General features: G+C 48.7%; 1 protein-coding gene and 1 long non-coding RNA gene across 5 annotated transcripts; both read left to right on the forward strand.

The window, feature by feature from the left end:
* The first annotated feature begins 23679 nt into the window (after nucleotides 1–23679).
* EN1 (engrailed homeobox 1) lies at nucleotides 23680–107018 on the forward strand. Of its 4 annotated transcripts, XR_008505634.2 has the most exons (5): nucleotides 23680–25117; nucleotides 28228–28873; nucleotides 52266–52482; nucleotides 105250–105309; nucleotides 106277–107018. XR_008505634.2 is itself a non-coding variant. In XM_045868994.3 (2 exons), exons 1-2 carry the CDS (start codon nucleotides 24271–24273, stop codon nucleotides 28542–28544), a joined length of 1164 nt encoding a protein of 387 aa, XP_045724950.1. In that variant the 5' UTR covers nucleotides 23680–24270; the 3' UTR covers nucleotides 28545–29322. The 4 variants fall into 4 exon arrangements, 1 of the variants encoding a protein (XP_045724950.1); XR_010410115.1 differs by lacking the exon at nucleotides 105250–105309; XR_008505636.2 differs by lacking the exons at nucleotides 105250–105309; nucleotides 106277–107018 and adding an exon at nucleotides 65966–68195.
* Nucleotides 107019–108531: 1513 nt separating this feature from the next.
* Nucleotides 108532–117756, forward strand: LOC135363867 (uncharacterized). The gene is made up of 3 exons (XR_010410116.1): nucleotides 108532–112538; nucleotides 112885–113035; nucleotides 113926–117756. It is a non-coding gene; the product is annotated as an uncharacterized LOC135363867 (long non-coding RNA).
* Nucleotides 117757–143209: the final 25453 nt, after the last annotated feature.

Raw genomic sequence — 143209 nt, forward strand, 5'->3', positions numbered from 1 at the left:
TGGATCATTCTGTAAATAAAAAGAATTGAACTATGCACATATGTAATAACACAGATGAGCCTCAAAATAATTATGCTGAGTGAAAGAAATGAGACACAAAAGACAATAGAACGTCTGGTTCCATTTATAGGAAATTCTAGACAAGGCAAAATTAGAGTGACAGAAATCAGATGGGTGGTTGCCAGGGCTGAGAATGGGAAAGTGATTGCAGAGGGACATGGGGAACTTTTGGGAAGTGAAGGAACTGTTGTTTTATATCTTGATGTTAGTGGTGGGTACACAACCATGGACATTTGTCAAAACTCATCATGTTGTACAGTTAAAATTTGTGGGTTTGACTGCATGTAAATTGGACCTCAATAACGCTAATTTTAAAAAGAAAGAAAAAAAGAACATTCAATGCCTATTGTAATGCAGAAATTTGACTTCTGGTTTCATACCAACCTTAGGGTGCACACAGATGCACTAAAAGGCCTGCCCAATGATGTTCATAGCTGTCTTATTTGTAATAGCCCCAAACTGGAAACACCCAAAACGTCCACCAGTGGTAAAATGATTTGTGGTATATGATACAATGTGTTCTTACACAGCTGTTGGAATAAGCAAACTACAGCCACATGTAATATCCCAGACGACTCTCACAGAAGTAATGTTGTGCTAAAGAAGCCATATGCAAAAAAAAAACCAAAACCAAAACAAACCCCACACGTGATATAATTCAATTTACAGAATGAGGCCAAACGTATCTGTGGTGACTAAAGTCAGAATAGTGGCCGCCTCTGTAGGGGAATGTGACTTTGAGGAGCATGAAGGAGTCCTCTGGGGGTGGGAAATGTTGAATGATGAGCAGTGGGTGGGGGTTGCACAGGTGTATACAGATGAAAATGTTTAGGAAGCTGGACACTCCAGATTCATAAACTTACTGAATTTAAGTTATACTTCAATAAAAAAAAATGTAAAGACATACCTTAAAAATATTAAATGCCAGTTCATTCCAATTCTTTGCTTTTAGACTTGGCAGACATACAGACCAGCTAGGCTGTGGTTCTTAACTGTTGTCAATGAAAACATGGAAATTGGTAGTATATACAATGAACATGCTGAGCCTCCTTATAAGTGAAGACTTGTCTGAGAATTATCTTGATGGTTTGGAAGATTACTGTACGTGCAATCACTGTGTTTGCATTGAATGTGCTAATCAGAAGTATTTCTTATCTGTTTATCAGATCAGATTTCCCAACCACTGCTTCAAGGGGCCCTGGAGCCTTGTGAAGACCTGATTGTTGGCTCCCTGAGAACCTGTTAAGAAGAGCTGTGAGCAAATATCTGAGCAGCAGGAGGCATGGTGTGAACTTCAGAGACCCCCTCTGCTGCTGTCCTGTCACTCTGATGGATCTGCAAGCTTGCTGTAGTCAGGAGCCCTCTTTACGGTCTTTCTGTCCATTAAAGTCTTCTTCTTTTTTTTTTTTTTTAAGATTTTATTTTTAAGTAAACTCTACTTCCAACGTGGGGCTTGAACTCACAACCGTGATATGAAGAGTTGCAATCTCTACCAACTGAGTTATCCAGGTGCCCCTGTCCATGAAAATCTTTATCACAAGTGGGTGGGTTGTGAGTCCAGAGCTCATGAGCTAATCACAGTATCACTGGATGGACACCAGGTACTGGGCCAGGAATGTTACATGCATTATCTAATTTAACCCCCACAGTGACATTGTCTGGGAGAAGTAATAAGTATTCTTCCTTAGAAATGAGACAACGGTGCCTCAGAAAAGTTAAGTGACTTGCCCAAGTTTGCAGAGCTAGAAGTGGAAGAGCTGGGACTCAGACTCAAGGCTTCTGACATATATGGGTTTGACTCATCTAAATCCTAAACCAATCCCTCTCCTCAACGTTATTCCCTTGGTGCACAGCCCCAGCTCCTCCTATGCTCACATGTTTGTTTGGGTGGCTAGTCAGTGAGTCTTGAGACCTTCTCCTCAGGCCCATGCCTGACACCCTGGCATCAAGGGCAATCAAAGCACCTGTCTACAAGGGATAAATGTCCAGGAGAAAGGCCTCCCCAAAACAGATTAATGGTGCAGTCTAGCTGTTTAGAGCAAGGACTTCTGGGTAAAAATGGCTCTGGGTCACAATGGTGGCTCTTCCATGGAAGTAGCTGTTTGACCTGGGGAAAGTCACCTAACCCCTTTGAACTTCATTTGTTTCCTCTTCTGTAAAACAAAGATATTAGGAGACATATCATATGTTCGTAGATAGGAAAACTCAGTAATTTGAACATGCCAATTTTTCCTAAGCCAATCTATGCATTCAGTGCAGTGCCAATAAGTTCTCAGGAGGACTGCTTTTCATAAAACTTGACAATATGATGTTAAAGAATACTTGGAAGTCCAAAGGATTAAAAATAGTCAAGACATTCCTGAAGGCAGAATAGGTTGGGAGTAATTTGATACCAAGACTTATCATAATATTATAGATTACATGACAAATAAACAAATGAGACACATCACTAGACTCACCCCTGAATGGAACGGTAACACGAGATGCGGACATCGTAGACAGCAGAGGCCAGGCACTGGGGTCGGGACTCCTGGTTATCCAAAGAGAAAACAATAAAATTGAATCTTTTCCTCCTTCATATATTCTAGACTTTGTGTAACTTCCAGATGTACTGAGCACTTACAGGTGAAAGGCACAACTTCAAAACTTTTCAAAGAAAATACAGGAAGTATCTTTCTGCCTGAGTGCAAGAGAACTTCTTCACCAAGACCAAAGAAAAGCGCTGACTACCAAAAGGAAAGAGTAAGAAACCAGACTACATTGCAGTGAAGAACTCTCTTTGTCAAAGACACCAAAAATGAAGTGAAAAGACAAGCCATAAACTGGGAGAAGATGTCTGGAACATCTGTAACTGGTAAAAGATTAGTATCCAGGCTATATAAAAAGCTCTTGCTAATACATTAAAAAAAAAAAAAAGACAACACAACAGAAAATGAGCAAAAGGCATGAATAGGCATTTCTCAGAAGGGAGACCACAATAAACAAGTGCATTAGAATTATGGAAACACTAAATAAGAATACAGGGAGGTGCCACCTTAGAAAATATGCTAAACTCTGGACAAGATATCAATGAATAGGAACGTTTATGTTAATTTGTTTCTGATGGGTGTTTGTTTGATGCAGTCTCTTAGAAAAACAGTTGAGCCTTTGGATATGTGTGATGTAGCATTCTGTTTCTAAGTATATATGCTAGAGCTGGGTCAGCAAACTGTGGCTTACGGGCCATTTTGGCTCTGTTTTGTTTTTGCTAAATCAAATCTCGTTGTTGGAACCCCACCAACTCACCTGTTTACATCTCACCTGTGGCTGTTCTTATTCTAAGACAACAGAGCTGAGGAGCCGCAACAGAGACCATAAGGCCCACAAAGCCTAAATATTTCCTAAATGGCCTTTTATAAAGTTTGCCAACCCTGATCTAGAGACATTTTTAAAGCCTTATTTTGTTTTGGTCTATCACTTTTTTTTAAGCCACATTTTTAATAGGCTTTATTTCTTAGAATGGTTTTAAATTTACAGGGAAATTTTAAAAAAACAACAACAGTGCGGAGCGTTCCCACATGCCCCCTCACCTAGTTTCTGCTATTATTAACATCTGACATTAGCCTGGTACATTTGTTACATAGTCATATATTGTTACAAACTACAGTCCCTGGTTTATTCACGTTTTCTTAGCTTTTATCCATTGTCTTCTTCTGTTTCAGGATCTCATTTGGGATGCCACACCACATTCGCTTGTCATAGCTCCTTCAGCTCCTCTGGGCTATAGCAGTTTCTCAGACTTTCCTTGTTTTTGATGACCTTGACAGTTCTAAGGAGTACCAATCAAATATTTTGTAGGATGTCCCTCAGGAGGAATTTATTTGATGTATTTCTCATGACTGGACTGGGTTTATGGGCTTTAGGGAAGAAGACCAGAGAGGTAAAGGGCCATTTTCGTCATTTTATCAAGGGTACATACTAACGTGATTTACCTCTGCTGATACTGACCTTGATCACCTAGCTGAGGGAGTGTTTTTCAGGCTTTGCCACTGTCAAGTGATTCTTCCCCTTACCCCCCACCCCTGTGAGCTGCACTCTTTGGAAGGAGGTCACTGAACAGAGCCTACACTTACAGGGTGAGGATGTATGATTTTATTCCTTGAGGGTGAAATATGGATAGAAATTATTTGGAATTTTTCTGCAAGGGAGATTTGCCTCATTTCTCCTATTTATGTATTTATTCAATCATTTGTATCAGTGTGGACTCATCAGTATTTATTTTGTACTTTGGGTTCAGGATCCAATACTACCTTATTTTGTGACTTAAATTGTTCCAGATTTACCACTGGGGGTTCTTTCCATTGGCTCCTGGATCTCTTTGACAGACCTCTATCAATGCAGGTGTGTTAAATTCTTTGAGCACTTCATTACTTTCTAGCACCAAAAGACTCCAGGCTCATCTTGTATATGTCTTGCCGGGTTCCAGAATCAGTCATTTCTCCAAGGAGTCCTGGTTCCTTAATAGGACAATGGTATTAGGACCCTAGATGGGGGTGCCAGTGTGCTCATTGTTATTGGGGGTATCACTGCTTCTGGGCTTTCTCAGCTGGTGGAACAGGAAACATGCCTGTGTGTACTAACCCATATATAGACACATCCCTATATGTATTTCTATATATCACCATCTGAATTTATATTTTTTTTAAAGATTTTTATTTATTTATTTGAGAAAAAGAGAATGAGAGACAGAGAGCATGAGAGGGAGGAGGGTCAGAGGGAGAAGCAGATTCCCTGCCGAGCAGGGAGCCCGATGCGGGACTCGATCCCGGGACTCCAGGATCATGACCTGAGCCGAAGGCAGTCGCTTAACCAACTGAGCCACCCAGGCGCCCCACCATCTGAATTTATATTAAGCTAAACATGAGATCATACCAGTGTCTCCAAGTCTGACCCATTATCACTTGGATCATTCTGGCTTCCTCCCCTTGATTATCTGTAAATTCCCACTCCAACAATGAGACACCAGTCTCCCACCCACTGCCATCCATTTATTCCATTGTTCGATTCCAGCATACGTGTTTAGCACTATCAGAATAATTATTACGTGAAACAACTTTACTAACCAGAGTATGGTGCTTTCGTGCACTTCCCTTTGCCCTTAGTCTTAACTTATTTCCAAAGTTGCTTGAGTTGGCACCTTTCCTCCATCCCCTACTGGGGGGTTGTTCATTCATTTGCAAAACACTTAAATTCTCTCCTCACCATCAGCTTCCTTCACAGGATCCTCTGTCCTTCTAAATGTTTTTTTGTTGTTGTTGTTTGTTTGTTTGTTTATGGGGGGAAGGGGCAGAGGGAGAGGAAGAGAGAGAGAATCTTAAGCAGGCTCCCTGCCTAGCAGGGAGCCCAACACGGGGCTCGATCTCACTACCCTAACTAAGATCATGACCCAAGCTGAAATCAAGAATCAGACACTTAACCCATTGAGCCACCCAGGCGCCTCCATCCTTCTAAACACAACATATATTAAGGTTCATTCTTTGTGCTGTGAAGTTCTGTGGATTTGATAGATGCATAATGTGTATCCATCACGGGATCCCACTTTGAGGCGGTGAAACTCATTAGTAATAGTTCTGCCACTTACGCAAAAATAGTTTCACCACTCTAAAAAATACCCTCTCCACTTCACCTCTGCCCTCCCCGATCTTTTTATGGTCTTCTTGAGACATTGTTACATATGTATAGGAGAGACATGAATGAGAATGCTCTCAGAAAAAACTAGAAGCAACCCAAATGTCCACTGACAGGAGGATGGGTAAGTAAGTTGAAGTATACTCCAATAATGAAGTCTCATACAACTGTGACCATGACACTAATCCTGTTACAGGTAACAGGGGTGAATCTTGGACAAGTAGTAGAACGTGAACAAACAAGTCCCACAGGACCTCAAATGCAAGCAAAATGAAACAATATACAATAACCAGTTTTTAAGAAAACAAACGAAAAACAGAATTTGGGATAATAATTACTGGGGGCAGAAGCAGAGGAACGAGATGGGGGAGGGGGACAAAGGCATAGAAGAAAGTCAGCAGTGATGCCTAGTTCTCAGGGGTAGTTCATAGCTATTCATCATAGTAGTATGATTTTAAATTTGCACATTTGCGTACACGCATATAGTATATTATTATAATATTAATAAACATTTTTAAACTGACATGATAATACCTAATTCATGGCATGCTGTGAGGATTCAAAGAGAGAGTATCTGTGAACTCATTTCCACAAATGGTAACAGTTGTGCTTAATGATGAGCATTCTCACCTCCTCAGAAATCACTGTCAGTCATGTCAGCTCCCTGTTTGGGTCACCCCCCTGACCTTGAGTTAGGCCCAAGCCTGCACCTTTCTTGTAGGTCCCCAGCAGTGAGGCACTCAGTGCCTTTCCCCTGATATCTCAAAATCCATCCTGAGACTCACGGATTTGGGGAGCCAGAAGCGAGTTTAGAGGTCTTCTGCTACCACCTTTTATTTTGCACTTGAGGGAAAAGGGGACTGAGAGGTTGAATGGCCTTCCTAAGACTATTCGAATCTTTTGTGAAGTAGCCAGCCGTGGATGTCCACCTTCCAGCTGCGCATCCCTCTGTTAAGAAGGCAACCCCCCAGTGAGTTAGTACTTCAGACCCAATATTGCAGATGTGGCCAAGCTGAAAGGAGGTGGAGAGTAAAAAGAGGACAGATTAAGGGGGAAAGATATCCATCTCCAAGTTTAGGATTTCTGATTTATTGGCTCATTCCGTGTGGGTCACTACAGAAGAGGACTGGGGACTTGCACGTAGGCTGTGGCTGGTGTAGTACCCACATGTGGCCACATGATGTCGCCAGAAGCCAGTATTTATAGACAAGCCACTAGGGCTCCCACCCGCGCCTGCCCTTCAGTTCCTATCAGCAGAAAGGATTTTGCTGAGGCTCTGAGCCGCCTCCATTCACTTTGCTAACAAAAGAAACTAACAAGCAAGTCCTCAAAATAGTTTCAGAAGGGAAAGGATTACCTAGACCAGTACTGTCTGATAGAAATAAAATGCAAGCCCTATATGCCAGTTGAGTGTATCATTTTAAATGTTTTAATAGCCACATTAAAAGAAAATAAAAAGAAATAAATGATATGAATTGTAATAATATTTTATTTAGCCCAATATTCAAAATAGTACTATGTCAACATATAATCAATATTTTAGAAGTTAATGGGATACTTTTTATTCTTTTTGTCATGCTAAGTCTTTGAGACCTGGTGTGTGTCTTACTTCAACAGCACATCTCAGGTCAGACCAGCCATATTTCCAGAGCTCAGTGGTACTACTGGGCAGAGCCGAGAAAAGTCACGTGCGCCAGCTCTGAGAAGCACTTTACATATAATGAAGGGATGTTGGGACCAAGGAGAATTCATCCCAAGTGCGAGGATGATTTATCAGCTAGCACTGAGACAGCCTGGACTCGCCCAGAATTTTTGCCACCTGCTGGATAATGCCTGAAATTCCATCATGTGCTCCCTTTAAGCTTTATATCCTTTAAACCCTAAATGTGACACACTCTTCTCCTTTTTCACTCACAGGCCAGAGACCTGGGATATAAGTTTACAGAAGGATGTGGGCCACACGATCCTCCCTCCATGGGAAAGACTAAAAGAACAGAGGAAAAGTTTCTCTGGCCCACCAGAGATTTGTCATAACAAAGAGAGTTCAAAGCCTTGTAACCCTCTCCCACCTCTCCACCCGCATTAGCCGCCCTGACTCCACACTGAGAATGTTCAGGGGACAGCTGAATTTGCCAGGCTTCCCATCAAACTAGCTTCCCTGGGAGACGTGCAGGAGGAAGGCTAGCCTGCTTTCTCTCCAAGCCCTGGTCTTGCGCCACCCTGGACCCTCACACCGGGCCAGGGCATCTCATCTAGACATGCTGGGGCAGTGCCCACCGGACAGAATGTCTTCAGGAGCTGTTGCCCCACCCCCACTCCCACCCCAGGCCCTGCAGTCTTGGGGAGCATTTCAGTTTGGTGGGTCAGACTTTTGACCCACTCTACTCTGTGGACTCCTGTCCATAGGAGGCGGAAGGTAAACCCAAACTCCCAGGCTATTGTGGGACCTGCTAACATGCTATTATCTGGAGAAAATGCTGAACATTTCAAATCTCAGAGCCAAACAGCCTACAGTGTGGAAACATCTGAATTTCTGGAGGGACTGGTTTTCAATACCTGGCACTGTGTTGACAGCCCATGAGGAGGTGGGGGAGAAGGGCTTGCCACCTCAGAAGAGAAGCCCCATTTCCTGAATGGCCTGCTCAGGGCAGAGTGTTTTTAAAGTTAACCAAAATTATTAACTAAAATGCATGGGGACCCACAGCTCACAGCAAGCACAGCACCCAGCATAGAATTCCAGATGTCAAATAAAGACTGGGAGTCGTGTGTGTGTGTGTGTGTGTGTGTGTGTGTGTTGAAAAGCACCAATAAAGCTGGCCAAGCTACATGCTCTGGGTAGCCTTGTCTCTCGCTACAGAGCCCCATCCTCTCCTTGCTTCTTCCCGGTAATCTAGAGCCAGGGCCCCCCTCAGTCTCCTGGGCTCCACCCCACACTCCCCTACCACCAACCAAGGGGAGCCCAAATGCCAAAAAGTGTAACACACATGTTTGCTATGAAATTCCTGGAGGACGGAATGTTTTCGGTGAACAACATCTTCATAAAAACACACAGGCTGACTCCACAGCTGTTGTAAAAACTTATCTGCAATATCGAGTGTGTCTCCCGTAGTGATTCATCTGATTTGGAAACAGATTCTTCATGAGGCAGCAGGAGTCTCGGGTGGGGCTGAGCATACCAACAACAACAAAACAAACTTGTTAAAAAGTTACAAAAGTGATGGTATGCTTCTTAACTCTGCCCTTCCCCCCAAAGGTTCTCAGACGCCAAAGATCCCACTCCTGTGCAGGGATTACTGGGGGTGCCACCTCAACCCGGAAAATAAGCCAGGGGCTAGGGAAGGAACCCTGCTGTTCATGTCCCACGGTCTTGGACAGTAACTGTACCATCTCGCCTAGAAAGTGCCCGAATGCCTTGGAGGTTGCCTGAGAACCTGGGGGTGTCAGTGGGAGAATCCTATTTTTGAATTGCAGGAACTGTCCATTCCTAAGGTCACATTTGGGAACCGAGAGGGATTTTGCATGCAAAGTTTCCTCCTCATCCAAAGAAGCGGCCGGCAGTCTGCAGGGCAGACGGAGCACTGGCCTGAGGTCAGTCGGCCTGCCCTGAACTGCGTGCCCCACGCGTCACCATTTCTCGGCTAGAATATGTGTGAGGAGGCTGGGCCGGGGCCACCCAGCTTCTCGTTACAAAGAAGAAATAAAAAAGGGAAGTCTGGATTTGGACAGGAAAGAGCGAAATGCAAACTACAAAATTTCTTTTGACTGTGCATTTGTGTTTGTGTGTGTGTGTGTGTTTCTATAGGATACGTTCAAAGGGTTACTTTTAAAGGTAAGGTGTTTTTGAGTTACTGAAGCCTAACTTAAAACAAAGCATTTTGTTTTTAAATGTAGACAAGATGGGGCGCCTGGGTGGCTCAGTCAGTTAAGCGTCTGACTCGATTTTGGCTCAGGTCCTGATCTCAGGGGCATGAGATCGAGCCCCGTGTTAGGTTCACATGCTGGGCGTGGAGCCTGCTTAAGGTTCTCTCTCTCCCACTCTCTCTGCCCCTGCGCCCCTCTCTAAAAAAATGTAGACAAGAATTTGCTTCTTTTGAATAATAAATTTAAAAAGTCAGCCATACACTTCCCAAATGGCCAGGGGTATGTCATCACATAGCAGTAAAAGCTGAACCTCACACTAAATTGAGGAAGACCAAAAAAAGGCAGCTAGCGGAACCCAAATTTGTAACTACTCTCCCAGTCACGAAGAAATGAAATTAGGGCAAGTTCAAGGGTGGGGAGTGTCATTAAAGTAGCTAGGTGATTGTACAAGACCCCTAAAAGACCCAGTGATTTCTGGGGTGGAAATTCCCCAAAGCCTCCATCGTGACTCACTATAATTCGCTGCCTTCAAAGCCCGCGCTGGTGTTGGCAGACATCAGGGCCCTAGAGCTCCAGGCCAGTGGTAGTGGTATCTGGAAGCTTCCATTGGGAGAAAATGGGGTGAGGGTTGGGTGGTGGCAAAATTGCCTTATAAGGAAACTGTAAATCCTGGGAAGGCCTGGTGTTTCATCAAACTAGAAAAATGTTGAAGGGAAGATTCAAGAGCTCCGTGCCCCTCCCACCCAGAGTTCAGAGAAAGAGGAGAGTGAGCGATGCATGTCCCTAAGAGAACATTCTTCTCTTTCAATCTACCTAAAGGCTCCGCAGCGATGTCTTCACCAAGCTCTGGAAAACAGAAGGTGCCCAGCTCACAAAGGTCAGACCTTGACATGAATGCACGGTGGAGCCTGTCAGAGCCTCCTGGGAGTGGCCACTCCCCAGGAATCTCAAATTCCCCACTTTACAGGCGATGATGGGGGCTCCCCTGTCAGAGAGTGCAGTAACTTAAGGACTCCCGCAGCCAAGTTAACCCTGGTTTGCCTCCTAGGTGATAGGGGCGAGACCTGGAGCTCCCATCTTCCACCTGGCCATTCTGAGCTGGGCTCCACCACAGAAAGAATGGGCGTTCCCTGGGATTCTCCTAGACATGCACATTTGGGCTTAGAGCTGGTCTGTCTGGGATGTGCTTCCTGGCACATAATTACCACCATCAAGATTATTATTAGCATTAGGCATTTACATGACACTTAATATTTTCAAAGCATTGTACTGCCATTTAATTAGTTTTTCCTTGCAACATTCCTGTCGAGTCCACACTTGATAGCTGGGAGACTGACAGGGGGAAGAGAGAAACGCTAAAGGTTGATGAAGAAGAGGGGATGCTGCACAGTCGCTTGGCTTTTATTCTCTCTGGTGACCCAGCCAAGATAACCACCCCCTGCTCCCTGCAAATTCTGTACCCCCAGTCCCCAGGGCCCCACTAACAAGGTACCTGGAACCTCCAGGAGTGTGGTGGGGATGGAATCTCTTGTATTTTGACTCAAGGTCCGGACACCTTTCAAAAAAAAAAACCAAAAAAACACCTGTGTCAAGTTCAAGTTCACTCTTATTCAAAACTGCTGACACCCTTAAGTCTCATTCCAAACCTCTCCATTAAAGTAACTATAAAATCCCAAGGTGGTGAGTCCCAAACCTAAGGCAGCTCTGATAGGAAGCCTTTTAGTATTTGACAAATCCTAATTCTAATTCAGTCTGTGAAAACAGAGGAGTGGTGCAGGCTAGCAAAGTCTGCATCTTGTCAGCATGGAGGCTTCTTTCCTGGCCATGAGAGCCCCAAGGCTTATTGTCTACTTCTGAGAAAATAAGACTTTTTTTTGGTACAAGGCCTCTGGTTCTGCTCCCCTGGTTAAAGGTGAAAGCTCAGGGGAGGTGAAAGTGGGGTAGATGCAGCCAAGGCCAAGTGAGGAAAGAGGACTGAAATCTGGCGGTTAGCTGTGGTTCCCACCACCCTAGGGGTAACGCTAGCCCCTCTCTGCACACCTGTGCTTTCTTAAACCAAGCTAGGCACCTCCATTCTCTAGCCCGGAAGGTCCTTCCACCAGGCTGGGGGGGGGGGGTGCTGCTGCTGGCTTCTGGGGGGCCAGTGATGTTTCCAGAAGTTAGCCAGCCGGTGACCTGGGGTCAAGATTGGGGTGGAGAGATTTATGTCTCCTGGGAATGCTGGACCTAGGTCCCCTCCTTCCTTCCCTATCCCCACTCCCATCCTGGTCAAAGGTGCTCCACACGACTTAGTGTCGACCCATGGATGGACTGCCAGGACCTGGGAGTAAAGCGATCTGGAGGGGTGACCGCCCCAGCATGGTTGGGGAGCCCTGGGTTCTCGAGGTTTTGCCACAGGCCTCAACTGTCCCTGGGGTCCCTCTCTTATCCTTGCCAAGACAGTGGAAGCGCTAGTCTGGGGAAGCTCAGAGACTTGTCGTCTTTGTGGGACCAGAGTTCCATGCACATCCCAATCAGGTCCTCGCCTGCTGCCCAGGAGCAAGTCCGAAAAAGTCTGGGCTTTGGCGACCCCCTAGTAGACACCTAGACCAGCCACTGAGCCTGGAAGCCGGCTCCTGGAGGCAGGAGCTGGGGCCTGCGGGCCTGCCCAGACCAGCATTTCTGTCCCCGTCGCCTGGTGCAGACAACCAAGGCCGAGTCGATGCTGGGCGCTTTCTGCGCTCCCTGTGCTTGGGAGCACATAGAAAGAACACAGACAATACCAGCCAGGAGAGGCTGAGGCCTCCGCACTGCTCTCGGCCCGGGGCCCTTCACTGCGACGGAAGCCGAAGGTCGTCTCCCCGCAGTGGGCCAAGGCTTTGGGATTCCAGTTCTCGGTCCAGGACTGGGGCCGGCGTGCAAGGCATGGGCTGGGGGCTCACCGGACGGACCCCGCAGCCAAACTCGCGGGGCTGGTGAGAACACGGCTGACTTCAGGGCTTGGGATCCCTGAGGCCTTGCGTCTGTGCGAGGGAAATTAGAATCCTCGTCCTCCTTGGGGCCTGGGGGCAACTTCGAGAAGTCCCTGAGCCGACTGGTCCCCACCTCTCCTCTAGAGCTGGGGACAGATTGGGTTCTCCAGTTCCGGCTTGCTAGGGACATGCCCTTGAGGATTCAGGGAAGGGATCTTTCTTGGGATAGTCATAAACTATAGTTTATGACTATCTGTGCCTCAGTTTCCTCCTTTGTAAGCTGGAGACGGTGATATTACCTACCCCAATAGATTACAGTAAAGATTGAATGAGCTAACCCAGATGGAGAGCTGAGAGCCATGCCCAGAGCAAGCACCCGATAAATACTGGTTATCTACTCTATCTTCTTTCCCTTGCCTTTTGGAGGAAGGGCCCGCTTGCGCTCGCTTGCTCTCTCCCTCCCTCTTCTCTCTCTCTATCCCTAACTTTCCCCTCTCCCTCCCTTTCCCCATCTCTCTCCCCTAGTCTCTTTCTCTCTTCTCTACCACTCTCCCCTTTGTAGACCCGCAAGGTCTGAGTGAAATGTGAGAAATGTTTAAAATAAATCCGATCGTTTTCCTATGTGAGTCCCCCCACTGAAGTTGGTCGGAGAAGCACAAATTGTAGCTGGCATTAGTGGGCTCCAGCCCCGGCCACTTTGCAATTGGCTCTGGAAGGTTCCCACCTCTTGGTCAGCTCCTGGGAACGCATTCGCCCCCGGGGGTCTTGACCCTGATTCCTGAAGTCACGGTTCCAGTGGCCCGCCTGGGAGAGTCACAACGACTGTCAGGATAGATACAGAGTCCCTGCTGTTTCCCTGTCCGGCCGGCGACCCTCAGCCCACAGTTTCCACGCCGGGCTCGCCACAGACCCCAGTGTGCCGACTGTGCTAGGCCCAGGCCTGCAGCTCCCGATTTCCCAGGCCGACCTGGTTTCGTGGGGAGGCGGTTGACGGCAGGACCGCTACACGGACGCCAGAAGGCATGAAGTTCGGAATTCCAAGAGTCAAGGCTGAGGGGCTGGGAAAGCGCCATCACAAGCTGTGTGAGTCCTGCGGCGCCAGGAACCAGAATCGCCAAACCCCTGGCCACCGGTGGGACTGGAACTCCAGAGAGCCGGTGAAAAATCCTGAACCACACAGACCATCGGGACGTCAGGGAAAGCCACCAACTAAGCCTTCAGGCCTCGGTTTGCATTCAGAATGCCGGTCACAGGACAAATGATCAGACCTCCCGACCTCGATTTTTCCATCTCTAAATAGGAACACTAACCCCAAGCCTGCATCCCGCTTGTGCGCGGGTTGTCAAGACGCTGAAATTCACCAACGTCCGAGGAGGAGCCGGCACTCCCAGAACGATTCCTGGACTCACAGACGGAAAGACCAGAAACGTCCTCTCCATTCGGAAAGCAAAGGGTCCAGGGTTCAAAGTGGCAGCTCCTCTGATTGTCGCCAGGGGAGTTTCTTATTCCCAGGGGAAGGGATGCGGGACCTCCGCTCAGCTGCGGAGCTGCTTCGGGAGCCGAAGACTAGGTTAGCGGACCCGTCTGCTGCTCCGTCAGGCGCGGACCGGTTGGGGCTGCCCAAAACGCCTAACTCGGCCCGGCTGCCCCACGCTTGGGGGCCAGGCCTTGCGGAAAGGACCGAGCGCACGAAACCCGCGCTTTCCTCCAGCTGCGCAAACATGCAACTCCAAGCGGAAGTTATGCGCGATCTCCCGGTAACTCAAGCAAAAGATTGCCGCCTGCCCCCCTCCGGTTTCCGCGCTTTATTAATTTCATGGAGAGTTCAAGGGGAAGTGTTTTGAGGTTTGAGCGATTGGTCTTGACTCTTGCTTTTTCGGCTCTCTGGACACTGTCCGTGAGGGAGCCTCTGATTAGGGGCCAGTCCAGTCCCGGGGGTGGAGGTGGACTCAGGGTGTCCGTGGCCTCAGCTTTGTTTCTGGCCTCGGTTCTTCTTCGGTCCTCTCTTTAACACTGACCCAAATCTGGGGCCTTGGTCTTCTCGCCTAAGCCTTCCACATTAGCATCCATTATGTTCTCACTGGCCCCATGACACGGGTCCTCCTTACAGATCCACCTCATGGGTCCTCCCCAGCGTGTTCACACTGCAAAGTGAACAAAGTTTTCTTGTTTTGTTGATTCTTTTTTTAAAAAGATTTTAATAAATGGGCACTTACCAAGATAATTCCGGCCAAGAAACATCCTCACCCCCATCCAATGAAATCCTTGGACAACGGAGAAAACAGTGATATAATCAAAGCAACTATACATTAAATACGTATAAGAGATTAGGCTATAAATCGCATATAAAGGTCCAGGATCTATTTAAAGCTAGAAATAGAAAGAAGATAAGACACAGATATCTACATTTACGGCTGAGATTCAATGCTAGATTCAAGGTCAGAGTAGAGAGGGGATCAATCTAATCTAATTCCCTCAGATTAGAAGAAACAGGCTCAGAGAGAACCAGGGGCCTGCTCAAGGTCACATGGCAGACAGAGGGGGCGAAGGAACCCAGTCCCTGACTCTCAACGCAGCGCCCATTCCACTGTGTCTCAGGCATTTTCTGCTTTCCGAATCACAGAGCAAAGAGCCCCTCGTGGGTTTTTTTCTCTCTAGCTTTGACTCTTTTGAGGCGAGGAGATCCCAAGAAAGATCCCTTCCCGGAATCCCGTTGTCTTTCCTCGGTCCGGCTTTGGCTGACTTCAGGAAGGAGGCCAAATTTCTCCCCCTCCGATCCAGGGACTTCAATCACAAACCTCTCCCTTGAGCACCATACGGGTGCAGTTATCCAAAATCACCGACAGGTGGCGCGTTCCTCACAGGAAAACCGGCCGGGAATTCGCCAGCGCCTCTTCGACCTTGCTCCTAGCCCTAACCGCTGGCCTAGGGTCCCTCCCCCGAGAAAGGGGACAGCAAGGGGTGTAGCGAGGGGAGCTCAGGCTGGGTGCTGAATGGTTTGAAAAGAAAATCCCTATAAACCCTATTCTAGCCTTGCGGCTCAGAGAGGCCTCACGCCCTAAGGAGTGAATGAGCATTGGGTGCGGAGGGCGGGGCTCTGCCCGCTCGGCCAGAGAAAACACGAGGACCCACTAGGGTCACCCCTAGGGGGCGTTATATTCCCTAAACAAACTCGTGCATGCACCCGCTCATTCATGCACACTCAGCTGCCGCCTTTCTCAGCCACATCCCCAACTCCTATCCTTCACCTAATTTTTTCTTTTATATTTGGAGGGTGGGGGGAGAATAAGGGGAAGAGGGCGCTTTTTCAATTGCGACGATAATTGTCTGCGAGATGGGTTTCTTAATCTGCTCATCCATTCTTCTCCTCTAATATTTAGCTTTGCCGCTTTGATCACCAGAGGATCACATACTTGACTCCTTTGCATAACAATTTTGGGACGGGCATCCTTGGCGCGGGAGGGGAAGGACGTGCATGGAATGGCTTTGGGATCGGTTTTCTACCACCACGCCCCATTCCCCCCTCCCCCGCAGGAAGTGAGGCCAGCCGACCCCCCCATCCCTAACAGTACCATTCAAGCCTGGAAAGTTCTGAAGGTAAGCGGGGGCGAAGAGGAAGTTGCTAACCCCGTGGCGGGGAGACCCTAACGTCCTGGAGTGAGACCCTACCAAAGGAGGGACTGTGTCTTCCCCTCGAGTCCCACTGCATTCCCAACCCCAAGAGATACCGCCTTAGGTCCCCATCACCCCCCCACCACCACCACCACACACACATATTGGGGAGAGAGTGAACCCAGAGGTGAATGGAACAGGTTGGCAGCCAGGGAAAGGAGACCACTATCCCTCATCTCATCCCTGTGCTCTCACCTGGGATTTAGACCACAGGACAAAACTCAAACTCCCATGGCTTGAAACTGGGATTGGCGAGCTCTGGGACAAGTGATGGCCTCTGAGGGGACTCTGACCTAGTCCGTTCCCTTCTCTGGGTTCAGTTGCAGCATCTGTGGAGTGGGTTTTGGGTCTAGGTGCTCCCTGAGGTCCCTTTGATCTTGACTTTGCCACGTGGTGCCCACCTCCCCCCAGTCAGGGTTTAGGGCTTCCAAGCTGCAGAGGTGGGTCTTGGAGGGGAAGAGAAAACCAGTAGCTGTTTTAATCTACGTTTAAACAACGTATGCCTCCTCTGCCTTTGCATAGTTCCAATACAGGGAAGCTTCGGGGAGGCGGGGACGGTCTAGGGTAGGGGGGGAGGGTAGGGTAGGGATGGGAGGTGAGCAGTTGGTTGGGGGTCAGAGCCCTCTGATCCTTGCGACTTAACACGCAGCACTTCCAAACCTTCTGTAAAGGGAGTTGCTCTCTCATTCTCAGCTCGCACAAAAACGCACATACGGAGACTCTATACGCATGGACACCCACAGGCGCGTACACCGGTGCAGAGCCCATGCACACACAGCACTTGCACACGCGAACATAGCGCAAGCACACGAGGATTAACGGGACACAGAAAATGCACACAATCCTTCCATGCACACCCGGACACACAGGCACACGCACTCACCTGGAGCCTTGCACACACACAGTCACGTACAAACACGCACGCGCGCGGCGCACACTCGCCCCTCTCCCCTGTTTCTGCAGGAGCAAGCGGACAGGGAAGGTGGCCCGGGAAGGCCTCGGCATTGCAGTGACCCCTCCCCTCCCACCTCATCCGCAGGCGATCCAGTCTAGGAAAGAAGGTGGGGTGGGGTGGGGTGGGGTGGCGTGGGGGTGGGGGTCTTGTCCCTTTCCCTCTCCACTTGGGGCTCTTGAGACTTCCCTTCACCACCCGCTCCCTTTCCTGGCTAAACTTTTCCCCTTCCTCACCTCCCCGCCAGCCTCCCGCAGCGCCGACCTCGGCTGGAGCCCGGAGCATAACCCGCATCCTTTCCGGGATGAGGGTCGGGAGGCTGCGTCCCCAAGGACGAAAGCGGGGAGCGGCCTGGCTCTCGCTCTGGGGTCCGCGTGGAGGGAGACGGGAAGGCGCGGGCCAGGAGCCAGAGCAGCGAGAGCTGGGTGCGCGGACTTTTGCTTCTTTTTCCCGCGTCAGTGGGAGAAGATTCCAGGGACACCTCTCACCCCTATGGGAGTCAAGGGAAGGAGAAGGACAGTTTACTCTGGGGCAAGCAGAAAGAACGCGGTTTTCGGAGCTGCAGGGGTATTCCTATGCAAAGGACTTGGATGCTGTGGTTTTTCTTCTTTTCTCGAGTTTTTTTGTTTTTTGTCCCCAACTTTAAAGTTGGGTCCGGACCTCCCGGGGAGCATGGACTGAGCCGAGGGGGCAGCAGAACCCAGAAGCCGCGCTGGCCCCTCCTCACTCGCTCCCACACTGGTACCCACTGGCGTGCACACGGCCAGTCGGTGTGGACTCCGACCCGCGCCGAGCAGGATCGAGGTGGGAGCCGCCACTTGGACAGGTGGGGACTGGGGTGGGCCAGGGGCCCCCTCGGCCTGAGGGTGCCTGGGCTTAAGGGAACCTCCTAGGGAGGGGGAGGGGTGAAAGGACGAAAAGCAAAATAAAGGAGAGAAGAAAATTCTAGCTTAGACGCTGAATTTACTCTGGGTTTTATTATTTTTGTGGGGGAGGAAAAACCATTAGCGTTTCAGTTTTGGCATTTGGGTGGAATTCGGTGTAAGGAGAAAAGCAGGATGTCTGATTAAAGTGAAGAAAAAAATATAGTGAGTGTGTGTGGTTGCCTTGCTTTTAGGAGCCATGAGCTCTAAAATCTTTGGCTCCAGGGGCCTGGCTAGCTGTGTGGTACATCTCCAGAGTGGTTTAGGGATACAGAGGAGAAGGGGAAGACCTTCCCCCGTAGTCGGAGCCTCGGGGTCCTGCATTTCGCTCTCCAACGCCCCTGCGCAGCCCTAACGCGGCTCGTCAACCCGCCAGCCGCAACCAGTCGGGTGTTTGCGCGCTGGCGTCCAGAACGCCCGGCGCTGGCCCCGCTAGGCAGTCCGCAGGGCTCAATAAGGAAACCAGGGCCCGGGGAGCCCTTTCCGAATCCTGACTACCAGGTGCAGTTTACGAAACCACTGAAATGTTTCCCCCATTTCCCACAGTCAAGTGAAGAAAGGGCTCAATTTTCTCAGCTTGAGAGGGGGAAAAAAAAAAATCCCCAAACAAAAAACCAAACCATTTCTAGAACAAAAAACGTCCGTGCCCTGAACTGCTCCCTCGGATAAAAGGGAGAAAACCCTGTGGGAAGGCAGAATGGTGGGGACATAAATCCAAATATTGAAATTTCCAAAGGGGACAACCTCCAACAGCGCGTACCTTTCTTTCTTTCCTTCCTTCCTTCTTTCTTTTTCTTCCTTCCTTCTTTCCTTCCTTTCTTTCTTTCTTTTTCTTCCTTTCTCATTCATTCTTTCTTTCTTTTTCTTTCTTTTCTTTCTTTCCATTCTTTGTTTCTTTCCTTCCTTTCTTTCTTTCCTTCCTTTCTTTTCTTTTCTTTCTTTCTTTCTTTTTCTTTCTTTCAAATTTCTAGGAACCTGGACATTTACTGGTGTATTTCATGCCCACTGGGGGAAAAAAAAAAAGAAATTCCCCCCCATCCACCCCCCCCCAGTCTTCTGGGTCATCTACAAACAAAGCTGCCGCCCCAATTTCGAGAGTCAACGGAGCATTCTATTTTCCATGGTTTGCCTCCCACGCATCCCCCCACCCATTTCAGTTTTTGCCCTTCCGCCGCCTCCCCCAGTCCCACTCCAAGCTTCGGGCAGAATTGCTTAGGATCCCTAACCAATACCCAAGGAATCCCCCTGCACCCACCCACCCCCCACATTATTATCGCCTCCAAATGAAGACCAAAACCAAGAGCGCTAATTGAATTAGTCTATTGAAAGGACTGTCAGGTACAATGACGTGGCTCGAGGCCCCACATTTCCCAAGGTCTATAGGCTTTGGGGACCTGCAATGTATAGTCTGACCTTCTGGCTCATAATAATACCGCGGCACTTGTAGCAGAAATCTCCTCGCATTCACTCCCAACAAAACCGCTGGTCACCCAGTCCCCGTAGGAAGGCTGCACGCTATTGTGTTGCGACAACTCATTCATGTCCCGCGCCACAAGGCCCCACCGCCATCTGATCTACACTCGAAATGCGATTACCACCGTGTGCATGCAACACGCTCGCACTCTCGGCCCATCGTGCACACGCCTGGCCAGGCTGCAAGGGTTTCCTTCACAATTCTCCTCACACCCATCCTCAAAAGAGAGGGGGAAAGAGGCAGGACCATGACATTTGTCTCTGTCTAAACGAGATCCAAAATTCTGCAGGGATGCAGGCTGGCGGGAGATCTCTTTTTTTGGAACAGCATGCACCCAAGCCCACACAAACACATTTCTCCAGGCCCAACTGGCTGGTGAGGCAGAATCGGGTGTATACTCTGAAGTGTACATACACGAGCCTCCTGCCATGCACACAAATACACAGACACACAATCAGGGCTTTTATAGACTCTCTTTGTGGTTCTCGCATTCACAAGCAAATAGACAAAAATACAGGGTTTGGCCCCTACAGCCATGGGCCACTCTGCAAATTGATAAGTGGTTTTTGCAAGAATGGGAAGAGGAGAAACAAAGGTATAATTTCTCAGCCTTCACCTTGAAAAGCACTCATCAGTCTTCTGCTATATGACCCTCAGACTTCTCTAGCACCCCCCAAACACACAAACATACTTCCTGTCTGTTTGGCCAGGTGCCTTTTGCTCCACAGAAGTTCCTGTTAGCCACAGAGAATGCAGAAAATGGAGGAAGTAGTCTGGGACTGGGAGAGAGGCAGTAGGGTTGGGGTCTCTCTCTATCCTGCTTCCCCCACCCCCCACACCACCACCAGTGAAAGCCTCTTTGGGCCCCCTCCTTCCCTCAAGTGGGGAAACAAACCATAGGGGCTCCCCTCTTCAGCATTTAAAACAAAACATCTTTCTCCTTATTCTCCACTTGAACGTGGGCTGGGTATGGAAACGAGCTTGGGGCCGATCTATTACACAGATGTGGCTAGGTCAGTGGCCTTCTGTGGAGCCTCTTGCCCTGGGGAAACTGCACAACTCAGAACTTCAAGGCAATGGAAAGGGGCACTGGGTGCCTCCAAACTTCCATACCTTTAGCCCAGAAGCAGAGGGCGTTTGGAGAAAGGGACTCCATTCTCTTCCTTGTAGATTTCCCCACCTGCTTCCTGTCAATCTACCTGCTGGCCATCCCCACCTGGATATCTATCAAGTTGGAAGAAATTCCTTAATTCTCGAAGGCAGAAAAGAGTACCCCAAACGCACAGCCACACAAATGTATTCAGACGTGCACACCCATGGCTCCATCCACACACAACCCCTTTACCCACATACAACTCACCCTGACGGTACTTTCTCACCCACACGCCCAGTCCTGAGCCCTCTCCGAGTCCTCTGGACCCCCTCACACACCCATCTCGGCCAACATTTGCTCACTCTCAGCACACACACACCTCACTGCCTGGCTTGCTTGGACACCAACCCGCTAGCATAGTATGTTCATTTTCAGGACGGAGAAGAGGGCGTGGGCCCGGGTGGGGGCCGTGGAGAGCTGACGGTGCTGGGTGCGGAGCATGGGGGGCGCAGGCCCGGCCTGGGGGAGGTGGGGGGGGACCAGGCAGCTCGCCGGAGCGCCGCCTAATCCAGCCTGAGCTCGTGGGCCGCGGGTGCATTTATCATCCCATTACTGTAACAAATCCGGGCTCCACTACATGAAAGGTAAAATGAATTACCGACGTTAAGCCGTCAATAAAGTCATTTCTGTAAATGGTGTCTCCAAAGGGCCGCCGCATTATTCAGCTGGCTTTATCAGCTGGCTGGAAATTACGTGGAAGAGCCGGGCCGCGCGGCGCGCGGGGCCGCTCACTTTGATTAAGCGTCTTGCCAGCGCGATGTGACAGAGCTTTTGACCAGGGTTTTATTCACAGGCCTGTGATGAACGCCAAGCTGATCAGGCGGAATGAAGAGTAATTAAAACCTATAAATTATCTTCCGCAGCCCTTCTCGAGGCGTCTCCTGCAGGCGAGATAAGGCGTCGAGACCCTATTTACGGCGCTGAAAGGGACGGCGGCGCACAAAAGCTACGCGGCTAAATAGGATATTGATAGTGTCCTAATTAGAATTTAATTAAGTACCCACGCTCGCTTGCGGGATAAAGATTTCAATTTTGCGAACTTAAATATAAATAAAATCCCACCCCCATTTCGGGGAGAAAAGGTGGGGGCACCGGGAGATTTCGGGGACCCCTTGGGTGTAGAACTGAAGAGGACCCGGTAGACTCCAAGGTGGGGTTAGAGGAGCAGCTTGGGAGGGTTGAGGACATCACGGCTGGCCTGCTTAGCGCAGCGCTCCCGAAAATGGTTCGGGCAGCCCCCAGGCCGCGGGGCAGGTCTAACCGGGATCTGTGAGAGCCCCGGGTATAAGAAGCCCCTCGGCTGACCCGAAGATGCAGCGGGCAATCCGAACTCTCGCTCTCCACCAGTCCCTCGGAGAAACTTCGGCTCCTGCGGTGGTTCGGCCTTTTGCGGTTTTCGTTTTATTTTCCTCCTAACCCTCTGTGACTTTTCGGGGCATGGGGGATTATTCTGTATTGTCCTGTAAGGCAATATCCCCAGAGACCCTTTCTCCGCCGTCCCAGTTGAGGATGGCGGACAGGGAGAACAGGTTCTCTGGAGCTCCAAGCTAACATCCCTAAGAAGGCCTAAGTTGCCCAAGCCTTCCTAGCCACTCTCCCGCACCGCAGGCTTCAGGACAGTCTGAGCCTGGCCTTCCAAAACAGCCGGGCAGACAAACCCTGCTGGTGTCCAGCGCCTCCCCTCCCCTCACGCCATCCTTGGCGACGGGAAAACTTTTAGGGTACCTCGACCAGGAAACAGCGAAAAAGAGCCCAGCGGAATGGAGACGGGTCTCCGCGAGCGTGGAATTGGCATGAGCCTCCGCGCTCCCCCCAAAGCTTGGGAAGAAAATGCGGGGTTAGAGCCAGAGGCCTCCAGGGAGTCGGGAGCAATTCCAGAGAGATCTGGGCAACCGGGGTAAACTCGTCCACATCGTCAGCTGGCTAGGACTAACACTTAGGGTGCAGTACTTTCATTTGTTTGATTTCACTTCCCAGGAAAATCTAACCGGAGGTTGCCCTGAACCCAAAAGCCGTGCCTCGCGCACATCGGCACTCAGACTTGCTTAGCCCGTGGGCCCGCCCAGGACAACTCCACGATGCCGGGATGGCTTCGACTCCAGCGGCCAGGGAAAGAACAGGCGCCTGGCGCGACCCGCGCTCGGGCTCTCTCGCGCCCTCTGGGCTTGGCTTCATGGCGTCAGGACAGCTCCCGGGGGTTGTCGAAGGTCCGGACAGGGTAGGACAGGAGTACGGATACTCCGGAAAGGACACGCAATGCAGCTGGCCGGCATGCACTGCAAAACCTACAGACAGACGCTAGCTAGGCGCAGCTGGCCTCCGGAGTTTGCTATTTATGAAAAAATAAACTGCTTCTCTGAAAGTAACCAACTCTTGGTCTTTTTCACATCTCTGACCCTCTTCGTCTCACCGCTCTCCCTACACACACACACAGACACAGACACAGACACACACATACTGATATTTCACCCTTCATAACAAAAAGAGAGAAAATAAAAGCCTGAGTTTCTTAGGCATAGGGATGTAAAAGAGCCGAGGCCCCCCTGCTTCCTGACCCTGTGCCCGGCGCGCACGCACCCATAATCCTGCATTTCTCCAACAAGTTGTTTATGGAGTTGCTTCTCTATTTGCCTACACCCCGAAATCCACCCCTCCCTGGTCTCCTTTGCCCCTTTCTCGGTCCCGGCTTGAAAGAGGGGGAGGGGCTCGGCGCGGGTGGGGGAGGGCGGGCCGGACGCGCGGGGCCCTAGCCGCGGCGCCCCCTCTCCGCCAGCGGCCGCCGCCCCCGGATTATTTATCTGCAAAGTCCCGCGCGCGCCCATTGGGCCGAGGCCCGGGTGTCAGCGCGAGTCCTGGCTCGCCATTGGCCCCGCACACGTGCGGCCTGACTCACGTGCTTCCGGTTTGAAGGCAAAAAGTGTGCCTGGGTGATTTTTTTTTAAGCGAGAGAGTTTGTGCAAAGATCCGAGCTGTCAGAGATTTGAAAAAAAAAAAAAAAAAAAGGCAGCCCCGGCGCTGGCGGAGACGCGCTCTCCCTGCAAAAAAAGCAAAGGCGATTAAAGGCGCTGCCAGCCTCGCGCTCTGGGCACAGCTTAGCGTGACACTCGGGGAAGTCAAACCCCTCACTACTGCCTAGGAAGATGGCTAGACTTTAAAGACTATTTTTTTCCCTTTAAGAAAAAAAATTCCTTGGAGCTTTTTTTCTTTTCTTTTTCTTTTTGTTTTCTTTTTTTTGGCCGTGGCTTACTCCCCATTTAAAACAAATCATTGAATCTGGTTGCAGAAAGAAAAAAAAGAAATAGCCAAGTGTCTCCATATCTGGATGTCTACAAATTAGAGAGAGGGAGAGACAGCGAGATCTATCTGCTCGATAAGAGCGAGCGATCCCGGCCAGACGCCTGGGTTTTTTTTTTCCTGCACCCGCCCCGTGCCTTCGCTGGGGCTTCGCCGGCCTCCTTCCTCCGCGCACCCCTACGGGCCGCTGGCAAAGTGGGGTGGGGAGCGAAGCGGGGGGGGCGGGGGCCGGCGCGGCGGCCGGGGCGGCGGGGCGGCCGAGCATGGAAGAACAGCAGCCGGAACCTAAAAGTCAGCGCGACTCGGGCCTCGGCGCGGCGGCGGTGGCGGCGGCCCCGGGCAGCCTGAGCCTGAGCCTGAGCCCCGGCGCCAGCGGCAGCAGCGGCAGCGATGGAGACAGCGTGCCCGTGTCCCCGCAGCCCGCGCCCCCCTCGCCGCCCGCGGCGCCCTGCCTGCCGCCCCTGGCCCACCACCCGCACCTCCCCCCGCACCCCCCGCCCCCGCCGCCGCCGCCGCCGCAGCATCTCGCGGCGCCTGCTCACCAGCCGCAGCCCGCGGCCCAGCTGCACCGCACCACCAACTTTTTCATCGACAACATCCTGAGGCCGGACTTCGGCTGCAAAAAGGAGCAGCCGCCGCCGCAGCTCCTGGTGGCAGCGGCGGCCGGAGGAGGCGCAGGAGGAGGCCGGGTCGAGCGTGACAGAGGCCAGACCGGCGCAGGTAGAGACCCTGTCCATCCGCTGGGCACGCGGGCGCCGGGCGCCGCCTCGCTCCTATGCGCCCCGGACGTGAACTGTGGCCCACCCGACGGCTCTCCGCCAGCCGCCGGCGGCGGTGCGGGTGCGTCTAAAGCCGGGAACCCGGCGGCCGCGGCGGCCGTGGCGGCGGCGGCAGCGGCAGCGGCCAAGCCTTCGGACAGCGGCGGCGGCAGTGGAGGCGGCGTGGGGAGCCCTAGTGCGCAGGGTGCCAAGTACCCGGAGCATGGCAACCCCGCCATCCTGCTTATGGGCTCAGCCAACGGCGGGCCCGTGGTCAAAACTGACTCGCAGCAGCCCCTCGTATGGCCCGCCTGGGTGTACTGCACGCGCTACTCGGATCGCCCGTCCTCCGGTGAGTACCCAACCCCGGGCTGCGCCATGTCTTTCGGGCCCGTGGACGCCCCCAGAACTCTCAGCCGCCGCCGTGCTGGGGAGAGCAGACCCGGCCTTGGGTGCTCTCTTCTCTCACGCCTGCTTCCTCCTGACCCCCGTCTCAGTCACAGCCGGGTGTGCCCCCAGTCCTGCGCTCCTGGCCTCTGTGGCCACCACTCGAGAGGCTATACAGCTCCTGGCTCGGGAAGCTCGAGTCTCGATCCTTCCTTCGGTGTTGAACTCCGAGCCCCTCGGGCCTTCTTTGTGTTTTACCTTTATTATTCTTAGAAAAAACACAATCAGCCATTGATTTTTCTTCCAGGGAGAGAGGTGTTTAGAGCAGGCGGGAAGGTGGGCCTAGCGGTCTGGGTCTGAAATCCCTCTAGCCAGGTCCTGCGGAGGCCGAAATGGAGCCAGGCTCTGATCAGAGAAATAATCGTCACCTTGTGTTCTTACAAACACAAACACCGTCTCGACATTTTCTGAGGCGAGTTCATTTACAGTGAGATAGATTGGAGGACACACGGAAAGAAGAAAAAAGCCTTTGATAGCCCTGCCTCTTCCCCAGGCCGGGTAAGCTAGGGAGTCTGACCCGGGTGGGTAGAATCCAGGGAAAGATAGTTGCCAAAACGGTCGGTGCCGAGAGAGCCCTGGCTCCTGGTTCTCTAGAGCTCACAGACAGTGGGAGTGGAGAGGAGACCGGTCAGGCTCGGGCCAGATCGCGGGGGCACGGGGCATGATTGGCAGCCTCCTCGGCAGCTTCTCCGTGGCGCGGCGCGCACACCCTCTGGCCCTGCCCTTTCTCCTTCTTTCACTCCTTTCTTCCCTGTATCTGCCAGTTAGCAGATTTCTGCCAGCTGTAAGTTGTTTTTCTCGACTTCCTTCGGCCCTTTTCTCGCGTGTTCCTCGCGCTTGGAAACCCCGAGGCCGAGAGACCTGCGCTGGGACAGTCCTAGGCCCCAGGAGAGGAGGCTGGGGCCTGCCCGCCTCCCGGGTCGGCAGCGCCAGAGAGGCCCGTGGGCGCAGCGAGGAGGACGGCAGGGGTTCTGGCCTACAATTGGTGTTTCGGGCACCCGGGTCCGGTAGAGGCCGGGCACAGCGTAGCCATGCGCCGCTCTACTCCGGCTGGTGTCCAGCCTCCCCACGGTTGCCGGCCGGGCGCGGATCGATGCGCGCTATCAGCCCCCGCCATCTCGAGCCCCGTTATTGACACGTCGGGCTCCCTGAACCTCCGAAAAGCTGCTTTGATTGACTCGCCTGATGGATAGAGTGATTGAGCTGTCAGGCTGGGCGGCTCAGGCTGGCCAGGAGGCTACGATTTTATTACAAGTATCCGTGCCTCTGCACACACATACACAACAACACTCTCACAACATCCCGGACGCACAACGCACAGCGAGGCCTTTCCGGAGATGTGCACATTTCCTGGACCATCTCTTCCCGCTCAGCTAATTATTAATCTAAACCAAGGCCGTCCTTCCTCCCCACCCCACCTCTCAGTTCTCTCCGCACGGCGCTTAGGAGTGGGCCTTGCCTTTGTTCTTGGCCGCTTTCCCTCTTCTGTGCCAGGGGAGTAAGGGGACGGGCTCCTCCCGTCCCCTGCATGGGCAGTTCAGGGAGACGAACCTCAGCCCAGACCTGAGTCGCTGCAGTCAGCCAGGCCTGGACTCTTCTGTCACAGGACAGCTGGTGACCCCAGGCGCTGGCCTGTCCGCGGAGCCAAGCAGCCCAGCTTGCCCCTCTTGCTAGGTTTGGAGATGCTGGTGAAGACCCTTCTTTCCAGACAGTTTCTGATATTAAAAGGCCGGACAGGGACTTAACATGGCTCAGGAAGCTCCCATAACCACGACAGGGCCCACCAAGTAAATGCCGGAAAACTTGGGTCTAAGGCTGAGGAACAGCTTTAAAGGCTGTCTCCTCTTTCCCCCTCCTCTCTCCAGGGCTGGGCTCCACAGCAGCTCTCTTCCCACACTAGGTTTTGGGAGAATCTTCACATTCTTGGGGAGATTTGCTGGGGCCTCTTCCCATATCCGTCTTAGGGGCAAAGCACCGATTTCTGTCCACATTGTCCCTCCGTCTCTCTCCCTCTGCCCGTATTTTGCTCATGAATGGGGGGAGGACCGATGGAGTCTCCTTGCAAATGTCATCGATGGGCAAGGGAAGCATATCTGGCCTGTTTTTGTTATACAGGACTTTTCAATCCTGAAACTGCAGCTTATGTGTTCGAAAGAGAGAGAAGGGAGACCTTGCCTGTACAGCTAGGTGGAGGAATGGGGAGGGTCCTCTCTTTCTTACTGGCACCATCCAAGGGGCAAAGCAGAGAACCCTGGAGACCAGGGTCATGTGGGTAAGGTGTGCAACTGGGTGAAAGCCTTGTTCCGCCTTCAGAGAAGGAGGTGGTTAATGTCTCCCTGGGACCCTAAAAAGGGCTTCCTTTAGGCCAAAGAGAAAGGAGGAGCCCAGAGAACATACACCAAAGACTTTGGATCTAGGCAAGCCCCTCACAGTCCCCTCCCTATCCCCCTGTTTTCTGGGGTCAATAGCTACAAGCAGAGGGGATCTTATCATCGTAAGTGCTGGGCGTAGGTGCGCTTCTTGAGGAGGAAGGGAGGATTAGTTTGCAGGCTGGCCATTCCCTCAGGGCAGCCCTGCCCGGTGTCTTCACTGGCCCCGGCTTGAGCCTCTTTTTATTCCAGGGCTGTGAAGACAGCAGGCCCCTGACCTCCAACTCTGGGATCCACCGGATGGGTCTCCAAATATCTCTCCATCTTGGATTAGGGGATTTAAGCGTGGCACGCTGCTCTCTGGTTCCGCGAATTGGGGTGTGGGATGCACGGACAAGCTCGGCCGGTTTTCCTCCGCGGCCCTTCTGGCCCCCCAGAGAACTTGGCGACCCCAGCAGCCAGGCGATTGATCTCGGGGCTAGTTGGCGGGAGGGAGCCAGGGGCGCAGCAGGGCCTCGGCTATCGCCCCGGAAGCGCGGGGCGCCATCCCCGCTCGGCTCTGCAATTCTCACGGCTTCCTCTGCCCTCTCCCCCCTCCCCTCTGCCCTCCGTCCCCACCCCCACCCGGCCCTCTCCGCCGCTGCAGGTCCGCGCACCAGGAAGCTGAAGAAGAAGAAGAACGAGAAGGAGGACAAGCGGCCGCGGACGGCGTTCACGGCCGAGCAGCTGCAGAGACTCAAGGCGGAGTTCCAGGCGAACCGCTACATCACCGAACAGCGGCGGCAGACCCTGGCCCAGGAGCTCAGCCTCAACGAGTCCCAGATCAAGATCTGGTTCCAGAACAAACGCGCCAAGATCAAGAAAGCCACGGGCATCAAGAACGGCCTGGCGCTGCACCTCATGGCGCAGGGACTGTACAACCACTCCACCACCACGGTCCAGGACAAAGACGAGAGCGAGTAGCCGCCCGCCGGCTGGGGCCGCGCGGTCCGGCCGCCGCGCCCGCGCCACCTCCTGGCATCGCCGCCGCCGCCGCCCGGCCGGCCCCACACCGGGAGAGAAAGAATCCGCGCACAGGAGGGAGGGAGCAACAGGGAAGAGAGAGAGAGAGAGATTCTCAGAATGGAGAGTCACGTTTGAACGAAACATTTTTAAAAAGGGAGAAAGACTCGGACAGGTGCTATCGAAAAATAAGATCTATTCTCTATTCACAGTATAAGGGGCGAAACTGCGAACTCCTTAAAGCTCTATCTAGCCAAACCGCTTACGACCTTGTATATATTTAATTTCAGGTAAGGAAAAGAAATATGTGTAGCGATCTCTATTTGCTGGACTTTTTATTAATCTCCTTTATTATTATTGTTATAATTATTATAATTATTATAATTATTTTATCCCCCACCTCCGCCTCGCTGCCCCCGGCCCAGTTTCGTTTTCATTGCCTTTTTTCTTTTGAATGTTGTTGCTTCTCCGGTGCCTCCCGCCCCGCATCGCTGGCCCTCGTTTCTCTGGGACTTTTCTTTGTGTGCGTGAGAGTGTGTTTCCTCGCGTGTCTGCCCTTCGCCTCTTCCCCGCCTCCCCAGCCCCTTCTGTCGGTCTGTCCTGCTCCCCTTTCGTTTTCCGGAGACTTGTTGAGAAATACGACCCCACAGACTGCGAGACTGAACCGCCGCTACAAGCCAAAGATTTTATTATGTTCAGAAACCTGTAGTCTGAAATAAAGTGTACACTGTGCTCACGAGCCGTTGGCGGCCCTCCTCCTTGCGGGCTCGGGAAGGGCGTGGGCGCAGGGCACGCGAGGGCCCCGCGCGCATCGCGCACACACCGGGCGGCGAGCCCCGGGCGGCCCGGCCCGGCCTTGCGATCATCGCACGACGAGTACCGGCGGCAAGACGAGCGCGCCGCGGTAGAGGCGGCCCAGGGCCGGGTAGGTCCCGGTCTGGAGGGTCCGGAGGCCCACTCCTGGTCTCTGATGGCGTCCAAAGGAGCCCAAAGACAAAACAAAACAAAAAACAACAAACCCGAGCCCTGACTTCGGAAACACTGCCAGGGCGTCTGGCTGCTCCCTGTGCTGGCCCAGGCCCAGCCTGGCTTTGCCCTCCTCCTGCTCACCCTGCCCCGCTCCTTGCTTCGGCCTGCACCTTTCCCTTTTCTGTCCTTCCTCCCCTTACAACCCCATGCGGGTTTTGCTTGAGGTTTTCCCCTCCAGAAGCGCAAGGCCTTCCCAAGGCCGGCAGAGGTGAGGGGCTGCCTCCAGGTCTGAGCTGCCCACGAGGGCGAGGGGCTCTTGGGCCGGGCTTCTGGGCCTGGTCTCTAGGCCGCCGGGACTTCACCGCTCTTAGTTCGGAGAAGTGATTCCGTTCGCGAAGCGGCAGGTCGAGGGCGGCCTCTCTTGGTCAGGCATAGCCCAGGGAGAAGAGGCCTGGATGCTGGGAAGCGATGCTGCTGGGATCATTTTGGGGCCGGAATTCCCACGTGGGCACAGGCCTGCCTCGCCCAGAGCCAAAACCTAAGCGGGAACACTCTCCGAATGCCAACAAAGGTTTGCTTCCTGCTTGAGGGGGGAGGAGGCACAGACACAAGCCTTCTGAACCCTCAGGGCACGTGGTCTTCCCAGAGGGAAATGTCTGCACTCTTGCCCCTGACCCTGGGGCCTTCCCTTCCTGGGCAGGCACTGGGCCCCCTACCTTCAGGGACTAGGAGGAGGAAAGGAAGGTCCCTTTTGTCCAGGATTTGTTTTTTAATGGTAAATCCTCCTTTTCTCCTTTCTTCCTGTCTTCTGAAATATGTGTATGTACCTGTCCGTGTGTGGCTAGATATGTAGGTGTCCTTGCAGACTCATGTGCATATGTGATCACGTGCAAATGTAGGTGCATCTGAGGAGTTACCTGGTTTCGTGTGTCCCTGCATGTCTGAGTATTGTGCTCACTGGGTGTTCATTTCTCTGTAATTAGATGCACACTTGGATGTTTGTGAGCTTGCGGTGTATGTACATGGTCCATTAGTATTTGCACACCAGAATGCCTGCAGGTGTGTTTATGGGGCTGGTGCATGCATGGGAACTCTGTTTCTGTGTTATTCCCTTGAGTTTCTTCCCTGTTGTTTTTGCAGGATTGATTCTGTGAGAAGTGAGAATGGTCATTCTTCCTTTTTCCTTGAGAAACTTCCCGCTGATTTGGGCCTATGTCCTGGGAAGTGACAGGGCTAGTAGGCTCCAAGTCCCTGCTCAAGGGTTTGGGAGCCTGAGGTTCAATGGCCTGGAGCTGGAGAGCGTATTTGATATTGCCATGGGTTCCCAACCTTATTGCAGTAAATCTTTTCCTCCCCTTCACGCCTTCTTGGGCTGTGTAGGCTAACCTCTGCACATAATGGGTGCTTACCCACTCCTTGAGTGAAGAGTTGGAAGCAGAGGCCAGGGGTGGCCCTTCCTTCGGATGGCCCCCGAAAATGGTTTTCTGGTGGTTGGATGTACGTCCTTTGCCTTTCTTGGTGGGGAAGGGGGCTCAGGATCTTCAGGCTCTCCAGGGCTTCAGGTTAGAGGGTCTGAGACTTGGAGCCCAGGGTCCTCTTCCCCTCATCCACAGAGCTCAGAACATCAGGAAGGGTCCTGGCCACCTCCTGATGTGGTGTTGGGGGCGCTATGCTCTACAGAGAACCTGATCCTTTGAGTGCCTGGAAATGGGGCTACCCTTTCTTTGCCTTTCATCACGGTGGCCCTTAGGGTACCTAAGCCCTTCGAGACCACCAGATAGAGAGGCTGGGGCAGGGGCCAAGGCCAGGAGCCATCCTGTTTCTTAAGGCTCCTCTTCACCACTCTCAGGAGGTCAAAGCCAAGAGCTCTTCCCCTCAACCCTGGGGGAGAAGGAGGAGGTGATGACCCCTCCCTAAGATTGTATTAGTAAAGCTTATGGATCTGTTATTATTATGTAATTTGATTTCTTCCCCATATCTCCTTTTATATTCCAACCCCTATGGGCGAAGAGAATTTTCTTCGTTGTTCAGTGGAGAAAACTCAAGCTCAAACGACTTACATATTTGGTCCATGCCTTCTCTGTGGCTGTGTGTCTTTTTCTATGTCATCTCTACTCTTAACAACTGCCTTAACCTCAGGAATCCGGCCCTGGCCCTGACTTTCCTACCTTCCTGCCTTCCTCATCCCCATTTCCCCTTCTTCCTGATTGGGGCTGAGGAGAGAGGAAGAGGACTCTGGTCAGACCTCTTTCTTGTTCCCCCTCCAAAAAAAGAAAGTAATAATAATCATAAACAAGCATTGATTTCTCTGATTTATGGGGCTGGCTTAGGGAGTCGCCTGTGTATTAAAAAGTCTGAGGTTGCATCGAAATAAATAGTTGAGTGTGCTATCCCAACTTCCTCATTTTCTACCTTTAAAAAAAAAAAAAGATCAGATTGAACCATAAACTTAAATCTTCCTCAGCCCAGAAGGAAATACACACTAGCCGAGTCTAAACAGTATTGATCCCTGGCTCTTTCTGAGGGCAAAGGTCTCTGTTTTCTTGCTCAAAATTCTTGTTCCTTCAGTAGGGTCAGGGGTGGGCTGCAGATGGAGGAGGGGATATTGGGATGTGTGGGGCTGCGGTATGTGTGTGTAAGCGTCTATGTTTGTGGGTTGTATGCTGAGGGGCCTTTGTATAGGGGTGGCATTAAGTATATTTGTTCAGGCTTGGGAGGTGAAAGTGTGTGTTTGGGGTGTATGGCTGCCAATAGTTTCGTGTTTGTGAGTATGTGTATGTGTGGCCAATTCTCAGGGCCCCTAGGCTGGGCTGCCCAGGGCACAGAGAGGGAGTGGCCTGCTAGTCTGCTCCTTACCTGGCTCCCACAGCCCCATGACCTATTCGGGATTTCCAGAGATGATCTCACCAGGGAGGTCGCTGTGTCCCGGTTTCCCCCTACCCCAACTCCCCCATCCAGTGCCCTCAGTAAAAGGCCTACTTGCATAGGCAGGGCTGAGCCTTGGCTGACTCCCTAGAGGCCAAAGGCCACAGCCAGGGTTGGAGAGGCTCTGGCCAGACTCCTTACCCTGGATGAAGGTGGTTCTCTAGAGGGGTCATCAGCTCTTCCAATGGTTAGCCTAGATTTTCCTTTTTGTGTTGGAGAAAACCCTATTCCTCTGGTAATAGAAGCTGCCTTCCACTATGCTCAGACATGGGCAGGGGGCGGGGAGGGGCAGGGAGGCCGGGCAGCAGCCCTCCCTTAGCCTTGCCTCACCTCAGGGTGGGTTCCAAATGGAGTAATCCCTCTGGGGGAGGTGGCAGAGTATTGCTCCATCCCTCTGAACACCCCCCACCCCCCCAGACTGCTCTTCTCCCAATTTGAACTCAGGTGAGAGGGCTACTCTCCTGTGGCAACTTGTGGAAGGGGGACTCTGCCAATCCCCATTCCTCCCCCAAATGCTTTAGGCCAGTCTTTTAATGAAGTCCCATTGTTGGGAGGGGGTCCTCAGGGATTCTGGAATAAAAAGGTTTCATTTCACAGGCAGGGGTGGGGGGGTTGGGGGAGGGTTGGGGGGGAAGTCCTGAGAGAGTAAGTACCTCATTTAAAAGCACACAGCAAGGGAGAGGCAGCCCCCCCCCAGCTTTCCTAGGAGTCCAGTGTCCTTGCCGCTGTACCACCGAGTGGGTAGAGTTACTGCACAGCCGGCCACTCCGCACACGTGCACATGCTTCTGCACATCAAAGAGCACACGCATGCATTCATCCATGTGTACACGTGCACACACATGTAGAAAATGTGCACATATACAAAGAAATGTACATGGGCTGATGTGTGGAGGCGTGTTCCCAGCGAGCACAGGGACATTGCCTGTGTAGAAGCTTCTGGCACACACTTATGCACGGTCCAGGAATACACATACTGGTACCCAACACATACCTGCCTGCCTCTTCCATGGAGGCCACCAGGGAGAACTGGGATGGATGTGGGTGGGTTGATTGGGTGGGGGCCAGGAAGACGGGAATCAGGGCAGCCAGGGGAGTGATGGGGTAGCCCTCTCTCTCTCCCAGGAGGCAGCTGGATCCAGGTGACTCTAAGCTCAGACACAAGACACACAGGTACAACACTCTCGGGCCTTACAGCGTACCCTGCACCTTCCCAGGTGCCTCTCTTGGGGGAATAGCAGGCCTCAGGCAGCAGGGGGCAAAGTTTCTAAAAACAGATTTCCCAGAGAGCTTGGTAAATCCTGGGCCATTACAATTTATTCCTTGGATTTGCTTCTCAATGCAGTCTTTCCAGGCTGAGGTGTCACTCTGGACGTGGAACTCTGAAATTCTCCCCACAGATATGAGAGTGGGTTGCTTTGGGGACATTTGCGAAGATTTCAGGCCACGGTGATGGAAGACTCTAGGTATAGGCGAGTCTGTAGAAAAGCAAGGACTTCCTGTGGGTGTGTAGGCACACACATCTTATCCTGAAAAGAGAACTGGTATCAATCACTCCCCATTGGGCTCTTGGTGATAGGAAGGAAGTGGAGTGGTAGAAGGGAGGTGGGGTAGAAAGGAGGTGGGGAGGGGTGGGATGGGAGAAGTGGGTAAGAGAGTTGCATAGAGGAGGTGGTGAGCACAAGCATCCCCCCTCCTCAACTTTGTTGGGGAATGGGGTAGAACTCCCGCAAGCTTTTAGGGACAAACAGCCACCGGCAAATTTCCTCCCTGCCCCCCTGCCACCACGCAAGCGCACTGGAGAGTGTTTGGCAGCTCCAGCAGGGGTCCGCTCATCCTCCCCGAGGCCTGAAGACCGTGCAGCGGGGCCAGAGGAATACAATTACAGCGCAGAGGGGAGGGAGACCCCTGCGGGCAAGACGGAAGGAGTCCCCAGAAGAGAGGCACCCACAAGTATTTAAAATTTGGCCACAACGGCTGCAAGAGTGGGCTAGGGCCCTGACAGAGACCAACCAACTCAGGCAGAAAGACTCCCAGTTCTGCCATCTGATAAAGCCGACACAATGGGAAACCTGACCGATAAAGTTCTGCTGCTGCTTGGCAGGCGGGGCTGGGGAGAAGCCACCATGAATAGCCTCCAGGTCTCCAAGCTGAAGGTAATTAGATGCTGAAGAAAACAAAGCAAGTCCCAGAAACCACCACAGCAGATCTCTCCCTGTCCACTCCCTTCACTTCCATGAGCAGGACTTGTCCATTGGACAGGATGGAGACAGTTCAGAAGAGGACACTTCCAGAAATTTAAAACTAGTAATAACAATCATTATTTATTGCTAGCTCACACTGCTAGCTATTTAGCATAATTTACCTCATTTAACCTCATACATTTCTTTGAGTTGGATAGTATCATCCCCATTTTATAGATAAGAAAATTGAGGCCCAGGGTCTTCTTGCCAAGGTCACACCAAACCACATTAAAACTTATACCGTAATCATGCATCGTTAAACTACCAGACTGATTGGCCCTGGCACCTCGCAGTATCAAGTCTCCACCATACGGACACTTGGCACATGGCAGGGAGAGGCACAGGCTTGGGTTCAGGGCTAGTGTCGGTCTTTTGCAGTCTCAAGTAGGAGTGGTCCTCAACTCCCATCTCCCCACCCTGCACTCCCCCCCACCCCAAGCTCCTAAATCAGGGCTGAACTCCTGCTCTCGAACCCCCCTCCACCCAGGTCTCAGATTAGGTTCCCGGGGGTTCCGTCTTTTCTGCATTCAAGGACCCCAGACCTCCACAGTCAGCAGTGTCTGCCTCCTTCCTTATTCTCCCACCTGTACCCAGGTGGGTGCGGGCGGAAGGAGCCCGCCCCAGCCAGGCGTCTCCGACTTTGGCCTTGCTCCAGCCGGGTGCAGCGGCCTGCGCCCTGAGCTCAGGGCCCCTCGCAGATGCACTTCCGGTCAGCGTGGCCCAGGCCCTGATCTCCCCGAGTCCTCTGTCCAGTGGGGTGTTGCAGATGGGAACTCATCCGGGGCTCGCCTTCCCTCCAGGCACCGCGAAACCCCAATTCTGTTCGCCCAGCTCGGGCCTCGGCTCCTGAGCCTCCGCTCGTCGGAGACGCGAAGGGAAGGGCCACTCCGGCCATGTCCTCGCGCCCAACCTCCGTGCAGGCGACAGGGACCCGCGCTCCTTCCGCAGCCTCTCCCCCGCCCCACTGGGTTCTCCCAAGCGACTGTTCTTTGTGCAGTTTCGATTTGTGTCTAGGCCGGGTTCGCGTTCCTTTCTGTCATTTTCTATGGGCTTCCCAGCCCCTGAGTTCCTCCACGTCCTCTGCTCCGAGGTTTCCGTTTTCCGCTCCGGAGGGCACCCTCCTGCGGCCAACCTCTCCGGCCTCCGCTGCGGGTGTGCCCGGGCGTCCCTGGGGCTCCCCGCCTTCCGTCTCCTCTCTCACCCGGCCCAGCTCTCAAGTTCGCTCCCCGCTGCTCCGAGGGAGGCCGGCCTGTTCCGACCTTCCTGTCCCCCTCCCCCGGCCGGCGCGAGGGACCAGCGCTGACCTTGGAGGCCGCCACGCTGCTCCCCCAATGTTATGTCACCCCTCCCCTCCTTGACTCGATGGTTCCCAAGTCCTGGCCACTGGTGGCAGGGGAGTGGGGGCGGCGCCCTTGCTCTGGCAGTAACGCGCATCGGCTTGCAATCCTGGCTGCGCACGCCGCGGCTCCGAGCAGCCGGGCCTGGGATCAAACCAGGGAGGAGGAGGGGTGGACCTCCAGACTGGGAGATCCGACTTTATTTTTGTTGCTTCAACTTGTCCCGAACGGTTAGGCGAGGCGCGCTCGCGCACACACACCACGGGGAGTCCAAACCCTCGCCGGCTCCGCTCGCTGGCTGGACCCGCCGGCTCAGCGCCGCGCGCGCCCTTGGCCCGCCTGAAGGCCCCGGCGTCAGAGGGCTCCCGCGCCTGCCTCCGCCGTGCGCCCTTGGGGCGGCCCTGACCCCAGAAGGGCCGCCAGCTGAATTTTCCCGGACTAGGTGAGCGCCTTCCGAAATCCCCCACGCGGGATCCTTTTTAGGGCCGAGAAAAAGTTGCAAGTAGCAGCCCAATTCCCTGCTGCCTCTTCCCTCAGTAAAGCTAGCACCTTCAGGGCCCAGATATTTGCCCACCTTCCCTCTCCTCTTCTGGAGATAATTTGGCCAAGTCACTTCCCTATGCACAGCTGCGGTTTCCCACTCGGGTTCACTGTTTACTTGGAATTTCTTTAAAACCAGCGGCGCCAAATTGCCCTCGCTCTGCGTCTTCTCTGGGCGGGCCTCCGCCCAGGCCTTGCGGAGCTTCCAGAAGGGCGCGGTCGGGCAAGGAGGACGCGAGAGGCCTGGGCCTAGCTGGGACGCGTCCTTCGATTCTTTGCTCGATTTCCCACGCCCGCCGTCCCCGCCCCTGCAGAGTGAGCTCCGGCCTTCACCGCGGGCCACCTCGCTTCGGGCTCCGACCCAGTGGCGTCTCCTCCTCATTAGGCGGAAGCCAGGGGGACTCGGGATGTTGATACCCCAGAGAGGACAGTTGGACCCAGTTCCACCCTCATCAGGCCTCGAGTGCCTTATCTATTGTCTGAAATGCCCTCACAGGGCCGAGCTCATGCGCGGTGCATATCTAGTGTGGGGTGGTTTGGCAATGGCAGGGAAGTGAGGGGCCCAAGGTGCTGGGTGAGTGTTGGCGGAGGAATGAATTTGAAGGCTACGGTCTCCCCAGGCCAGTTTCATTCAACTAAAGTAAACGAAGTGCCCTTTGGGGGATAAAACTTTTGGGGCTCTCCGACCCCTTAGGACCTGGGGGTGCGGTGTGGGGAAAGGAGGCCCTGGGTGTTGTGCACCCCGCGTGCAAACTTCGGCCCCAAACAGAAGCAGCCACCGAGTGAAAGTAAGCAGGGATGTCCGGGGCTGGCGAAGGCACCACCACGGCTGATGGCTGACGTTCCTGCGTGCGAGGGAAGAAGACGCTGCTCCCAGCCGCGGCCTGGGCGAGGCGGACGTCTCCATCGAATCTGCTCATTTGCCTTTCTCCGGGACGACAACTCTCGATCTCTTCCTCCCTAGGCTCCCGCACCCCCTGTTACCCCAGGGAGAGTTGTTTGTACCACCGCCCTCCTCCTAGGAGAGCTGCCCGCATTTGGATTTGGCCCACCAATCCAAGCAATTCAAGACCTGCCTGGCGAGGCGCTAGGCGGTCCTCCCTCCAGCTTCCCGGGGTGGGGTGGGGGACCCCCTTCTCCCCTAGAGACCCTCTAGAGCCAGAGTGTTGATGATCATTACTTTAAATTAAAAGTCCCTTTTTTCCTTCCGTCTAAGCCCCAACTTAGTTTCAGAGAATGAAGCGTGAAAGCTCTTTTATGGAGATTACCGATGCTTCATTTATTCCCGCAAATGGCAAACGCGGCCCCGGGAAAAACCGAGCGAGCGAGCTCCTTGTCTCGGATCCTCAGCCGTCTCCGTGTTCACAAGCTCACTTGGCTGTGAGACGGGGCGTCGGGGAAAGCCCCTGCAGTGGGCTTACCTGGGGAAGGGAAGAGTTCCTTTGCTGGGTCTGTGGCAGCAGTCTCCCGCTGGATGGGAAAAGGACCTAGCTACAAACCCCGGACTGGAGAGCTGAGAGATTTGGGACCAGGGAAGTGTGTGTGTGTGTGTATGGGGGGGTGTCCAGAGCGTTACCCTTGAGGATCCTTGAGGTATGGAATTTATGCCTGATCCCGAAATACTGGTTATCCTCAACTGCCTGGATTTCTCTTGCATTTCCTTTTGACAGTGGGATTTGGGGTGCATTGCAGGAGAGAACCAGGAGACCCATGTGCCGCCTCCTGACCTCATTTCCCTTTCCCATTCCAACCCTACACCAGCCTTTGTGACCTTCTCCATGCTGGGCCAAGTGGTTGTGTTCATAGTGACAGTTCTCTCTCCACAGTTTTATTTTGGTACCTATGCACCGCCCCAAGGGCTGGTAGTCCCTTCTGGAAAGGGTGGGTCATTTTGGAAATGGATCCAGAGCCTCTTAACCTTTGATTATACAAAAGTCACCTAGTGACCTGGTGGTTGTCTCCTCCCTTATCAGGGGTTCTTTGGTCATTTCACAAGGGGCAGTTGGAATGAAGCAAGGAGAGCCTCCAGGAGAAAAACGACAGCGAGTTCTTATTCTTTTGAGACAGAGCAGGAAAGTTTGAAGAGGGAAAAGTATAAGCTTCTGGAAGGAGAATTTCCCGAGTTCAGGCTGAAATTCCTTTGTGACACTGTGTTATTAACTCCAACACAGTGGCGTCTCCACATTCCGGCTAGCCCACTCTGGGAACCCCTCTGACACAAAAGCTATTGTTTGGAGGGGGGTGTGGATAACCAGGAGGGGCCATCAGCCCTTCCTCCTCTCACCTTACCCAGCTCCCAGGTTGCAAGGAAAGCGAAAGTGCTGCTTTTGTTTTAGAGGGGCTTGTGTTTTGTTTTTGTTTTTGTTTTTTTTTTAAGAAGATAGCCTATGGAAGTGTGAGAGTGGGAGCTGCCCTCCAGTGTCAGTGGACCAGGCTAAAAAAAAAAAAGCACTTTTCCTTAGTGTATAGCTGGTGACTTGTCTATAGCTTGCCTGGGAGTCAGGCCTATGTAGGTGCCTTTTCTGCCCTTAATGGGTGATGGCTCTTATACCACAGAGGTCCTCAGTGGCCAAGAGGGGCAGTGTAAATGGGTTTTGAGAGCAAGGTCACCCTACAGAGCCTGCAGAGGTTCCGTGCAGAAAGGGAAGGCGAGGCTCCCCAGGTGGGGCCAGGGTGCCGCATGAAGTATGTGTGAACACACCACACTGAGTCGGGAAAGAAGGAAAGAGGGCTTGCTGCTTGCATGAACAGTTGCCAACTTTCATTAATTACTCAGTCACTTTAATGTGAAAGCAAATACCAAAATGCTTTAGTGCCCATTCTGGATTAATGGCCTGCAAAATTAGATGAGGAGGGGGCCAAAATGAGAGTTGAGGTGTTCAGGACTATCCAACCCTTCTTTTAAATCCAGACGGCTTTTTGGGTGGTTTTGGTTTTTCTGCCCCCCCGCAGAAATGCCTCAGCAATGCCTGAGGTGGTGGTCTGTAATTTGAAGACTTAAAACAAAAGGTATTTCATCGTGAACAGAGGTGGGAGTCTCATGATGACAAGCGTCAGAGGGAAAACCTTCTGCTGTTTTCTGATCAATTATTCAGGCCCTCAGCCTGGCCTACACCGAGTGCCCGTGACCCACAGAAGTGGGCACCAGTGGGAACGGATTCCTTATGTTCTAGGTGCTCATTTTGGTGTGCGAAAGCCCAGGTTTTCACGTCAGCCAAATGGGTTCCTGAAGGCTATGCCTGGGTGTTTGGAATATTGTAAACAGATTCGGAGCCTATCTCTTAACTTCAGGAATGTCAGAGACAATACCTCTGGGACCATTTTTGGTTGGTTAACTTAGCTGAACTTAATAACCTGTGAAATAGAAAACAAAGTCAAGTTTAGGTGAGCCTACCTTAGTTTCCGATGTCGGTAGCTTCAGGGAAAAAAAAAAAATGCCTCCAACTTCCCCCACATTGAATCTGTTTAGGATAGTAAAATACACCACAGATTTACTGAATTTCGAGGTTATGTTTGCTTTTCCTTGATACTTTTCCTTCTTATTCTTGTATTTGTTCGTGGGTGTTGTCAATACATGTGCCGGCATTTTGGATGGATTTTTCTGGGAATTGTGTTTGTACGGAGGTGTCAAACAGCTTTAGGCTTTGGGTTTGGAACGGGGCATTAAGGGCTGGAATGCAGGGTGACTTTGCATTCTGGTTGTCACAAGATATAGATGAAGCCGGAAGGGCATCCCTGAAATGGCTCAGGGTCTATTTTGGGGTAATGTTCCTCAGAGTTATTACCAAGGCAAATACCTTCTTCATCATAAGCATCCCATTTCCGAATGGGCAAAACTGGGGCAGAAATTTGAAACGTCTTACTGGGGCCATTTTATGTTTAAAAGCTTGCTGTAAGTTCACTGTTGCAGGCCTAGCCCTTGAAGGATACATTCTTGGAATTCTGGGGCTCTTTCTGGGATTCTTTTAGGCACAGTCTATACATGTAAACCAGTTTGAGTAAAAATGACACAGTGAAATAGGAGTCGGTTGAAGTCAAACAAATAGCAATGTGGTTCTTTAAACTACTTCCCACCCCTTGCCCAGACTGGGCTGTGGGTGAAGAGCAGGCCTGTGGCCAGTCTTCCTACCAAGTGTACCGTGTGTGCGCAACTTCCTGGGGTTTAATAGGGTGGTAGGGGACGGACTGGGGGGACTGACACCCCAGAATTAATTCCCTTTTGAAATCAAGTGAATTTACCCTAAGTGAATACCTTTCATACAATCGGAGGATGTCGGATCCCAGGGGGAGGAATTCAGAGCTGGCCTTTGAGCCGGACGATGACTCACATCTCCTTGGTGCTCAGGTTTGAAACTCAAATCCTAGGCCCTTGAAAAGCGTGTGTGTTTCCTCCAAGAGGTTATGGGACCTACACAGAAGCTACACTTGAACTACTTCAACCTCAAGGAAAGTCCTTTTTTTTCTCTTATTAATTTCTATAGTTAAAGACCTTATAAAAGAGATGGCTGTGTGTACTTTGCCTTGGGAACCCTAGACAGTGAGCTGTCAGCCTCTCTGTGGGGCCAAGGATTTAATATGCACAGAGGTGGGACGCGGAGGATCAAGCAGAGTAAGTTGCAGAACCACCCAGGATCAAGACGAAATCGGCCCCCTTAGATGATCTGACTCCTTATCTTTGGCGTCGGCACAAACGAGTCATCCCAATCCCTGCAGTTTTTCCAAACTTACCTAGAGTCTCATCCCTGACATTCTGACAGGCAGATGCCAGAGTGAAAATGGGAGTTTATGCCACTGTTTGACCATCTCGGCTGTTGTTTATTTATTTTCCTGTGTTGGAGGGAGTGAAGAGATTACAGGAGGAGAGGATTTCTGGGAGCCTTTAATGGTAGACATAGGCTGATCTTTTTTTAAAAAATGGAATTTGCCGTTTAATAAATAAAACTGCACGTGTCACTCTGGGAAATGTGACGTGTATTTGGGTGGATAAAAGATTCATGAGGAGTCAAATCACGGGATGTGTTGGATGCAGCTTCCTTCCGTGTCTAGAGTCACATTCTGAAGAAGGCAGGCCTCTCCCCTCAGGTAACGCCGGGGCAGGCCTCAGCCTCGTAGGCCTTCATGAGAGGGAGGAGCTGGCCAGACTCCTGGGTCCATGGGTCACGTTTGTCTCCCAAGTGCCTGTCCTCCACCCTCCTCTCCCCCGAGTCCAAGTAGTAGGAAATGCCTCGGAATGACTTTATGCAAAAAGGAGTGGAGGGGTGCCCTTGAGCTTTTGGCACTCGATTTGGACTGTTTTCTTTCTATCACAACGTGTGTCTGAATGGTGGGAACTTTCTATCTGGAAGAGAATTATTTTCGTGCACAATTGTCCGTCCTGCTAGGGAAGTTATGGCTGCCTTATAAAAGGGGACTGCCGCTCTTCCTTTGTCCTAGGTTGGGAAGGCCTCCTGGTCAATAAATACATATTAATCATGTAAAAGGATTGACATGCAAATGAAGGGCACCATTGACAGGCCCTGGATGGCAGAGGGGAAGCCCTTCTGCAGCTGTGGTCCTGGCCGGAGGAAGCCAGGGCCACACCAGGCTTTTTGCTGGGCGTTTTCTAGAGGGTTAAACACCCTCTTCTAATAATTGAAATAAACACCCTTTTCTAATAATTGAAAGAGTTAATTGAGCTGGAGATTGCTTTAGGATCTTTCGCTTGCATCCTTCTTAGCTTTGTCAAATCTCCAGGTTTGTGGGGTTTTTTTGTTTGTTTGTTTTGTTTTGTGTGCGTGTGGTTTTTTTTGTTGTTGTTTTGTTTTTTAATTTAAGTCTGGCAGTAGGCAGGCCACCCTTTGGATCGCTGTGTCTCTGGGCCCAACTGGAAGCCTCTAAAGGTACTTTGTTCTTCTGATCAAAGAAAAGTTCAACCCAACAGAAAAGCGGTTAAAAGCTTAGCGGAATTTTTTGAGGAATGCTTGATATTGCAGGAATAATTATTAGTTGCCATTATGAATTACTGCTTATAAAATAGCATGTTGTACATTGTTGTAGCTTTCTTCACAGAGCACAGAAGACAAAATAACCTTGCTATAGGCAGAGCTAAGCTTTGATTCAGATTTTTCTACGTGCATGACACCTGTAGGTACGTTCAGTCCACAGCAATGATTTTCAGGATACATATGACCACTGAAGAATATGATTTAGTGTCAGGATATGTACAGAAAATCTTTTGCTCTAAAGACAGAATAAAAGACAGTATTATGCAGTATTATGTACTAGCAGGTCTTTGAGGTGAATATAATTGCTTTATCCATTATGAATTATTAGAATATAAGAAAATATCTTAACTCCTCTATAAGACTCGGTTATTCTATATACAGAAATCGAAGTGAAGAGTATTTGAGCAAATGGATGGTGTAACTTTGATTTTCCTCCTTTAGGGGTACGGGATCTTTAAGGGGTGGACAATTGGAATTTACATGATTTAGGCTCAGAGTTATGCCTAGAAGCACTTGTCAGCCAAAATGTATGTGTTCAGTAACTTTGGAATTGGACCGCAAAACAGATTTTGATGATATTCCTGCTCCGGCCAGAGGTGTCAAAACGGGCCTTAGTTTGGTAAAGACAGTGGATGGATGTCTGTGGGTTCTGGCAGGTCAGGGCCTGGGAATAGTTCCCGGGGAGCCATGTGCATGGGCCTGCTTGCTGTCTTTCTTTTGTGGTCTGTGTCTAATCTTATCTGATGCTCTGCAACTGAGTAACAGGTCTAGCCACACCAACTGGAGGAAACAAGTGGGAATCTGAATGGTCTTCCTTTCCTGGTCTGAAGCACTAACCTCCCTGTCTTGTGGGTTAAATGTCTCTGAGGATGACCGGGGGACCCAGCTTCTTCTGTATTTTGGGGCTCTATTAGGACTCGGACCGGGATATTGACTTGTCAAAACATTTGCATTTTCCTCTTTAAATAAATTCATGAAAATGTTTTTCGATGGGGCTTGTCGGCTCTGAAAATCCACACCCAGTTTAAAATCAAGCACCAAGTCTCCACAGTTCTCACTATGGACCTATTATGCTTTAGTGTGCTTTGCTAATGTTTATCTAGATTCTGGAAGAATCGAACGTTACCTAGAATTCGAACCTGGCAAACATGTTGTCTTTTGAATTACTGCACGTGTGTGTTTGTGTGTGTGTGTGTGTGTAAAAAAGGTAGCTACCACCAGAGATAAATTATTTAACATGATTTTCCTGTATTGTGGAGAGTCAGACTGAGCCTCATTTTTTGGATTATGATTTGTATTATGAAATGCTTATCAAATGTTTTCCAAAGATTAGTTTAATTTTAATTAAATAAACCTTTCTCAAGAGGAGGCTCCCAACTCTTTCTTGTACCCAGAGGCTAACATACTTGTTGGTTTTAATTATTTTCTGCTGTTACCCAAACTGCTTTGGGTACTCCCGCCCAATTAAATCAAAAGCGCAGGTTCCTTATACACAATATGTTTAATATTTAATTTTAATTAAATCAACTAAATTGTTTATTTAATTTTATGTGCATTATTGTGCATAGAATGATGCAAAATTCATGATAGGAAGAGTTAGGGTGGGGAGGTGTATCAGAGAGCTAATACAAGCTAATTATGGAGCTTAAAGGAAACTTCCCCTTCATTTCCAGGGAAGCATCCTTACCAGAACCTGAACTTTGTCTCCCAGCGGTCCATGACTGCGGCCGCTGTGGATGAGGGTCTGTTGGCCTCTTTCATCCTCTGGAGCTCGTCTTACAGTTTGCAGCTGCAGCAGAGGCTCGGCAGAGGACAGGGTATGTGCGGGCATGTGCACGCTGTTGTCACGGCTCATGCTCGAGTGACATTTCCTACTTCGCTGAACAAGGAGCCACCAGCACAGTGCTCCTGGAAAGGACCGTTTTCTCCCAAAGACACAGGCAAAACGTCCAGAAATGCCTTCCCACCCAGGAAGGGCCCATTCTAATGGCTTTGAGCTGTGGGATCCAGGCCAGGGCTTAGAACTGTGGAGGCTTGTGAGGGGGCTCACCTTATGGTTGGGAGCAATTCTTTTAAGGGAGGGGGCCGTTGGCTTGGCTCCGTTGCATCTTTAGGGTATGGTTTTTCAGGAATATTTTCGTCTGCACCGTGCTACACTGAGCTGTCTCTCACTGGAGTGCTCAGTTCCCAGGAAATCTGATTTTTTTTTTAATTTTTTTATTTTTTATTCTTATGTTAATCCCCATACATTACATCATTAGTTCTAGATGCCAGGAAATCTGATTTAACAGACGTAGGAAATAGAGACCCCGAAGCCCCCAGATTTCTCTCTCGTCTGAGTCGTCTCTAAAACAAGGGGCGCTGGAATAAAAAGTTTGAAGTGCCCCAGTTAAAGGAGCCCACTGAAATGCGAGGCATTTTCTTACCTCTCTTCTTGATTTTCCTGACTTAACAAATAATGACATTATCACCATTGCGGCCTGGCCCTTGGGGCACCTGAGCCAAATTTTCCAAACTTGATCTCATGAGGTGACGCCTTCGCTGAATGTCTTTTCACTTCGGGGTTTTGCACATCTGGGCCGTGGTGGACTATTTATATTTACACAATTCATCACTCTATACTTTTTTTTTTTTTTTTTGTGGGAGGGAATAGTTTCTTTCTTGGAGCCTTCTGCTTATTGAGACTCATTAGCTGTATGTAGTGAAATATAACCTTTAACATGATTTGCTCAGCCACTGGGAGAAAAAAAGGAGAGGAAAAAAAATAAATGGAAAGAAGAACGAAAGTGAGAAAGGAAAAAGAGAGAGCGAGAACTAGTTCCCGTAGGTGAAGCTATTTCAATTCCCACTAGCCACCTTACTTGAGAGCAGGGTGCTAAAAATAAACTCTCTTTCTCTTCTTTGCTGTTGTTTGTTTGCTTCCCCCCCACCCCCCAAGGCTGGTTTTGTTTCACTAGATTAAATATTATCATAAAAGTAGCTGATGATGCAGGAAATTAAAAATCAGGTTGTGGAATATTTTGCAAAAGCCTTTTTATACCTACAGCTCCTACCCAGTTGGGACAAACATTAGTTTTAAACCGGAAGCATTTGTCAGGCTGAATTTTTGCTTCATATTCGGGAAATAGTGAGGAGCACAGTTAGCCTGAAAGGAAAATCAAAGTGGAAAAAAGAGTAAAAAAAGTAAAAAGTGAGTTTAGATGGAAATCAACGTTGGCTCACTGGGCATAGAAAAAAGAAATGTCCTCACCTTCCATTTATGCTGCACATCTGTGAGCTTAAAAACATTTTTAGTATAAAACACAAACCTGTGTCGTTACAAGACATGTGTCTGAGGACAGACACCATTGAATTTGTGGGATGCTGCTGTGTCATCACGTTTAGCATCAAATTATGAATTAAACAAGAAGAATGAATAACAAATTAGGATTCGCCTAAGCTTAGCTTTGTGCAGTGGGACAATGAAAATTTATTTGAATTCTATTCCTTGATGAGGTTACAGATTTTTCTCCCCACAGAAGATACACATTAATGCTGTGGAGACAATTATTGGAAGTTCATTTTCTGCGCCCATCTTAGAAACCTTTTCATGGAAGCAGGAAACTCCTGTGCAGATTTCGATTTTCGACAGGCCCCTGACTATAGAGCTTTTCCTTTGCCCCTCTCGATGGAGGAATCATTTGTTAGAAATATTTTGAAGGTGATAGCAGCGCTGAGTTGTGTGTCTGTGTGGGTGTGCTTCTTTGTTTTTGTTCTTTGTCGCCAAAGTGTAGGAAAACAATTGTTAAAGATGTTGGCTTTTAAGAGTCTTACGCCCGGCTCAGAAATGATAGGCTTCTGACAGCTGGACCTGTTTGTGAAAAAAAGAAAGAAAGAAAGAAAGACCATAATTTCCAAAGCCGACTGCACTTTTCAAAGTACAGTCCACTGTTCCTCCTCACCTAACTGGAACCGGGAAATAATGTGTTGTGATCCTGGCTAATGCCTTCACCACATGCTGAAATTGGGGCGAAGAAAGGAAAGGTGGCTGGAATGCTCACAAGGGAGCAGACAAGCAGACAAGTTAGATATAGTGGGAGCAATTTCTTGTGTTGCTGGATGTGAGAAAACTTTTCAAGCCCTTAATGTAACCCATATGCATCATCATTCCAAGCTTATTAAAGAGGCTAAATAGATAGACATATAAGATAGACATAAAAATATCACCTGCTCACATGCCGAGGGTATTTGGGGAAATTAAAACAAAACATAAGCCGGTGTGACTGTTGGTTATTTGCTGCGTGAGCATATGTAACACCTAAGGGATGTCGCCTTATTATTATTATTTATTTTTCTAAGCAGCTTTTTCCCTTTGAAGGGTTTTAGGTCCGCAGGAAAGTGGTGGAGACTCTTGCCTATTTGTAGGGTTACTGTAAAAATTACAAGTTTGCCTCTTACTGAGTTCATTCTCAAGAGCCGGAAGGCTTCTTGCTGAGGTTAGATCTGATGCGATTTGTGCAGCTTCTTCGTTAGGGTTCCTGTCTCCCTTGAAGAAGACGCACCGGGCTTCACGAACAAAATGGGTTTAGAAAATGAAACGACAGTGAAGTGTATACAGGTAGCCGATGGCTTAAAACAATAGCCAGGTTTCGTCAAAGGAACAGCTTTGCATGGACTGTTTTCAAGGAGGTGCCCCTGTGGTCTCACCTCGCCTCCCTTCCAGCCTGTCTGCTTCTGTGGACACGATTCCTGCTAGCTTGCTGTGTCTTTCTCCGTGTCGCCTTTGAGATCTGACCACAACTGGGGCAGAACCTGACGGCTCCCCTCTCCGCCCCCCGCTTCCCTTCCTAGTCCAAGGCCTGTCTGGTGCCCCTGTCCTCGTATTTCTGCTCTGGGGCCTCGAGCAGTAAGCAGTTAATGTATTATGTTAGGTTTTGTCTCTTAATTTCAAAAGTGGGGGGCTAGGGAGGTAGAGAGTGTGTGTGTGGTGTGTAACCCCTCTTGGAAATCAATCACCGAAGTCCCTCCTCAGAGGTCCTGAAAATCTCCTCCTGACTCCCTCCTCCCGCTGACCCCCTCACCCTCTCGCTGCCTGCCTCCATCCCGACGTGCTAATCACATTCAGGCCAAAGGCAGGGCCGGGCTACCTGGCTGCCGCCCAGAGGACATTTTATTTTATTTACAGATTGCTGTTAACCCCTGAACTATGGATTCTTCTGGAAGCTGTGACACAAGGAAGTCTAGCCCACTCGGGCAGTTCCAGCCTGGAGCTGCGGTAGTACTCACCTTAATGAGCTGTGTCGTTGGGAACAGAGCCCACAAGCCAGAGGTCGGGGGGTGGGAGGAGGTCGGGGGGGGACGCCTGGCCCCCTCCCAGCCTTGCCACCTGAGGGGACATGAAAACACGTGCGCAGCCCAAGGCCTGGCCTCAGAGTGGATTCCACTCCAGGCTCTGGTGGGATCTCGGCTTCCGGTCACCAAGTGGGTTCCAAGGTGATGATCTCACACTTGGGTTTATACACTTTTCTGTGTATTTCTAAATAACAGTTGCCCTCTCCGAAGCAAGGACTTTGAACAGATATGCCCTTCTTCCCACAAGACTGTAAGTACTCACAATCTTCGAAGAGCATCTCTTTCAGAATGACCTTTGTGAGTTAGTGTACAAATCACATATTCACACACACGCCCTGTCACAGACAAATAAAAGCTGTTTTGTGATTTTATATCCAGACCTTGCTCTTGCTCAAAATGGCTTTTCCCGGCCTGATCACTCACCTTATTCATCAGACTTGGCTCAGAAGGACTTTTGACTCTTTCCCAAACTCAGATCTTCCTTGAAGCAAGAAACTTCTCTATCACTGGAGATTTTCAAAAGAGTGTACCACATGCCCCGACATACTTCCAGAAGAGTTCTTAGGGGTTTTAAGCATGGCAGTTGTAATTGGAATAAACCTACGAGTCCCTGGGCATCTCTTGAAAGGCGACAAAATACACCTTGGATGTGAACGTTCTGGGTTGGTGACAATTCCATTCTCAAAACAATGTAGCCAGCAGACCTGCCATACTCCACCCCACCCCACCCCACCCCACCCCACCCCACCCCACCAAGCCAGCTTGGAGCTTGCTCCACTGGTAGCTGGACAACTAGTAAATATTTGTTTGAATTTCAAGCAGGTTCCTTAGATGAAAATCTGAGGCCTGGTTTTAAAGACGTGGTAAAATGTTTGGTATCGGAGAACCTGGTAATGGTATGTCTTTAACAAACTCTATTTGCATCTTTAAGACTTCTCTGGTAATATAGATGTGTGGATAACAATGATGTATAAAAATTCATTAGCCATGAAGCATGTTCTGAGAATATATTGTTGGTGAGGGAAGACCTAATCCTTAGCAAGTAGGTTTCTTCGTTTCCATTCATTTCTTACATATATGTTTCATATGTCTATAGTTTGTATGTAATATGTATATATTTTAAGCAGCCCCAGGATGCCCCACCCTTTCTACTAGGACACCGGAAGAGGGCTAATTAGGAGGGCATCTACACTGGTACCTCTGAGCCTGTGGCATTGGTAAAGGAAGGGCTCCTAAAACAATTTGGGGGGAGGTAATTTGATATTTGACATTTCCTTATACATAAATTTCTGGTTGGGTTGTTTTATTTTGGATTGCTTTTGTAGGCACTCTACCCCCGCCAGTGCATGATGGATCCCTATGCTCAGTGCCTGTAGGAGGAGGAGTCCCAAGTCAAAGAGAGCCCCAGGGGTGTGAGTACATGCCTAGAGAGGCTGAGGCGGGGCTACAAGGGCTCCCCAAAGGAGGGGTAGAGCATGGGGCAACTTCTCTGGCAGGCTTGACCACTACCCCTGGGAGGCCACGCTGCGCTTTCCGGCACAGAACATGGTGCTGGGGTCACGAGGCCAGCTTCTGCCTCCAGCTGTGTGATCTTAAGTAGGACTCTTATCATCTCTGGATGGGAGCCTAGCATTTGCAAGATGAAATGATTGGATGAGCTCAGCAGTTCCCTACTTGAGGTCTTTGACAGGAGTATCCTGGGGAGGAGGGACCTATAGTAAGTCCCATTGTTTTCAGGCGACTGCTGGAAACTTCCGCCCTCCACTTGCTAAGGCTGCCTTGGCCAACCACACTTGGCATTTCCTAGCTTTGGGCGGGAGGTAGAGCAGTTCCTTGGGCTCATGGATGCTGTTTCATGCTGACCAGGAGCTCTGGCTGCCAGTTACATGTGTCTTTGGTTAATAAAAATGGGAAAATAAATGTATTGTTATTCAATAAATATTTAAAAATCAGTAACACTTATAAGATACCTGGCATATTGTTGGCCCTTAATAAATGGTAGTCGTCATTATTATTAATATTCTTCTAGCTTATCTGGTTGGCAAGAGCTTTTAAAACGTAGGCTATAAGCAGGGACATTCATGGGGAGACAGTTAGGAGCCCAGGGGGCTGGTTTCCAGACCCTTCCAAGAAATAATATGATCTCAGGTTCTCCTGGCTGCAGGCTCCTGGTGCAGGAGGGCAGGGTGGGTACGTGAGGACTGGCGATCCCAAGACACCGAACCCCAGGGAACAGAGTCTCCAGCCCTATTTCATGTAGAGCCCACCCTTTCCCCCAGTTCCTTCGTAGTCCTGAGCTGGCCCCGTCTGCTGGGTGGACTGGCAGTCCAACTCTGGTGGGCAGGGTCTTGAGACTGAACCTCAACAGCCTGGCTGCCTGATCCTTTGCTAACTACGGGTTGCAAGGTCTGACACGAATAGGGATGGGGTTAGGGAGAGACATAAGACTTACGAGGGACGGTTTTCTTCCTCAGCGAGTTTCACCTCTCCTCGTCAAGGTGATGTGATTCAGAGTGCAATTGCACAATTGCTTTCATAGAATTTTTAAAAAAAATTTTTATTGTTATGTTAATCACCATACATTACATCATTAGTTTTTGATGTAGTGTTCCATGATTCATTGTTTGTGCATAACACCCAGTGCTCCATGCAGAATGTGCCCTCTTTAATACCCATCACCAGGCTAACCCATCCTCCCACCCCCTCCCCTCTAGAACCCTCAGTTTGTTTTTCAGAGTCCATCGTCTCTCATGGTTTGTCTCCCTCTCCCCCTCTTTCATAGAATTTTATGCCACACATTATAATAAGAACTACAATTTATTGACTGCTTCCTATTTGCCCAACACTCTCTGGGATATTAGCATATATATTATCTCACTGACTTTTTAGACAAGCCCTGAAGGGTGTATCAGTATTTCCATTTGATGATTTCAGACACTGAGGCTCAGAGAGGTTAAGCGACTTGCCCAAGATTACACAGCTAGATAGTGGCAGAGCTGGGATTTAAAGCCCATGCTCTTTCCAAATATTAAAGATTTGTTGCGATTTGATGAAATATCCCACAGTATGAGGAAGACAAACATTAGCAAGTTCCCAAAGAGTCACAGAGTGAAAGGTAATCCAGAAATGCTTCCGGGAAGAAGAGAGTTGTTGTTGTTGTTGTTGTTTTTAGGAGAGTTTTGAGTTGGCTCTTGAAGGGGAAAGGGAACAGGGAACAGGGGATTGAAGGGGAAGGTGTGGACTGAGCTGGGGGCCGCATGTGTGCAGGAGAGATGGGAGAGCCGGCATGCTGGTTTTGGGGTGATGGCAGAAGGCTGAGCCCCCTGAGCGTCAGATTGAGAGTGATGCCTCATGATTGCCGCTTGGGGAATAGGTGACATGGTTGGACACCTGTCTCTTTCCGATGCCTTTGGCTCTGTCTTTCTCTTTGGCTACCATTACCTCTCTGCCCACTGGTGGCAAGGGCTGCTCTGGGACTCCTACTCTGTGGACAGCAGTCAGATTCCAGGAAAAAATTGGCCAGGGATTTACTTTTCTGCTCCCTCCTCCCCTCCACCCATCCTCCCCTCCACCCATCCTCCCCTCCTTCCTTCCTTCCTTCCTTCCTTCCTTCCTTCCTTCCTTCCTTCCTTCCTTCCTTCCTTCCTTCCTTCCTTCCTTCCCTTCTTCCTCCCTCTCCCCCTCCCTTTCTTTTTCTCTGTCCCTCCTAATATTTTCTTTTCAAGACTAGCATTTAGGCAAGAATAAAACTGAATGAGACCAACCACTCGTAGTGTAGCTCTCCCACCCCACCACTCCAAACCGCAATTTTCCGCTTTTCTCCAGCGCCTTCTGGCTCTTGTCCATTTGTTCCCATCAGGCTGACGGTTGTAAACACTGGGTAGATACAACCTTTTATTTCTTTTGACCTTGATATCAGAAACTTTTTTTCCCCTACGTTGTCACAAAATTATCAATGGGTGCCTATATCCCACTGGGCCCCGGGGGAACCCTGATGGACAGAAGCTTCTCACCATGGCTGCATTTCTAGTTGTTTCTTTGGTGGGGGGGAGCTCCTTTCCTGCTGCTCTTATCACTGAGAGACCCAAGAGGTGGGCAGGGGCTGTGGGAGCAGAACACAGAGGGGTTGGGCTGCCTGGGGAGGGGGACGGGGCAGGCAGTAAGTCAACTGACAGAGATACCTCGGGGGATACATGCGGCTGGTGGGAGCCAGGAGAACGGGGTGGCGCTGCCAGGGGGGCTGATACTTATTTCTTGCAACTATTACGAGGACTGAACGAGATCATGTTTGCAAAGTTTCTAGCTTTCAGTAAACATAGTTCCCTTACTGCTCTTTCCTTCCTTTCTCCTTCAGATGGTCTTGAGCAACTCGGAGGTATTGATGATGGATACAATGATCTCTGTATAAGGAGGTCTTAGCTATGGGCCTGGCAAAACGATGGTCAACCCATTCATTCAACAGATGTCTGTAGAGCAGCTGCTATGTTCCAGAATGTGGGCCTGAATGAGACAGGCAAGACCTCTGCCAACATGGACCTCACAGTCTCGTCGGAGAGCCAACCAATAAACAGGTAAACACAAAGATAAGAATGTCCCATAATGTTAGTTCTATAAAAGGATGCCAGATGTTTAAATTGGGAGGTCAGGGGTGGCAACTGAATTTTAGATGGAAAGGCCTGGAGGGGTATTTGGTTGGAAAGCAGGGCCAGGGGGAAAAAATGGTTTTTTCTTAAGGTGGGAGTTTCTTTGGATGTGTCTTTGGGAGGGAGCCATTTAGGATTTTATGGGAGGAAGAAGCTAATGTAGGCCCTCCCCAAAGCCCATCCTCTCATGCCAACACTGTTGAGGGGATAATTAATGTCTGAGCTAAGTTCTGCACGATGAGAAAGAAACAGCACGTGAAGTTCTGGGGGAAGATGTGTGTGGCCATGGCCAGCACTCAGGGAGGTGTGGGAAGAGGGGGCAGGGTGTGTGGGGGAGGGCTCTGGGAGGCTGAGCAGGCAGGGCCTGTGGGCCTGTGCCCTCAGGGTTTGATTTCCAGTGCAGGGAGTCACTGGAAGGCTCTCAGCAGGACTGGGGTGCCCTGGTCGGGCTCAGGGTGTAGGCATTTAGACATTAGAAAATCTTTTAGAGGAAACAGTAAGTATGAATGGCAGACCCAGGCGTGATCAGGCCTATCCGGGAATGTCACACGTGCTGGGTCCTATTGGGTGAACTAGAATGTGAATTGGTATAAATAGAGTACATGCTATGGCCAATGAGACATTTGGAAGAGACGCCACAGTTGTGATGTTTCTGTGACCGTGAGGCAAAGGGGAGACCTGGGGAGGAACCTGGGAGAAGCCTGGGTGGAGGACCACGTCCAAGGCATAGGGGGAAAGGAAGGCTGGGGCTCTGTGTGTGTGTGTGTGTGTGTGTGGGTCCGCTGGGCATTGGATGCCCCCCTTTCTTCTCCTGGTGTGGCTCCCCCGATCAATGACTGTGTCCATGGACCCGCCAGGCCTCAGGCTGGCGCAGCTTCTCCCAGGCCATTCGTGAGCTTCCTTGGGTTTCCAGGGCCTGGCCACTGCTCCTTCTCTCAGGAGTCTCTCCATCCCTGCTGCCACCAAGAGTAGGCAGGCTCACATCTACAGGGAACACGGATTGTTGTGATTCTGTTATGATTCTTGAAGGGCAAGTGCGTGTCTATCAGCTCACCTGTGTACACATATTCAGACACTTCTGGTCACACCAACTTGAGCGACTTCTTGCCGCCACGCAGATCCTCTGACGTATATCACCCCCCACACATGGGCCTGACTCGCCAGGCCCTGGCAACCCATAGATGTTTGTATACATTCGTGGACCTGCCACAGTGCAACTCACCTCATCGGTTGGATTCACATGCAAGCTCCCAACACAAAAGGCTGCACCGGCAGAAGATCCTTGGTTTCCTGGACCCTCCCTCTGAGGAGCAGGTCTGGGTACAATGCGCCGTCCACGAGGCTCAAAATGCAAATTCCATAGACAGGCGACTCTGAAACTGTGCTTCATGACCCCTTAGCGAGTCATGAAATCAATTCGCAGGGTTGCAACTAACTTCCAAAGAAAGTGCAGAAAATAAATTTGGATGTAATAGGACGGGAAATGTGAGTGGGTCTGTCCTACGTAGTAAGGATAAGTGTAACGTGAGCTTTTTTTCAAATGCGTATTATGTGTACCAGATTGCAGTGGAATTTTTTGTTTTTACTGTGACTTGTGGCAGAAAATGTTTGAAAGGCACCACAAAACCTTCTATCTTAGTCTAGCACTGTGATGGGCAGTACGAGGAGCCCTTTCCCCTCCCCTGCCCTCCAGAGATGCTGGGTAGTGGGGAGCCTGAGCCCCCGCAGAGCTCAGTGATGTGGCCTACTTGTGCCCTGACCCAGGGGGGTGGAGGGGTGAGGCTGGACGCTGAGATGCTGTCTGGTGGGTTGGCTGAGAAAGAAGCCAGGAGATGCTTATAAACCTGAGTGGACAGGACCGGTGGACGGGTTGGTGGTGGCAGAGGGGTAAGTGACGGCTGAGGCTCCAGCCAGGTTTGGGTGTGGGGTAGACTGGGGCTGGGAATGCAGGTAGAGGAGAGACTTGTCTTTTGTGAAGGTGGATAGTGAGATTTGACACCAGCATATTGAGTTTGGGTGGCAAGGGAGACTTTTAGTTGGCCACAGCCGTGGTCGTCCTGGGTAGGGTCTGGGAGACAGTATGGGTCGGAGGTGCAGGTGTGGGGTCTGTTGCATGGGTGGGAGCGAAAGTGGGCTCAGGGGGGCAGGGGGTCAAGAAGAGGCCCAGGAGAGAGCCCCGAGAACCACTGCCATGCAAGGAAGGACCAGAGGCAGGGACACTGTGATGGGAGAGAGGCTGTTCTAGAAGCCAGGGGGTGAGTTCCAGGGAAGAGGCATGGACTGCTGTGTCCCAGCCGTCCCTGAGCAGAGAATCTAACCAGAGAGGAGACCTGAAACAACCAGATGGCTGTTCGGGACTGAACTTCATGCTGTCGGCTCCGTGGGCCAGTGCGCCCCCCGAGATCTGCCAGGACTTCCCTTGATATGTTGTCATCAAGAGCCAAGAGGGAAGAGAGTGAGGTTGGGACAAGGTAGAGGTAGAGCTGTGTTGTCAAACTGGCAGAGCCACCGGCCTCCCCTCCCCTCAGCCGCCGAGTGACACAGCCCCCTACCACAGCAAGGGACATCGGGAGACATGAGTTATAACTCTGGCCATCAGGAGCTCCCCTCACTCTCCACAGGTCTCATTTCCTGACCAAAAAACAAATGGGATGTCACCAGAATGATCTCTAGATCTCTGCCTTCTCTAAAATTCTTTAAAGCCTTCTGCAAAATGGGGTTTATCATCCTTGCCCTGCTTCCTTCACAGGAGGAACGCTTTGGAGAATCGTCAAGAACCACCAAAGCAAGGGTATTAAGATTATAGTCATCATTCAGGGTATTTACCCAAAGAAAATGAATACACTAATTTGAAAAGATACACGCATGTTTACTGTAGCCTCATGTGTAATAGCAAGATATGGAAGTAGCCCCAGTGTCTATTACTAGATGAATGGATTTAAAAAAATGTGATATACATACACAATGGAATATCACTTGGCCATAAAAAAGAAGGAAGTCTTGCCATTTGCAAAAACATGGACGGATCTAGAGAGTATTATGCTAAGAGAAATAAGTCAGACAGGGGCGCCTGGGTGGTGCAGTAGGTTGAGAATCCGACTCTTGGTTTTGGCTTGGGTTGTAATCTTGGGGTCGTGGGATCGAACCCCACGTTGGGCTCCGTGCTCAGTGTGGAGTCGGCTTGAGACTCTCTCCCTCTCCCTCTGCCCCCTGCACATGCGCTCTCTCTCTCAAATAAATAAATCTTTAAAAAAAAAGAAATAAGGCAGACAGAGAAAGAAAAACATCATATGATTTCACTTACAGTGGAGTCTAAAAAACAAAACGAATGATTACGTAAACAAACAAACAACAACAAAAATAGAAACAAACTCAGAACTCTAGAGAACACACCGATGGTTGCCAGAGGGGAGGGGTGTTGGGCACGGGGAAAATAGGTGAAGGGGATTAGAGATCCAAACTTCCAGTTACGAAATAAATAAGCCACAGTGATGAGAAGTACAACATAGGGAATACTGACAATAATATTCTCATAACTTCGTGTGGGGACGGATGATAACTAGACTTACCGTGGTGAACATTTTGTAACGTATGCAAGTGTTGAATCATTATGTGGTATGTCCGAAACTAATAACATGTATCAACTATACTTCAATTAGAGATTTCGAAAAGGGTTATGGTTGTTCATAATTAGACTCAAAAAGGCCCTCAGCAGCCTGAGGTAGCCAGGTAGCTGTCAGATCTCTCCATTCCTTTCTCCTTCTTCTCTACCTGCTTACCCGTTTGCTGCTGTATTCTCAAAATTGTGCATAGTGGTTGGCAAAAATGGGGGGATAGGAGGAACTGAGGCAGAAACTTATTAAGCCAGTGAGTAATTGTTGGGTACAGACTGGGTGCAGGTATCTGTTAGATGCTGGGGTTACCATGGAGACCAGGATACAGGATTGGCTGTGAAGGCTTCTGCTGTTGGTGCACAGCAGAACCACCCCTGCAGTTCTTCAAACCCAGATTCCATGGGTCCCGTGCTAGACCCACCTCTCTCAAAGCTTCAAGGAGGCCACCTTGGCATGTGTCTGTTTAAAAAACTCCATAGGGGATTTAATTGCACTTGGAAGGGTGAGGTGAGGACCAACCACTGAGTGGGAAGACGCAAAGCAGCTCCCTGAGATGGAGTGGTAAGTGCTAGAAGAAAGTAGGGTCATGAGTGCTGGGACGGAGTGCTAAGGAACCCCAGAGCAGGGGTGTGTGAACATAGATGCAGTCAGGGAAGACTTCCTGAAGGAGATGCTGCCCATACTGAATTTTGAAGGATGCGGGAAGAGGGAATAGCAGGTGCGAAGGCACGGAAGCTTTAAATGGATGGCCATATGCCACCTTAAAGGTGTCTACACATAAAGTGCACAGTCCGGCTTAGAGGTATACCTTATAGGCAAGCCCACCTGTGACCCTGAGAAAGTCCCATTGTAGATCCCTCCCTTTTCACAACACGGGCTGGCTTCCATCATGAGGCTGGATGTGTTCTCTGGGGACCCGGTTCCTGTTAATAATGGATTTATGCAAACAAGAGTAGCAACCATATTAAAGCACACCAGGGTGAGAGGCAGGCTTTTCTCAGATTTCACCCGGATCAGGCAGGAACAAATGGGTAAATTTACCAAGGCCTCATTATGGGCAGGTCTGTCCTGCATTGTTGCTAGCTATTGTAAAGAAAGTATTATTCCTGCCATCTTAGCTGTTCAGAGAGATGGAGTGACTTGCCCAAGGTCACACAGCAAGTGTGTGGAGAATGAGGACTTGGGTCTAATCCTACTTGGGCACACAATGAGGTGGCTAAGAGTGTGGCAGCCAAACTTCCTGGGCTTGAATCCCTCATCCATGTGTCTGAGGGATCTCGGGGCAATTTCCTTCAGCTCCGGGCTCAGTTTCCTCATCTTTAAGAAGGAGAGGCTCATGGGGCGCCTGGGTGGCTCAGTTATTAAGCATCTGCCTTCGGCACAGGTCATGATCCCAGGGTCCTGGGATCAAGCCCTGCATTGGGCTCCCTGCTCAGCCTGCTTCTCCCTCTCCCTTTGCCGCCTCCCCCCCCAACTCATGCTCTTTCTCTCTCTCTTTCTCAAGTAAATAAATAAAATCTTTAAAAAAAAAAAAAAAGAAGGCGAGGCTGACAGAGCCTTCCTGGTAGTGCTCTGGTGAGGACTGAATGCGCAGTGCCTGAGCGTAGCGGGTGCCCAGTCAGTGGTGCTGAGAACACCCAATGCTGGTGGCAGTCATGCTCACTCCTAAGTCTGGGCTCCCGCCCTGTCACACCCAGGGAACAGGTCCAAGGGACTCAGATTTGGCAGTGCCCAGACTGCCTACCCAGCTCTGACATTCCGGAATGGGTTGTGAGTCTCAGTTTCTGGAAATCCAGCTGAAGTCCTGGGATAACTTATCTGGAGGCACGTGGATTATCCCTTCGACCTTCCTGAGCACCCAGTTTGCTCGACTTGGCAGAGGCGGGTACGGGGACAGAAGCCTCCCTGTCTCGTCTGGGATGGTGTCGGTCGTCTCCTGTCAGGAGGCTGGGCTGCCTTGTAGAGCTCTGGGGAAAACTATGGATGTAAAAGTAGAATGGGTTGTTGTGGAGAGGGCGCTGGCCTACCTGCCCCAGCGGTAGACAGGAGAGACAGCAAGAGAAAACTCTGAAAGTGGCCAATTTTCTGCAAGTATTCAGTTTTAAAGCCCTTTGGATGCAATTTCTAAAGGGCCTATGTGCAGGGGCAAGCACCGTGGCAGGGCTCAGGGCCATCAGAGGCTGCAAGGGCATGGCTGGGGGGCAAGTGGAGGCCTGCCAAGCGGAACTGCAGCCCAAGCAGGGGGGCTGAGGGGGATTTCTATGCAAATGAGCCTGACAGAGGCAGGTGTGTGTGTGTGTGTGTGTGTGTGCGTGTGCATACGCACCATGATGGCAACCACACTCCTAACACTCCTAAGGGCGCATCCGGGAAGATTCGGGAAGCTGCTCGAGAAGAAAGCCAGAGACAAAGGGCTGGGAGGAACAATGCCAGTGAAGATGGGCACGAGTCGGAGCCCAGAACTGGGGCCTGCTGCTCCCAAGACCCCCAGCTCTAGGCCTGCTGGAGGTGGGAGGGGGCGATGGGCCCAGGGCAGGATGGCCGTCAAGGTTGGGACACCTCTGACAGAGCTTTGCCTATGCTGTGGCGGAAGCAAAAGACACTGCCTGCTTCTCTCCTGTGGGTCAACTGAGGTGGAGAGTCGGGGCACAGTTATCTAGAAAATGGCATCGGAATCCATTGTGAAAGTCAAGGGGCTTCTCAATTTGGCCCAAATCATCCCGGCTGTGTGGTCGCAATGATTCTTTTCCTCAGCCAATTCAAAATAGTAATGGTTTGCGGCCAGACCCTGTGGGAACCTGCGAATCTTCAGGACCTGCTGACGTAGGGGAGGTGCTCGGGAGAGAATATTGAAGAGACAGAAGAGAAACTCTCATGCCAGGCGGGCTGAGGAGCATTCCAGGCACCATGAGGAACACCAAGCAACATAGTGGATGAGGGCCTCACTGGCCGGAGAGACAGAGCTCACCCAGGAAGGACAATGGCCATAGCTAATAGTTTTGAGCATTTGCTATGCACAAGGCTGTTCTCAGTTCTTTACGTATATTAAGTCATTTAACTCCTGTGAGAATATGAGGTAGGTGGAATTACGAAGCCCCTTTGACTAACATGGAAACCGAGGCACAGGAGTTCAAATTACGTTCGTGAGGCCCCAGAGTGAGGGCCAATCCCGTGGGGAAGATATGATGGACACCTTATTGTAGCTGAGGAAATGAAGCCCAGAGAGACCAAGGTATCCGGGATCATTCAGATGTATGCAGAACCCCCCTTGGCTAGCTGGTACCTGGGTATGCAGAGGCCCGCATGGGGCGTGTGTAGACCTTTGACTGTAGCCCCAACCCAGGCCTTGTGACCTGAAACATAGGCATTTTCTGCTGGTCCTTCATGCCTGGGGACCCTCAGATACCCGGAGTCCCCCCAGGTCTTCTGGAACCCCTGGGCTACTGGCATCCTGGGGCCTGCCCTGCCTGCCAGGAGCAGATTTGCCCAGCCATTCGGCTTTCTCCACAAGTGCTCCTGGGCTGAAGATGGAGCTGGACCTCGGGGCTTCCTCAGAAAGACTTGGCTTGTGCACTCAGCACAGCACGAGCCTGCACCGCTAAAGCAGCTCGACTGTCGGACATCCTCTTGCTGGACCCTGTTGAGGGGCTCAGACTTCATCAGTGGCTTGTAAACATTTGGGGCCAAGATTCCTTTGTTTAAATAACATCTTACTCAAAAGTTTCGTAAGACAACAGTGGCGCTGGGCTGGCTGAGGATGGCAAGGCCCCTGCAGCTTGGTGGCCGGCCTCATCTGGACGCTGTGAGGGCCACGCCTCAGGGCCCCCTGGCTTCCTTGGAGTACATGTGAACCCCCATGAAACAGGTGCTTTCTGACGTCCTGTCTAGCCCTAACACCACGTCTTGTGGAGAAGCTTGAACACACAGCCGGGCCGTGTCTTTGGGGTCCAGGCCTGCTTCCGGTCCGTTTTGGGGAGCAGACAAAGAGAAAGGACAAAGGCTTCTGGGTCCCTTTGGCCTTCATCCCACTCATCACGTGCATTTGTGGGTTTGGGGTGAACAGACCCACGTTTTAATCTCATCGCTTCCGGTTCCGAGCTGGGTGACCTCAGATAAATCATTCCATGGGTGCAAGCCTGTTTCCTCTCCCTCGAAGGGGTGCTGGGTTTGAGTCAAGTAACGCCCGCCGAGTCCTTAGCCTGGCTTCGTGTACTCATGTGCTACACCACGGCTCTCCAGGGGTGTTTGGGTCCGGCTCTGGCAGGCACGTGATGTCAAGGCTGGACCCAGGCTTTACTTCTGGCAAAACTGGGAGGTGCTCTGGGCTCCTCCTTTCTTTCAGCTACCCCCTTCTTCCTGCTCCCCTCGGATGCCACCAACAAAGCTGTCTTAGTCGTGACATTCTCTGGCCCGACAGCTTGTCTTATCAAGGTCACACACTCTTTGGGTCTCCCAAGGTGAACATCAGCAAGCCTGCTACACCGGGCTCCTCTCCCAGGTAGGGCAATGAATTTTGTCCCGTAGAACTTGACCGTGCTCTCCTGGCCACCTGCCCGGGGACACCTGGCCTGCTCACCTTTCTGCCCTCAGCACCCAACTCCAGCCCAGGGCATTTCAAACAGGCCATTTTAATGGCGTATTGGGATAGAATGATCTTCCTTCTTTCTGATCCAAAAGAGTGATCCTGAAGATAGAAATGTCTGGCCAGCTCCGGGGGTGTAAAAAAAGATTCCCTTGTGCAAAGACCCTAACGCCCTTTAAATTATGGAAGGGTCTATGTGACAGGCCTTTGCTGTGAGGCCAGAGGGGGAGGGTTTGCTGTTTTGTTCGGGAGGCACGTTTTTAACCTCAGAAAATGTCAGTCGAGGCTGTGGGTTGGTGCAGGAGGGAGAAAGGGACTTGTTAGACCCAGACCAGGACCTTCTTTGAGAGGCCGGAGAGGAATTCTTTGACTAAAACAAGCCATTCTCAATGCCAGGCAAGGAGTTCTTTGTCTCTGTGGTAGCCAGATATGATGTAGGATGGATGCCAGGAAGAAATACAAATTTCCCAGGGGAGGACGCAGACCAGCTGAAGGAAATCAGCATTTTTCCAGAAAACCATGATGGCGGTACCAAAGGCCAGCACAGCTGCCACCGTCTGGGTCTTCTGGAGCCTATTACCTGGCCCAACGCCCCCAAGTCTGGGGTGCTTGTATTATCCAGGTAATGGAACACAAACACGTGTGTTTTCCTGCACAATTACAGCTCTCGCAGCGTGGGCCTAAATAGTGACTCCAAAGGCAGAGCCAGGGGGCTTCGGGGACTATCCATGTGGAAGGCGATGTTTCAGAGGCTTTGGCAGGAAGCTGAAGTTCAGGGCTGCTTGCGGTAACCCAGACTCCCGTCTGCTTTGTGCTCTGAAGGCCAGAGTGTTGGGTCTGATTTTGTACACCTGCCCGGTTGCCCTGTGGAGGTGGCAGTAGAGGTTCGACCAAAAGGTGAGGGACAAGAATCTGTGGCTCAGGGCAGTCAAGACCCTCATGCCAAGGGGAAGCCTCTTGCGTCTGCATCCAGAAGCAGTGCCCGCTAGGAGAGTGGACAGCAAGACCCTTGGCCCAGGGACATCTGCTTCTCTGATTCAGATGCCAGAGCTGACCAGGAGCTTATACAGCATCTAGTCTAACCCCTTCATCCCACAGGCCAGGAAAGCGATCTGGAGCTGCTGAACAACTGGCCGTTGGAATTTCAGTGGGCATTTTAAACACCTCTGATCCTTTTGAATAGGATCAGCATCCCCAAACACCACTGTGCTTATTAAGTAACCCACAGTTTGGGGCAGGGTTGAAATGAGAATCCAGGCTATAAAAAAAGGCCACTTAGGAAAAAAAAAAAACCAACAAAACTAATGCCATAAGCAAAATGAAATGAAAAACTGGGGGAGAATATTTGTAATTCATCATACCGGGAAAGAATGAATTTCTTTAATATATAAGGAGCCATTATAAATTAATAAGAAAAGAACCAACAACTCAACAGAAAATTTATCTGGGAATAGACATCATTTACAGTAGGGGAGGTTCAAATTGCTCTTAAAATATTTGCAGAGTTGCTCAACTTCACGTATAATAGCAGAAATACACATTTAAAATTTGAGAGACTGCTTTTTAACTATCCAGTTGGCAAAGATCAAAAAGTCCGCGTCACCTAGTGCTGGCCTAGGCTGTGGGGAAACAGACACTTTTATACAATGTTGTTGGAAGTATAAATTGATAAAATCTCTATGAAGAGTAATTTGATAATAACTATCAAAATGAAAAATGCATGTTCCTTTTCACCTCCAGGAATCTCTCCTATAAATACATTAGCACACTTGCGAAGTGAGCCGATACAAAGTCTATCAGTAAAACACTGGCAACAACAAAGGAGTTAGAGTCAAATAATTAAGAGCCTACTTCCATAGAGGACTTCTTAGATAAATTATGGTATATCCAGATAATAAAATATTACACAGCCATTAAAAAGAATGAACCAGTGCTCTGGATGGATATAGAATAATCCCAAATGCATATATATTTTTAAAGATTTTATTTATTTATTTGACAGAGAGAGACACAGCGAGAGAGGGAACACAAGCAGGGTGAGTGGGAGAGGGAGAAGCAGGCTTCCCACGGAGCAGGGAGCCCGACATGGGGCTAGATTCTAGAACCCCGGGATCATGACCTGAGCCAAAGGCAGATGCTTAATGACTGAGCCACCCAGGTGCCCCTAAATGCATATTTTTTTATATGACAAAAGTAATTGCAGAATACATGCAACCATTTGCATGAATAATAATATATATTATATTATTATATATATTATATATATACACACATATTTGAAATTGCTTGTATGTGCATAGGTTCTCTTTGGGAGGATATACACAAAACAGCAGTGGTGGCCTCTGGGAAGGAAAAGTGGACGTCTCTCAGCACAAGTCTTGGCTGAGCACACGTCTGGGATGGGGTGGAGGGAAACTTTTCACTGTATGCTCTTTTGTTTCTTTTGAATTTTGTATCATGTGTGTCTATTCCTAGTTTTAAAAAAATGACAAACATTTAATTCAGCTACAGAAGATTTAAAGACGAGGGTCTCGGGGCCAATCTCACCTGTCATGACAATTCCACCTGGCTGACTGTAACCTTGGTGAGGCGCAGGCCAGAGAATGTCTGGGGTGCGGAGGAGCTAGGCTGGCTCAGAAGGTCTGGGGACACCCGCACCCCCCCCCCCCCCCCACAGTACGCTGGAATCAAAATGGAGCATTTGAAATGCCAGTGATCTTGAAAACAAATGGCTAGTTGGACCAAATGGCAGGCCCGTTTCCAAGTGTCTCTCTTTTTCTCCTCCCCCTCCAGGAGGGTAAGGTCTGCGAGGTTAGGGATGGTTGGGTAGCCTTTTGCAGAGCCTGGGGCCTGCCTGAGTAGTGCTGAGCACAAGGCCGGTGACGAAGTCAGCGGGCTTTCGAACTCAGTGGGTATCATCTGGCCCTGCTGTATTCTCTGAGGTGAGATCTGCACTGGGAACAGGTGGTACAGCAGAAAGAACACGGCATTTGGAGTCACGCTGACCTGGCTTTGGGTGTGGACTCTACAAATATGAGGATTATAGTGTTAAATTAATTATACAAGGGGACTGTAATGTCCCTGCGGCCTACACAAGGAAACGTAAATCTAAGCCTGTAAATACCTCAAGGTTATGAAATCAAAACGCGAAGGACAACCAATCAGAGACAGCCAGCTAGGTGTTCAGCTATAACCAATCAAAGAGTTTCCTTCCTTTGCTCTGGCATTTTCTCTTTTTAAAAATTTTTTTTTTTTTAAAGATTTTATTTATTCTTTATTTGAGAGAGAGAGAGCACATGAGAGGGGGGAGGGTCAGAGGGAGAAGCAGACTCCCCGCCGAGCAGGGAGCCCGATGCGGGACTCGATCCCGGGACTCCGGGGTCATGACCTGAGCCGAAGGCAGTCGCTCAACCAACCGAGCCACCCAGGCGCCCCTGGCATTTTCTCTTTATCAATCTTTCCCTGAGCTCCTGGAGGCAGAACACTCCTAACCAACTTCTGGTTTGGTGCTGCCCAATGTGAATCCGTTTTCACTCAAATCATCTGTTAAACATTTTAATATGCCTCAGTTTATCTTTTAATAATAGTTAGGAGCATGATCCTTAAGCTTTCTGAGTCTCTGCTTCTCATCAGCAGAATGGGGATGATCTTATCCATTCCAAAGGGCTGTCATTAGGTCTGATGTGAGTGAGGATGCAGTACCCAGAGTCTCAGCGCCTCCCAGACGCCCCTGTGGCCTGGTGCAGGTGACACTCTTGGACCATGGTAGATGGCTACATTAATTAACGGGCCCTAGGCAGGTGGCCTAGGTTTAAATCCTGGTTGTGCAAATTATAAGCTGTGAAATTTAAGATAAATGACTTAACCTCTCTGTGTTACATAACCTGTAAAATTGGGATAATAATAGTACCTAGGTCATCTAGAGTTGTTGTGAGCATAAAAAGTGAGAAATAACTTGTTCCATAAAGCACGTAGCACCGAGCCTGACTTGGAATCAACAGTCAAGAATATTAGCTGTTATTCTTATTATTAGTATTGGTTTGGAACAACTGGATAAATCTAGTCAGTCAATGACTGGTCTTAAAATTTAGTGATCAGGGGCGCCTGGGTGGCTCAGTCAGTTAGACATCTGACTCTTGATTTCGGCTCAGGTCAAGATCTCATGGGTAGGGATCATTGAGCCCCCAGACCCCCAGACACAGGCTCTGCCCTCAGCAAGGAGTCTGCTTCTCTGCTTCTCCCTCTCCCTCTGCCCCTCCGCTAGCTCTCACTCGCTGTCCCTCTCAAATAAATTAATTTTTTTAAAAAAGTTTAGTTATCAGGTTGAACTTCTTCTTTTTTTTGGATACACAGTGGGAGATGCTGGAATTGGCATCTCCGGTGCGGGCAGCTTACATTTTCCAGAGATACAGATCAAGCAAATGGGCAAAACACACCCAATTAGACTCACCATGAAACTGCATCCCATCTGGCAGTGCCCATGTGGGACCAGGTCAGGGAGGAGTCACGAAGGGGCTTATATCAAAGAAATAAAAAACGCCACGCCGAGCCCTGTTGTTCAGGGAGAAACACTGAGCATGTGGAGTGGTCTTTGAAGGAAATGGAAATGAAATTCACAAGACCTTGGTGGAGGGTAGAGGCAGGGTCTGCATCATGGGGGGAAGCTGGATTTTTTTCTGAGGTTCTGAGTACAAGGAACGGGGAGGCCGTGTTTGGGAAGCTGCAGTGTTTTTGGCTTTCTTTCCCGGAAAGAAACATTATTTGGGCGTGTGGGGTGAAGGAAGGCTAGTGGAGGCAGAAAACGTCTAGACAGAACAACTGGAAGGGTGTAGGCTATTGCACAGGCTCGAGAAACTGACTTTGAGGGGGCTTAGCGTAGCGAAGAACTCCGAAGAGGTACAAGGACACAGTGGAACCGATTATTGAAGTCATGTCAGAAGGGAGATTTGTTAGAGGGATTAATTAGCAACAATAATTCACTAGGTGCCTCCTCCCACATTAGATGACACATCCCAGCAGCACCAGTAATGAGGAGCCCCAGTAATCTGGAGGTGAGGGGAGGGAGGGAAGAGGGCTCAATGCACGGTACATATATTAACTTCTAAAATAAGCCAAAGAACACATGCTACGGAAAGGATACCTGGGCCCCACCAGGGCCTCCTGTCTCTCCGACATTTTATGAGAACTTTGTGTAATTGATTGCTTTTTGATTCAGGAGTTTCCGGAAGAGTGTTCCCATCCTATGGCTGGGCCAGGCTGAAGCGCAAGGTGGGGGGAACCTGCTGCTCTTCACTGCTTCCGAATGGAATGTTTTTGAGACAGAAGCATGAGGACTCTTTCCCCCGTGTTTCACACAGATCTGCCTTAAGAGATCACTTCCACCCTGATGTGTTTGCTAGGATAGCATGTGGGGTTCCGAAACAGGCTTACCCCAGCATCTGATCACTCCCTGGCTACATTCTTCTGAATGAGAGTGGAATCGGAGGCCACTTTTCACGGAGGGGAGCTGCGCTGGGCCCCACCTCTGGTCCACAGGAAATCCTAGGACAGGGGACATCCAGCCAAAGCCCTCCCTGGCCACCTGCGATCATTCCAGAAGCGCCATGAATCTCAGCGCCCTTGGCACAATGAGAGAAGCAATCGAAACAGGATCTAGGTCCAAGCTGTTACTTAATTACGATTATTATTTTTCATTTCACCACCAGGAAATTTCAACCCCAGGATGGCCGAAAGCAGAAGGCCGCACACCCTGGAGTCGGAAACCTATTTTGTAAGCACTTCCTCGCAGCCTCCCAAAGTTTAAATATTAATTTGCCTGTAATTGGCGGAGAAAACAAACAGGCAAATTAAAAACGCGACAAAGCTGACTTTCTCCTTCCTCGGAGCTCCCTCCCTTTTCATTTCACTGCCGCCCGCCTAGAACGGGGATATAAGACAATGGGACCCAGAGCTGGGTGGAATTCTAAGCCTGGGCTTGCCTTAAAGCTACAATATGGATTTAATTTATATGCAAATGCAAGCAATAAAAAGGCAGACACTGTAGAAATTATAGGGTTTCCCCCCTCCTTTTCTTAGGAGATGCTCAAACCCTTTCTCTCCTCTTCCCACTAAGACCTAATTATTATTGGTTCTTGCTCCCTTCCCCTCTCCTGCGCACTCTGGGTGTAAACTGGGCCTTTTAAGAAAAGCAATGGAAGACTGAGAATAAGAGAAGGAGCATCAGGATAATTTCACAGTCTGACTCCCCACCCCCACTTGGGTTTTTTTTTTTTTTTTGCCTGCCGGGGCCCTCCTGTTGGTCAGTAGAACGCAAAACTGATCAAAGCCAGCCGGAAGCCTTAAGTAGGCTAAAATGGGGCTAAAGTATGCTAATAGAGGAGCTAAATATACTTTAATCCTGTTATAATACAAGGTAACTTGGAGGCAGGGAAAGGGCCCAGTGGCTTTGGCAGGGGGCGGAGGGGGGCTGGGGACCCCTGTGAACCCTGAATAGAAGTTGCTTCCTATTCTTTCTCTGGCTGGGGGTGGGGTGGGGGCCTTCTTCCTCAGATGCCCACACGAGCCCCGCCTGTCCCGTTTACTGAGTGTCAACAGTTGGGTGAGCAAGACTTCTCAGCCCTTAGATCAGGACCCTGTGACCCTCCGCACTGAGGCCGCACCATTCAGCCAAGCCTTCCAGCTGTTGTCTGAAGGATGAAGGGTTTTTGTTTTTTTTTTTTTCAAAGTAGGGCATGGCTTAGGAGAACACTAGGCAACAGTTTTAAATTATGTCCTTACCACCACCCAGCTTGCTCTGCAGATCGTGGGGTGGGGAGTTGGTCTGTGCAAGGCCCGGCGTGTCTAGCCTGGTGAAGAGCAACATGGACACACAGATTCATTTTGGGCAGCACTGAGCAGGCCTTGGAAGGGAACCAGCCTCTCTGGCCACCTTCAGAGCTGGCTTCCACCAGGCTAGCCTTGATTTTACGGAGGAGACCGGGACTGGAAGTTGATTTGGTTAACTCTCGCTGAAACAAGAGCTGGGATACTCTGTTTCCCATCTCTTTCTGGGCTCTCGGCCTCGGAGGCTCATTCCAGAGTCAGGGACGCATTTCCTGGGCCCGGTCTCCCTTTGGAAGAACCGGGGTCCAGGCCCCCCTCCCCTCCCGGAGGACCTCAGAGGACACGATGCAGTTTTGCAGCCCTGCCAACTGACGCTGGTATCAGAAGCTTGGAAACAAAGGTCGCATTGAGGCCTACTTCCCACTGTGCGTGTGGCTGGAAGTCTGAAGGGTGGGGTGGGGAGGAGGCCAACGGTCCCAGATACCTCTCTGTTAAGTACAAATTACATACTGGATGTATTAAGTTGTAATGGTGTGTTTTGCCTCTGACTTAGTTTCATGAGAACGCCGGTGCATCCTCCCAAATGCTGAGTGCGTGACACATGCAAACAAAAAGAATTCAATCCTGACAGAATATGTTTTGTTTGAATCCAGGCCCAGCTTTCTCTTTTCTTCTTTCTTTCTTCCTTCCTTCCTGCCTTCCTTCCTCCCTCCCTCCCTCCCTTCCTCCCCTTCCTTCCTTCCAACTTTCTCTTTCTTCCTCCCTCCCTCCCTCCCTTCCTTCTTCTTTCTTTTCTTTTTATTCTTTCTCTTTTTCACTCAGTCGCTCTTACTCTCTTCCTTCCTCCCTGCCCCCTGCCCCTCCTCAAAGTCCCCACCTGGATACTCCAAGGGGCAGAACACTTCCAACGCACTGTGCTTTGGGGAGCGTTGGCTTATGAAGTCGGCCAGAATGTGTATGAATGAGTCTGTTCTGAAAACCGGCCACTGAACAAACAGATCATTTCTATACCTGCCCCCCCCCCCAGTCCTCCATATCCTGGTCTGTAAGGTGAGGGGGTTGTACCAGGTGTTCCCTGAGGTTCCTGGAAGCCTCTGACAGTCCAGGTGGCTGTCTGCCCCAACCTCTGCTGCATGTGTACATGGGAGTCTGGAAGGGTTGAGGACACAGTAGGTGGGGAGTGTGCGTTCAGTGTTGACACGTCGAATGCATCACCCGGATGTTGCAGGGAAGGGCCTGGTGCGCCAGTGTCGCCCAATGCAAAGAGAACCCACAGACAACTTAAGAGAGACTAAGTTTTGATCCTGGCTGTACCACTTCCTGGCATTGAGATCTGGGGCAAATGCTTAAACTCTTCACACTTGAATTTCTTAATCTGCAAAATGGGGGTAGGAATCTCTATTTCTTGGGATTTTGAGGATCTCATGAGCTGATACCTCTGACGTGCTTAATAGGGCCCTTAGAACATGGTGAGTACCTCTTGAAAGTTACCTCTTACTACTCCAAGACTTAAAATGTTGCTACTCCCCTGTTACCAGAGGAAAAGTCCCTTTCTGTCCTTTTAAGGTTTCAGCAAGGGTCAAATGCATAATCTGCCTGGAGCCAGTTCTGAGGGTTCATCTGCCTCCATTATGTTTTCCTGCCAAGTGCAAGACATTCAGTGTTGCTCAGATCTGGATTCAGGGTGGATGCTGAGGTCCTTGGTCCTGAGGTGGGTCTAAGGCTCTCCTCTCACATTCTCCTTCTCTTTGGTTCTGCTTTTCCTCTCACATATCTTCCTGGAGTCCTGGCGTATGGCCTCGATGAGCATACAGAGAAATAAAAACTATTTGCAAATGTCCCATCTGGCCAAGACTTTCTATTTCTCGCTTGAGTAGAACCCCCACCCCCACCCCCAACAATGAATCTTGAGGCCTGACTCATCACTTCTGTGCCTGCAACAACTCATAAACTGGTTTTAATTATACGGTGCTTTTCCAAATAAACAACCCTACCGAAAGAGAAAACAACCTCTGATTTTTGTTGAATTAAGTTAGGAACAATCCCAGCACCATGACCGCTGAGACGAGTCAGTGACCAGAGGCTCCTAATGTTGTCCTTGTGCTCCTACCTGCCCTCCCTGGACGGGAGCAACAAGGACATAGGGAACCAGCCCGGGCAGGGGGGTGGGGGGGTGATTCGACAAGAAAAACCCCAAACGGAATTTCAGGACGGGGCTCCAGATCTCAGCTGAAATTCGGGAGTTTTTTGGTAGCAGTATTGCCAGGGGAAAAATAAGCCAAGATCTTTGTCTCCATCATAAACAAACACAATATTATCCTGGCTACAGTCTGACCCACGAAGCATCCTCCGCTTGACTTCCAGACAGAATGCTGTCGCCCGCGTATGAATAGTGGTAGCGGATTCCTGAGCAATTCTTTTTCTTCCTTCATTTGAACGCTTTATGTTCCACACATTCATTAACAGTTCCCTGCATGTCTCATTATTATCTCATCAAACATTTATTATTACTTCAAGATAGATAATTAAAATTTTATACAATTATTCTCTCTGTATGACAATCCCATGGATTTCGGATCTCTCCACCCTCCCCAGAACTCATCTGCACCCTCACAATCGGGTCACAAAACTCACGAACTTCCAATTCACCATGCAGAAAGCAGAGGAACAAAATCTAAAATTCAGTTTAAATGGGACTTTCGTTTCCTGAATAATGACTCAGTTATGGCAGTTGTGAAAGAATCAGAGAAAGCGGTCTCGCAGGACAATCCTGTTCTTCATCAAATAAATAACCCGTCTCCATTGATAACATTACAGGGTAGACAAACAATGTCCATGAGTGATTCTTAAAGCTAGAAGTGGATTTGTTAGAAACAAGGACTCCCAGACAGCAAATGCAGTAAACTCCCAAAGATTAGCAAAGAATTACTGTCTTTGCAGGATGCATATTACATTTAGGATTAAGAAATTTTGATATGGATTATATATCACACATATTGCACAGAGCACAGAAGTATCGAATTCATTGCAACCAGGGTGAGATATTTTTTTTCAGTGGAATTTAAGAATGTAGGTTGGGTTTTCGGCTACTTACAGCTCGGAAGAGAATTTCCGGGTGGGAGGAACTTTCAGCCTTAACAAGCCCTTGGCCTCTTGCTTTTCATGTGCCGTTTCCCTGCCTAGACCAGAGCGCAAGCGGAAAAGTCATCTGAGACCAAACCCGGCCCTGAGGGGCATGCAATTTCTGAAATTGCTTGAATTTGGTTTTGGAGCTATAAATCTTACTGTTGCCCCGAAAAATAATCAGTGCCAACCTCCAGGAAATTCAAACTGTCTCGCATTTCTTCCTTAAATATGCAAACCGGGGAGCTGTTGGTTTAGTCTGTCCGGTTAATTAAACAGGTTTACGCTACTTAATTTGGGAAAAACATGAAGGCTATCCTTACCTATCACCCCGATCCAAAGAAGGAGAAGGCGATGGGTTGGGAACCCATCTCTTCTAAACTTTTTAAAAGTGTGGTCTGAAAAGCATCCCTTGGCAAGCAACCGTTTTCCCCACTTTGGGGCTTTTCACACATAGCTGGCTCAGATTTCAGCATCGCTCACAGGAGAACGCGTGCTCTGCTCTCCCGGCCGTGTGCGTGGTGCAGCAGATGGGGCAGGGACAGACCGGGGTTCTGAGCTGGGGAATAGGCCGGAGGGCTCACCTTTTAAACAGGCACTCGGGCTGTTTAGCCCTTGTGTGTGGGTACATAGGTCCGCCCTGGGACTCACGCCCTGGGACACGGGGCCAATGCCCCTGCTGATCGATGCCCACTGACTGATGCTAAGTGTCTCCCTTCTCCCGGGCGCTGTCCACATGCTCTTAGTCAATGGCAACTGCACAACTCAGCTGCAAGAATTTATTAACATATAAAACAGGCCTGGCATGTAGAGAAAGAATGGTCCTTGCCTTCAGGGAACTTTAATTCATTAATTTTTGTGGTGCTTTTCCCGTGTGCTGAGCAAATAAAACAGTGCACAGTACGGATGGACGCTCCCTGACGTAGGATGGTTCCCAATTTAAGAGTTTTAAACTTTGTGATGGTGTGAAAGTGATACCCATCCACGTAGAAGCTGTACTTGGAATTCTGAGTTTGGATCTTTTCTGGGGCTATGCGGTGCTCTCTTGTGGGGCTGGGCAGGGCAGCGAGCCAGGTGATCCCCAGGACAAACAGCTGAGACACTTAAAACTACTCTGTACCCCGAGAGCCGTTCTGTTTCTCACTTTCAGTAAGGTATCCAATCAATTACATGGGATGTTCAGCCCTTTTTTATAAAATAGGCCATGTGTTAGATGACTTTGCCCTGCTGAAGGCTAACGTAAGTGTTCCGAGCACATTTAACGTAGGCGAGGCTAAGCTGTGATGTTTGGTAGGTGAGGTATAGTGAATATGCTTTCGACTTAACAGTATTTTCAACTTAGGAGGGGCTTATCGGGTTGTAACTACACTGTAAGATCAAGGAAGGTCTGTACAGACAGAATATAATTTGGTCTCAAAGCGTTTGGTATAGATGGTGATCCTAAGAGGTCTGAGGGGTTTGAAGGCTTAGGGGTGGCTTCGGGGTCGGGGGCTGTGTGATAATGGAGCAGGGAGATGGTGCGTAGGCTTTGAAGAACCTAGGGCATGCTCGATGTTAGGGCCCCCAGGAGCCTAGTCACACCTTTATCAAATCCTTATTGGGCCTCTATAGGATAAACAAGGCACCAGGTTAACTGATGTGAAGGAAGTCCCCAGAGATCTTCTGAGTAATATAAACAGGAGGGGGCAAGATGTGATTCATCTTTGTAACTCCCACCCTAACTCCTTAGGAGGCACTTCACTCAAAAACTATACTTGTAACTAAATTAAAATCCGTATCTGTCCTTCTGGATGTTCTTTGTTTGCAAAGGGCTATTGAATCTTTTATTTTTTCCCCCTTAGGTGTTTTCAGGTCCTTCCTCTTCCGTTCTGCAGATTCTAGAGTCTTTCCTTCAGGATGCTCAGATCTTGGGTCTCAGCGTGCTTCCTGACATCTCAATGCATGAGTATTATCTGAGTGTCCCTTGGGTCAGCCAAGGTGTGAGGCTTCTTTGCATGGGGTGGAAGCACAAGGGAGGTATCTGCCCTCCAAAGCTTGACTTTTGATTAGGAAGGTAATAACTAAAATTCACTGCTGTCTAGTGAGGTCATTGTCACGGTGAACCTGTGAGGTTGGGTGTTGCATTGTCAACCGTTTTGGAGAGGGGAAAAGTGAGTCCCAGGATGGTTTCTAAGCTGTCAAAAGTCACACAGCTAGTGGCTGAGTGACCCAAGTCCCTCCTTCAGAGTTTGAGAGGGGCACCCAGAACACTGGGCTCCGGTGTCTGTCCGGGGCAAGGATCACGTTTAGCTCGTCTGCGTACACCTGGCAGAAATGACTTCAGTAAGGATGGGGGCTGCGTCTAGAGGCTCATCTGTGACAAGAACAGACCAGCAAACAGCAGGATAACCTAAGGCCAGTGCCACGCACAGTTTTTATTTTGCATTTCTCCTTCATTGTCTCCCTGCTACGGCGGTGTTGACCAGTCAGTGAGAAATGCTCCTTTGTGTGCCCAGACGCAACCTAACATGGAACAAATCTGAGCTCACCCTCTCCCCTAGCCCCGTTAAATTGGTTTGATCAGCCTGGTGGCCTGGAATGTCTGAAGTCTTGCAAAAGACACAGGCATGTTTGTTGGTGGGTTTCACATACACTCCCAAATTGACATGACTCAACCGTTGCAAACCTATCTCTGTCTGCTTCTTGCACCGCCCCTGTCCCGCTGCCCAGCCCCCACCATCCTTGCCACCAACATAGCAGAGGGAATATATCAGATTGACCTTTTTCTTTTTTTTTTAAGATTTTATTTATTCATTTGAGAGAGAGAGAACACAAGCAGGGAGGAGGGGCAGAGGGCGAGGGAGAAGCAGACTCCCAGAGGAGCAGGGAGCCTGACGCGGGGCTCGATCCCAGGACCCTGGCATCATGGCCTGAGTTGAAGGCAGCCCCTTAACCAACTGAGTCACGCAGGCGCCCCCAGATTGACCCTTTTAAACATCATTTAATCCTGAACAAAATCCTGATTTTAACGATGGAGTGAGTGAGCGTCTACGTCTTAGAAAAGTCAAAAGTGCTACACAAACGCGAGGTGGGGTGGAGGGGCAGTCTGGCTTAGGAACGAGTAGGGCTGGTCTGGGCTCAAAATCCCAAAGGTGCGACTTTGGACAAGTCACTGAACCGCTCTTGAATTTCTGTGTCCTTTTTGGAAATGAAGGCTAATAGGGGTTGCCATGGAGACAAAGTGAAGTAAGCTGTGCAGAGCACTTGGCACGGTGCTTGGGATGGAGGGGGCACTCCATCAAGGGTAGCTATTACTATTCGCATTTCTAGCTCCCACGTACATCTGATGGCGTTCGTCCCACACTCTCGACCAAGAACACTTCGCTGTCCCATTACTCCCTGGATCCTGACATCCTCTGGTGCCGTGACAAAGGTCTGGAATAGGGGTTAGGGTTGTCTCAAACAAGGCCAGGCAAGTATTGTCAAGGAGGGAAGGGGCCGGATCAGGAAGCAGTAGAGAGCGGTGGGGTCTGTGGCAAACCTCACAGGGTGATTGTGATTCCGTTCTAGCCAATGCCAGGTATAAATGTGGGCCAAAGCCCCAGATTTTTCAAAGAAAGCCATACTTTTTTTTTTCTTTTAGTGTGTAATTAGTTGGTAACTGCTTAATATCTTTTGAAAATATCGTTCAGGCCGACTCTGTGTGGGCCAAACCAAACATGCCTGTGGGCCAGATGCAGGCCTCCAGGGTGTGACCTCTGGCTCAGAAAGCCTGCCTTCTTCTGGAAAGGCAGAAGCTACTAGGCACTTCATCTTGCATGAAGTGCTGTGAAAGTCTAGGCCAGCTCTCATCAGAACATGGAGACCATTAAATGAGTGTCTAGCGCAGTGCTTGGCAGCTAATAGGCAATCAGTGTTGTTAGGGTTGTATGTTCTAGAGTGCATATTTTCCCAGGATCACTTAGATCAGTGATAGCTTTGGGGTCCACGTCAATTTCAATTTTCAGTCCCCATTTCAGAGTGAATGTCATTTATATGATCTTAGGGACATCATTATGGTTTTCTGGGTACAATCCATTTCTCTTAATACAGTTTGCATTCTTATTTGCTGTTGATAGAATTATCCCTGAGGCATTTTAGTACTAGAAGGGCCTTTAGAAATAACCTAGTTTCACCTCTCTATTTCACAGAAAAGGAGCCCCGACATTCCAGAGAAGTTGAATGGCTTACCCAAGGTCTAATAAGAGGGCTGCTTGGACTTCTTCCTTGGATCTGAAATTCCAGCTCTATCTTTACTTAGTCCAGGGCCAGGCCAAGAGCTTGTCTGACAAGGACCAGATGGGAAACATCACCCCGTCTGGGTCTGGGGACTGGTGGGTGGTCCACACTACTAGTCGCGACCTGAGTAATGGCACCTGACCCATGGGGGGTGAGAGGGAAGGAAGGGGTGCTGGTAGGAAGGGTATGGAGGGGACTTGCAGTCCTGGGAGGAAAGGGTCTCTGACTCTTGGAAAGTCCCTAACTCCCTGACCCAGCTTGATTTTTTTCCACCTCCTCATATCCCACGCTGTGTGACGATGTATTATCTTCATTGTCTGTCTCCTGCCAGTAGAATGTAAGGTCCATGAGGACAGAGTGCTTTATTTTGGTTACTGCTGTATCCCCCATGCTCAGCACAGGGCCTGGAGCAGAGGTGACCCCTACAGTGTTTGTTGAATGAATAACAGTGACAATGTGCACACGCGTGAGAGTGGTCCTATTTGTCTCCATCCTTCATGCATGGGAGGGAAGGGAGCAGTCACAGCTCCATTTATGCCTGAGGTGGTTTAGGCATCTTGCCCGCAGTGACACTGCTAGAAAGTTCTTGATAGACCAGGCTCAGAAACCAGTCCCCCAATTCGAATCATGGGGTCCCGTCCCTTCATCACTGAGTGTATAAATTCCACAGTCTGGACAATACAATTCGGACTGCCACTTCTGTGCTTATGGGTGGAAAGGAAGCTTTGAGCTAAAAGCTTGCAATTTAAGAAAAAAAAATCATCAGATTCATGCATAGAGTATCATATTTCTCTGGCTTGGAGTGGTCGATACTGAGACGGAGCTTCTCCCGTTTGAAATAAAAATGATCCCACTTTTATCCCCAAAACTTTGTCTGAGGTCACGCTCCAGATGGAAAGCAGGAAGTGTCTTCCGAATTGAGGAAATGAAGTTAAAGCCCGAATCCCAAAGCTGGCACCCAGACTTGGAGAGCTCCCAGGAAATCAGAGGGCTCATCCCATTCATAGAATTATGGACTCACGGGGCTTAGAGCTGAATGGACCTTAGAAATACCATCTGGCCCTGTGTTTCCCAAAGAGTGGTGCATAGACTCCTGCTAACAAGAATATAAGCATTTTGTTTTTTAATAGTTACATGTTTTTAAAGATTTTTATTTATTTATTCGACAGAGAGACACAGTGAGAGAGGGAACACAAGCAGGGGAGTGGGAGAGGGAGAAGCAGGCTTCCCGCTGAGCAGGGAGCCCGATGCGGGGCTCGATCCCCGGACCCTGGGACCATGACCTGAGCTGAAGGCAGACGCTTAACGACTGAGCCACCCAGGTGCCCCTTAATAGTTACATTTTTATTTTAATATGCAGTAGACAGAAATTACTATTTTATCTGTACCTGATTTCAGGCTACTGTTTTAGGATGAAGAGGGTAGAAAAGTGAGTTATTAAAAAAGAAGTACTAGGTTTAATTTTGAGGAAATGGCAAAAATCCTGTTGGCACATAAATGCCTGAAGTTTGGGAAACTTAATTTTGTAGTGAAGGAGGAAAAGACCTGGTAATATCCTTCACAAGGCCATTAAACAAATTGGTGGCGAAGCTATGATTTGAGTGCGGGTCTTCAGGCTCCCTGGCCAGTGGAATTCCCAAGGAGGGACAGCATTTTCCCCAGCCTCCCCAACTACTATATTCATCCTTTCCTGTCCACTACTACTCTGTCATCCCTCCACTCAACAAATGTTTCCTGGGCAGCCATGGCCAGGTATTGGGTGGGATAGAGAAGCCGTGGGAGGATTATGTTATTTCCCTTGTCCCGACGGAGCCTTCCGTCCGTCCGTCCATGCATCGAGGCACTCACATGAATCAGGAGCGAACACCATGCACTTTTGTTCATACATCCTCAGTTCCCCGTTATGATCACTTTATCAACCAGATGCACCTCTTTCTGTACCAGTGTTATAGTCAGGATAAAACATGCACCAAAGAAACGAGTAAGCGTGCTAAAAATAAAGCAAGTGGCACTTTAAAATGTTAAGATATTTGATTTCATCAGTAGGACCAAAGGAACTAAATATAAAAAGAGGAATACAAAGGAAAACAAAAGAAACTACTATGGGAAGAACAAGTGGATGAACTAAAGGTATATTAAGTAATACTTCCTGTTTTTTAAAAAATTAATTTTGTTAGCGGCAAAGAAGACTTTTTGTCTTCACTCAAAATTGCCATGAGCTTTAGAAAAATATATTGGAATATGTTTTCATGTTGGTTTAAACCTTTATAATAGACCATTGGATTCAAAGTTCTGGTTCAGTTTTATTTTACTTATTTATTTTTTAATGCTTAGTTTTAATGGTTGTCAGGGCTGAAAAAAAAGAATCTTTACAAAGACACAGAGATCCAAATGGAAGAAATGCAATGCTGGCTGTGCTTACTCAATCAAGATGCTCATTTAAAAAAAAATTCCACCCAGCAATTACACAAAGGTTTTTATCGAAATTCATCTAGTCAGCTAGTCAGTTTCCATCTTCCTTAATGTCAATTCTTGTAAGCTAATCAAAAGTTATATTTTTAACAAATGGGTTCAAGATCCACTGACGCTCCTCTTTGGGAATATTTTTAAATAGGTTAGGAATTGTTTCCAAGTTTTTAAAGTGTGCAGATATGAGGGCTTTTTCAAGAAAAGGTATTACATATGTTATCTCAGAACAAAATCCCACAATGATGGAAACATTTTCAAACATCCATGCTCAAGGTACTTTGCTATAGCACACTAGACTTTGGCAAAACAATTATTTATCACTTGTTTAAAATATGACTTTTACCTGGAAAGGATATGTTTTTAAAAAACTAAGAATATTTCAGCTGTTATACTACAATAGCTAGTTTCATCACAGAAAACTCCAGTGAATTTAGAACACATATTTTTTTGTACAAGAAAAATGTATAATTCATCTTAAAATTGATCACCTTTTTAAAAAAGATTTATTTAGGGGCACCTGGGTGGCTCAGTTGTTAAGCATCTGCCTTTGGCTCAGGTCATAGTCCCAGGGTCCTGGGATCGAGCCCCGCATCGGGCTCCCTGCTCGGCGGGAAGCCTGCTTCTCCCTCTCCCACTCCCCCTGCTTGTGTTCCCTCTCTTGCTGTGTTTCTCTCTGTCAAATAAATAAATAAAACCTTCAAAAAAAAAATAAAAATGATTTTTTTATTTATTAGAGAGAGAGAAAGCGAACACAAGCAGGGAGAGGGGCACATGGAAAGGGAGAGAGAGAATCTCAAGCAGATTCCTTGCTGAGTGCAGAGCCCAACCCAGGGCTCGATCCCATGCCCCTGAGATCATGACTTGAGCCAGAATCAAGAGTCAGATGCTTTACCGACTTGAGCCACCCAGGCACCCAAAATTGATCACCTTTTAAAAAATAGTTTGCCATGAGAAAACCTACAGTCCTTGTACGGTACAAAAGATTTTCATGTTCACTCCACATCAGATTACAAAGTGTTGTAAACATTCTACTACTTAAGTTAATGTAATCCATAACTCCCATACAGACTGTACACATCACGAGATGCTGAAACAGTCAGAGGAGTGAGGAGGCCACTGTCATCCCCATCATACTATAGACCAGCCACAGTCCCCTCTAAATTCCCCACCTACCACGTGACATATGAGACTCTGACTTAAGGACCCAGCGAGGGCAACGGATGTGAAATCCTGAATTCTGTACTTGTAAATTTGTGCTACTTTTTAGACACAGAATAAACACAAGTAGAATTTCTTACTTGTTCTCCACACATCCTACATGGAGGTGATCCAACTGGAGAAAGATCCAGAATGGTCCGCATTGCAGAATTATGTGGCATAGACTTTAAGGCAGGTGGGCTGAGATGTCAGGTAGGTGTCATCGAGGGGGTGGGCACAGGCTGGGCACTGGATGAGTGAGGTGATTTGGAAGAGGGAGAGGAGCTGATCAGTGTCCATGTGGCAGGCAGGACACCCCAGGCAGCCTTCTGGGAAGGTATGGGCTCCCTTTTGGCTTTGCCTCTTAGCAGAAACTGACAGGCTGACCCGAAGCCAAGAAGCCCACCTCCTCTGACCAGGGGTAAGCTGGGGCAGCACGATACGGGGTCGGGGGTTGGTGGCTGGGGTCGGTGCTCCTCTGAGTCCTGGTGGAACCACAGGGTCCAGTCTGTCTGCCTGCCACTGCCCATCCCCACCCATGTCCACCTTCGCCTTGCCATCACTGTGTCCTGGTTTCTGGGAACGGTCCAGCCACCCTGATGAGGCCAATGCATAATTCCTTCAGGAGCCATTGCCCTGAGGCTCTTTTGTCTACATTTGGCACCTTAAGGTTGGCCAGACCTGAACGCAGTAGCTCTCACAGATAGCAGCCCTTAAAGTGAAGGATCAGAAACCATAGGCCACAGTAACGTAAAGACATTTCCTGCCATGCTTCCTAAAAACCATGGCCAGATGCTCCCCCGTTGCCCATGGAGGGACTCTCTCCATGCAGGTGTCTGTGGAGGCGCCAAGAGCTCTGTCCCTCGTCCCAGCCTCTGGGACTCAGCATGTCCTCGAATTCTCCTGCTAATTCCTATCAGCACCACTTTGGTTTAGGAGGCACTGCTACTCCTTTCATTCTTAGGCCCAAACTTAGAAAATACCTTCCTTTCCTGATCCCATAATAAGGTCAGAAGGTTCGAGGTTCAAGGCTCTGTAATTTCCACGTAGCCAATTTAAATCCATGCACTGTTTGCAGGTCTGAGGAATAAACTTCAGAGGACCTGGCTTATAGGTGTAATCGTCTTCATGGGTGCATGCCTCCTTAGCGCCCACCACCCAGGAAATACGTCTAGACTCCTCGATTCCTCAAAGTCCAAGTTCAAGGCAGTGAAGCCCTAGATGTAGAGAAAGACAACGTGGCCAATCTTTTTGGTCTCATGCCAGCCTACTGGGTTTTAGTTTTCTCTCTGGGGTTCCTTGTCTTTCCTGAAAGGCGATACCTTTTCCCCGTGCTGGGCACAGCCATCCGTAAAGATTTTGCTTATCTCTCTGAGCTTGTAGACCATTAACTAATTCAGCTAACAAATATTTATTTTCTACCATGTGCTTGGCTCTGGGAGAAATGCTGAATATCCAACAGTGAGGGACACTGGCATGGTCTCTGTTCTTCATGAGCTTACAGGCCAGTGGGGGAGCTCATCTGAAACACATGACTGTACAAATGAATGTATGATTACCAATAGGACCAGTGCTACAAATTAAAAATCTGGGATCTGCAGTAGGCGATAAGAGGGGCGATGGGTGGGGACTGACATTATCTCTGAGGGAGAGGGCTTTGAGCTGAGGCTGGAAGAAGACAGTGGAGGAGGAAGAGGGTAGCAGACAGAGGGAAATGTGAGCCAAAATCTGCAGTCAAAGAGAAGCTTGGCTCAAAGACTCAGCAGCCGATAAGTGTGGCTAAGCCAGGAGTGGTTCCCCATGAAGCTGGAGAGACAGGCAGGGGCAAAATCACAGCTGGTCTTGTGAGTGGTGGCAATGACTTTGGACTTCATCTTAAAAGTGGAGAGGCACTGAAAGTCTCAAACCCAGGGAATGCCATGATTGGACTGTGTGTTAAAAAGTTCACCCCAGCCGGCTGTATCGAGGGGAGGGAATAAGACAAGGTTAAGAGACTGGAGGCTATTGAAAGCTATTGATAATGACGATGTTGAATAGGATAGTGGAGGATCTTAGAATAAGATGAAGACAATGGAAGATCTCGGTGGTATCTTGAAACCAGCTAAGGTGACCGAGTTTACACCATAGAGATTAGCGAATGATACAGACCAGGGCTTTCTTTTCCCTGGAGAACTGGTTGTTCAACTTTTACCAGTATACCACTGCTTACAGATAACCTCTGTTTTGCTAGCAAGTGGCTAAGGACTCACTCCCAGAGCACGTCATGTGGCTGGGGATCTGCCTGCCAGACGGCCTCCGGGCCTCCACTGGCAATGAATCAGTCCTTGAACTGCCATCAGCCTGGGATGCATGTGGCCAGGCAGTGAATATGCATTTTGAATACACTGTGATTCAAATTCAACAAACATTAATAAGCTTGCCACTGTCCGCCAGGGACAGTGATTAGCACAGAGGGCCACGGAGATGAACTTTGCTCTGTCTTTTCTCCCTAAATGAGGAGAAACGATCCCGTCCTCAGGATATAGAATGTCAGGCCTGCATGTGAAATTCAGAAATTCAGAAATGAAGTGTGAGTAGTGTTCTCTGGAAGGGGTGGGAGAAGAAGGATTTGTTCCAAATGAGGGGATATAGCTATGAGGATGGGGTGCTCGGGATGGCAGAATGAGCAGGTTTTCAGCAAGAAGAGGAAGAGAGAGGAGAATTCCTGCTTGGGAAGCAGCACAAGCAAAGGCCCATAAGTAGGGAAGCATGAGGTATATTTAGGGATTAACAACCAATCAATATTAAATGGGAACATTAAATGTGTGTGTGTGTGTGAGAGAGAGAGAGAGAGAGAGAGAGAGAGAGAGTGTGTGAGTGTGTTGGTGGGTGGGAGTCTTAAATGTCATGCCAAGGCATTCTGATGTTGTCTGCAGGCAATGGGGAAGCAGAGAAGGTTCTGGGCGTTGACTCAGGCAGGCAACAGTATGGCTTGGGGGTGGACCTCCGTCAGGGAGACTGTTCCGTAATGACATTTGGTTCCCGCGTCCCCATCTGTGCTCCATCATTCCACAATGTGCTGGGGACCTTCTGTTCTGCCGGTCTCAGCGCCACTCTGGTCTCCTTTAATGGCCCTGACACACATACCACGCTCAGGCCCGGCTGGGTGGCCCCAGTTAATACCGCACGGATGCCAAACTCAGATGGTGGACCTCTGGGTCAACACCTTGGGACCCCCAGAAGGTGGCGCTGTGCAGGCCTGCTGGTGCCTTGGACCACCGTGCTAGGACAAACCGTAACATGCAATGACATAGATCCCTGGTCGGTGTTCCCAAATGGTCATTTCTCAATGTCCCTTCTCTCTGATGCCAGAGAGGCAGAGGACTCAGCGTACCGGCCACAGAGACACAGGAGGAAGAGCTCGGTGAACTGGGGCTGGTTATTTCACCTCTGAGAGCCTCAGTGTTGTCAACCACGAAAAGGAGGGTAGTAACACCAACTGTAGACTTGTGAGGGCTGAGGTCACAGCATCTGTAAATGAGGTTGAGAATTTATTGTTGGACTGACCCAGGTGTGAACCCAGCTTTGTGACTCGGCCACATTGTTTTGCACCCTTAGACCCCAGTTTCTTTAAACAGTGGTAGTGATCACTTTCTTATAAGATGGTTTTAAAGATCCAGTGCGATACTGTTTGTAAGCACTGGGTACATAGTGGTCAATCAATGGTGGATGTCATTGTTGTGTGATTTGTGTTAAAGTGCTTCATTGAGTGGCGGACAGAAATTCTGGCCTGGCCTATCAGACCACCAGAGCCCCGATCCTTCACTTGGCGCATGTTTGACACTGTCCCCCACAGATGGGACATGCCACGTGGAGTGGCAGCAGACGGAAGGGAGAGGCTGGGGTACTGGTGCTGCTTCTCTTGGGAGCTCTGCTCCTTGGAGGCATCTAGGAGGTTTCAGGAGAGGACATGATGACCGGGCTGGTTCCTCTGAAGCTGGATGGGACTGCCATGCAGCATGGTGCATGCGTTTGGCATAGAGAGGGCCACTCAATTAACGGCCCCAAGCAATGAAATGCTCCAGAGCACCTGAAAACACAGGCCCCCCTGGTCATGTTCCCGCCAACAGTGAGGAAACCTCATGTTCTGTTGGACAGATCCTCCTTCACATATAATGGCAAAGACCCTTCCCTTGACCAGACTTTAGTCAGGCTCCTTGAGCCGTCTTTTTGACTAGGCCTTGTCCTCGGGCCCCGTCTTTGGCCTACTAAGTCCAATTGTAGCAAGACTCCTTCCCGGTTAGTGTAGAGGGAATACCCCACCCTCGAAATCTGGTCAGACTCCTCATCCCCCATCCTTGATATGTGATCTCCGTGGCCTCTGAGCAGGTCCTGACCTCCCCCATCCACTCAAAGTGGTCACTGAAAGGTGGTTGGCACGATCCTGGCCCAGCCTGGATCTCACCATAGCCTGGCCTGGGTTGTGCAGATGGGCCCACATGGTCTTGGCACAAGCAGCTTCTAGGCTCTCTTGTTGGATCCACTGGTGTTATATTCAATTCCCACTGGCTGGGACTGGGGGATGGTCTTGTCCAGTGTGAACACTCTGACTCCCGACACTTGAAGGTCTAGCTTCGGCCCAAAACTCATCTCCACCAGGCCCTAAGCCATCTTCAGTCTCATTGGCCCTTCCATGCTGAATGGGACTACAGTCCCCTACACTCGGTGCTTTCATCTGCACCAGTGGCCTGGATTGTTCTTCCTCTTCTTTGTCTGGCTAAATCCTACCTACCCTTCAATCTTCAACCAAGGGACCACCTCCACCTGACCCCATTCTCTGTCTACCAGCCCAGGCTGGCACAGGTGTACCCCTGAAGCTTCCCAGTACCTGGACCCCCTCCACTGAGGCATGGATTTTGCTATACTGTCCTCACCTTTACATGGACTATTGCCCAGAGGACACCCAGGACCCTGCCCAGGTGCATAGCTCAGGTTTGTTGAATGAATGAAAGTGCCCAGCTGACCTCGAGATCCCTTCTTTTCTTCCTTCTCTGCTTATGTTTCATAGTCCCAGACACCTGCCTTTCTATTCTGTTTCTGGACCCTTGAGTCTACCTGTGAACCCATGAGGCTAATTGGCCTTGAACTCAACAGGAAAGAGGGAAGCAGAGGCAGTGCTCCGAGTCTAACTTCTTGCCTTCGTGTTGGCTAATGTCCAAGCCAACCAGGCAGATGGTCCCCTTATCTCATTTAAAACAGTGAGAAGGCTTCTCATTCACTCCTCTGCAATAATCACCCTTGACATACATCCAAGCCACTATTGCTCTTACTTAATATGCCTGCTTATTCTTTTTACTCCAGCTCCAAACTCCTTCACCAGGCTCCCAGGACTTCCCAGTCTGGTTAACCCTGGCTAATCCTTCTCTCATCCACCATATGCACCCATCACCGCCACCCCCCCCCCCCCCCCCCAGTTCACCACTTCCTAAACATTTCCTGGGACTTTGCACATACTGTGCCTTTCACAGGAAATGCCCTTCCCTCTCTTCCCTGATGCATCATCTTCCCCAAGACCTGGTTTGATGTCTCTTCTAGTTCCCATGGAATTAGCCACTCCCTCTCCAGGGTCCCTATAAAACCCCAAGTCATATGTTGAGGACCCCATTGACCAAATGTTGCTTTAGTTGTTCGTCTATACTTTACTCTCACTAGAGAGTATGATGACGCCTGACTTTTACTTGCTCCCTCTTGCCTCTCCCACCCCTCTAGCCTCGGAGACGTGTCCGATCCATGGTAGGTCCTTCATAAACACTTGGTCTGATGGGAATTTCTTTCCTAGCTCCATCTGGCCACCCAGGTCCTTGTTCCACAACGACGTGCTCCCCAGCGTTATCCATCGCTCAGGATCTGCATTGAACGAGATCCTCAGGGGATGCATACATACCCTTAAATTTGAGAACCACTAGCCGAACATTCAGAGTTCCTCGTGTCTGACCCACATCCTCACTGCTTTTAGCTGGCCCCTGGGACAAAACTCCACGTCGCTGGCCCTTTCTCTTCCCAGGGGCTTGAGAATGTTGCATTGCACCTTTGCATGTCCTCAGGCAGAATAAATGAGAGCAGCACTCCTAATGTGCCAACCAGCAGGTTCCTCTCTTCTAATCCAGTCCAGATGCTTTTGGTGACTCCCTTTCTGGAATGTAAAAATAACACTATTACCAACCCCTCCTCCTAGTAGCCTTTTCTCTGTAGCCAAGTTAATTCCAAATAGAACATCTGGAAATTCTATTTTGTTGCCTAATTTAAACCAGACTAAAACCAATCTGCATAAAAGTTTATGAACTTTCTGGGGCCTCACACCTTATATTTCCCCATCTGCAGAAGCCTGCAATCTGGAGGCCAGAAATAGGAAGGATTTGCGCCATCTCTTTCTCTAGCCCTGGGAAGAGTGTTTGTGGCTTTGTGTATTGGGGCGGAGAGGCAGGCTGGAGGTGCAGTGGGTGGGGTGGAGGGAGAGGCCAAGGAGGGAAATGGATAGAGCTGCACTTCCTTGGACAAAAATAAATCTGCATGTAGATTTAAAGGCCCTTTAACTTTGCGCTGAGGTGGTGGGTGGCAGGAGGGGGTTGGGGGAGGAGGGGATGCCAGGTGGGGGAAGAAAAATGGAGTGTCAGGCAATGCGAGAGGGGAACAGGGAAGGAGGCATGCATCACCGAGAATAAACTTCGAGGAGAATTTCAGCAGCTGCCCATTGGAGCCAAAAGCCCAGGACTTGAGACGAGGCTAATAGGGCTCCAGTGTTTGTTAGTAGTTTGGGGACTCACAGGAGTGGGGGGTGGTGGGTAGTGCAGAAGTGCGGGGCAGGGAGGAGCCTTCGTCAGTCTGGGTGGGGAGTGGACAATAAAATCAACTCTTGATATTTTAAGCAAGAGTCAATAGAATCCCCAAATGCCGGCACAATTTTTTTTTTTTTTTTTGTAGAAATTGACCAGATGACTCAAAAATTTATGTGGGATAGCAAAGCACCCATACTAAGCCTAACCATTTTTATTTTATTTTTTTAAAGATTTTATTTATTTGAGAGAGAGAGAGAGCATGAACAGGGGGGAGGGATAGAGGGAGAGGAAGAAGCAGACTCCCCACTGAGCAGGGACTCCCATACCGGGGGGCGGGGGGGGTGGATTGGGGGGGCCTCGATCCCAGGACCCTGAGATCATGACCTGACTGAGCTAGAAGGCAGACGCTTAACCGACTGAGCCACCCAGGTGCCCCTAGCCTAACAATTTTTAAAAAAAGCAAAAGGAAGTTAGAGAACTCCCGTAACTCAATTTCAGGATTTACTGTAAGTCTACAGGAATCAAGGCAATGTGGTATTAGTGAAGAGATAGACATACTGATGATCTGAGTGGGAAGAAACCTAGTAGAGTGAATTAGATGCTTACAAAAGTATTGCAAGGGTAGGGGGAGTAGATAGGGTCTAGCCTGGGCCTCCAGGATCAAGTCCCAGAATACGGCTCTGCACAACTCATCCCCAGGGGAGCGACAGCATCGGAGGCCACCACGGAGTCACTGTGATCCAAGAATCAGGAAGCTGGACTCAGGGGGCTGCCTCCGCCACCCCACGTGTCTCTTGAGCCCCAGAAACCTGAAAAGGGGATGCTGGAATGCTGCTGAAGAAATTCCTCGCTCGTCATGATTTTTCTTGTTGGCAGGCGAGACGGGGAGGGGGAGAGAAAAAATGTCCAAAGGAGACTCCATTGCATGCCTGCCTTCCGAACCCTGGGGGAGCCCCCTCGCATCGAGCACGCCAGCTGTAAAGGACTCTGGGAAATGTATTTCTATGCTTTCCAGTCCCTGTCGTATTGGAAGTTGCTCAAGAAGTGGGAAGCAAAGGAGCTTGAGAAACCAGCCCATAGCAAACTAACCCGTACCTCCGGGATGCTGGAACTCCTGCTGACACTATCGATATGTGCATTCTCCAGCCATCATCGGACGCTGCTCCTGACAGGCAGAGCTCCATGCTAGGTGCTGGGGCTGCAGGATTGTACAGAACAGAGATCAGGGAAATATATTAGCTAACACGCACCGGGCACGATGATGGAAGCTTGCATGGATTACCTTGTCAATCTTTATGATGCCCTGGTGAGATAGGCACTGTTATTCCCTGCCCTCCCCTGCCTGTTATAGATGGAGAACTGACGCTAGAACAGACAGATGACTCACGCAAGGTCACAGAGCTAGTTGGTGGCGGACTAGAGGTTCATCTGACTCTGAAGCTCTTTCCTCTCTGTACCTTTCCTGCTAAGCTGCCTCAAAAATATACATCTGCAAGACATTACAAAGGTTGGAAGGAAAAGAATGCCCAGCACCCATGGGTGAGACTTGTCCATTCATGTTCTGCTTCCCACTGAGGTGGAAGAGGTCCCTGCCCTCCTCTGAGAGGTCATTAATCCCTTCTGAAACTGTTTTATAGGTCTGGTTGCTGTACAGTCACTTGGATGATACGGGTGCAATTAACTTTTCAACATGGCAGGTGCGGTGGGTTAAACTGCATGTTCCCCAAAGATGTGTCCAAGTCCTAAACCCTGGTAGCTGTGAATGTGATGTGTTTGGCAACAGGGCCTTTGCAGATGTACTTAAGGTATGATTGTAGGATGAGATTATCCTGGGTTAGAGTGGGTCCTAAGTCCAAAGACCAGTGTCCTGATAAGAGACAGATCATGAGGAGACAGGAGGAGAAGGCCACGTGAAGATGGAGGCAGAGCTTGGAGGGATGTGGCCACGAGCCTTGCAGCACCAGCAGCCACTGGAAGCTGGAAGAGGCAGGGAAGGATGGTCCCCTCGAGGCTTCGGAGGGGGTGTGGCCCTTCGGACACCTTGATTTCAGACGCCACCCTCCAGAACTGTGAGAAAATACATTTCTGTTATTTTAACCCCTCAGTTGTGATTATTTGTTATGACAATCTGAGGATATTAACACGATAGGTAAAGTAGAGCTCCCTTTCATGGGAGAAATCTTTGAGCTTCAGTTGGGTTTTCCTTCTAGAATTTACAGTTGGTTTGCAGGCACTCTGACCTTCATCTTTACAGACTGAGCATTCATTTGCTTTTCAAGGTGTTTTTTTTTTTTTTTAATAATCTTCTCTCTGTCTTTGAACTTCTTTCTAAATCTCTCTTGCTACTCCAGGTCCTATACTTTCTAGGGGCTGCAAGGAAGAATGGCAAAGCATTGGCTTCGGAGTCAGATAGCTGTGGGTTTAAGCGCTGACTTTGCTGTGGGACCTTGGGCAGGTTGTTTACCCTCTCTGGGCTTTGTTTACCTCACCTGTAAAATATCACACCTCACCTCATAAGACGGGCGGATGAGGTAATGTGCCTGGCACAATGTTTAGCAAATAGTAGGTCTCATTCTTTTCCCTTTTCTTTTAAGACCAAAGAAAGTCAAGACCCTCTTTGAGGCAGCTTTCTCCGAGAAACCTTGGCCCCAGCCAGAGTCCTATCCAGGCCATGAGGTGCGGCCGTCCTTACCAACGGTATCATCAATCCAGTCTTATGCGTATACCATTGTGTGCTGTCCCCTCAGGTACACAGACCTCCCCCGTCCCCCGCCCCCCGCCCCCGGGAGAGCCATCCTAAGGCCTCCGCCTCTGCCTCCTGTCTTCCTCTTTTTTTTTTTTTTAAAGATTTTATTTATTTATTTGAGAGAGAGAGAATGAGAGAGAGAGAGCACATGAGAGGGGGGAGGGTCAGAGGGAGAAGCAGACTCCCTGCCGAGCAGGGAGCCCGATGCGGGACTCGATCCAGGGACTCCAGGATCATGACCTGAGCCGAAGGCAGTCACTTAACCAACTGAGCCACCCAGGCGCCCTCCTGTCTTCCTCTTGCGCTTCTGTCAGCATCTCGACGGGGCAGGCCACACAGAAGGAGCCATGTGGAAGTTTTACCCCAGAGTGGGTGTCGGGGAACCTCTGCTCAACCATTGGGAATGATGTGTCTTTACTCCCCTGAACCCCGTTTCCTGAGAGTGACCGTGTGAAAACCCAACCTGGAAATAATTAAGTAGAAATGGGGTGCCCCGAGGAGTGGCACGGCATCGAAAAGGGGAAGGTCGCCTCTAAATGGAGTAGAAGCTCATTAGTTCTTCCCTTTCTTGCAAACACAGTAATTCTTAAAAAAAAAAAAAAGGCAAAAGAAAAAAACCTGTCACTTTTGCCCCATTTCTCAGTGGCTTCTGCACAGCCTCACTGAAGGGAAGCCTCATTACGAAGACTTTATTAAGCTTGCAAAACAGACGAGGAAGTGCAGCGAGAAGCATGCAGAGCGAAACTTGCCAAAATAAATGAACAAAGCACATCCTGATGCCTGGGCCCTTCGGGAACGTAAGCCCAGGAGACCTCATAGACTATTAGGATGCAACTTTATTAACTTCACTCGGGCGTGTGGCAGCTCCAGCAGCTCCTGGCCGGGCTGCTGGCTCCAAGTTCACCTCCTCCTTGGTCCTGGCGGGCCACTGGCTGCCCGTCCTTGAGTGTTGGCCGCTGCGGCCCATTTGCTCCTCTTGCTGCAAGGCCCCAGGGTCAGCGGCTCTGTTCGGGGGCGTCTTTTGCTAAGATAAGCTTCTCACTTGTCTGTGCATCTATAGCCAAGGTCATAGAAGGAAGAGGGCAGGTGGGAGAGGCGGGAGGAGGGAAGCCAGGCAGGGATGATCATTTTTTGCACAGTTAGGATAGGCATATTCCTGTCACACCAGATCGCTCAACCATTATGCCACCCCACCCCAAAGTGACCCCTCTTTGCAAACAGGTAGAACAGGTGTATTACCCTAGCACCTCTTTCCCTCTGGGGGAGTTCCTGGGGAAGTGACTTCAGCTCTGAGCCCCAGGCTTCTCATCTGTGAAATGGGCTGACAGCCACACCCACCTGGCGGGGTGGTCCTAACTTTGAGGATGTACATGAATGCCAGCCCCGCAGCTAGCAGGTAGTGGGCACCTGCCTGTCCCTCCTCCTCGCCTCCTCCCGCCCCATAAGGATGACAGAAGTGCCCTTCCAGGAGCTGCTCTGGGCAGGGGGAATGTGGTGCACAGATGGGGAGCCATAGGCTGGTTGAGGCATTGTTGGCCTTGACCTCTCACTGCAGGCCGGCCAGACCTGAGTTCATCTAAATCCTTTTCAAAGCATCTTCTAGCTTTAGCCTGTATTTCTCGGGAGGATCGTGTGGTCCCTGTTGTCCTGAAACGTGCTTGTTCATGTCCTTTAGGACTCCCTTCTTTGTGGGAAGAATGCAGTGTGGGAAGAGGACCAGAAGGTCCTGAAGCTTTCAGCTCCTGCAAGAATCACCTCCTGTGTCTCTCTGGCCCTTGAATTTGGGATTCAGTGGGCCAAGGACAGTCTAAAGAGGGGCACAGATCAATCCCACCAGAGCAAGCTGGAGGAGGTTCCCCACAACCACCTGTCTGGGTGGGCACAGTTAGGGTTCCAGTAGAGGTAGCCAACATAGTGGTTAAGAGGGGCCTCTGGTCTCCAAATTGCGGGGGGTCAGCTCCCAGCTTCAGTTCTTTCTTCTGGGAGACTCATGGCAAGTCCCTTCATTCTCTAAGCCTCAATTGCTCCATGGAAATAGTAACGCAATCCAGTGAGATAGAGTGCCCAGCGCTATACACGTTGCTGTTTTAGTTTTAGTGTTTATTTTTTTTTAAAGATTTTATTTATTTATTTGACACAGAGAGAGCCAGAAAGCAAGCACAAGCAGGGGGAATGGCAGGCAAGGGAGAAGCAGGCTCCCTGCTGAACAAGGAGCCCGACGTGGGGCTGGATCCCAGGACCCTGGGATCATGACCTGAGCTGAAGGCAGCCGCTTAACGAACTGAGCCACCCAGGCACCCCTTAGTGTTTATTTTTAATCAGGAGGAAGACATAGTGGTTTGCAGATGTGATCTTGCTCTTTTTGGCTCTGCGGACAGGGGGACGGTCGACATGAATGAGACTTTCTACGAGATGCAGGCCAGTAGGGAGAGAGACAGATCTTTAGTTAACATACACCAGGTGATGGAAGAGTAAGGAAGCATGATTAAAGTGCAGGGAGTGGGGATGTGTGATTCTGTCTTGTGGATGAGGGTTTGGAGATGGCTTGACAAAGGGGACAGCAGGTGTGTTGAGCCCAGCTGGGTGACGGCAGGCCGGGGAGGGGACCCATGTTGCACGGTATCTTACTATTGTTTGCACGATGCCTGTCTCTTGCCCATGGGAGCCACCACTCTAGGCGAGGAGAGGGTAAGGCAGGGATGGGGCTGGGGGATCATGGGAGGGACACTATGTCTGGCCTTGCCTAGATGCTCAGTGACTTGGTCCCAGTCTCAGGTTCATGGGAGAAGTCTCATTCTGCCTGAGGTCTTGTTTTCTTATCCAAGGGGAGGGCTGAGCTTCATTCTAGCTCTGAAGTTCTAGGTCCAAAGGTCATTCTGGTTCCCAGAAATAAGTTCAAGGAGTGGTCACAATCTCAGAGAGCAGTAAAAAGTGAAGAGGGGGCAGGTGAACACATCACCTACCAAGGGTGGAAATGTGAGGGCTTTGGGTCCTCCAGAGGAGAGGGGTGCCTGGAGGCTTCAGGCAGATGGAAAATCTGGGGCTGCAGCCCAGAATTCCTGATTCAATGGCTCATTTCTCTTTATGACACATTAGCTACCTTTAGTCATGTGATATGGCTTTGTCACTCTGGATTTTCTGAAAAAAATATTTTAACTCCTCTTCACCTCTTTGATGGGTGTCATCTCACACCATATTAAACGACAGAGTGAGGTGGGTGCTGGGACAGGGGACAATCAGGGCAGGCCTGGGGAAGGCATTTTAGAGCAAGCGATTGGAGACGGGGGGTGGGGTGGGCAGTTAAAGCTATAAGAACCATCAGGTCAGTCTAAAAACGGGAGGATGGTTTCTCGCTGGGTCCTGATAAAGGCTTCAGAGATTCCTACATTGGTGGGATGCAATCTTGGGAGGCCCTGAACTCGTTCACCTCAAGGATGGCAAATCCATAGCATGCATTTCACAACTGTTATTTGCACCCATGGCAGGCATCATTAATCGATCACAGCACTCTTTCCCAGTGAGCCAGGAAAGAGCAAGCTCAGAATCCCTTTCCATGTAGTGTCTGGGTAGCTGCTGTTGGTCAGCTGGAGGGGGCATGCAAGGGGACTCTGCCCTCAGTGATCTGGCCCAATCTCTTATGTGTTGTTGGGGAAACTGAAGCCCAGAGAAGATTTGCCGAAGCCTCCAAGTTGGTTCATGGCAGTCCCGGGATTAGAACTCTGGTCTCCTATCTCTGAATCTTTTGTTTTGTGTACCAAATCATTCTGCTTTATTTGCATCACTCTGGGGGAAAAAAAAAAAAAAGAAGCGCAAAAAGATGCCATAATTGCTCATCACCTATCAGCTGTCACCTGGCAGTGAGCACCAGCCGTGGATTCTTTCCCATGTTGATGGTACTTGTTCTGCCTTCATGGACAGTTGATTTCACTGATGGCCTCCCACGCACCTTTCTGCCCAACTTTGGGGAATTTGCTCTCACCCTCCTGCTTTCCTGGTACCAAGTCTGGGGGACCAGGCAGACCACAGGGGCTTCTTAGGGAAGATGACGAGAGAAGGGAAAGAACATTTTCTAGTACTATTTCCATAGATGGGAAATCTAAAACTAGAAGGGCCCTAAGGGGGCATTTTCATTAATAATAATAATAATAATAATAATAATAAAGAATCACATGACCTCCAACACAGCTGCACATCCTCCTGAAAAAGTGATCTTTTTGTCTGGAAAATCAGGTCATTACTGCATTTCATTGTTACCTCTGCCTAGGTTCCATCCAGAAATCATTTTCTTTGAAAAGAGATCAGCCAATTGCTGAACAGGGGAGGGTGTTTGAATGGACCTTCTATCTGAAAGCTGTGAGTGTGTACCTCTGAAAGAGAGCGCTGGGACTCCCAGTTTCCCTGAGATTGGCTGATCCCCAGAGAGCAGACTGCATTCGGGAAACCAATGACTCACGCTGTCTTTCCTTCAGCCAGGCTCTCGAACACGCAGCTCAGTGCAACTCAGCAGCCCCTTACCGAGCAGAGAGTTCCTTCGGGGAAACCCACTTCAGCAGTGATGACTCCCCACGTTGCCTTAGAGCTCTGTTATTTTCCGTCATCATATCTGCCCCTAACTTACAACAGTTCTTGTTGGCAGCCCATTTCACATCCCATTTCACAGGGAACATGGACTGTGTCAGAGAAGCTAGGAGGTCTGTCTGGTGCCACAGTGCACGCCCACCACCCAAGATTGCCCATCTCCCCCGACATGGGCAGACTCAGGCCGGCGTGTACAGCTTCTGCTTGTTCCTGCTAAATTGCACAGAAGGTGGCCCTCTTTTTTGATGGCTGTAGAACATCATTGCTGTGCATGTGGAGCTTGGTTAATCCGGAGTTTGTTCCTAAAGATGTTATGTTTGTGGTGGTGCTGGTTGGTGCTGCTAGACCCACTTCAAGCATCATGGCAGGGAGAAGTGTGCACGGATGCAGAGTACAATTTAAGTGTGTGGCAGTTATTTCTGGAATAGTGTCTGCCCCCCAGACACATATAAAATGACACATATATATGTGTACCTGAGGTTTCAAAGGCCATCTGTTACATCCTGCTTCAACGCAGTGTTCACCTAAGTTGTTCAAGATGGAAGTGTCTCTTTCATTCATTTTCCCTTTCCGAGAGTGTCACCGAAGGAGAGTCTCTAACACCTGTGGGTCAACCACTTTAACATTTACCGACTCACATGGTCAGGAAATTAATCCTGACATTTAACCTAAATTCTTCTTGTTGACTGTTTCCTCTGTTCCAGACTCAGTGGGGCGAGAGCACAGCTACTCGCCAGTCTTCTTTGCCCCACCTGCTCATGGAGGACAAGTCCCACAATGCCACTCTCTATCTGTCTCTTCAAGTTCAAGGGGAACAATTCGCTTGAGGGTTTTACCTTTTTTCAGAGGACCTGTTTGCCTTTCTGTATTTCCCACATCACTCTTGAATTCTGGTAGTTCAGGGCAATTCTGATTAAGTGGTTCTGTTTTATGTCAGACCATGCATGCTGTGTACCTTTCTCCCCCCTCCCACACAATTTTCTCTGTTAAAAACAAGTCACACAGGGGCACCTGGGTGGCTCAGGTCATGATCTCAGGGTTGTGAGGTCGAGCCCTGCGTCAGGCTCACATGCTGGGTGTGGAGGCTGCTTAAGATTCTCTCTCTGCCTCTCTTTCTCTCTCTCTCCAAAAAAAACCCACACACAAAAATAAGTCACACAAAACAACTACAGCCCTACCTAAATAACTTGTTATATACTTTTATACTTGTATAAATTGTTATACAGTGATATACTATTGTTCTCTGCTTCTTCTTTTTTTTTTTTTTGGTGCTCTTTGTGTATATTCTTTACCTATTATTCTTTTATCTTGAGTCTGGATCATTTTAATTTTTAAAAGAATCCTGCTTAACACATTTCCTTGTTGAATCAGATCTTGAAGATGAAAGCCATACCTTCAATATGGGCCACGGATGTGAGTTGTTACAGAGGGTTCTCCTATACTTTCTTCTTTTTTTTTTTAGTAATATGTGTAATCTTTATTACCAATCTTCATCTTTTTTATATGACTGAAAAATTATTTTATGGTAGTACAATTAAAATAATGCTAAAACTGTCAGCATAACAGAATTAAACTAAAGTACCTACTACAATATTGTACCCCAAACCAGCTAATTTAAATGCAAAAGACTTTGTAAAGGCTATTTATCTGGGCTAATGCATGTTAAAGGATTTAAGGAGTAGTTTGTGTAGCTGAAATAAAAGGAAAAATAAGCGCTGTACAGCAATCTTTACTATTGTTTAGCAGGAGGGATATATTAAATAGGTTTATATATAGACTACTTGAGGAAAATTCCTATATTTCTTCTAATACTTAGAGATAACTTGCATGAATATACTCTTGTGGTTTCAAAATTGAAAAACAAAAATAGAAAATAATATTATTGAGCATTTGGGGTCTACCCAGAGGGGGTATAGATCTAAGCTCTTGTTCTCAAAGGTTAGGATTGTTTCGATAATACAAGATGTTTACACATGATCTTTGAAGAGCGTAGTTTAAGATAGAATATATTCAGGGATGGAGTGTGTAGTAACAACGACAATACTGGGCCCAAGCATGTGCTAAGCACATTATGTACCATTGAAATGGGTCATTAATGAAAGAAAAACTCCAAGAAAGGATAGTCTGGTGAGGGATAGAGAAGTCAGAACAGTGTTCTGGAAGAGGAAGGACTTGGGTTGGGCCTGGGTTTCTCTGCCTTTGCCTTTTCATTACACAGTGCTTGCAAGGTTAGTGAAGGTTAACATTTTTAGAGATAAGAAAATTGATAGACATTCTTAGGTTGAGGAGTCTCATTCCTATTATAATGGTATGTTATTTTACAGATGATCCTGTCCTTACGAGGGGCCCTTAGCCCAGGTACATCTGGGGCAATGGCTGGTTTAACATGGATCCAGACCAGATTTTGCAAAATGACTTGCCATTGACAAGAAGGTTAACAGGCAAGTGGTTGTGGGTAAAAGCCTGTTCTCGGAAGACTCCACATACCTGGGTCCATAGCTATCCGTGCATGTACTCCCAGCAGAGTTAAGAGTGAAGAGTGAGGATGTCTGTATTTTTATTGCAAATGAGAAAGCGATACTTGAAGGAATCAAATGTCAGGGCTCCACATTCAGCCTCTAGCTCTGAGAGCAGAATCAGAGCAAAAGCCCTCCAACTAACTCAGTGGAAAAATGAGGACCTGCGTTGAGCTAGCCCTGGTCCCCGATTTACTCCCCTTCTAAAAGGGAGACATTCACACACATTTCCTCCAGCAAGTCAGACATGCTCTGCCGGCACAATGGCTCCCGAGCGTAACTGCATTCTGGAACATCATCTATTCAAGCCACTTTTCTGTGCAAGGCACAGGAAGTAAGGTGGACCCTCAACGGAGGGCGAGGGACCCCGAAGATGAGGGGGTGAGTCTGCCTCTAGTGAGTTTTGGGCCATCGGACGACTTGGGCATGGAAATTAGTAACCAGGTGTGCCAGGGGAGGTGTGTTAAAATCAGGGTCCTCCATTTGATAGTGTTCTCTCCATCTCACCATCCCAGCAGAAGGCAACTTTTCTCGCCTCTGAACGACTCTTGAGCAACATGATGACCTGGCATTATTATAGTTATATATACATATGTAGTACATGTATGATGCCCTCTGATTGATTGCAGAGTCAGTCTGTCTCCCTGGCTATCTTAGCATTTCCCACAGTGCCTTGCACCATGGGCAGACCATATTTGTTGACAGATGAGAGAATGAGTGAATGGTGTTAGTGGGACGAGGGCTGTAGGTGCCAGAGAGGGGAAAGCTTAATTAATTTAAATTTATTTATCTAACTGGTATTTATCTAACTGGTATTAATTGAGCACCTGCTGTATGCTAGGCACTCTCCCAAGGGCTGGGATATAGCCATGAACAAGATGGACAAAAACTCTGCTCCCAGGGTGTTTCCATTCACATTGGGAACTTCACATCCCACTTGAAGATATGAGCAGGTTTCACAGTAGAGCCAGCTCTGACCTTGGCCTTGGAATATGAGAGTAATTTTGGTGGGTGGAAAAGAGTAGGGAGGTCATTACAGATGCAGGGTATGAGCAAAAACCTAAAGTAAGCCAGGTACTTTTCCATCACAGGTAAGTGCTGTAGATTCTGTTTTTTCCTCTTGAGTATACCTTGCTATCAGAAGACATTTGTGGGGTCTGCTGTGCTGATTCCAAATTGAGAGAGAGGTGAAGAAGGAGGATAACTATTTATCGGGCTGGACTTTATTTCATTTACTCTTCACAGTGGTGCTATAAGTTGGTTGCCATCTCTGCTTTGTAGAGGATATTGTTCCCCAGGGAGGATGCATGACTCGCTCAAGGTCACACAAGGGGATTTAAACCCAGTCTATCTGGACTCCCAAACCTATCCTCTTGACACTTGGCCACCAAAGCAAGGGTTCGAGCAAATGAACAAGCAAGTCAACAAACAAGCCAAGTCTCCGGTGAATCTCTTTGCTCCTGTTTTCTACATGGGTCCTCCCAACATTTCAGTTCTGGCCACGCCATGCTGAAAGCAGCATGACTCTGCTTGGGGCTCAGGCCTATTCTTGAATGTCAGCTCATGGCGGTGAAGCCCATGGGAACACTTTCAGGTTGGCCGGGAAGTGGGGGGAGGAGGGAGGGTCCTTCACCTGATAATGGCTGTGGGGGAAATTAAGCGGAAGAGACAGAAAATAAGACGCTAGACCCACAGCAAAGTCAAAGGGCAGTGGGAAGAGTCTTGTTCAAGTTCCCTTAGAATGTTTGGGTGAAATCATGGGCATTTCCATGGATTTCCTAATGGCCAAACCTCATGAGATGCTTTTTGTTTTCCTCTGACCCTTGATTTGTTCTGGTTTTCTGTTCTCTTCCTAGAAGCCTTGACCTGCTCCATCTCTTCAATTTCATTACGCTCAGGACTGGCTGAAAATTTGGACACCGTTTCCCTAGCCCCTAGGTATTTAGTCTTCCTGGAAATAAGCATTCAGTCCCTTTTTAAAATAGGCTGAATTTAATCATTGTGGGTGGATCGCTACCTGTCCTCCAGCTGCACCATATTTCCTACCCCCCCATTGCAGCTACAGAGAGCCATGTGACTAGTCCTCCCCAGTGGAATGGGAGAAGGAGTGATATGGCCATTTCTGTCTAACCCATCAAAACTCTCATCCTCTTTTTCTGTTCCTGTGGGCAAGAATGGCAAGGACAAGGGTAGCCTTGGAAACCACTTGGCAGAGCTTCTGTTTGCCTGGATCCCCAAGCGACTGTGCACAGTAGAGCTGTCCACCAGCATGGAACTTGGCCCTGGATGGTTACTGTATACTTGGGTTGTGTTTGAGCCACTCTATGTCTTGGGTGTGTTGGTGACAGCTGTTCAGCCTACCCCAACTGTATCGATTTCCTGGCGATGCCATAACAAAGTACCACAAACCAGGTGGATTAAACCAACAGAAATTTGTTCTCTCACAGTTCTGAGGCTAGAAGTCTGGAATCAAGATGTTGACAGAGTTGGCTCCTTTCAAGAGCTCTGAGGGAGAATCCGTTCCATGCCTTTCTCCTGGCTTCTGGTGATGGCAGGCAATCTTCACCATTCCTTGGCTTGGAGATGCAGCATTCCAGGCTCCGTTTCCGTCTTCATGTAGTCTTCTCCCTGCATCTCTGTGCTTTCACATGGTCTTCTTCCCTCTGTCTCCCTCCTCGTTTTATATGGACATCAGTCATATGGAGTGAAGGGCCCATCCTTCTCCAGTATGACCTCATCTTAATTTAACTAATTACATCTGTAACCATTCTATTTCCAAGTAAAGTTACATTCTGAGGCACTGAGGGTAGGACTTCAACATATCTTTTCTTTGCGGCGGTGGGGGGGAGACACAATTCAACCCATAACATCAATTAACACAAGCAACAAACAAAATGCGGAGAAATCCCCCAAGTCATGGCGTAAGTACAGCGGATTCTTGCAGCAACTCACCTTTGATACTAGAGTCTGAGGTGGATTTTCAGTTCTCCTCTTGTCCTTTCCTGGAAAACAGGCCCATCCAGCCTTTATTCTCCTGGATCCTGGGTCAGGCAGTTGAGCCTGAATCCATAGATAGGTTTAAATGGCCTCTTCGGTATAAACATCTTGGGTCTCAGTTTTCTTGTCAGCAGAAGGAGAATATTGATTCATGTCCTGCTGACCTTACAGGGCTTAAATAAGGATCAAATCAGTATGTAATGGTAACAACCGATGTGCATAACGTGCTTTAGAGTTTAGCATGATCTCATCATTCTTGGTAAACCTTTCCATTTTTTTTTGCTAGTTGGCACTCAGGTGTACAAAATTGGGTTAAACAGCTCATGGCAAGCCATGCCAAACATAATTTTTCCTCTCATTTTATTATTTATTTCATTTCTTTCATGGTTAGTTCTCATTTTCTGTCACCTAGCAGTGGCCCCAGGGGCTTCTGCTACTACAACACATTCTTTTCTTAGAATGGGACCCAACCACTTTCTGTCCCCAGTGGGATTCCCACAGTTTCTATGATGGAAGCTGGGGTCAGGAGCCCCCTCCTCTCTTCTGGGTGGGGTTCAGGGAGGGAGCTGGTAGCTCAAACCAGTTCAGGATGTGGTCCAACACAGTCGAAGCTTGTGTATACCAGTTTATTATTTTCGTCCTTCCTCCATTCCTCAGCTCCAAATAAATAAGGAAACTAAAGGGAAGGAAAAACAGGGGTAGGATCGTAAGACAAAATGAGGGGTAAGGTTGGTATACAGAAATCCCACCATAAGTCCTGTGTCGTTTTAGAGATCTTCTTGAGCTTCCGGGTAGCCAAAGCAAAAGGTAAGGCAAATGATTGATTATGAAAATGAGCAAGCTGTTCCTTAAGAGAAGCCATGCTTTCCTGGCAAGGAGGCCTGAACCTTGTATCTCCTGAGATCCTCAGTGAAATTCATATACCAAATATAGCAGTGATTGTATACCATGACTTTTAAAATAGGTAAATTCCATTTTTACTTATTTCCTTTTACTTCATTTTTTGACATGATGCCTATGATGCTCATTAGGAATTTGCAAATTAAAACAACTACATACCTATGGGAATGGCCAAAATCCAAAATACTGACCACACCAAATGCTGGTAAGGATGTGGAAGAACAGGAACTCTCATTTGTTTCTGGTGGAAATATAAAATGGTAAAACTACTTTGGAAGACAGTCTGGCAGTTTCTTACAAGATTAAATATACGTTTATCGTATGATCTAGCAGTTGTGTTCCTTAGTGTTTACCTAAATGAGTTGAAAACTTACATCCATAGAAGAACCTGCGCACAAATGTTTATAGTAGCTTTATTCATAATTGCCAAAATTTGGAAGCAACCAAGATATCTTTTAATGGATGAAGAGATTAACAGACTCTAGTACATCCAGACCATGGAATATTATTCAACAATAAAAAGAAATGAACTTTCAAGCCACAAAAGGACATGAAGGAACCTTCAATAAATATTGCTAAGTGCAAGAAGCCAATCTGAAAAGGCTACATCCTATATGATTCTAACTATGTAACATTCCGGAAAAAGCAAAACTACAGAGATGGCACAAAGATCAATGATTGTCCGGGGTTGGGTGGCATGGAGGTGGGAGAGGAAGAGAGAGATGAATAGATGGAGACAGGAGATTTTTAGGACAGTGGAGTTATTTTTCTGTCTGATACTGTAATGGTGGATACATGTCATTATACGTTTGTCAAAACCCATAGAATGTGCGACACAAAAAGTGAGTCTTAATGTAAATTACAGAGTTTAGTTGACAATAATGTTTTAATATTGGCTCATCAATTATAACACATGTACCCCTCTAGTCTAAGATGTTAAAAAATAGGGGATATTGGGGTTTGTGCAAGTGTATATGGGAACTCATATTTTTCACTCAAATCTTTTTCTTAAATCCTAAAACTGCTCAATAAGAGGATCATTACTAAAAAAAAAAAAAAAAAAAAAAATGATGCACCTCTAGGTTCTCCTGGAATTGCCAGCCACTAGGAATGGACTCAGCACCCCCAGGCAGTGCCAAAGTCTTCCCTTTTTTGCACCTGTCCCATAGAGCCTGCAGGCTTCCAGAAAAGTCTTCCTGACTTACCTCCAGCAAGGGAGCCAGATTCCCTGAAGAAGGCAAGCCTTGGGGTGGGGGGGACCTAGCACAGGAGGAGGGGGGGTCCTCTTACCCCCCTGCTCACGACCACACATGGGCTTACTCCCAAGTAGGTCCTTTTAACTGCTTCTCAGCTGGGGTGTAGTCATTGTCAAGTCAACATGTTACCTAAAATATGTTGAGAAGGCACCGCTTTTAGACAGAGTATTCAGGGCAAACCCCTTCTTGTGTTGTCCTGGTGTCTACTATGACTTCCATTCAGGGTATCGGTAAACTGAGGCTCAGAGACCAAGTCCCACAGCACTAGATGGCAGAGGGAGGACTGAGTCCAGGGCTAAGGATGAGCCCTCAGCGTCACACCCATCTGCTCCGCTGGGTGGACAGGCCTCCTGGCCTGCCCCTCCCCGCTCCCCCTCCCGCCTCCCCCAGCGCACCTCCTCCACGTCCAGCCCTCTGGCCCCAGAAACCCAGCCCCGCGGTCAGCTCTACCTGTCCCTCGCCCCGCCCCGGGCCTGCATCTGCCGTCTGGACTTTCCCACCCTCCTGCACAAAGCCACGTGTTTGGGAGGTAGGAGTTCCCATTTACACTGCAGCAAAAAACGAGAAAAAAAATTTCGTCTTAGATGTTTACTTAAAAAAAAATCCAAAGACTTATCTCTGAAAGTGTACACACAATAGCAGATGTTGTTTAAAAGGCTTGTAGGACATTCCCAAAAGTTATAAACATATCTTTCAGTGGTTATTTAAGATAAACAGATAGAAGTCACATATTTTTTAGTACAAGAGACAGCTTGCTGTTTGGAAGCCAAATAAAGATTCCTGAGTGTGAGATGCACCTGAAAAAGATTAGGAGATCGTATCAAGGACATTAAGCTGGGGCCAAATCTAACATGCTTTTCTTGGAGTTGTGTCTCTGCAAAAAAAAAAAAAAAATGGGTTCCATCTCCATGCAGGGGACTTAGGGCTGATAGGGGCTTAGGGGACCTTTTCTCCGCACCTCTGCTGTGTTTCCCTTCTCTGGTGCCAGGCCCCAGCCACCTGGACAGGCTGCATGGCTCACTTCTACCTCACGGCTCCACTCAGCCAATGTTTGCCGAGCACTTCCTGGGTCCTGGGTGCCGCCCAGGTGCCAGGCACACAGACTTGACATGGACGGCACAGTCCGGCCAGGGAAGCCGTTGTATAAATGGATACTTTAATCAAATGCGATCGCTTGTGGAAGCATCCGGTGATGCTTAATCATATGGGCTTGGGAGCCAGACTCCTTGGATTCAAATCCTGACTTTGACACTTCCTTGCGCTATATCCTGGGGCAAGTTAATTTATCTCTCTGTGCTTCAGTTTTATCATCTATGCAATGGAAGTAATAATAGTACCTGCCTATATAATGTATCGCCTTAAAAAAAAAAGATTTTATTTGTTCATTTGTGAGAGAGAGAGAGCACAAGTGGGGCAAAGGGACAGAGGGAGAGGGAGAAGCAGACTCCCCACTGAGCAGGGAGCCCAATGCGGGACTCGATCCCAGGACTCCGGGATCATGACCTGAACCCGAGGCAGACGCTTAACCGACTGAGCCATTCAGGTGTCCCAATGTATTGCCTTCTGTGTAAAAAATTACCCAAAGCTTAGTGGCTTAAAAATCAACTTTTTGAATGTCACGGTTTCTGTGGGTCAAGAAGAGAACACTGGGTGTTATACTCAACTAATGAATCATTGAACATTATATCAAAAACTAATGATGTACTTAGTTTGGCTAAGTTGGCTAATTGAATTTAAATTTAAAAAAAGGAATATGAGCATTGCTATTGGGTGCCTCGTACTCTGAATCTCTCACAAGAGTGTAATCAAGGTGCGGGCTGGGCTGTGGTCTTCTCGGGGCTCCCCTGGGGAGAGTCTGCCTCCAGATTCACTCACACTCACGAAGCTGCTGGTGGCTTCAGGTTCTCGCTGGCTGTTGGCCAGGCACATCAGGCTTTTGCCACATGGATCTCTAGGATACTCACAACCCGCAGCTTGCTCCTCCCAGAGTGAGGCCAAAGAGAGGGAGGGAGAGAGTGGGAGAGAATATTTTTGTTACCTAGTTTCTGATGTGACATCCCATTCCTTTTGTCATATTTTTTAATAAAGATTTTATTTATTTATTTGAAAGAGAGAGAGAGCAGGAACAGGGGGCAGGGAGAGGGAGAAGCAGGCTCCCCGGTGGGCAGGGAGCCCAATGCGGGACTTGATTCCAGGACCCTGGGATCATGACCTGAGCCGAAGGCAGATGCTTAACCAACTGAGCCACCCAGGCACCTCCCTTTTGCCATATTTTTTTTATCTAAAGCCAGTAACCAGGTGCAGCTCCCACTGCAGGGGAGGGATTTGCACAGGGCAGTGAACCGGGGGTCACTGGGGCCACCCTCGAGGCCATCCTGTGGTACCCCCCCTACCTCGTAGGATTGTTGTGAGGATTGGATGAGTTTATCTGTGCAAAATGCTTAGCCCAGAACTGAGTTCTCCTCTCTCCCATTTTAAGATTTAATTGCTCAGATGATTGGAACTCTCACCTCAAAACACACAGGCACGTGCGCACAAACATCCTATCCTCCCATCTTCTTTTGTCTTCTTTTCCCGTCTGTTTCCTTACCCTTGTCGATAAGCCTCATGGCAGTAGGGGTTTTTGTCTGTTGTCTCACACCTAGAATCAGTGGCTGGCGTGTAGCGTTTTCTCTGATAAATCATTATTGGATTGATTGGCAGGATCGAACTGTGCCTCCCTTGGGAGAGGCAGTGTTGCAATGCTATGATCCCACTACTCAGTGGTGGTGGCCCCATGTCTTGTTGAGCTCTCTTGCTCTTCTCTATAGCACATACCATCCTTTGTGTCGGACCATCTCCAGCACCCCAGAGGGTCCCTGAGTGCCTCTCGGAGCCCAAGACCATCTTTGATGTCAGAATGTTTCCCACCATGGCTAACTCAACCCCCTCCCACTGCGGCTGAGCAGGGCTGTGATGTGGCCCATGGGTGGCACTCATCATGTGAAGGGTAGTCGGGCCTTCAATCCCGGGACCCTGAGCCCTTCACTCTGGCCTCTTCAGAGAGTGGCCACTGGCTGAATCTGTCATGTCACGGGAGAAGATGCCCAGGGGAAGGACCGGGGGTGGGCTTAGGAGTGAGTCCCTGTTCTGCCATTGAGCCTAGCTTTGACTTGCAATTCCTCAACTTGGTCATGGCCTCTCAAACTCTAAAGTGATACTGTTCACCTGGGAGATCTTGTTAAAATAAAAATCAGAGTTAGCCGTGTGGGGTGGGGCCCGAGATTATGCCTTTCTAACAAGCTCCCAGGCAGTGCCGGAGTGGCTGGTCTATGGGCCCCACCGTGATTAGCAGCAAGGAAACAGACAACAGCAGCTCCTCTGTGCAGAGATCCAAAAAAGCCAGCGTTTCCACTCCTTTTGTGCAGATTCCAACTGAGCGGTAAAGCCACAAGCAAGTAGGAAAAACAAAGATGCAGAATCAAATGTAACTAGGGGTGTGGGAAGACAGCGCACACCCTTTGGATGATGTATAATTAACATGAACCTGCAGGGAAGGTCCACTCTAGAAGGACAGAGAGCAGGGAATTTAGGTTGGTTGGAAAGAGAAACTGGGGGTCAGTTTGCAAAAGGTTTTGAATGCCAGGTTCAAGTCTCTGGATTTGGTTCTGAAGTCCAGGGTTGCCAAATGCAAATGCCTACAAGCATTCTTTTGAGACAGTAAGGAGTGGTGGGGTCTGCGGTCAATGGCGAGAGCGTGTCTATCCAAGGGGGCAGTTCCTACTCAGCTCCAGCTGATTGTTCTCATGGGAGATCATAGTTGGACCTTCCGATTTTTCGAACAAAGTCACGTATTTGGAATTTTATGTAAAATCTTCCAATTTTTAGAAGTTGTGAGGCCAAATGAAATTTATTTGGGACCATATCTGGCTTGCGATCCTGCAATTCATGACCTCAGATAGAGGTAAAAGGTAACCAGTAAAGGCATGGGTCAGGAAGCTGCTTCTTGGAAGAAACCAGTGCCTGGATAAAGTCCACAGCAGCTGAGAACCTTGGTCAGGAGAGAGTGTGCTGACTGTTCACCTGTGATCGGACGTCCTCCTAAGTAGTCATACTTCCGGGTAAGAGGTCTCCCAAGGACTGAGGGAAGGTGTTCACCTGGAGTAGAGATAATCACCTGCTCTAAACATGAGAACTAAATGTGCTTCCACCTTTTCTGCCATGCCCCAAGGCTGGCCACCTCCGGCATCATTAGAGGGCGTCATGCAGTGTGAGGTCAGGTAGCAAAGGGGAGCCAGGGGATGTTTGCTCACACCTCAATCCGGTCATTTCTTAGCTTGTTGACCACTGGCAAGTCAGCTAACCTCTCTTGCCTCAGTTTCCCTTATTTATAATAATCTTGCCTCTCTCACAGGGTAGTTGAGAATCAAATGAGCTAACATAGGGAAACACCACTGTGTCTTGCACAGACTAAGTGATCAATTGATAACGATGATGATGATGATGATGATGATGATGATGATTGTCATCATCCAGTTTGGGGGCAGTGAAATATATTATCCTTGGAAGGGTCATTAGGGATCACTCAACCTAATCACTTTACAGGGGGAAACTGAGGCTCAGAGCAGGTAGGTGGTTTGGTCAAGGCCCCACGGGAAGGAGGAGTCAGCGAGATCCACCAGCTCCCACCCCTTGTACTACATGTTTCTCCCCAGCAATGAACACAGGGCCTGGCACGTGGTTGTTTGTGGAATGAATGAATGAACCGATAGCCATGGAAGAACCAGCCATTTCTCTCATTTTCTCTCTGTGTTTATAACATTTCATTCGTGATTCACCCGCAGGTACGTGGAGAAGAGAGAAGCGATTTACATAGGATTCACGGATCTGGGGATGTAGAAATGGTGAGGAATTCACATGGCGTTGGAGCTGGTGGATATTGTCTCTCCAGCCGGCCAGCCTCTTTTCCACCCTCCCTCTCATTCTTCCTTCCATCCCTCCTGCTTCCTGCCTGTCAGTCTGCCAATTATTCTTTCATTCAATCCATTTTTATTGAGCATCTACTACGTGTCAGGTTCTTCAGGCACTGGGGATGCAAGATTGAGCAAAACTGTCAGGATATAGGCAGTTGTTAAATGTTGTAAATACTTACAGGATTTCCTTCATCGAGAAATCCCCAGGCTCAAGGAAGCAGCTGCTCAACTCCCACCAAACAGGGCACATCAAACCCGGAGCACGGTCCCCAGGAAGCCGCCGTCTATGTGCAAACCCCAATTTTCCACAATTTTTGAGTGCCTACTGTGAGCTGGCACTGGGCTAGGCACATAGGTGCCCCGCTTCCCACTGACAGGGGTGCAGGATGAATTCTAAAGCTGCTTCTTCCTGCACGAGTAGCTGGATGCTGTCTCGACAACACCAAATATCAGGGGGCGAAACAGAGCAGACTGTGTGCTTCCTGATGTCTCCAGAGACACCGAGATTGCTGTTTCCATAAAGATATTTGGGTTTCCTGTGGATGAAGGAGGCTTCTTTGTCCTTCAGAAGTTTGTTGGTAATGGGGCCAATCAGCATCAATGTGCAATAAAACTGGGCTTTCATCCGAAGGACATGGAATGTCTCTAATGCAAGTGGTGAGAAATTTCAGATATTTTCAAATAGAAAAAGAGTTCCTTGGCAGTATTAGGAAATCATGTCCCTTGCAGACTGAATTTTCCAGGTTTTAGCCAGATGGCAGGGTTTGGAGGCCTGAGTTAGCCCTGTCCGCACAGCTATTCTGGAAATCTGGAAAGACAGCTTCTCTAGGCAGCCAACCGAGATGGCTGAAATGATAAAAAATACGTTTTTTTTTTTTTTTTCTTTGCTTAACTGCAGGTGTTTTGGCCTTCATTAGCTGCATCACGGGTCTGTCCTCCCAGAGCCCAGCTCTCTGGAGGGTGAAGCAACTGACAACTTCTTCCATTTCTGGGCCGAACCCTGCCTCAACTATCTCGCACTGCACTGCAGACCCACCCACTGGTGGAAGAGAAGGCTCTGATAAGGGAAAAAAGACAGTATCTCCAAGTGTTTAAAGTACAAGTGCTAGACCCCGTGTGTTCTCTTCTAACAAAGGCCAGCAGAGAAGAAGATGCCGGTGATTTGTTGGTCTGACTTTACCTATTTGAAAAATGCCCTCCATGCTTCAACATGACACTCTCGAGCATTTCCTATCCTCTTGACAGATCCCAGAAAATTCACAAAGCTGCGGACATTATTGCCCGAGATAACTGGGAAGTGGTGTATTCGTGGCGGCACAAATAGGGAAAGAAAATGAATTGTTTGAAAAAAAAAATGCATGGGCACATAGGAAGACATTTATGCACAGATTTATAAGTTCCTATAAATGCCACTTCTAGAATATTCATCTCAATCCAGAGCCGTTTCTTTTTCTGAAAAGTAATTCTTAATAAAGATTCCATCACCCTCAGTAAACCTTCAAGTATTTCTTTCATATCTTACACGAGAGGATGCTTCTTTCTCAGTCAGGACTGCTGGTGTCTTGGTCCCCTGCTGGAGGGGTAAAGTTTACTGCTTGCTCCTTTTGTGTGAAGGGAAAATAAAAGTGGGATTCTCTTTCTTCTGGTTTGTTTTCTTGAGCTTGTAATTTTAAAATATCTTCTTTCGGGCCCCTTATATATTGACTACCGTGGCACAGAAGTCAAGCAAAGGGGACTCTGTCACCTGACAAGTCTGCCCCCCGCTGAGACATCAGGCAGGGATATCTGGGTAAAAATCCCAGGCTCGAACGCAGTTGTGTGATTTCCTATGATAAATAGCTTGGACGAATGCTAATCAAAATTACTTTCTGCTTCTACCTTATTCAGCAAGACGAATGCATGACATGGCCCCAGAGGCTGGGGTTTGTTAATTTGCAGATGTCTTTGCTCAGGTCTGTCTGACTAGGCTGGCAGCTCTCTGTGCACACAGGGCGGAGCGTGGGCCCCTCTGTCATGGGCCCCTCGTCTTCTCCCCTGCTCACCGGATTCTGCAACTCGGGCACCATCCACGATGCCCACTCAGGGAAGCAACTCGGGATCTCTCACATGCTGGAAATGTACATTGCAGACAGCAAAAGGGATCCCGGTGATTTGAAGACAGAGACACTGATGGTGTGCATTACCGTTCTCCTCTCTAGGACACACCCCTTCCAGGTGGACATAGGTAATCAAATGGGCAGGAAGAAATGAGAGATTTTTTTTTTTTCCAATCGGATATTTGGATCACAAGATGCAATCTCAAGAGATCAACAGCTTGAGAAACCACTATGCATGTGGGTTGAAGGATTTCAGGAAGAGTCCCCAGTAGGGCAACCAGATCAGTGAAGAGGGTGTCACTGCCGTTTTAAGACTCAGCTAATGATGTCAGGGAAAAGCAAAGGCTAATTTCAACCGGGTGAAATGGTGGATATATGAATAGAGATTGACAAACTTAGACCACCACAGGCTGTGTGCCTCCTGTGTTTGCTGCTTTCAATTTTTGCAGCTTTGTGGGAAGGACCAGTTAAAACCACCTGAAGACCAGGTGTATGAAGGTCTATTTGATGGGACTGAGTTTCCTGGGCGCGAGCCTTGCACGATCCCCACACAGGGACCCCATCTGAAAGGGACGTGTTGGCCTGGTGTGAGAGTGATGCCGTTTCCCTCCTAGGTCTTAACCTTTCCTAGCGAGACAGACAACCAGGAAAGTAGGAAATCGAAACAAGCTATGTTTAGCCGAATTTTACATACCATAATCTCTTTACCATGGTCCAGCAAGGCAGGAATGCTTGGGCCGATCAGTTCTGGTACAAATCCATTCCAGAGGGGAGTGATTTACAACTTAGCACCATTCTCGACTCTTCCCTGAGAGTGAAGTTAAATGACCCAAGAATAACAGGACTCTGCACCAGAACTAGGGAGAATGGTTTTCTAAAGGGTGGTCTCGGGAGTAGGTTTTCACCTGCAGAAACGCAGGCGCGAGCACTGCTCCGGAGTCCTGGTCAGGGTCAAGGCTCATTCCTATTTTAAGAGGTCGGTGGTGTGGTGAGTTATGAGGTCTGAGGGAGGAGTGGGCCTGGCCCAGGGGCCTTTTGTTGCCTTCTTACCAAGGAATCTTGAGTTGATCCAGGCCAGGGATACATGGCTCGTTCCCCCCTCCTCCTGACGCCAAGCCTGGTCGCTGGTGACCGGCCCCATGGAGGTCCTTCTGCCTCCAGCATGATGCCAAAAGATCCATCCCAGTGGTGTTGGAAGGCAAAGGTTGAATGGGTGGGCCCCGGCGGAGAAAGAAACAAGGGCAAAGGTTTGAAACACCATTGGTTAAAATACCTCGATGTAAAAATGAGCCTCTTGAACGCGTCTGAGAGGGTCTAAACACCCATCTGACAGGGCTTATAAATAGACAAGTGAGATGTTGAAATTATTTTAAGACAGATGCCTTTTTAAACTGTATTCGGAGCACCTTTCGGGGCTCCTCATGGCACAGTTCCTCGAGCAGGAGGTATTTCATCTTCGGAACATCTGGAACTGTCAAGGAGGTAGCCCTGCAGACCCCAGCAGATGCAGGCACTTCCACATAAAAGTGCGCCAACAAATCATGCCTGCAACTGCAGACCAGCTCAAGTGTTCCGCAGCAGCGACTGAGGAAGCAGGGCTCAGGCGGGGAGCACAGCTCACGGGAGCCCCTGGCCCCCCTCCACTCCTACTGCTGGAATCAACCCTTAAAAAAACAATTCGGCTGCAATTGTTTTTGTTTTAAAGATTTACTTATTTGAGGAAGAGAGAGTGTGCGCGAGGTGGGGGAGACAGGCAAGAAGGAGAAGGAGAGAGAGAATCTCTCTCCACTGAGAGTCATAGCCCGACGTGGGGGCTTGATCCCACGACTCTGAGATCATGACCCGAGCCGAAACCAAAAGTCGGATGCTTAACCGACTGAGCCACCCTGGCTCCCCCTTTCTCTGCAATTCTTTACCAAGTGGCTAACCAACTGCAAGCCAGTTTGTTTCCTTGTCTTGTAGGAAGTGATTGACAGAAAAGTCTTTTTTGTTCCCCGCTTTGGGGTAACATTTTCTCCATCCCATAAATCCATAGGCTTGACAGAACAGGGTCAGTTTGTGCTGTTACTCAAAGAATCCCCATGCTTGCTTGCTTTGGGTTTTCCACTGGCCTTGTTGGTCTTTGGGCAGGCAGGGCGGTGGGGGGGGGGGGGGGCGGTCACGGCACCTTGCCCATGAAGGGGGCCGGTGTGGCCCCATACTGCCTTCTTACGGCAGGTAAAGCCATGTGGCAAAGTCAGACCTCCCCCCCCGCCCCGGACGCTGACCACTCGGCCCCAGAAGGGACTTCTTCCATTAAACCCCCAGACAAAACTGATGATACTTTATCTCTTCAGGGGCTAAGGCTCAAGTGTGCATTCAAAACCTGTGTCTCAATGCATCGCTTGGATTTTTTTTTTTTTTGTGGCTGCATGCCAAAGTGCTACAGGAGAAATAGAAACAGGAGAACCTCACAAGGACTGAGCTGGAACTTTACACAACTTTTCTATAAAGTATAGCAATAAAATAAATACTGCTGATAATAATAATAAAAAAAAAATAATAATAAATGCCTTGATCAGTTTTATGAAAACATTTGGACCTTGCGGGACGGAGGAGGAAATGAAACTGGATGTTGGAAGCTTTGGGATTTATAAGAACGTCTTTGGCCAACGTAATAAAGACAATCTTCCAGAGTGAAGGGAAAGCTGGTGTTATGATGGAATCTCCACCACTGTCACTGTTTTCTCTCTCTGTTGTAGTGGCAAGCCAGCCACCACCCTGGTGACCAAGTACATCCTCGAAATTAGCTTCCCGGCAGATGAAGTGATGCTCTCCGCAACTTAGTGAGGCGGGTTGCTTCGCCCCTATTAAACCGAGCCAGGCATGCTGAGGGGTGGCAATGATTTCAGGGTCAAACGTTGAAATATCTGGTACCTCCCTAGAGCCAGTGTCGGCTGAGACACCGCTGTTTGGGCGGGAGGGGCAGGAAGCCCCCGGCTGCCATTCTGTGCATCTGTGCATTGGAGTGCTTGGTTCTTTTCCCCTCTGCTTCTCAGGAAAGAATGCCCGAGTGAGGACAGGCAGCCGCACAACTTCTACCACCCTGTGGTAACTTCATGCCATGACATACACTGCCCAGATGGGCCTTCACTGCCATTCCTGTGATAAGCGGCACCCCGGGTACCTGGGCACCCCATTTCATCCTGCGGTCCACGGGGGGGGCAGCTTTAGTGGAGCTCTGGAGGTCAACAGCAACACGTCTTTGTCAACAGCAAATTTTGAAAGATCTCAGAATCACCAACGCTGGCCCTCCATGGTCGAGGAATTGGCCACGAGACAGACCCAGAACAGGTTTCAGCCAGAGCCCAGTGGCGATGTCCCATGTCCAACACCGTCTCAGGGGCCGGGGCTCCAGAAAGGAAAGCGATCTGCCCACTGAAGCTGCCCAAAGCGCGCTCGGCTTTTGCATTTTCTCCCAGCCTGTACATCTCCCAAATATTCCTTTTCCACAGTGTGCCCCCACCCCCAATTTTATATGTAGCAGATGGCCTTCAAACAAATCAAGGACAGAAGCTACAAAAGCCTTAAAGAAAAAAAAAAAGACAGTGAAACTCATATATTTCTTCAAACGATAAGATGAACTACAGATGTTTGCTGAAGGGTGATGCTGCTGCCTATAACTTAAGACTCAACTTAAAAGAAGATTCCACTTGTGTTTAGCGTTGGACAAGCCCGGTAGCTGTCAGGGTGTGATTTATGGAGGTTGTTTGTGAGATCTGATGTCACTGGGGACATAGCAATTAAAACGCTCTGCCATTGGGCCCGCAGAGCCGCCTCCTCTGTGGACCCAGGCATGGAGTCCAGGTGGAAATGCCCTGCGCTCCACAGCCAGGCACGAGGATGGGTGCGGCCATCCCCAGGGTGCCCTCTCGCTCCCGATCCTCCCTCCCTCCCCTCCTGCAGAGTTCTTGGTCCTCTTGGACAAGTCCCGTTCTTACCTGACACCTGCAGTCAGATTAATCTCCAAAGAAGCTTGACAAAGTCACTAAAAGAGAAACAGTCATCTGTTGCGGGACTCGGCTGCATATAGGAAACAGCTGCTTGCTAGGCTCGGTTTGTAAAGAAGGCAGAACAGCATCACTGCGAAGTGTTTAAAAACGCACGGAAAGCATGTATTGGAAAGGCCAGCGGAGGCCTGTAATTAACACAACGCTCAGTATCTGTGTTTCTATTAAAAGCCGCTTTTCCAGGACTTGTTGTAACTTGGACATATTTATTACGAACTGAAACCGAAGGTACGAGCGAGGCCTTAGCTGGATGCCGTTTGCCCTCCCGTCGTTTGGCCTCCTAAGCTGAGATTCTTAATAATGCAAAGAGAGCGAGGTGTTTTGGATGCACACGCCCGCTCCCAAGCACGAGCCGCCGTCTGCATCTGTGTGGAGGCAGACACCTACGCCCATCACACATGTGCCCGGGGCCCTTTGGCAGCTGCTCGGCGCTGGGTTGATGGCAGAGGCCGCAGGGTCCTGGGTAGAAGCAGCGGGAGGAAGCCCCAGCCTGCCTGTGGCCTCTGGAACAGAAATGTGGGGAGCCTTTGAAGTTCCCACAACTCAGGTGGAAGCCCCTCCGAGCGGCCCTGGGAGGAAGTCATTCGTTTTCACACAAAGGGGAAAATTCCTCAGGACCCTGGTGTTTCCACTCAAACAAACCTCTGAAAAGTTGTTCTCCAGAGGATCAAGGACCAGCTGTTCTCCATCTCCGTGAGGCGGTGGAGAGAGGAGCTGCGCTGGCTGGAAGACAGCGTGAGAGACGCAAGCTAGACAGGAGGAAGCACGGTGAGGCGGGCCAGGTCCTTGGCACGGGAACCAGGAAGATAGCACGTGGTTTGGCCGTCAGAGGGAGGAGGATGCCCGGTGTAAGCGTTTCAAGATCTGTTCTGTGTTCATGGAGAAGATTGCAGCCCATGGCCTTTTTACCTGCCACTGAGTTCGCTGGGCGCATGCCGCACACAGGACCCACAGGCTGCAAGCTGCTGACGGCCCTTGGGTGTACCTCAACTCACACCCAGAAGTTTCCAGGGAGGTGAGAATGCTGCTTATTTGTGTGTGTGTGTTTTAAAGATTTTATTTATTTTTTTGAGAGAGAGAGAGAATGAGAGAGAGAGAGAGAGAGAGAGAGAGCATGAGGCAGGGAGGGTCAGAGGGAGAAACAGACTCCCCACTGAGCAGGGAGCCTGATGCGGGACTCGATGGTGGGACTCCAGGATCATGACCTGAGCCTAAGGCACTTGCTTAATGACTGAGCCACCCAGGCACCCGCTGCTTATTTTTTAAAAATACCTTAAATGACTTGGTAGTGGACATTCATCTTTTTTTTTTTTTTCCTATTTTTTTGATCAGGCTACCTCTTACTCTCTTTTCTTGTGTAGGAGTTTCTCGTCCTGTGAATCAGAATTCCTCTCATTTCGGAGGCTGAGAAGTCAAAGCCTTGCCTCTGTCCTCCCTTCGCAGGCTGGACCATCGGGTCTCCTGTTGTGGACGAAGCTTGCCTCATCGTTGTGCTGGTTCACCCCACCAAAGGTAAGCCGCAGGGGAGGCATGCGCATTGTGCATTTTGGCCCGTTAACCAGCTCTGAGCAGACAGACCAAATAATAATAATGTCCTGAACAAATCCTGCGGGATAGGGGGCCCTGGTGGAGGGAGGCGGGGCTGGCACTCTTTCCTGAAACCGTGGAGTCTCTTGACACAGAGCCGTAGGCTTCACAGGGCTGGATGCGATCCCGACTGAGTGATCTTGGGCAAGACTCTTATCTTTTCGGAGTCTTGCTTTCCTTATCTTCAAACCACCGCCCCTTACAGGATCATTGTAAGGATCACGTGAGGCTCAGTGCTCGGCACATAGTAGGTGCTCAAAAGCGGTAAGCTTTCTGCCATCGGGGGGAAATCCTGAGGAAGGGGCAGACGTGGATTAAGGCCCGCGGCGAACATATCACTGTACTGGGCTGTTACACCATAGCCGCCATAAAAGACCCTCCAAGGGAAAACGTAAATGTCTCACGTGGCAGATTCCCCCCTAGTTTTCTGTTTCAGGACCTAATGGGGAAGCTGGAATGACAGGGGTGTGCTTTCTTTTCCATTCATGCTCCTACCCCAGATCATTCCCTTCCCTTCCCTGTCCTGTGCTCTGGGGCCATGGAGGCTGACCTGCATGCGATGTATCTCCTGGGCTTCCAGCCCTCTGGTTTCTGCCTGCATTTGGCCAATCCCAGCCTCCCTCCAGCTCCCACCAGGTTCCAAGAACACCATTCCCTTGAGGCCAATGGATGGATACAGCTTCTCACCATTGCTAATCTCTAGGGCTTTGCTTTCCCATGGTGCTTCCTTAAGCCGTATCCCTACTTCTGTAAATGGTCCCTTCATTAAATTCTCTTTGCAATCTCATCTGAATGTGCTTTCTCTTTTCTGCCAGGAGACTGAAAAAGAGTGTGACTGGACAGCATCAATCTAGGAAGACTTCCTGAAGGAGGGTGTCTCTTCCCCAGATTTTTGGAGGAGAACCACAGTAACTTGATAAGGGCATCGAATAGAAGGCTGATGTTCCTGCGAGGGAGACTGGAGTCAACAAAGACTTAGGAGTTAGACTCTGAGTGAACTCTTCACGGGTGATGGCAAAGGTCCTTATCAACAGGACATCCCTGCAGACTCAGAAAGGGAGAGAATAATGATGCTAAAAATAGAAAACCGTGTCATTTATTTATTGTCTACTGAGTGACCAGCACTCACAACTGTGTGATAGGTATTATTATCATTTTATGGATGAGAAATGGGAGCTCAGAGAGGGTAAGTAACTTGCTCAAGATGGATTGGAATGATGGATTTGGAATTCATAATGATGGATTTGGAATTCATAATCCATACATGATGGATTTGGAATTCATAAAGCATGGAATTCATAAAGCCCAGGCAAGGCTGCCCAACGGTCCCCACTCTGCCTGGGACTGAGGGGTTCCTGGGACGTGGGACTCTCAATGCTGATTTTTCTGTTAATGGCAGGATCTGTTGGGTGGTTGTGGAGGTAGTGCAAGTGGGTACTAACAGTCATGCCTATACTAAATAAAGTTAATATCCTTGCCTCAGAGGACCCCCTAGAGTTGATTGGTAAAAGTGGAAGCATGAAGGGAAGGAAGGAAGGAAGGAAGGATGGAAGGAAGGAAGGAAGAAAAGGAAGGAAAGGAAGGAAAGGAAGAAAGTAATTATCAGCTCAGAGCATTCCATACAGCAGCAGAGAGGTGATGCAGTCAGTCCAAATAGCAAACAACATTTCTATTTGTCTCAGGACTGTGATAGCATTTTTCCCTCTGACAGACTTTCCTTTGCAACTCATTTTTGGCTCTAATTAATGATAAATGGCGGGTGCGTTCTTTAAGCACAGGGAACCAGAGGAGAGAAAACGTGGTGTTCAGATTCTGGGAGTATCAAGAGGTAAGCCTCATGACAGGGCAGAGCGCAGCCTTAGGGGTCTTTGGAGGTATAAACACCATCACCCAGTTGACTCACTTGTTAACCCGAGTGTGTGATGGGTGGGGGTGTCTGTGGGCAGGATCATTCCAGGCTCAGCCATGATTCTCTGAAATAACAGCAGCAAAGCTGCCATTATGGAACTCCTGGTACCTTTGCTCCAGGTGTTTCGTAGACATAATTTTAAATGCTTAGACAATCCTTCAGAGCAGGCATTATTAATCCCATTTTCGAGATGAAGAAACCGAGGAGGAGCAGTCTCTGGGGACTTCTTGTGTGAAACTGGCAGGTCTGGGCTCCCCAGTGACGTTCCTTGGGCGTCAAGTCATGAACCAGGGGATAGTCTTCCTGAGTGCCCACGGCTCTGGCGATGGCTGGTCCCATTCAGTAAACATTCACGGGTGCCTGGCATATTCTACCAGAGGGGGTGGGTTCATGGAGTTGTCCTTGAAGAACTCGGATGGATCTTTTATGTTCCCCACCACTGTGGTGATAGCAGCCTATGTTCTTCCAACTTCCATTCATTTGCACATGCTGTGTCCCCTGCTGGAGTGGTCTTCCTCTGTTTGACCATCTGAAGAGCCTCTACCCATCCTTCAAGACTCAGTTCAAGCACCGCTTCCATGGATATAGTCTTTCCCACCCCCCAGCCCTAATCTGGGTGAGGTCTCCTCTTCTGGAGTCTCCTCCCATCCCATATGGATGGTGACCTCAACTGATTGTTCTATAATCTGTCACCACCCTTCTCACTGCCAGTCTTCCCAGCCTGTGAGCTCCTTCAGGGGAGTGATGGTGGTTTCTTCGGTTGGTGCAAGGCAGATACTCAACACTGTTGAATGAGTAAGGGACAGGCTAGAGTGTCCCGGGAGCTCTGGCTGGGACACACTGACCTCCATTGCTTCTGGTGGACCCTGCTCGGCATCTTAAGTTTGCTTCATGCTAGATTTTCCCCACACATGCTTCTGGGGAGCATGCCTTGGGGACTCTCAGTGAGCTGCTTTCTCTCCTTGGGTGCGGCTTTTCACCAGTCTGTGCCAAGACTAGGTGCCGCCCATAGTGTGCTCTTAATTAAGGGCGGTGATTCTGGAAGGGAGAAACAGAGGAAGCACCATAATTTATACTGGATGATTGCCATCTCATTTTATCAATCTCCTAAGGTTTGATTAAAGAGACCTCTAAGGATAGGGATAGAGTAGACGCAAGCTTCACTACAGAAAGCGTTTTTCACAAGACTCTTCTCGGAAGAAGGAAGGATCCAAGCTCTATAAATATGCAGCATGCCAAATCTGAAGGCAAGAGTTGATTTACAAATTTCCGCTCAGCCCAAAGTGGGTCATTGCTTATTTAGAGAGGACTTTCTGCGTGGGTCCCTCTGAGCAGTTGGCATCTCAGGGATGGAGGGGTCAGAAGGCTGGGCTCCTGGCGTTCTTTACCATTTACCAGCTGGGTAGCTTGGTGAGATCATAATCCTTCTGATGTTGGCATCTCTGAGATGGCAGTGATGATGATGATGATGGTAATAAGCTTTCCTTATAGAGCTGCCATTTGGATTGAAAGAGCTCACACCTAATTCTCAAATGTAAATGAACACATTCTCATTTTAGTGGTTAAAATCAAAGCCGAAGAACCAACTAGGACAAACAATTCTGCTTCAGATGCTTCTGTGTCGCAATCTAAGTAAGGCCCAGTGAAACACAGTTCACAAAGCTGCTCATTGTTCTCTCTGGTGCTGAGTCCATACCTTTGAAGTATGTCCCAGAGAAGGACCAAGTCCCAGCCAGGGCCGATGTGAGCCACTGCACTCCCTTGGCAAGCTGTGGTTTTGACTTCAATTACATGAGTTATGTTAGGTGTTTGTTGGGCTTTGCATCTTGATCAGGAATATTCCCTTGTGAAAGGGCTGCTTGATTTTGGCTTGCTGATGTCAGCAGTGTAAATATGATTTAATTGATTAATAGGCATTAATGACTGGTAATTAAGGCATAACCTGTTAGCTGGAAAGAGCTCACAAAACATGCCCATAAATGGAAGGATGGCCTCGTTTCTGATCATCGTCCCTTGTCTGTGGACAGTGATTCCACTGTAGGGTCAGTTGCCTTCTGCCATATGGGTTATACATAAAATAAAATGCATATATTAATATATTTGGTAGAATCCATTTATTGTACTTTCATCCACTGAAAAAAACCCGAGTTTTGTCCATATGAAATGAGTCCTTAATCTCTGATCTGAAGGTCATCTGTCGAGAAAGCCCTCTGCTGTGGTTGGTGGAGGTGCTCTACTCCAGCAGGTTTTGCTGTCTATAAAATCCTGGGCTTCTACTGCATTCATCCCTCTTTGATTATCGAAAACTTTCCTTTGCTGCTAACACTCAGGAACAATGTAATAAGTAACTTCCAATTAAAGTTTTCCATATGTGGCAAAAATTGTAATGAATGAATAAGTAAAGACCGCATAATGGAAGCCTATTAGCCAAGTGAATATACTCTTTTAAGTTAAATTTCTATAGCACTTTTGTATTATCTCCCATCAGAAGAGAACGTGCAATTACCAATTTTATCTTATCTCGGGCTTATTATTAAAGAGTAGTAAAGGAAACTTCATTCCAGGAGCCATAATGTGATTTTTGATTAATAGAGGGATTCTTATGTGACAAGAATATTTCTCCTAGGCAAAGTAGGCACATGGATTTCTGCCTGAGCTGGCTTGTAGCTGGAGGCTACATCTCAGGTGGAGCGATTGTTCAACAATAGAACATATGTCTCTACACGGGGATCGGATTCTTAAGGTACTCTGGAGCATGAGAAGGGCAGGGCAAAGTTGACATTGGCTTTGCAAGAGACCGATGTTTATTTAGTTGCTTCCAATCAGTATATCAAACCCGACACAGATTCGTGTGCAAAGGGATGAGATGAGCACCCCACAGCTCTTGGTTTCTCAGCATTCCTTCCCGCCCCTCTTGGAAGCTCTTCTACCACCTGCCGTAGTCTCTCGTGGGGTCCAGGCACATTGTGGGCACACAAGGGATATCTGTGAGTCGATGACCCACTGCCTCCCACCTCCAACTGAGGGCGGAAATCGTTTGAATTTGAATGCCAGTCCTCCAAGCCAGCTTTTCCCAGAGAACTGTTCTGAGGAAGTTATCTGGAAACGTGCCCTTGGCTCCCAGCGGCCTATGTTTATGCCAGTGACCTGGGGAGCATTTGTTAGGGGACAAGGCGAGGGCTGTCCCAGTTGCCCTGCAACAGCCCTGTTTGACCAGAAGTCTGAGCCCTCCTCTTCAGAGTGTGGGGCAGGGCCCGTCCCTCAGAGCCTGGATGGTTCCCTTGGAGCTGGCTCTGCTCTTGCCCGCTACATGACGCTGGGCAAACATCCTGACCCATCGGAGCCTGTTTCCTCAGCTGGAACCAGGAATCCTATCTATTCTGGGGACTTACTGTGAGGATTTGAGGTAGACAGTGTTTTAACACGTAGGCGTCACCATAATGTCGAGGCTACCACCTGTTGACCTAACGGCTTGGGCGCATAATATGGCTTCATTCCTGTGGCTCTCTGTCCCTCCTTGAGGATGCTTTTTCTACTGGTCATTGCCATCTCCCATCTCCCAGGGTAGGTGTGCTCTGTGCAGGGGACCCCCACCGTTGACAAGGCTGCTGACATGGGATTTAATCCTGTGGAGAAAACGGATTTTTCTATCATTTGGCAGAATAACTCAGATGCCAAAAACAGCACATGCCCTTCGACCAGAAGCTTTCCTTCTAGAAGTTTATCATAAAGGAAGTAACTGAGCAAGCATGAAAGTTATACGCATATGAATGTTCACTGAAGTGCGGTCTACAGGGCCAAAAAATTGGAATGCAAGGAGAGTGGGAGGTGGTATTTGTTATATCAACTGTGGTGCATCGAACTTTAGAGTCCTGCGCAGCCTAATCGAGATACCACTGTAGAAGACCATCTAATGTCGTAGAAAGATGATTATGACTCGGTAAGTAGAAAATCAGGTTATAAAACAAAATATGCCATATGATTCTATTTCTGAGAAAAAAAATTTAGGAATATAAATCAATAGATTAAATGTCAGTTATGTCAGGATAGTCAGATGGTAGATTATGTTATATCCACTCTCTCTTTTGCTTATTTCTGTATTCTGATTTAATAATTAATCAGTATAGATGTAATTTTTTTTTTAAGCGAGAAAATGTTATTTTGTAAAGTCTTTTCTTTTAAATTGAGCCTGTAGAACAGTAAAGTCCACATCAACAGGCGGGGCTTACTCTGGGCAAGCCGGAGCCAGAGTGGGTGGTGGGATTTCAGGGGTTTCAAGGCCCTTTCTGAATCCCTGCTTCCTCCTCCTTGATATCCCGGCTGGCATGCAGGTTCCCTGTAGGGGAGAGAAACACTGCTCACTGATGTTTCTGGTCACTGGCCCCTTGGTGGGACAGAGCAGACAGGCCATCTGGCTATCCCGGGTACTCTTGTGGTCAGGGGTAATTCATGTCTGGGACCAGATATGATGGGAAAGATAAAGCTGATAGACAATGTGAAAAGAATATTCTGGAAGAAGGCGGAGGAGGGCAAGGAGAAGCTCAGAGCCTGAGGGGTGGGGCTCCAGGACAACTGGCTACCTTCCAGCCTGGCCACACAATTTAGTGCCTTCCAGAAACAGAAGATGCCTGGGTCACCAAAGGGAAGGGCCCAGCGGGGTTGCACACAGGGGTGGCTGGCTCACCCAGGCCTGGCTCATGCCCTGGGGGCGCCACCCAGCACCCACTGCGGACGGGTGCTTGGAAGGAGGAGGGATAAATACAGCTGTCTCCAAGGGGCAGAGGTAATTGGCTTCTTCCTCAGGAGCATTTCCTTTTTAAGGCAGAATGCTATAACTGGCAGGCCGCAAACACCGGTGTGTGAAGGTAAAGCCACCAAAGAGAGGGCATTTTGGCCCCTGGCGGTTGGGCCTTTTCATTAACCCCCTGGGCTGTGGTTTGGCCAGGCCTGGCTTCCTCAAACCCCGCTGTACACAGACCAGGGCGCTGCCCTGCGCTAAACCCACCTGTAGCTCCCCATAGCCTGTGGGGTAGGGCCTGAGCACTTTGTGGTAACAGGGCCCCAGCTGACATCTCTGGTCCTGCCCCACCCCCTCCAAGCACACGCCTCCTTCTGCTTCTAGAAATTTAGCTGGGTCCACTCACAGTGTGTTTTGATAATGCTGAGACTTTAGGCACATGCTGTCCCCTTTGCCTGGAAACCCCTCCTCCTTCTCCACACACTGAGGTCTTATTCGTCTTTTAAGAACCAAATGGAATTTTCTATCAAGAAGCCTTCCCTGATTCACTCCATCCCATGGAAGCCATTCCCATGTCTGTCTTTCTTTCTTTCTTTTCTTTCTTTCTTTCTTTCTTTCTTTCTTTCTTTCTTTCTTTCTTTCTTTCTTTCTTTCTTTCTTTCTTTCTTTCTCTCTCTCTCTCTCTCTCTCTCTCTCTCTCTCTCTTTCTTTCTTTCTTTCTTTCTTTCTGGTCACTGGCCCCTTGGTGGGACAGAGCAGACAGGCCATCTGGCTGATAGAAAATGTGAAAAGAATATTCTGGAAGGAGGCGGAGGAGGGCAAGGAGAAGCTCAGAGCCTGAGAGAGAGATAGAGAGAGAGGGCACAAGCAGGGGGTAGGGAAGAGGGAGAAGCAGCCTCCCCGCTGAGCAAGGAGCCCAAAGTGGTACTCGATCCCAGGACCCTGAGATCATGACCTGAGCCGAAGGCAGACGCTTAACTGGCTGAGCTACCCAGGTGCCCCCATTCCCATGTGTTGCTTAAACACTTAGGTCGTTAGCCACATGAAGGAAAAGCTGAAGGAATAAATGTGTTGACGTATTTTTTCCTTTGAGATTCCAGGCTGTGTATGAACTCTAAATACAAACCTCAGCCCTGCAAATTATTTTTTTAATAACAATGTTTTTATTTTATTTTCAAATAAATAATATAGTCACATGGTTCAAAAGTATAATATGAGTCTATGCTAATCAAATATGAATATTCAGCAGAAATTCAACCTTTCACTATAACTCCTAGATCTGCCGCTCCAGTTCTCTCCCAGACAGAGAAGCAATGTTACCAATTTCTTGTCAACCCTTCTAGACACACGAAAGCAAGCACACACACCACATTGAGATTTCTCTAGGGCTTAAACAAATGGGGCCATCCTCTATGCCCTCCCCTGCACTTTGCTTTTTCCAGTCCACACAATATTTTGCAAGATTGGTTGATGTCAATCCATAAAGAAGGTTGTTTTTTTTGTTTGTTTGTTTCATTTTTTCTTATTGTTTCTAGGATTCATTTGAGTCAGTGTGTCATACTTTGTTTAACTTGTCCTCCACTGATGGGCATTTAGGTGGTTTCCAGTCTCTCACTCTTACAAATGGACCTTGAGAGAGCTTGTTTGGAGGTTCTAGCAGGGGAGCGCAGCTACTCGTATACCCTTGACCGAAGAACGGTCCTCCTCTATCGGGGAAGGTCGTCCTCTTCGACCGAGCGCGCAGCTTCGGGAGGGACGCACATGGAGCGGTGAGGGAGGAAGGGGACACCCGCCTAGCCAGCCAGATCAGCCGAATCAACCCTGGTGATCAATGGGGTGACAGATGTCGCAGCCAGATCGCCCTCACATCCCAGTCTCTCACTCTTACAAACTGCACTGCAATACATCGTCTTCTACGGAGTCATTTCTCAGAACTACCTGCATATGAGTATATTCATAGGATAAATTCCTAGAAGTGGAATGGTTGGGTCAAAATCCAGAGCGCTTCATGGGGTGCTCTTTTAATTTAGATAAGTTAATTTAGAGAATTTTTAATTTTTTGGTTTAGATGGTTATTGCCACATCACCCTTCAGGAGAGCTGTGTTAATTTACACTCCCCACAGCAATACATACTGTGGCAAATTACTGCCCATTTTGGAGCATCCGGTTGGGAGCCACCCAGAATGCATCCATGGGCGAGTTTCTCCAAAGGGTGCCAGATTGAAAACCCAGTTCTATTTTCTGTTGAAACTTGTAGTGGACAGATTGCTTCAGCCTCAACATCTTTACCTTTAGGAAACCACCGTTCCTCCTGAGTGGAGCTCCTCCAAGTTCACTCCTTGCTGTCACTCCCTTCCTTCCCACAAAGGATGGGCATGTGGCTGGTCTTGGCCACAGAGATGATTGGTTTAGGGCTGACGTGTGAGCCAAGCTGGACCAACCAGAGACCTTCCTAGGATTCCTACTGGAACCATCACTAGATCAATCACCCTTGCACTACAGGGATCACGAGCCATCAGGACAAGGTGGGCTTGGGGCCTCCAGGGGCCAGGTAGGCACTACATGCAGAACGCCTCTCTGCAAAGGACTACAAGCCAAGGACGGCAGAGCTGAGTGGTAGGGAGAAAGGCTGAGGCCTGGTCCTATCTTTAGTGTTCCTAGATCCAGCACTGCCTGAAGCTGGTCTTTTGGGTTATGTGACCTAATACATTTCCTTTGGGGCTTACTTTCTGTCATTTGCAGGGGGGAGTATTCTGACTAATACAGTGCTTATTTCGGTAGTACCAACTAGTTTGGTCTAATGTGTTCTCTTTGTTCCCTTCACATTCTGACTTCTGTTCATGCCTGTGTATCCAAGCCATGCCTTTGGAACTGCATCAAGGAGAAGGTTCAAGAGGCCTGCCCACTGGAGTTCCTACTTGTTTCTGGAAGGCCAGCTGGTAAGGTGTGGCAGGAGAGGAGGCCCTACGGCTTCCTTTTGAGGGAGGGGCAGATGGCGATGCAGCTAAGCAAGGAGCTATCGATGAGCCTTTTCTGGTAGTGGTCAATTCTGGACCCAAGCCTTTCTTCTGGTACCACAGTGGAGTCCCCCTGAAACACACAGCATGCCACAGGGCCTTCCGCCTAGTGGCTCTGTGCCAGTCACGGAGGAGACAGAGATGGTACAGTAAGGTGAACAGGAGCAGGAGATGACTGCCATTGAAAAGATTGTTTTCCATGGTTTCCAAGAGAAGGGGCCACTCAGGGAAGCACCAGTGTTGGTCAGGGGGCAGAAGGACCAAGGGAAAAATGTGTGTAAGAGCCTTTATCGTGATTTCCCCAGGAAGGAACAGGCGAGGCTGGATTAACAGAATTAGGATTGGCTAGTTGGAATAATCTCTGGGGTTCTGGGGTATAGGGACAGTCCCCAGTGGCCGGGTACCTGGTATTTAGGGCAGCAAGCAGTGGGTCAGAGCGTGAGAGCCTCTAGAGGAGGTGTTTGGGATGTGGGCTCTCAGTTGGTTGATTCCTATTTGGAAAGGGCACATCAGGTGAGTCCTTGACCATCACTAGAAATTGGTTAACCCTAGGAGGGGCAGTCACTGTAAAGGTAGCAAGGCTCCCGATGTCACCAGAATACAGAAAAGCAAAGCCATGGTCAATACTCAATGTGACTAGGAATTGGGGCTGTGGATTGGGGTTTGGTCAGCCAACCAAAAGTGTCCAGCGTAGTATATATCATCCAACAAGTGTACCTTTCTAAGGAAATAATTGGGCAAATGAGCAAGAACCTTTATCAGCATGATGTTTACAGTAGAAAAGGAAAGGAAACCCTAAATGTATAACAATTAGTATACGGCTAGTTTATCACTCATTCCACACAATGAATCACCTGTGTGGTAAATGAGCATATCAATGTAGAGACATATTTACTATATGTAAACACTCGATCAGAATATGTTATTGAGCAAAAACATGAGTTATAATCAATAAATATGTGTAATCCTACTTTATTAAAATGCATATCATTAAATGTTCACTTATTTTTACAGAGTATTTCTACCTCTTTGAAAAACGATCAGAAGGGAATATACCAAGTTGTTAACAATGGCAGCCTCTCAGGAATAGGATTGTTGGTGATCAAAACACATCTTTTTCTTTTTTTCCATTTGTGTTTCTGTATATTACATAATGGTTGTTTATTACTTGTGTAATAAGTGATGGGAGTTTGTAATAAAGACACATAAAATATCATTGCTGTTTGCCTGTGACTCCGTGGAGGGCACTCCTCGGGTTATGAAACATTCATTTGTAGATTTCATCGAATGAAAACAGTTCCACATGGGGAAAAAGTAGCAGCAGTGTGAATACAGACGGCCCCCCATTTGTCCCTGGGACAATGTGGCCTTGCGGAGCACCTGTTCATGGTCCGTAGGTGCAGTCTGTGTCTGATCCTTCTGTAGTGTCCTAGCCGTGACCAGGAAACCACCATCCAAACCACGGCTGGAAATTCGTCTGATGCTCACAGAAGGAGGATGGCAGATCCGGCGCAAACTTTTTGCTTCCTTAGATTTGAAGTAACAGTGGACAGGGAGGTTGTCAGTGCTGGTAACAACCAAGAGAAATTTATCTTGAAGCATTTCTATTGGGTCGGACCAGATGGAATTGCCAATGAAATGACAATTTCTGTAAGTTAGGCAAGGCCTTTCTGAACTGGATGATGAAGGAAGCCAAGAGAACATCTGTTGGGGGCATTTGTATAATATTTTATTTGAAGTTGTTTCTGAAGTTCAAAAACTGCATTAAAAATCCTGGAGTGGAAGAGCTCTAGGGTACTTTTTAAGTCAAAAATATTGCCCTCTCCTTCCCTATCCCTCCTGACTCACTCCCTGGCAGCCCATCCACCATTCATAGCAGTCCCGAAGAGAATGAGTAAGTCCTAACTAGCCTTCTCAGAAATGGCTGAAGGTCCTGCCCACCTGCCTCGTCTCTGGAGCTCAACCATTGGCTCCCTGACTTCAGCTTTGACCCTTGCCTCAGACTTCCCACATTAGTTATTCATCTACATTTCTCTTGGACATCTGGACCAAACTCTCCCTTTTTATAAACTGGGTCAGGCCATTCCCATGGTCTAAAGTATGTGGGGCAAGACTGGAATACAAACTGTTCCAATATGGTCCCATGGAAAGCCAACCCATTTTGGTGATTCGGTGGCTACCTGGCAGGGAGGCACATGCAGACAGATTCATGGTGCTGGGCCTCCCTGGGAACTGCTACACAGTCACGGGTCAGCTGGGGCTCAGTGTACATGCCAATGAGGTCCTCAGAGGCTGGGGGTTGGAGGGAGTCCCCCACATGGTGGGAGGTCTTAGCAGCCATCATCTTCATCATCATCACCATTACCATGATCAAAGCTTCTTGGAGGAGGGAAACTTGGGGCTGTCCATATCTAGAAGGAGGCAACAGACAAAGCTTGGAGGAGCACGATGTGAGGGAGCACCCGGGTGGAAGCCCGCAGGTTACCCGCAGATGCAATCATCAACCAAGCAACGTGTTGGTGTACAAAGGAACCTCCACCGTAAGCAAGTCCAAAGGCTGAGGAAGAAGCACCTGCCACTTGCCTCAACTTGAAGAACCTACTGGGAGAGGAAGAGAGTGAGAGAACACAGAGGATGGGGTGGTCACGGGGTGCGACAGGCCAAGACCGAGGAGTCAGGGGTATGATGGAGAAGAGAATGTGAATCTCAAATAGAAGGAAGATTTTTGGGGTGGGAGGGGCAGGGGTGATGCTAGGAAGGAGGGATGAGATTGGGGAAGGGTGAGCCTTGCACTGTGGATTTTCCAAGGCACCTGCAGAGGTAGGTGTGACTCGCTGCCTTGGATGCTCAGCAGGACCCACCACGGCAGATCCTGCCTCCTCTTGGAAAGCTCTATGGGAAAAGCTGTGCTGTGATTAAGATCTTTTAATTAAGGAAGCTGTTTGCACAGGATACAACAAGAGGCTGATGGAGAGTTTGCTTAAATTGGATTTTTTTTGGTTAACTAGAAAAATAATAAGAGGACCTCGTCTTTGTATAAGTAAGAGGGATGTGCCGTGTAGCAATCTGTGAATGAATTCATCTGCTCGTATTGTAACCACTGGAAAGTACACATTTGTTGAACGCTTACTCTGTGCCAGGCATTGTGCTAGCGCCTTTCCATGAACTCTGTCCCTTTCCGCACGCAGCCACCCAACGAGGCTCATGCCCTCCCTTTCCTGCAGATGAGAAAACGGGCCTCTTTGTGTGGAAGACGCCTCCTCCGCCCTTGAGGGAAAAGCTAATCATGAGAGGGGAGGCAGGATGGGGTAATTCTGAGTCCTAATTTCCTCCTTTCTTACAGTTTCTGTGTCTTTCTCCTTTTTGTTTCAAGGCCCCTGGCCACGTCCTTTCTGACTGCACCCATCTATCTTGGGCTCCCCTCTCTCCCACCTCGACTGTCCCCAGGGACACACTGCAGAATGCCCCGAGGCCCCGTGGTGGCTAACTTCCAGGTCCTGAACCCAGGCAGGCGACAAGGCGCTCGTGCTGGTCACCTGTCTGAGCCTTCCTTCAATGCCCCTGCAGCCTTGGATTTGATGACACAACAGACAGTCAGTCGCCGGGCACTGGAGCTGACCTTGAGTCAAAGCTCCTGCCTCCCCCACGGAACCACTGGTACTGGCTTCATTCCCAGGACTGAATGTCTCTTGGTTCCGAGTGGTACAGTGGCCTTGTTTTTGGCCTGAGTCACCCGATAGCATCCAGGATTGACTGAAGGACATCTCCTGGGCTCTCTACTCTTTGGATGAGCCCTTACCTGCCTGGCTCTATCCCAAGAGCCAGTTTCCTGACCTCTGTCCCTCTCTGGTCTGAGGTCAGAAGCCAGGTCCCAGCACCAAGCCCCATTCTGGGTGTCCTGTGTGTGACCCAGCATCTCTTTCTTTGGGGGAAACCTCCTCCTACAGTTCCAAAATATTCCTGCTCAGTTCATGGCTTTGGATTGGGGAGACTACAGGCCAGCCAGAGGACTCCAGTAATCGGTGTCAGAAGGGCATGTGACCCGTGCCAGGCCAGAGTCTTCAAGGCTTCCTGACGGTCCTAGCAGGAATGGTAGGGCCCATCCCTCCAGGGCCAAGAGAGCCTGCAGCAGCACAGAGCCTTTCTGAGAGGAAAGCAAGGCCAGCCACGCAACTCTGAGAGAGGCCACGGCCTGGAGACCATGTTTCAAATGCCCTGGATCCCACTGTGCCTGAAGGCAACTTTGCCCCTTGGACTTTTCAACTTTGGGAGTCATAAATTTTTTTTTTTCTTAAATGAGTCTAAATTTATGTTTTGACACTTGTAACTGAAAGAGTCTTGCCTATCATACTTTGTTTCTATGAGATGATCTTCATTTCTTACACCCAGCTTCTGGTTTTGGCAGAAGACACGGGAGAGCAGGTGTGGCTTAAGCCTGTGATTTGCCCCGGTAGCTACTCCTGGCTTTTTTTTGTTTGTTTGTTTGGAATGATTTTATTTTGCTCTTACACCTGAATTATAGGTTGCCTATGGGCAGAATTAAAAAAAAATTTTCAAACACATATGAAAATAGAGAAAATAGCATAATGAACTCTCTCTTGTCCATGGGTATTTTAAATTTTTCCAGCAGCATAGAATTCTAAAATTTGAGAAATATCGGTTGGGCTGTTGTGTGAGGCGGACTGTTGTAGGTACTGGAGGCATAGCAGTGACGAGCCCCCGTGCTTCCTCTGTTGGAGCTTGCACACCAGCAAGGAATATGGCCATAGCAAGTTCACAAATGCACACACACACACGGTTATCTGAAATGACCTTTCAGATAACAGTAAATGGGGGGAAGAGGGTAAGTCAGAGCCCTGAGTGAATGGTGAGGGAAAGCTTTCAAGAAAAGCTATCTGAACTGATGTCTGAATGATGAGAGGGAGTCCCTGCTGTGATGACTTGTAGAAGGCTCCTGGCAGTTTCAACCGTGTGTCCAAAATACCAGATGAGAAAGGAGGCTTGCAACTGAGGCAGAGTGATAGTATTGGCCTAAGCAACAAGAGCATAATGTGGCTACCAACCGGGCGCCAAGACTACAATCTCGGGCCAATGCTGCCGTGTTTGGTGAAATAGGTTGTGCACTGCACAATTCTAAGGAGAGTCATTCACACACACCAGGGGTTGGCCAACATTTTCTGTGAAGGGCCAGATTGTAAATATTTCAGCCTTGTGGGCCAGATGGTCTCTGTCACAACTACTCAATTCTGCCATCGTAACACCAAAGCAACCTCAGACAATATATAAATGAATGGGCATGGCTATGTGCCAATAAAATGTTACAGACACTGAATTGAAACTTCAAAATTAAAATGAAAATAATTAAGAGGAATCTTTTGATTTTTTTCAACCATATAAAAGTGTAAAACCCATTCTCCACTTGTGGGCTGTATGGTGGACCGCAGACTGGATTTGGGCCATGGGCTAGAATTTGCTGACATAAACTGCGTATGCAGTGGCCTGGTCATCTGAACGTCCCTGTGTCCTTCACTCTCTGTGGTCGCACTGTTACTCCCACTGGGAAGCTCTGCTGTCTCCCATGTCCTGTGTTCACTGGGTAGCAGGTGCCAGCCAGGCACAGGAGTTACAAAGATAAGCGAGATGCTTTCCTTGCTTGAAGGAAGCTCCCAGATGGTTCAACCCTCCAGGGTCAAGCAGAGGCCCTGCCGGGGATGAACACCCCACATCGCCCTGCCCAACAGTGCTTTCTCCCTCCCCTGAACTCTTGGAGTTGCTAGAGCTGTGTGGCTGAGTATGTGGCAAGTACGCCTCGCTTCCTGCCTGGAGCGGGCTGGTGCTTTTGGAGCAGGACCCCTGTCTTAGATTCCCAGCTGTCCCTCGCTGAGGATGCTGCTGTTCTGTCCCTGTTGAATTGGTGTGAAAGAGCCTGATCTTATCAGGAAGGGTTGGCCTCCTGTGATGGGTGGGGTTCAGAGAGCAGGAGGAGAGGGGGTGGGGAGTTGGGAGAGGGGTGTGCCCAGGTACTCAGGCTGGATTTAATTGGGATTAATTACTGATAATTCTACTGTCTCATTTGCCTGCGTTGGGCTGCCCCATAAATGGATTTTATAATGTTCTAATGATGAAAGGATTGCCACTTACAGAACTAAGTACCTAGCCACTCTGCTGTGAGTGCTGTCTCCTTCCCGGCTCCCCTCTGCAGTCACCTCAGTGATCTCTACAGGCTTTCATCTCTTGGTGACTTCTCACCCATGGCCTTGTCAGCCCCTCATTCACTAGTTTCTGTTTGTGCTGGAAAAAATAAAAGTACCACCCTAAGCTAAGCCCACCATCATCCGTTGCTTGGATGATTGCAGGAGTTTGCTAACTCGTCTCTTTGCTTGTGCTCAAAATATACTCTCAACTTGGGAGTCACTCTGATCCTGTTAACAAACCCATGCAGCTGACCTCTGTGGTGGCCCCCTTCCCCAATTGTAATAAAAGTGCTTCTTCTCATGATGACTCAAAAGACTCCATAGCAGGGATTCTTCAGTTTTATTGTGCCCTGGAACCCTTTGGAAGTACAGTGAAGCCCATGGATCCCACCTCGAGATGTTTTGAAATACACGAAATAAAATTAACAGAATTTCAAAGGAAACCAATTGTCTTAGTCTGCTCAGGCTGCTATAAAAAAATTTCCATAGACAGAGATTTGAACAACCAAAATTTATTTTCTCACAGTTCTGGTCGCTGGACATTCTTTTGAAGGCTCTCTTCCTGGATTTTGGAGGGCTGTGTTGTGTGTCCTCACATGGTCTTTCCTTGGTGTGTGGCCATGGGGGTGGGGGGAGGAGAGAGAGAGAGAGAAACCTTTCTTTTTCTCTTCTTCTAGAGGCACTAATTCCATCCTGAGGACCCCACCCTAATGACCTAATCACCCCTCAAAGGCTCATCTCCAAATGCCAACACATTGGGGGTTAGGGCTTCAACACTGGAATTTTAGGAGGACACAAACATTCAATCTATAGTGCCAATTAGATCAGGACATAGTTATCAAGCTATTAGAAAACAAAATTGGGATATAGTAATATATGCGCTTCTTTATTAATGCAGTATACAGTAAATACAGTTAAAAAATATCAACAAGTCACAGCTTATTTTTGAATGACATATTAGGGTGAAGGTTGTAGTGGCTTAGCTTGAATAAGAACATTCAACCACGGGGTCGTCTTTGGCAAGACAATATACATGGAATGTTGGATATGAAAGTGCAGTTATGATTTTTTTCTCAGCCTAGTTCATGGACACACTGAATGCTCTGCATGGACCCTGCCCAATATGATGTAACCCTCTGGTCTTAACTTCTAAGACCTCGTCCCTCACCTATTCACCCCTCTCCTGCTCTTCTCTAGCCACAATGGCCTTGTCGTTGTTTCTCCAACACTCTGGCACATTTCTGCCCCAGGACCTTCGAGCCTGCCATTGTCTCTCTCCAGACTGTACTTTTTGGCCAATATCTATATAGCTCATTCCCTCACTTATTTCAGATCTTTTCTCCAATATCACCTTATCAACAAGTCCTTCTTTGACTATTTACACCAACACTGTGTTCCCCATTTGCCTTCCCTACTTTATTTTTCATATTTCCCACTAACCGTATTTTCCTAACCACTGCCTCTATTTTCTGTGTCCCCAACTGGAACATAAGACCCACATGGGTAGTGATGCATCTTTTTTGTTCACTGCTGTGTCCCCGGTGCTGGGCACAGAGCAGGCACTCAATAAGAATTTACTGATCAGATGCACAAACTAACATTGCTCACATCCTGAGCAAAACACAATCAGAGCGGCAAGTCTGCCTTTTAACTTTCTACCAAATGTTGATATACAGAATCCCATTTTCTCATTGGAACTTAAGAAATGAAACAGAGGATCATAGGGGAAGGGAGGGAAAAATAAAACAAGATGAAACCAGAGAGGGAGACAAACCATAAGGGACTCTTAACTCTAAGAAACAAACTGAGGGTTGCTAGAGGGTAAGGGGGCGGGGGGGATGGGGTAACTGGGTGATGGGCATTAAGGAGGGCACGTGATGTAATGAGCACTGAGTGTTATTACAACTGATGAATCACTAAATTCTACCTCTGAAACTAATAACACAGCATATGTTAATTAAATTTAATTTAAATAAAAAATTTTTTAAAAATAAAGGTAAGATTTGATTATTGAGATGCTCTGTGAGGGGCAGGCGAAGGGGGCTAATCCTGTCTCACCTACCAGCCGTACAAGCCAGGGTGGGAACCTCACTTTCCTGAACCTCCCTTCCTCATTCACAAGAGGAGAGAGAAGCTCTCTCCGGATCTCAAAGGGCGGTGCTGAGCTTTAAATGAGATACTTCACGAGCACAGCAAAACCAGGCTCTAGAAATAAATGACAGCTGTTGGCCACACTTGTGATAAGTCAAAGAAGAAGCAAGCAGATGGTTCTTGGAAGTTTTCTGCTCTGCTGGAGACCTTCAAGCTCCTGGGGAAAAGCCACGGTCTAGCTGAAGGGGACATACTGTTCTCCCGGCCTCTCAGTATGTGCTCCTGCAGCCTTTCCCATCGGGAGAACGTCGTGCTCAGAGCCTGCCCCAGCTCTGGCCGCCTGTGGATGCCTCTGGCCTTGAGAAAAGGTCCTGTAAATCAGAGCTGAAGGGACGGGATGGAGCCACTCAGGCCAGGCCAGGATTCAAAAGGCAGCAGGAAATGAATACATGTGTTTGAACACATGGCAAAGCGGACTTCAAACGTCGGAGGAGTGAGTCATCAGGTACACTGAGCTCGCGAGCCATCCCTGGCTCACAGACCGATGGTCACTACTGGGGGGTCAAGCTACGAATCCTATAGTATACATTCCAGCCAACAGAAATGACTTTCAGACTAGCTTCTGTTTCAAATTATCCCTTGCATGCCTCCCGTGTATTAACGCAGACGACTGAAAGTTGACTGACTATAAATACACTACGTATTATTTTATTCATTCATTCACCGGATTTATTAATCACCAATTATATGCAAAGGACTGAGTTCGACACTGAGGGCATACAAAGATGATCACCATTTGAAAATGATAAAGAATGTGGGAGTTTACCAAAACAACCTTGTGTTACCTTTAGAACATGAAGGAGGGCGCAGTTAACTTATTTTCATGACTGATTTGGCAAATGATTTGTTGATTCATTTAATCACGCAATAAACACTGAGCGTCTACCATGTGCCAGGTACGGTGCTAGATACTAGGGAGTGGATAATAAACCAAACAAAGACCTGTTGACCTTGAACTCACCTTCCATAAGAGAGACGGAACATGAATAAGGAAGCAAATAAACATGGATGGTCTGGAAATCATGGCGCCATGAACAGTGAGGCTGGGCTGGGGGTGCCTATTACAGAAGTCTTGGTAGACAGGAGGTGGCTTTGAGGGGAGAGAACTGAAGGAAGTGAGAGTTAGCGGGGTACTTACGTGAGGGAGGAATGGTGTTTCTGGCTTCCTCTCTGGAAGGTGAACCACAGAAAAATGAAGTGAATTTCTCAGGGTCACATAACCAGATGGTGGCTGAGTGGGGGCACTGTTCTGGCCTCGGCACCAGCCGGTTTAAAGACTACTGCGCCTGCCTGCAAGGAAGCCTGTGGTCCAGTAGTCAAATACAGCTTCCAGGCAGCCATGACTCCATAAAGAGCGCGTGATGTCGGAGAGAGCAGAGCGCACATGGGCACACGCGCCTTAGATGGGTAGGTACACACGAGGGCTACTGCCCACAGCAGGGGCAGGAGAGAGAATGGAATCAGCAATTAAGACCCTGTTCGTTTACAGTTCTTTCTTTAAGATGAGCTGGCGATTTCTGCTCTTTCATCCTGCAACGCTAGCGTATGCAAGCGTTTGCCGAGTTTTCTACCTTGAGTTGAGTGACTGCAAGACTCACCAAAAGAAAATGTGTGTCATCTGCAAATTCTCTATTATGTAAAGGCAGAAGCAGTTTCCAGTCACAATATCTGCAGAAATAGAACTGTAAACTTTCATCTTTTGCAAGAATTTGCTCCCCATTCTGCCTTGCTAGCATGTTGAAGACCCAGCCTCTAAGAGAGATGAGCATTTAGAAGCTCCGCACTCTGACTCCTACCTGTTGACTGGTTAAGGGAACCCGGCTGCTAGTTCCAAACCGCCGCCCCTCAAAACCCAAAGAACCAAAAAACCAAAACCCAAAAACCAAAAACAGAAACACGAGCAGAGAGACCCTAAGGACAGGGGAAGGGACTAAAATACATTTTTACTTTCCTCTGTACTTTTGAAAGGTTTATTTGATACTTGAGAGTCCGGATGGTTTTTTTTTCCCCTCCCCCTTCAAAGTCATTTCTTCTTCTTCTGTGTTTAAAAGTGATGCATATTTATGATAGAAGGTAGAAAACACAGAAAAGTAAAAAGTAAACATTTCACCCATAATCTCACCACCCAGAGAAAACAGCAAAATTGTTTTGTTTTCTGATCTTTTTGTACTGGGCTTGTATTTTTTTCATTATTGATGTCCGATTGTATTTATAACTGAGTTTCTTGTATTTCAATTAGCTAGACAATATTACATATATTATTGCTTCATATTTCTAAATACTCTTCATAAGCATCATTTTGAGTTTTTAAAGTTTTCCCTTCTGTTTTGAAAATGCTGCATTTTTATTGTAGCAACTTTGGGATACACATGCACACAATTATTTTGTATGTGCCAAAGCACACCAACAGTAGGGCGAGAAGGCAGCCCTGTGAATTGGAGAAAATGTTTGCAAGCTATCTATCTGACAAGGAATTAATATCCAGAGTACATTTAAGAACTACTACAACTCAAAACAATCACAACAGAAACCAAGCAACCTCATTAAAGATGGGCAAAAGAGGGGCGCCTGGGTGGTGCAGTCGGTTAAGTGTCTGACTCTTGATTTGGGCTCAGGTCATGGTCTCAGGGTCGTGAGATCAAGCCCTGCATCAGGCTCAGTGCTCAGCATGGAGTCTGTTTGAGATTCTCTCTCTCCATCTCGCTCTGCCCCTCCCCCCAAATAAATAAATAAATCTTTAAAAAAAAATGGGCAAAAGATTGAATAGGTATTTCTCCAAAGGAGATACTCTGATGACCCAGAGGTACATGAAAAGGTGCTCAACATCAGTAACTTTTAGGGAAATGCAAATCAAAGCTACCGTGCAATACTACTTCTCCACAGCCCTTAGCATGGTTCTTATCAAAAGAAGGAGACAATAGTAATATGAAGTGTTGGGGAGGATGTGGAAAAATTGGAACTCTGGTGCACTGCTGCTGGGGATGTGGTCTCTGGATAAATTCAACACGCAAGTACCGTATGATCCAGCAACTGCTCTTCCATGTATGTACCCAAAGGAACTGAAAGCAGGGAGTTGAACAGATATTTGGCACACCCATCTTCACACCAACATTGCTCACGAGAGCCAAAGGTAGGGGTGCCTGGGTGGCTCAGTCGGTTGAGCATCTGACTCTCGGTTTTGACTCAGGTCATGATCTCAGGGTCATGGGATTGATTGTGGGATTGAGATTCTCTCTCTCCCTCTCCCTCTGCCTCTTCCACCCCCCCCCACTCTCTCTCTCTCTTAAAAAAAAAAAGGAGCCAAAAGGTAGGAACAATCCAAATGTCCATCAATGGATGGATGCATAAATAAAATGAGATATATACATATGATGGAATATTACTCAGCCTTAAAAAGGAATGAAATTTTGACTGTTAAAGAAAAAATTATTTGGACCCTTATTAAAGCAGTAAAAGAGACTTTTTCAGGATTATTGCAGTTGGTGTCAAGACTATCCCTAGAAGGGAGAGAGAGTGGACTTGATTCCAAATACAACAAAGATGGCTGGGGATTTGCAGCCGGGGAGCAGAGTGAGGGGCTCAGTGGCTAGGAAATTATCAAGAGGAGACATCAAGGGTAGGGGGCTTCTTGCTAAACCAACTTAATAGGATTCTTGCTGACAACAGGCCAGTGACTTGTAGGATACTTGCTACAATGAGGTGATGCGGGCCCAGCAAGGATGGAGACCAAGGTTGAGTCCTTGTTGAGTAGAGAGCTCAGAAGGGCCTGAGTCACGTTTGGTTAAAAAGACAGCCTTTGCAATGGTACATGCTGAGTTGTGGCTTGACCTTGAAGACATTCTGCTGATCGAAATGAGCCAAAGGACAAATGCTACATGATCCCACTCACAAGAGGTCCCTAACGTTGTCACATTCATAGACACAGAAAATGGAATGATGGTGGCCAGGGGCTGCGGGAGGGTCAAGGGGAAGTTACCACTTAATTCGTAGACTTACAGTTGGGGAAGGTGGAAAGTTCCAGAGATGGATGGTGGTAATGGTTGCACAATAGTGTGAATTGTACTTAATGCCACTGAACTATACACTAAAAATGGTTAAATGGTAAATTTTAGGTTTTGTATATTGTACTGTAATTAAATAACAATCTCATCAAAAATGATCAGTCTTTCTAGTACCCAGAGATAATCTCCATTACCATAGCAACATGTTCTCTCCTCTTCCTGTCTATATGGATCTGTACACATATGTAGCTAGCCATTTGCATATACAGATATGCATATCTGTACATACATAAATATGACATAGTCAAACTCAGACTAAGTCTAGGATTTTATATATTTAATAAGCATTATCACATTAAACATTTACTGGTCAATAAACAATCTTTTCAAATATTTAAAATTGCTCCATTTCATTCCATCATATGACTTTTACTATAGATATTTTCACCTATAATATATTGTTGACATTTATGTTACTTCTATTTTTTCATGTTTATAAATAATTCTACAACAAATATCTTCATTTATAAGACTCTTTTCCCCTGCATTTCAGATTCTTTCTTTAGTTCAGCTTCCCCAGCATGAAATACTCAGAGGGTGAGAATATTTGGAAGCCCTATGTCAAATTAGCAGGGTGCCTTCCTTCCTTCCTTCCCTTCTTCTTTCCTCTTCCTTCTTTTTATTTACTTTTTGAGGAGTGTGGCAGGCAGAATTTTAGATGGGCCCCAAGATCCTTGACCCCTGGTGTACATACCACTTCTCCCAGGTTTTCAACCAAACACTAATCTAGATCCTGCTAAGAGATTTTGCAAGAGTTATTAAGGTCCCAGGTCAGGTGACCTTAAAATAGGGAGATTATTTGGGTGGGCCTGACCTAATTGCCTGACCCTTTCAATGTAGGCCTGAGGTCAGAGCTGGAGGGGCACAAGGGTACTCAGAAGTACTCCACTGCTGGTTTGAAGATGGAGGGGACAGGTGGCAGAAAAGGCAGGCGGCTTCCGGAGGTAAGAGCAGTGCCCAGAGGACAGCCAGCAAGGAAACGTGGACCCAGCCTCACAAGTGCAGCCACCTAAACACCGCCAATGACCTGACTGAGCTCGGATGGTCCTCCAGAGCCTCGGATAAGAACTCAGTCTGCTGACACATTGATTTAGCCTTGTGGCGGCCCCAGACTTGCCAGCCTGCTGACCCAAGGAACTGTCAGCTAACAAATTTGGGATGATTTAAGCCACCAAATCTGTGGTAATTAGCTATGAAAAATAGAAAACCAATACAGTGATGTATTTGTGTTTGTAAGATATGTGGCTGTGTTGGCCTGTGTGTGTGTGTGAGAGAGAGAGAGACAGACAGATGGACAGACAGACAGAGGGAGAGATGCACAGCGGGTTGTGTGAAGCGTGGATTTCACATGGCCTACTATGATTTTATGGGCCACTCATCTCTCTGCCTAGCTCTTTCCAAGGGCACTTTACATACAGTTGCTTGTTTAATACCTCTGACAGGTATAGGATTAGCCCCATTTTACAGATGGGGGAACCGAGGCACAGAGAGGAGAAATGACTTTGGCATGGTGACACAGCCAGTGAGTGTCACAGATGGTACTGGAAAGTAGACCTGTGTATGCCGACACTCTTCGCTGTCTTCTGGGCCACACAGTTAATGCAATCTCGAAGGACCTTACTGCTAGATGACAATCTGGGTAAAGGACTTTACTTATCAATCCAGTGAGGCCAGAGGGGAAGGCCACAGATCAAGAAAGGAAGCACAAGGTGTCTAAACACTAGTCTCTTTCAAAGCCCATGTGTGTCCTGCCTCCTTGGGGAGCACCGGCCCCCAACCTCAGCCTCCTGTGGGCTCCCTGTCATTCTTTTGCTGTGGGTCCTCCCTCTTGTCCCCGCTTCCTGTTCCCTTGCTCTGTGGGTGTCCTGCTCCCACATGCCTGAGCAGGCTGCCAGCTCCTCTGGGGTCTGGGCTGGGTCCTGCTCTCTTTCGAATCCAAAGCACCCGAGCCCCTCACCAGCACAGCCTAGTGTGGTCCTATGGCAAAAGATGACCAGTAAGATTTTGTTGAAGAAGAAAATAGGGCAATGGATTCTTCTAGAATCCTTCTGCTCTTGTGAGGAAGTGCCATCTTCCTTAATGAAAACAACTGTCGCCATCTACATGGGGACTCTATACCTTTGTTTGGGGTCTTGAAGTCCTCGGGGAGCGCTATTACTTACTAGGGGGATGATTCTGTCATGACTGTGTCCCCTTTGCCATCCCCTTTGTGTAGAGCAGACCTGTCTGAATGTTCCACCTTCTCGCATCTAGGCCAGGGGGCAGGAAAGGGGGGACAGACCTGCTCTTCATTTGGTCATTCTGCTCTAAGTCATGGGGGACAGCAAAGGGGACATAATCGAGAGAGAACCAAGCATCTGGGTCATCTGGTTCATGGGACACACCTCTCCTCTGCAAATTGTCCTCAAGTCTAGAGATTTCTGCCCATCATCCAGAAGCGCATGCACAGCCCTGGGACACCAGGCCAAGAAAGAGAGGCTGATTCCTAAGTCCTGAGCCTTGCTGACTTAGGGCCCATTCGTATCATCTGGTCTCCTGTCTGAGGACCACTGCCTTTTCCTGTGACCCCAGGAATGTCTTCCCCACTTCCTGTCAGGTTAGCTTGCCCGCTCTATGTGCTGGTGTAGCTGCCTTTCCAGCCTGCATAGCGTGTCCCCAGACAACCATCAATCCCACAAAAAGCACCCCATCCAGTAGAAAGGGGAGGTTGCCCCCTGGACGGCAGCCCCAAGTCCAGTGGTGGGCTTCGTCTTACAGAGAGGTCAGGGCGACACGGAGGGCCGGTGACTGGGGCGTCTCCAGGGTCCCCAGACTGGAGTGAGGCCCTGGACAGGGGACCTCTTCAAGCAAGAGTAGCCCAGAATGGAGAGAAGGACTGGGCCCCACTGGGGGGCCCCCCGCCCCTGCACCCCAGGGTCTGTATTATCTCAGCAGGGGAGCCCAAGCAGGAGGCTTTGGGGAAGGCAAGAGGAAACCATGGTCTGGCATTTCTGAGTGAGGGAGGAGAAAGAGGCATAGGGAAGAAGATTTGGCAGCTCAGAGGCAGGAAGCAAAGTGGGTAAGGGGCACTTGCCCAGGGGAGCCGATAGGGAATCTTTACTTTGTTTACGGAGCAAGAGTCCAGGAGATACACAATCCATGCTGGGGAACCCTGACGTGGGGACGGGTTTGTCTAACATCTTGATCTACTTTCTGAAACTTTCTGGATGGAGAAAACCCCCAAGCCCCTGTGCCAAGCCATTCCCCGCTCCCCCATTTGTTAAACCCATCTGTAGTTCAAGGGAAATCAGATTCATGTGTTTTCAATTCATTTACACTTAACTTATTAAAATATTGCTTTGTAAGAGCTATTTGATGTCCAGGAAGCCATTTGTGTCTCTTAAATAAGTCTTTAAAGTCCCTTTTTCTTAGAAACAGGAAATTGCATTTTGCCAAATGCAAATTAACTTGCACCTCATAAAGTTCAAGTTGAGCTCAAAACATTCACTGTGCGAGGGTCGGGTGGGTTTCAAACTTGGCAAGCTATCTCGAAGTCTAATCTAAGCCAAAAGACAGCAATTGGAGGCTCCAGTCGCATTCCGAGGGGTGGGATTATTGCAAGCTGCCAGCCCAAAGTCGAATTCGTATTTTGCTTCCCTCTCGGTTATCCAGCAGTTCGTTATCAGCACTCCGTCCCGGCCCCTCCTTTCTCAGTCAGCCCTCTTTGCCCCAAGCCAGATCAAGAAGACAAAATTAAGGTGCAGGTGTTCCCCCCGCTGCCTTTGTTGAGACACTGAGGGAGGTTGGGGAAAGGTCTAAAAAGCTGAGTCTCTGGCATCAGATTTTAGCTTTTTTTGTTCTGTATGAACACTGGAAGCAAAGGGCTTTATCCTCGTGGTGCCTGGCCTTGGAATCAGACACACTCATCCTCTCCTCACATGTGTGGAGTGGTGAGTGTGTTCCACATATGCACGGGCCCCTTTCCCGAAGCTTTTCAGACCCATTAACCCATCTGTCTGCACTGTCAGGGTGGGACAGGGCAGGCCGGAACTATTAGCTTCATTTTACACACGAGAAAGGGAGGGTCATGGATAGGTGAGGTGATTCACCCAAGGTCATGAGTGGAGCCAGGCTGTCTCCCTCTAGGACCCCGAGAAACCAATCCTGGCCCTTTATGTGGGCCAGGCAGAAGGAAGGATCTCCCAGAATTGTGGGGCCAGGCAAGTAAGATGCTACTGAATGAGCCAGTAGCTGGACCAGTGATCTGGGTGGTGTTCTGCGGAGTTCCATAAATGTTTCTTGAACACCCATCCTATGCTTGGCCTGGAATGAGATCCAGGAAATGCAGACATGAACAGCACGTGTTCTCTGCCCCCAAGGCACACCAGCCCGATGGGGAGACAAATGCATGAATCAATAGCTAGAACAGATTATGGTCAGCATCATCACTAAGGCATGCACAAAGCATTCTAGAAGAACACAGGGGAGGTGCTTAGCCCAGTCTGAGCATTCTGGAAGGCTCTCTTTGGGCAGGGGGGCTACCTGGACTGAGCCTTTAAGGATGAGCAAGAGGCAGTCAGGAGAAGAAAGGAGGGAGGACATTCCAGCCAGAAAGAGCAGCAGGAGTGAAGGGTGGGGCATAGAAACAACATGGTGGAAGTGGGGAATTCTAAGCATCTATGGCCTGGAATTGTTAGAGCAAAACAGTATGAAGAGGGAAGTGGTGGGTGAACAGCAACCAGCCTTTACTGACTTTTGTCTGCCACACTAAGGAACTTGGACTTAATCCTGAGTCCAGGGGTTCTCAACCTTTTCTTGATGGATCCCTTGGAAATCAGATGAAGTCTATGGACGCTCTCCTAAGAACACTGCACTTAGTGCCAACGCACACAAAATAACAAGGCTCGCCTATCTTTGGGCTAGGGCAATAGAGAGTCGATGACAAATGTTGAGCAGGAGAGTCACGTGATCGACTTGGACTTCAGAGCGATGTTCTGCTGCAACATGGAGAACAGACTGGAAGGAAAGTAAGACTGCAGGCAGGGAGATTGGCTAGAAGGGTGATCTAACAGTTGAAGTGGGAGACGGTGAAGACCTCGCAAGGACACATGCCTCCCTGGACAGAAGCCAGAGCAGGGGGTGTAGTCTTGATTGCAGAGCAGACCCCTTGCAGATGGAGACCTTGGTCCTGAGGACAAGTCTGGAATGACATCTGAAGTTACCAGTGGGACCAGTAAGAGCTGGGGGTTCCCAAGGGTGCAGGAAGAAAAGGGTAAAAGAGATGAAGAAAGAATAATGTTAATTTAAGATTGGGGCCCTGTTTTTCTCAATGAATGGTGATGTGCTTGGATTTACTTATGGCTCCAAATTCTGGGAGAAATGTTAATTTTATCCATTATTGTGCCAATCAGAGGACATCTGTAGAACTTCTGTATGCAGTGTGTATATTTTATTATTAAAAGTCAGCTTTTGACTTGGGATTTCAAAACAAATTTAGTAATGTTAAAATAAACATTTACTTAAACATAGATTTAAACTTCCAGTAATTTTTAGGGGGGAAGAAGAGTTCTTTCATGGTGCTGTGTGAAGGCTATGAAAACGTGCCATTCAGACCTCCCACTGCCCAGAGAGCGTAATGGACAGCTGGCTCTAAGTGCTGCCCTTTGAAATCTTCCATCGCCTTGGTGGAGAGCCGATGACTGTGCATGGCAGGCTACCACTCGAGCGGCCCCATTCCAGGAGACAAGATCCCAGGGAGGAAATCCACGTTGTTACATTCCTGCTCCCTGATCCTCAGACCCATTCAAGTTCGCCAATTGTCCCAATAATGTCCTTTATGGCAAAAGGACTCAGCACAGAACCACGGCGGCGCTTACTTGTCATGTTTTTTTAGTCTCCTCCAGTTTGGAAAAATTCCTCAGTCTTTCCTTGATTGTCACAGTCTTGGTACTGTTAAAGAGGATGGTTCATTTATTTTATAGAATGACCTATAATTTGGGTTTGGGTCCTCAGTTATACAACTTCAGCAGCAGCAGTATCCCAGAGGTGATGCTGTGTAATTTTTAGTACAGTCTATCAGAGAGTATACAATTTTAATTTTTCCTATCACCATTGATGTTAATTTTCATCACTTGATCAAAATAGTGTCTGCTAGACTTCTCTACTTTACGTTTTTTTCTCTTTGTAATTAATAAGTATTTTGTGGAGAGGTACTTTGAGTGTATGTGCATATTCCATTTCTCATCAAAATTTTAATGTATATATATATTTATTTATTTATGTATAGAGTATCAACTCATAGATTCCTATTTTATGAATAGGTTATGATTATCTATATGTAATATATAATACATGTAATAGGTTTCTATCATCTGTCTATCAGCTACCTAATCTATCTATCTTGATCGAGAGATTGATCAATCTATTGATCGATCTACCTATATTGATGATCAAATTATCCTAAATTTGGTCATTGGAATCACCTTCAAACGGGCTCTGTGTCCTTTAGATATGACTCCATCCATCTTTGAGCAATTCTTTACTTTCTAACACAAAAAGACATTTGGGCCATTTTGTTCTTTCTTGCCCCAGTCCTGAAACCAGCCATTTCTCTAAAGAACTCAGTTTCTTTTTAGTAGAAACTGGTATTTAGAAGCCACAGTTGGGTATCTCAGAGTGCTCACAGTTATTGAGGTGTTGCTGCTCTCCTGGTCTCAGCGGGGAGAACTTGAGAATAGATACATATTTATTTTTAGAAACCATGAGTTCACCTCTGATTTCATAGCATCTTCTCTGAGAGTGAGAAATCTCTCTCCCATTATCTTTATACTATTTACTTATTTGACAAATCCCTCTCTATGTAACCAAACTCCTGTCACTGTTTCTCCTGCTCCCTGGTGTGGACACTCTCACATCCCCACTTGGGCTCTGTCACCTGCACTGTAACCTCTCAGACTCCAACACTTCATGTGGGACCACCAAAACCACCTCCCCTCCATGAGAATATTCTCTTCATACTCACTATTCAAGCCCCACCCTCATGGACATTGTATTAATTTTCTTTTGCTGTTGTAACAAATCACCATACACTTAGTGACTTAAAAGAACACAAATTTGTTATTGTACAGTTCTGGAGGTCAGAAATATAAAATGGAGTCACAAGATTATATTCCTTCTGGAGAGTCTAGGGGAGAATTCTTTTTTTAAGTCAACAGTGTAGCATTTTCTCTCCTCTCTGATCTCTGCCGCCGTCCTCACATCCCCTCTCTATCTCACCCTCCCCCTTCCCTCCCCTTGTAAGAACCCTTGAGATTACATTTGGCCACCTGGATAATCCACAATAATCTCTCCGTTTCATGATCCTTAACTTAATCACATCTGTGAAGTCTTTTTTACCACATAGTAAGGAAACATATTCAGAGGTGTTGGGGATTAAGATGTGGACATCTTCAGAGGAGCTATTTTTCAGTTTACCTCAGACCTTTTTCAGTCCCAATTAATGGTTTGGAAGTGAATTATTCAAGGAGGGAAAGGAAGAGATAATAAGGGGAAGAGAAAGAGGAAGAGTGGATCACCAACTGTATTTATAGGTAACACTGAGAGGTTTCATATTGCCCAAGACCTCATAGTTTATGTCAGAGCCAAGACCCAAATCCAGATGTCTTGATTCCTAAGACACTTGGACTTCTTTTTTTCCCCTCACTGTGTCCTAGATGGTCATCTTCCAAATTGCATTCCCTCATGTGACACCGCAGACCACCAGGGAGCTGGGTGCTCTCTACCATATCATAGATCCTGACTACATTTTTCTAGGTTTATCAGGAGGCTAGGCATAGTCTTACTCCAGCATTTGGGTGTTCAGTTGTTGTATTGTGGCGATAGACAACAGTTTTTTCTGGAGAAAAAGAGAAAAAAAATCATCTCTAGTTATTGACACTCTTCTGCTGACCTTATCCATACCCCAATGGGAGAAGGAAGTGACACCTGTCACTATCTCAATAATCAAGCTATGATATTTTTTAAAACCTCTGTGGGGGCAGAAGAGAGGTT

This window comes from Mirounga angustirostris, unplaced genomic scaffold, assembly GCF_029215605.1.
Source record: "Mirounga angustirostris isolate CCGP_5_RB_7025 unplaced genomic scaffold, mMirAng1.0.hap1 SCAF_3, whole genome shotgun sequence".
NCBI classification, from domain to species: domain Eukaryota; kingdom Metazoa; phylum Chordata; class Mammalia; order Carnivora; family Phocidae; genus Mirounga; species Mirounga angustirostris.

What these genes read in the sequence shown, in the direction of transcription:
- EN1 (XM_045868994.3), top strand. Translation starts at nt 24,271, where the DNA reads ATGGAAGAACAGCAGCCGGAACCTAAAAGTCAGCGCGACTCGGGCCTC. An exon ending in CTCGGATCGCCCGTCCTCCG is followed by an intron (nt 25,118 to 28,227) that starts GTGAGTACCCAA and finishes CCGCCGCTGCAG; the next exon opens with GTCCGCGCACCAGGAAGCTG.